General features: G+C 35.9%; 18 protein-coding genes and 1 long non-coding RNA gene across 25 annotated transcripts in view; 10 read left to right on the forward strand and 9 right to left on the reverse strand.

Moving 5' to 3' along the window:
• The window catches only part of LOC126761196 (spectrin beta chain, non-erythrocytic 1), a 20,060-nt gene extending 8,255 nt beyond the window's left edge, over window positions 1-11,805 (forward strand). The window contains 7 exon segments of the mRNA XM_050477171.1: window positions 1-4,970; window positions 4,973-5,778; window positions 5,856-6,071; window positions 6,134-6,275; window positions 6,342-6,479; window positions 6,753-7,172; window positions 10,774-11,805. The exon segment at window positions 1-4,970 is cut by the window's left edge and continues 102 nt beyond it. Coding sequence (XP_050333128.1) covers window positions 1-4,970; window positions 4,973-5,778; window positions 5,856-6,071; window positions 6,134-6,275; window positions 6,342-6,479; window positions 6,753-7,172; window positions 10,774-11,024 — 6,943 coding nt within the window. The 3' untranslated portion in view covers window positions 11,025-11,805.
• A 3,411-nt stretch (window positions 11,806-15,216) lies between these two features.
• LOC126761205 (uncharacterized) lies at window positions 15,217-16,812 on the forward strand. The gene has a single exon (XM_050477187.1). It carries the CDS (start codon window positions 15,349-15,351, stop codon window positions 16,708-16,710), a length of 1,362 nt encoding a protein of 453 aa, XP_050333144.1. The 5' UTR covers window positions 15,217-15,348; the 3' UTR covers window positions 16,711-16,812.
• Window positions 16,813-17,934: 1,122 nt separating this feature from the next.
• LOC126761202 (T-cell activation inhibitor, mitochondrial) lies at window positions 17,935-19,932 on the reverse strand. Its single transcript, XM_050477183.1, has 2 exons — window positions 19,164-19,932; window positions 17,935-19,080 (listed from the first exon to the last, which is right to left on the reverse strand). The coding sequence occupies exons 1-2, from the start codon at window positions 19,710-19,712 to the stop codon at window positions 18,133-18,135; spliced, it is 1,497 nt and encodes a 498-aa protein (XP_050333140.1). The 5' UTR covers window positions 19,713-19,932; the 3' UTR covers window positions 17,935-18,132.
• Window positions 19,933-20,212: 280 nt separating this feature from the next.
• LOC126761207 (germinal-center associated nuclear protein) lies at window positions 20,213-21,857 on the forward strand. The gene is made up of 7 exons (XM_050477190.1): window positions 20,213-20,331; window positions 20,393-20,432; window positions 20,503-20,676; window positions 20,731-20,892; window positions 20,955-21,176; window positions 21,265-21,405; window positions 21,462-21,857. Exons 1-7 carry the CDS (start codon window positions 20,313-20,315, stop codon window positions 21,739-21,741), a joined length of 1,038 nt encoding a protein of 345 aa, XP_050333147.1. The 5' UTR covers window positions 20,213-20,312; the 3' UTR covers window positions 21,742-21,857.
• A 93-nt stretch (window positions 21,858-21,950) lies between these two features.
• Window positions 21,951-22,937, reverse strand: LOC126761218 (uncharacterized). The gene is made up of 2 exons (XM_050477204.1): window positions 22,698-22,937; window positions 21,951-22,626 (listed from the first exon to the last, which is right to left on the reverse strand). Exons 1-2 carry the CDS (start codon window positions 22,795-22,797, stop codon window positions 22,493-22,495), a joined length of 234 nt encoding a protein of 77 aa, XP_050333161.1. The 5' UTR covers window positions 22,798-22,937; the 3' UTR covers window positions 21,951-22,492.
• A 265-nt stretch (window positions 22,938-23,202) lies between these two features.
• LOC126761216 (probable prefoldin subunit 2) lies at window positions 23,203-24,077 on the forward strand. The gene is made up of 2 exons (XM_050477202.1): window positions 23,203-23,418; window positions 23,507-24,077. Exons 1-2 carry the CDS (start codon window positions 23,288-23,290, stop codon window positions 23,805-23,807), a joined length of 432 nt encoding a protein of 143 aa, XP_050333159.1. The 5' UTR covers window positions 23,203-23,287; the 3' UTR covers window positions 23,808-24,077.
• On the reverse strand, window positions 24,072-35,226 carry LOC126761199 (molybdenum cofactor biosynthesis protein 1). Of its 4 annotated transcripts, none has more exons than XM_050477175.1 (7): window positions 34,387-35,217; window positions 33,658-34,316; window positions 30,995-31,094; window positions 27,148-27,315; window positions 26,704-27,076; window positions 25,652-25,959; window positions 24,072-25,159 (listed from the first exon to the last, which is right to left on the reverse strand). In XM_050477175.1, exons 2-7 carry the CDS (start codon window positions 33,880-33,882, stop codon window positions 24,450-24,452), a joined length of 1,884 nt encoding a protein of 627 aa, XP_050333132.1. In that variant the 5' UTR covers window positions 33,883-34,316; window positions 34,387-35,217; the 3' UTR covers window positions 24,072-24,449. The 4 variants fall into 4 exon arrangements, 3 of the variants coding, with proteins under 3 accessions (XP_050333132.1, XP_050333131.1, XP_050333130.1); XM_050477174.1 differs by having other exon boundaries at window positions 34,383-35,217; XR_007667340.1 differs by adding an exon at window positions 25,277-25,398 and having other exon boundaries at window positions 25,060-25,159; window positions 33,658-35,226.
• A 4,022-nt stretch (window positions 35,227-39,248) lies between these two features.
• LOC126761213 (uncharacterized) lies at window positions 39,249-45,474 on the forward strand. The gene is made up of 3 exons (XM_050477199.1): window positions 39,249-39,761; window positions 42,244-42,452; window positions 44,772-45,474. The coding sequence occupies exons 1-3, from the start codon at window positions 39,574-39,576 to the stop codon at window positions 44,942-44,944; spliced, it is 570 nt and encodes a 189-aa protein (XP_050333156.1). The 5' UTR covers window positions 39,249-39,573; the 3' UTR covers window positions 44,945-45,474.
• Window positions 45,326-51,170, reverse strand: LOC126761198 (protein suppressor of underreplication). Its single transcript, XM_050477172.1, has 4 exons — window positions 50,759-51,170; window positions 49,517-49,716; window positions 49,266-49,444; window positions 45,326-48,651 (listed from the first exon to the last, which is right to left on the reverse strand). Exons 1-4 carry the CDS (start codon window positions 51,087-51,089, stop codon window positions 45,576-45,578), a joined length of 3,786 nt encoding a protein of 1,261 aa, XP_050333129.1. The 5' UTR covers window positions 51,090-51,170; the 3' UTR covers window positions 45,326-45,575.
• Window positions 48,589-50,406, forward strand: LOC126761220 (uncharacterized). The gene is made up of 3 exons (XR_007667343.1): window positions 48,589-48,659; window positions 48,715-48,900; window positions 50,178-50,406. It is a non-coding gene; the product is annotated as an uncharacterized LOC126761220 (long non-coding RNA).
• Window positions 51,171-51,699: 529 nt separating the features above from the next.
• Window positions 51,700-53,641, forward strand: LOC126761200 (zinc finger protein 93-like). Its single transcript, XM_050477177.1, has 2 exons — window positions 51,700-51,868; window positions 51,930-53,641. Exons 1-2 carry the CDS (start codon window positions 51,768-51,770, stop codon window positions 53,518-53,520), a joined length of 1,692 nt encoding a protein of 563 aa, XP_050333134.1. The 5' UTR covers window positions 51,700-51,767; the 3' UTR covers window positions 53,521-53,641.
• Window positions 53,542-56,621, reverse strand: LOC126761203 (2-aminoadipate transaminase). Of its 3 annotated transcripts, XM_050477185.1 has the most exons (8): window positions 56,456-56,548; window positions 56,230-56,363; window positions 55,721-55,946; window positions 55,537-55,661; window positions 55,320-55,474; window positions 54,462-54,608; window positions 54,150-54,384; window positions 53,542-54,084 (listed from the first exon to the last, which is right to left on the reverse strand). In XM_050477185.1, the coding sequence occupies exons 2-8, from the start codon at window positions 56,232-56,234 to the stop codon at window positions 53,658-53,660; spliced, it is 1,320 nt and encodes a 439-aa protein (XP_050333142.1). In that variant the 5' UTR covers window positions 56,235-56,363; window positions 56,456-56,548; the 3' UTR covers window positions 53,542-53,657. The 3 variants fall into 3 exon arrangements, with proteins under 3 accessions (XP_050333142.1, XP_050333141.1, XP_050333143.1); XM_050477184.1 differs by lacking the exon at window positions 56,230-56,363 and having other exon boundaries at window positions 56,456-56,621; XM_050477186.1 differs by lacking the exons at window positions 56,230-56,363; window positions 56,456-56,548 and adding an exon at window positions 56,038-56,164.
• A 285-nt stretch (window positions 56,622-56,906) lies between these two features.
• Window positions 56,907-57,679, forward strand: LOC126761214 (biogenesis of lysosome-related organelles complex 1 subunit 2). The gene is made up of 2 exons (XM_050477200.1): window positions 56,907-57,405; window positions 57,465-57,679. Exons 1-2 carry the CDS (start codon window positions 57,064-57,066, stop codon window positions 57,603-57,605), a joined length of 483 nt encoding a protein of 160 aa, XP_050333157.1. The 5' UTR covers window positions 56,907-57,063; the 3' UTR covers window positions 57,606-57,679.
• On the reverse strand, window positions 57,668-58,115 carry LOC126761217 (immediate early response 3-interacting protein 1). The gene is made up of 3 exons (XM_050477203.1): window positions 57,940-58,115; window positions 57,783-57,884; window positions 57,668-57,727 (listed from the first exon to the last, which is right to left on the reverse strand). The coding sequence occupies exons 1-3, from the start codon at window positions 58,025-58,027 to the stop codon at window positions 57,672-57,674; spliced, it is 246 nt and encodes an 81-aa protein (XP_050333160.1). The 5' UTR covers window positions 58,028-58,115; the 3' UTR covers window positions 57,668-57,671.
• A 405-nt stretch (window positions 58,116-58,520) lies between these two features.
• Window positions 58,521-78,201, forward strand: LOC126761875 (mucin-5AC-like). Its single transcript, XM_050478301.1, is given in 18 exon segments — window positions 58,521-59,351; window positions 59,417-59,806; window positions 59,880-60,163; window positions 60,229-60,458; window positions 60,517-60,762; window positions 60,829-60,958; window positions 61,723-61,811; window positions 62,797-63,074; window positions 63,077-63,165; window positions 63,409-63,610; window positions 63,613-63,791; window positions 63,793-64,151; window positions 64,324-64,402; window positions 64,478-64,579; window positions 64,736-64,960; window positions 69,524-70,598; window positions 70,663-70,933; window positions 71,074-78,201. Coding segments are annotated over 18 exon segments (10,011 nt in total). The 5' UTR covers window positions 58,521-58,903; the 3' UTR covers window positions 76,409-78,201.
• Window positions 78,202-80,011: 1,810 nt separating this feature from the next.
• Window positions 80,012-82,675, reverse strand: LOC126761215 (uncharacterized). Of its 2 annotated transcripts, none has more exons than XM_050477201.1 (2): window positions 81,744-82,162; window positions 80,012-80,225 (listed from the first exon to the last, which is right to left on the reverse strand). In XM_050477201.1, exons 1-2 carry the CDS (start codon window positions 82,014-82,016, stop codon window positions 80,061-80,063), a joined length of 438 nt encoding a protein of 145 aa, XP_050333158.1. In that variant the 5' UTR covers window positions 82,017-82,162; the 3' UTR covers window positions 80,012-80,060. The 2 variants fall into 2 exon arrangements, 1 of the variants encoding a protein (XP_050333158.1); XR_007667342.1 differs by lacking the exon at window positions 81,744-82,162 and adding an exon at window positions 82,239-82,675 and having other exon boundaries at window positions 80,151-80,225.
• Window positions 82,676-82,763: 88 nt separating this feature from the next.
• On the forward strand, window positions 82,764-83,914 carry LOC126761212 (nurim homolog). Its single transcript, XM_050477198.1, has 3 exons — window positions 82,764-83,188; window positions 83,262-83,432; window positions 83,511-83,914. Exons 1-3 carry the CDS (start codon window positions 82,862-82,864, stop codon window positions 83,772-83,774), a joined length of 762 nt encoding a protein of 253 aa, XP_050333155.1. The 5' UTR covers window positions 82,764-82,861; the 3' UTR covers window positions 83,775-83,914.
• Window positions 83,833-85,096, reverse strand: LOC126761208 (nudC domain-containing protein 3). Its single transcript, XM_050477191.1, has 3 exons — window positions 84,895-85,096; window positions 84,280-84,836; window positions 83,833-84,216 (listed from the first exon to the last, which is right to left on the reverse strand). Exons 1-3 carry the CDS (start codon window positions 84,993-84,995, stop codon window positions 83,933-83,935), a joined length of 942 nt encoding a protein of 313 aa, XP_050333148.1. The 5' UTR covers window positions 84,996-85,096; the 3' UTR covers window positions 83,833-83,932.
• Window positions 85,097-85,986: 890 nt separating this feature from the next.
• On the reverse strand, window positions 85,987-118,320 carry LOC126761219 (proton-coupled amino acid transporter-like protein CG1139). The gene is made up of 7 exons (XM_050477206.1): window positions 117,819-118,320; window positions 90,401-90,677; window positions 88,887-89,073; window positions 88,567-88,821; window positions 88,132-88,502; window positions 87,899-88,074; window positions 85,987-86,871 (listed from the first exon to the last, which is right to left on the reverse strand). The coding sequence occupies exons 2-7, from the start codon at window positions 90,583-90,585 to the stop codon at window positions 86,624-86,626; spliced, it is 1,422 nt and encodes a 473-aa protein (XP_050333163.1). The 5' UTR covers window positions 90,586-90,677; window positions 117,819-118,320; the 3' UTR covers window positions 85,987-86,623.
• Between the last annotated feature and the right edge of the window lie 22,318 nt (window positions 118,321-140,638).

The following is a 140,638-nucleotide window of genomic DNA, read 5'->3' on the forward strand; positions in this document are numbered from 1 at the left end:
CTTCCGTATACAGGACAAAAATGCTGCGCTCTCCTCAGAGCTTGGCAAAGATTTGAACTCAGCTTTGGCGCTGCTGCGTAAACATGAAGGTTTCGAGAATGACCTCGTCGCATTGGAAGCACAATTGCAGGTGTTAGTTGAAGACTCGGTACGTCTACAAGCGAAATATCCTTCGAACGCCGCAGCTATCGCACAGAAACAAGATAAAGTTGTCGCCGCTTGGAATGACTTGAAAGAGCGTTCGGGTGCGCGCAGCGATCGTTTAGCCGCGAGCTCGGATTTGCAATCCTTCCTAACCGATGTGCGCGACATAATGTCATGGTCGTCGAATTTGCGCGCGGCGCTACAAGCTGAAGAGCATGTTAGCGACGCTGCTGGCGCCACAGCATTGAAGATCCAACATGATGCTATTTATGGTGAAATTGAGGCGCGTGAAGATAAATTCCGTTACTTGAATGAATTGAGCGATTCAATGGTGCAGACAGGGCATTATGCTGCCGCCGAAGTTGAGGAAAAATGTTCAGCCATGTTGGACGAACGTCAAAAATTGCATGCCGCTTGGAATAAGAAAAAGATTATGTTGGAACAGAAAATCGATTTGTTCTGCTTCTTGCGCGATGCCAAACAGATCGATAATCTTTCGAGTTCACAACAAGCGGCACTCAGCAGTTCCGATTTCGGTCAAACCGTCGAGGATGTGCAGAACCAGATAAAGAAACACGATGAATTCGAGCGACTTATTCAGACCCAAGAAGAGAAGGTGGCCTTATTGCAGGAACATGGACGTAAATTGATAGAGCAGCGTCATTATGACAGCGCAAACATCCAAACCATCTTACAAGGTGTGTTGGCGCGTAGACAAAAGGTGAAAGATCTCTGCGCCGTGCGTCGTTACAAACTGGAAGATGCGCTACTGTATGCACAGTTCGTGCGCGATTGTGCCGAGGCTGAATCGTGGATAAACGAGAAGAAAAAGAAACTGGAGGCGGATGGCGCCGGTTATGCAGAAGTGTCCAACTTGGATGAGAAGATAAAGAAATTGCAAAAACACCAAGCATTCCAAGCCGAAGTTGCGGCCAATCAGGGACGCATACAAGAGATTCAAGAAACTGGTTTAATCCTCTTGACGAAGCAACATGAATCTTCGAAGGAGATAAAACTAGCCGTAGAACGTGTAGTTGCCGCCTGGAAGAGTCTACTCGAAGAGTTAGATAACCGCGGACGTGGTCTCGATGAAGCACAGGACATACTCGAGTTCAACAACCAGTTAGATAAAATTTCTGCTTGGATACGCGATAAGGAAATGATGATACAAGCCAGTGACACTGGTCGCGATCTGGAGCACTGCAATGCGCTCACACGCAAATTGGACGATGTCGATTCCGATATGCGCGTCGACGATCAACGTGTCAAGCACATCAACAACTTGGCCGACAAGCTTATCAACCAAGGCGAAGTACCAGCCGAAACGAAGAATATTGACAAACGTCGTCGCGATTTCAACAGCAAGTGGCGTGACCTACAAGGTGCACTCAGCGCTTACCGTGCGCTACTTGGCGAAGCAAATGAAATTCACGTCTTCAACCGCGATGTCGACGATACAGCCGATCGTATTGCCGAAAAAGCCTTGGCCATGAGCTCTGATGACACTGGACGTGATTTGGCAGCCGTCGAGACGCTGATACGTCGTGAAGATGCATTAGAGCGTGACATGTCGGCGGTTAAACAAAAAATAGGTGAACATGAGCTTGTTGCGAAGACGCTACTCAAACGTTATCCCGATCGCTCGAAGGTTATTGAGCATAAAATCGATGAATTGCGCGCATCTTGGCAAAACCTTGAAGATTTATCTATCAAACGACGCTCCATACTCAATGACGCCTATCTGGTGCACAAATTTGTATCCGACGTCAAAGAGCTGGAGCTTTGGGTTAACGACATGATCAAAAAGATGAACGCCGCTCAAGCGCCGATGACTATAAGTGATTGTGAGACACAGCTGGAGTTACATCAGGAACGCAAAGTGGAGATCGACGGACGTGACAAGGCGTTCAAAGATTTGAAGGCGCACGGTGAAACACTCAGCGGTATGGAGAAACCTGCTAATGTCAAGCAATACTTAACGACTCTGGAGGAGCTACATAAGACATTGCACGAAGCGTGGAATGAACGCGCCAGAGATTTAACGGAGGCACATCAGCTGCACTTGTTCAAAGCACAGGTGGAGCAAGTCGAGATCTGGTTGGCCAACAAGGAAGCCTTCCTCAACAACGACGATTTGGGTGATTCATATCCCGCAGTAGAGCGTCTGATCAAGAAGCACGACGCATTTGAAAAGCTATTGGACTCAGATAATGTATCGGAATTGCAAAACTTTGCGCAAAGCATTTTGGAAGGTGATCCGAAAGACGGTGATGTGATTAGAGAAAAGTTGAACTATATCTTGCGTCGTAAGGAGAAGCTCAATGCCTTGTCACTGGAACGTAAACAAAAGTTGTTGCAGTCGCTGCAATTACACGAATTCCTGCGCAGTCTCTACGAAATCGATCGTTGGTTGGTGCAAAAGATGCAAGTGGCTTTGGATGAGAACTATCGCGAACCAAACAACTTGCAGAGTAAAATACAAAAGCACACCACATTCGATAGTGAGCTGTTAACGAATACATCACGTGTACAGGAGGTAATTAACGAGGGTGAGCGCCTCATCCGAGATGAACACTTTGCCAAGGAGGAAATTGCCCAACAACTCAAGATGTTGGAAAGTGATTGGAATAAATTGAAGGCCGCATCCAAGGAGAAGAGAGAGAAACTTAATCAAGCCTACGAGGCGCAAGCCTTCAATCGCAGTCTCGACGAATTCAATAACTGGATGGACGAAGTTGAGTCGCATTTGTCGAGTGAAGATTACGGCAAGGATTTGGCTACCGTTAATCATTTGATTAAGAAACACGAACGTCTCGAAGCCGATGTCACACACCACAACGAGTTGGCCGATCAAATCAAAGAAACCGATGAGAAATTCTTCCAAGCCGATCACTTCCTTAAGGACGAAATACACGATCGCGCTATGACAGCCATTAAACGTTATCGTACTTTACACGAACCCATAGCCATACGCCGTGAAAATCTTGAAGATTCTTTGAGTCTGCAACAATTCTTGCGTGATGCTGAAGACGAACTGCAATGGCTTACTGAGAAGGAGGCGATCGCCAATTCACAAGATTTGGGTAGCAGTCTGATAGCGGTTCAAGTGCTACAGAAGAAGCATCAAGGACTTGAGGCAGAAATACTTTCACAAGAACCACTAATTAAGGCGTTACTACAACGGGGTCAGCAAATGATACGCGATGATCATTTCGCTAGCGAACAGGTGCAGTACAAATGCGACCTGCTGCAAAAGAAACTCGTCAATCTACGCGACATGGCCAGTATACGCCGTTTGCGTCTATTAGATGCCGTGGAGAGTCAAATGTTTTATGTCGAAGCAAATGAGGCGGAAGCTTGGATACGTGAAAAGCGCCCCATACTTGCTTCCAGCGATTATGGACGCGATGAGACTTCCGTGCAGTCACATCAGAAGAAACTCGAAGTTCTGCAACGCGAGCTAATTGCATTTAAGGCTTCGATTGAGAAGGTCAGCAAGCTGGCACATGGTTTAGTCGAACGTAATCACTTCGATAGCGCCAATATAACCACAAAGAATGACACAGTGAATAAACAATACGAGGAATTACTGCGTCTGGCTAAAGATCGTGAAGTGCGTTTAAGCGAAAGCAAGAAGTTGTTCGAGTACATGCGTGAGGCTGAAGATTTGCATGAATGGATTGCCGATCAAATGGCAGTTACGGCTTCTGAGGATTATGGCGAGGATGTGGAGCATGTGGAACAGTTGATATTGGTTTTTGAGTCCTTCGTCTCCAATTTGAATGCAAACGGTGCACGTGTACAAGCCTGTATTGATCACGCCGATGAACTTATTAAAGAAAATAATCCATACCGTGCTTCGATCAAAACCAAGCGAGATGAGACCAAACAACTGTGGGAAGAATTGAAGGATCTAGTCAATGCACGTCAAGATGCGCTGGCCGGTGCGAAACAAGTGCATGTCTACGATCGGGTTGCCGATGAAACGATTTCACTTATTAACGAGAAAGAGGCTTCACTTATCTCCGAGGATTACGGCCAAGATTTGGAGAGCATACAAGCTTTGAGTCGCAAACACTCCGTCTTCGAAGGAGAACTTATCGCCATTAAGGAACAGGTCGATGCCGTGCTTGTCGAAGCAACGAAGTTGGGCGAAATCTATCCCGATGCCAAGGAACATATCGAGGTCAAGCGCGACGAGACTGTTGAAGCTTGGACCGATCTGAAGGAGAAGACAAATGCACGCAAAGAAAAATTACAACAAGCCGAACATTTGCAGTCATACTTCGATGAATATCGTGATTTGATTGCCTGGATCAATGAAATGTTGGCAAAGATCACAGCGCCAGATTTGGCGACGACAGTGGCGGGCGCCGAGTCGTTGTTGGCCAGCGTGAAAGAACATCATGCCGAAATACATGCACGCGATGAGACTTTCACCAACTTCACAGCTAACGGACAGAAATTAATTAATGAGAAGCATTTCTTGGCGCATGAGATCGAAGAAAAGATACAAGTGCTGCAACAACGACACGAACTTCTCAAAAATACGCTGCAGCAACGCAAGGAAATTTACGAACTCAATTTGGACACACAAATCTTCCTCAAAGACGCTGAGATACTCGAGAACTGGATAATCAGTCGCGAACCATTGCTGAAGGATGCCAAACTGGGCGACTCCATACCGCAGGTTGAAGATTTGTTGCGTCGTCATCAGGACTTCGAGAAGACAGTCGCCGCACAGGAGGAGAAATTCCAAGCTATCAAGCGCATTACATTGCTGGAGCAACGTTTCCGCAAACAAGTCGAAAGCGAGAAACTAGCCAAACAAAAGAGAAAGAACGCTTAGAGAAGGAACGTCTGGAGATGTTGAAACAAAAGGAACTGCAGCGACTTAACGATGAGCGCCGACGCGCCGAAAAGCAATTGGAGAATCGTCAAAATGCCGCGGCACAAGAGAAGACACCCATCTTCTCATCGCCCATGGTCACCGTGAACACCAACAATGCGCCGCAATCTCCAGCCGTTGCTGTCACAACACCACTGCGTTCACCCTTCGACGAGGATCAGTACTCACTGCAGAAGAGCAGCTCCAGCAGCATGTTCGGTGATCGCTTACGTCGCGGCTCCGACACGAATGTTAAACGTGCCGAAAGCATGAAAGTGCAACAGAAGCCACCGAAACGTACACCATCGTTCACCACACGTCGACGTGCACAATCGTTCCGCAAGAATCAAAAGGGCGAAGGTTTCGATCTGCCACCAGTCGAAATACAAGGCATGCTGGAACGCAAGCATGGCTTACAATCCGGTGGCAAGAAGGCGCCCGTACGCTCGTGGAAGCAATTCCATACAGTGCTGTGCGGCCAACTGCTGTGCTTCTTCAAAGATGAAAACGACTTTCTGCAACAGAAGACCGCCAATGCGCCCGTCAACATACTCGGCGCCAAGTGTGAACGTGCCGAAGACTACACGAAGAAGAAGTATGTGTTCAGGCTAAAATTGCCCGATGGTTCTGAATTCCTCTTCGAGGCGCCATCATTGGAAATCATGAACGACTGGGTGCGTAAGATATCATTCCATGCTAGTCTGCCACCAAATCTACAGCTGCTGAGTTACGACGAATCCATGAAGGTATGTGCAGGCACTTTTATACAGCGGTATTTATCTACAATAATTTGCTACTTTTTATACTACTTTCACTTCTACAGCAACAGTCTAACAGTTTCCCAGACATCAAAATCGCCAGCGCTCAGATCGAGTCGCCGGTCAGTTCGCGCACTTCATCGCCCGACTCCCAACGACGTGCCATCTCGCGCAATGATTCGATTAATAGCGGTATGTCCACCAGTTCGGCGACGCCGCAAATGAATTTCCTGCAAAAACAAATGCAACAACAACAGCTGCAACAGCAACTACAGCAAAGGGTATGTACAAGAAATACACAGGTTGAAATTTTAAATTTTAACTTTGATAATGTGCCCCACAGACGTCACCATCCTCACCAACGGCACCATTTGGTTTCGAACAGAAGCCACCAATACCACCACGCGGTGCGCCACCACCAGTACCAAACCGTCAGAGCACCGAGAATCTGGTCGTGCTGCGAAATCGCAACAACTCCAGTAACGGTGAGTTGTTGTTGTAAGTTTTAACAGAATTTTGTGTGTAACGGCGTCTATTTTTTCCTTGAACAGATTTAAGCGAATCCAGCTTCGGCAGCAGCTCTTCACGTTTACAATCCGCCACGCTACCCGCAGGCCTTTCGGGCATACAAAACGGCTCAAATGACGACAGCGTTGTGCTCAAGCGCAACAGTGAGGCTAGACAATCAGGTACCTAGGCGTAAACTATTACCAATTATTTCCACAACCCGTACATGTCCTCATCCAATTTTTTTTTTTTTAATATATACATATGTATATTTATCTAATGAAAACTCGATTGTCCCTTGTCTCCAGTATTATGAACCGTTTATATTTGAAAAATTACCCTAAAATTTATATTTGTACAATATATGTATGTAAATCAATTCATTCATGCGTTCATTCTTAAACGATTCACCCCAAAACCAAAAAAACAACAACAACAATAAATACGAATATTAGAAAATCCTCCACCTTTGCCTACAACCATGCCACCTGTAGGAAGCGCCCATGCTCACCATCCGCAAGTACAACAACGCATAAACGCCTTGAATGCAGCCGCAATGCAACAACCACAACAACAGCAACAACATCATCAACACCACCATCACCAACAACAACAACAGCAACAGTCGGAGCTGCACCATTCGCCGAGCAATTATATGCGCAGTCAACAGCAGCTCATGTCGCGCACGCCCGTGGCCGGCGGCCGCACGGATGCCTCACGCAAATTCATTGAGGTCGAGTCTAGCGGTATTGGCAGCTCGCCGACGGTCACCGCCGCCAAGCGCACGGTGCATACAACAATTTCGACCAGCTCGAATTCAAGTGGCGGCAGCAGCAGCAACACCAACTCGAATGTCAACAATAATAACAACAACGGTAAACATATGTTGCATACGAACCATACGGGTTCGAATGTATTATCGACAACAACAACAACAACTACTACTACAACGACGTCTAGTCGCACTGTGTGGCATTTCACAACCGATAACAACTCCATAAATAACCCGAGTTACATGGGCTTGAACAATAACGATGGAACCGGTTAGCAGTTACTCACTCTCATCCATTATTTACACACTAGCACTCATATACACACACTCTCTTTGCCCGCTAACACAACTTAACCGCATCTCAAATTCGTATTCCTATTTCCTTCCGTTTATGTTTTATAAGAATGATTTTTAATTTTAGTTTTTTTTTCATTAATTTATGTTGCATAGGCACTAACGTATTTGGTTTGAATGGTATTCGAGGTGTAAGCACAAGTTGAAGGAGAAAAGTGCTTTCTTGCTCTTATTTATCCCCTACTGTGAGCAAAAAATAGTAAGACTTTGTTTGTAATTTTAGAATTCTTTATTTATTCTTCAAAATTTATGTGGTCGCCCTCAAAGTTATCGCCCTTCGTTCCAATACACGTGTGCCATTTGCCACAAATGTCAGTCCCAGAAAAAAAGAATATTTCGATGAATGAGTTTTCCCGCGAAATTTGAATTAAAAAGTCTTACTACTTTTAGCCCATACTAGTTTTCTATATTCTAGCATGATAGCTTACTTACTTACAAATACATTAAAAAATTGTAAGGAAAATTGTTGGAATTGAAAAAAAAGCTTGAGAAATTCCGAAGTTTTCCCATATTTTCTTTGCTCCCAATATACCGTTATTGAAATATCTTGAATGTCAATCGGATGAACCGGATTCCTGGAGTTCAAATCAGCTATCTCAATGAGTCTATAGTTGGCTCAATGCTTTTTGTCCATATATAAATCCTTAGATCTAAACATAGGAATTTTTGCCTTCTCAGGAAGACCGATATGAAGTCTCTAAAAAAATTACGCTGTTATCCCTAAAGTAATTTAATCTTATATTCATTATTAATGGATCAATAACACATAAATGAATGAAATGCCGGCCGTGAGGAGCAGCTCGAACCCTTGTCTAACTACGACAGTCAGGTCAATGCAAAAGAAATATGCCCGAATTTTCCCAAAAAATATGTGGGGATTCAAGATCTAAGTTCCAATAATAAAATTATATAGCATAGACTAATATTTCGCAAATTGCATAAATGAGGTCGCAGCTTGGTCTTTCTAAAGAATAAAAATCGTCTGGCAAGTTAAAATCATTTTCATGGTTTAGTAAAAGTCTCCGTATATGTAGTCGCTGATATGCCTGAAATTTGATCTCGAGAAGTCTTAAAAAGTTAAAAAGCCTTTAACTGTTTTCCATTTCCGTTCTTTAACGCCTTTTGTTTCATTTTTAATAAACATCAAAATATGGGAATTTTTTTCTATGTGATGTAGCCGGTTTAAAACCACCTGGGCGTTGTACACTAAAATCGTAATAGCTAAACAAAAGTCGTCGCTTATCATTTTGAAACTCGTTAACTCAAAGTTTGAGTAATCGCTCTTTGACTTCCCTTACAACAATAAAAACTAAATAATGTTTCGAAAATCTGAGGAAACGTTGTCATCAAAACAAAAATAAGAGCCCCGTTCAGGATAAAATTTTTAAATTATATGATAGCTGCTTACGGTGTAGTGTGTACACGACACTCTTACGATTTGTACGGATACATAACGGAACAACTCTTCTGTATGAAAGTCATAATTCCTAGTGCTCGATGCTCAATAAGTAGGTTCCTGATACTGAGTATTAAGTGTTTAAAAAGACAACAACAATAGGAAACAATTTGTAGCCAGCAACATTTAAAATACGGGCATTTCGAAAACATCCCATCTTAAATATATGGGTAAAATAAAATTACTTGGGCTTAAATTGAGAATAAAGATGTTGTTTACATTGCATCATTTTTTGGTGCAAAAACTGAAACTTAAGGGATCGTCTTAGTGTGACCCTCCGAATAATCGCTGATTTTCGCGATTTTTTTTATGTTGAAATTAACTAATCGGTTCGGTGTTTTATGTAAATAGAACATTAATGACGAATACAAAATGATTTTTTTATATTTATTTACTGGGTGTATAATAGTTAAATAAATTGTTAAAATAACGCGTAAAAAAAGGTGCTGTACGATGTCCACGATTGCGGCCGCAATTTTGATCTAGAACAAAAATTTCAAAGAGATTATTAAGTAGGATAGTCGATAACGCGCTGTGGAAGGTTTTTTGAACAAAAAGTATCGATCTTGGCCTTTTTTCGACAGTTTTTCGTAGAAAAATAGGAAGATTTCAAAAAAAAGCTTCCATAGTACGATAGAGAATGACGTTAAAAGTGTTCTCTCCAATATGATATTTATTTTATTTATTTATATATTATAAGATTTTAGATATCTTCAAAACACTTCCTCTGAGAGTGGAAACCGTTTTGGTAAACACCATCCGGAGAAAAACGCTTTTAAAGATTGGAGTCGCTCCGTTCCCCACTCTATTCCCGTTCTACAAGAAATGCTGTAGCGACCGTAATTATTTGAATTTCAATTTCAAATTTTGAGAGAATGTTTATTACAGTGTATACTATCCGATAATGCAACAAAAAAATTAATTTTTTTTTTTTCGAAAATTTCACACTGAGACCCCTCCCTTAAGAGAACATTTCTAAAAAAAATTAACTTGGGGGGAAAAACGGACAGCCTAATATACAGTATATATAGAAATATATGTAGGAAAAACATAAATTTTTCAAAATTCATCCTAGTAACAGCTCTAAAGCTTACAGCTGCCGAATGCGATTTTTTTGGTGTTCGATTCCGAAGACATTTGGGTCTATGTAACCTCAAAGAACAAAAATTATATCACAAAACTATTCAGAAACTACTTTATGCTGCTACAAAAACAACAACAACAGTTTTTTATGTTTCGCGTACAGTAGCGAGAAAAATCGAAACGAACTGAACCGGTGAAGAATTATCACTTTAGGCGAAAAGTTAAAAGAAAGAACATTTGAGGAATTCTTAATGTAGCGACGACAACAACAACTAAACATACTACAAATACTTATAGCTCTACTCCAGATTATTTAATACAAATAAACAAAGTCACTGGCACTTTTGAAAAAGCCTCCACTTCTTTTTCTTAAATTATACATTTTTTCAAATATCTGCATTATACACATATGTACATATGTATGTATGCAAAGTTAATTTATTTAATTTTTAAGCGAATCATGCATGCACTCTTTGTATTTATGTATGTCTGTGTGTATATTCTTTCTTGCATGTCTTTTACTTCAGGACCAGCGTTTAAGTCGGTTAAACTCAGCCGTTCTTATTTGCGCACTAGTCTGCAGACTAACTATGGTTTTGGTAAAGCTTAGCTCTTGGTTTAAACACTTTTAAAATTGTTTGCTAGAGTCTTTAGTAAGCTGTGTGCGCTTCTCTTATCGTTTCTACGCTTTCTGTTTATTAATGCATGGATTTTGCTTGAACTTTCTGCTTTTCTTTTTTATACAACTACCACACTTTCAATATACTAATGTTGTATTTGTATTTTTTTTTCCTATTTTTTATTCCCTCAGGCTGGGGCACATCACGCTTCGAGGGCAATCGGCCAGTTTCATTGCAACCGGACTCCATAAGCTTCTCGCGCGTTTCGGCGGAAAGCTCCAGCGAGAGCGAGGCGCAATCAATCTCCTCCGTATCCGGCGTTAAGGGCAGCAAAAGCAAAGAGGAACGACGCAGCGGCATGTTCCGCATATTCGGCCGCAAAGGTGGCGACAAGGAAAAAGAAAAGGATAAACGTCGCTCCAACCAGGCACCATGGAATTAAACGAATAATTTCACAAAAGTAAAACAATTGTAAATTATATGCAAAATGCATGAAACGAACGAGCGTTACATGAACTACACACACACTCATATATACATATATACAGACAACAGTAACGAGCGAAAGAAAAATTATGAATAATTATAAATTGGTAGCAATTGCATACATACAGATGTATGTGCGCATGCGCAGCTCCAACCGGCATTAATATGCAATATACAATAGTAAATGGAAACTCCGTGCAAACATACTTGTGTGTGTGTGTGTTTGTATTTGTATTTCATGATATGGCCGAGTTAATCAGTTTTGCCGGTGGAAGAAGAGAAAATTTATTTATTTTATAACTTTAACTTTTATGAAAAAATATTAACGTTGTTATTTTATATATATATACATACATACCACTTACATACTACATATATATAAATATATTTTCTAATTAATAAACCCTTTTAAGTCAGCAAGTTTTCTATTATTCTATTATTAAAAGTATGCAAAAACAAAAATGTCAAAAAAATGTCTAATTTAGTTGAAAATACATAAGTACGTTGTCGTATTGTACACCTGTTTCGCACTTTGGCTTTCCACATAGCAAAAAGCGTAATTTCCGCAAGAAAACAAAAGAAATCTAAGAATTCTATGAAAAGTGTTTAGTATAAAGTACATTACATTTACATGTATTGCTTGTAAAAGTTTAAATATTTCAAATAAGCCACTTAAATGTCGATTATTTATGTTTGAGAGAAATATACACACATTTGAAAACGTATTGTAATTTAAATCACAAGCATTAATTATTATTTCGTCATGAAAGCAAAGCCGTAAAGCGTCAATTCCGCTTATAACAAGAGGGTAAAGGTACGATGCTCACAATTATTTGAAATAACGGTGCAAATAAATACGAGGAAGCAACGAACGGGTGATCCAAGTAAAGGTACTTTTTTCGATAGCCTTTTTTGACAGATGACGCGTGAGTAGTGTCAAGCTGTCATGCTATTTTTATTCAGTATTCTTTGGCATTTTATCATGGAGAGACGCTGGAACAATGTTAACAAATCGTTCAACTTTATTACGAAAATTCACATTCTGTAAAATAAGTGTTTCGCGCGCTTCGCTCAATTTATGGCCAACATAATCGGTCTACTAAGCGTACTATTCGCAACACCATCACCCATCTTGAGAGCCATCATTCATTATTGGATATTCGACCGAAGGGATGGGCTCTTGAAAAGTTCCAAGAAGATCCGACGTTTTCGAGTCAAATTTTGTTCAGCGATGAGGCCCATTTCTGGCTCAATGGGTATGTAAACAAGCAAAATTGCCGAATTCGGGACGTAGAGCAACCTGAAGAGATTCAAGAGCTGCCATTTCATCCAGAAAAAACAACGGTTTGGTGTGGTTTAGGGACCGGTGGAATTATCGAAAATTGGACTGAACGGATACCACGGGTGTTAGAGATAATCTTCAAGAAATAAATACCAAAGAATGTTCTTTCGAATGATAATAAACATTCCCCATTAAATTTGAAGTTTCAGCATTTTGCTTTTAAGTAGGGAGTCTCGAAATGGATAACCCTTTATAAGTCAAAGGATAACTTGTAACAAGTTGCATTAGGATATTTAAGTTTTTACTAAAATCATTTGTCGAATCGCGTCGAACGTACGGACACACGGAAAATAATTTGCTTCGTCTTTCTGATATACGAAGGCAGCACCCGATAGCGTCATCTTCCCAAGATGCATTTACTATCGTAGATAACTACCGTTTCTCCTTCAATGTCGATCGACCGAGTTTCAACGTGAACGCACATGGATAGTTTTGATGAGCTACGTCTAGGTGCCCCGAAAAGGGCTAGCATGGGGGATACAAAAAACCACAATCTTGACGAGCTTCTCAAAAGATCGCCTGGGTCTTACCCCACGTCGTCGCGTTTGCTAACTCCGAACAACAAGCGCTACCGTGAGACCACTTTATAGCAATGAAGGTGTTTAAGGTAAATACCATGATTGCTAACGTAACGTGGATTCACTTTATACAGCTTAAGACCAAATTCTTATCACTCTCGTATATCCATCTCGTTTATTTTTATAAATTCCAGAAAACCGTTAGATGAATCATACCAATTTTTTCTGTTGGTTCAAGATTTCATAGATTTATTTTGTGAAGAAACCCGTATTAAATCGTTTTGTTCGCCTAACGGTTGTACGTATCACGTAAAACTAAGCGAGATAGATATAGCTTTATGAAATTTGAAATCCGAGTGACTGTCTGTCTGTCTGTCCGTAAAAATGCCACACTGATGGGGGTGAAAACTCTAGCTGAAAGTTTTAAGCAGGCAATTTCAAAATTGAAACTTTGGTCAATGCCTAATGTTCAGTGAAGATGGCAAGCTTCTAAAGAAAACCTACGGAATATTGAAGATGAACTGATATTGAAGGGATAATGTAGACCATTCCCACTACAGAGGGTCTAAGTATTCGGAAAGTACCCGGATTTTCATCCGGCAAAGGTCTGTCAACTCGGCATCATTTCTCGAAATTACTTCAGGAATGTTTGCAACCACTACAACAACAACGGATACTGTGGATGTTTATAAACGTATTATTCTCGTCAAATATGTAACATTTTCATATTCGTATATTTTTCAGGTCGTACTTTGAAGAGTGTCTGTTAATCAAATTAAGGAACATATCTAGTGTGAAAATTTTGAATTTTTTCATATTTTATTGTGTATACTTTTAAAAACGTCATATTAAAATTTTAAATGAATATTTCAAATATCTTTTTAGTTACAGGCTTCTAAAGTGTGGTCGCTGAGTTCAATCAGCTCGTTCAGAGTATCTTTAAACTCAGTTTTCTCGAAACACCATTTTTCGAATTGGCTGCAATTATTACTCGAAGACTACTCTGATCACTATCAAAATTTCTGAATATTCTATATACATAGGTATATAGCTCCTCACACAACTGCCTACAAGTTTTTTTTATCTGATAAAAAATCGAACAGCCGAACTGTATGTTCAAAAAAACACAAAACTTTTTTAAAAAAAATACAATTTTTTTTTTTGTAAAGTTTTTTTCGAACATAGGTCATTACCTATAATATCTTCTAGAGCTATTTTTTTAGCAATTTAAAAACACGGAGAAGACAAGAATCTATACAGCAGTGAAGATCTTTTTTAAGCGCCATCAGAGATCGCATGAAATCCGAAAAATATTAAAATTTTCCTTCAAAAAGCTTATCTATTCTAAGAATAAAAAGAAATATATCTTTGTGAAACATTTAACAAAGAAGTTATTATTTAATTCTTAAAAATCGTCTTTTTTAGAGAGTCATACCAGAGGGGCAGGTTTTTTATCAATATCTCTTATATACCGAGCACTTTTCTCCACTCCAAATATCTCTTCCACGATCATTTCAACGTGAACTTTGCGACAAATATTGGTATTTGATTTCAAGTTAGGTTCTTGCATTTAGATCCATATGCAAATATAACCATTACATGTAATATAGTCTATGACTTCCGGTGTCTCGTGCCTTATTGAACTGTCTAGCCTTAACTGCAAATTTAATCAGCAACAATGCAGATGAAGAATAAATATTTGCTCGAACTTTAGAAAATTACAACGAAACTCGAATATCGTACTCATAGACTATATATATATTTATATAGAGTATATAACGGGTGATCCAAGTAGGGGACAGATCACGCATGAGTCGATACAAGCCGTCATAGTTCATTTTGTCTGTGGAATCATGGGTCCATATTTCCTCAAAAATCATGCCGATGAAAACATAACCGTTAATGGCGACCGTTATCGCGCCATGATAACCGACTATTTGATGCCTGAAATTGAAACTCGTAATCTCGGCGACATTTGGTTTCAACAAGACAGCGGCACTTCCCACACATCGCATTAATCATTGGATTTATCGAGAGTCGAAATTCTCGAACCGAGGCTTTGGAAATTGGACTCAACGGATCAACCTTCTGAGACGTAGTCGCGGTCGACATTTGAAAAAAATAAAAGCCATTGCATGTTCTTTCAAATTATAAAAAACATTCTCATTGAATTTGAAATTTCTGTGTTTTTTCTTTAAAAATGTAGGGAACCTCGAAATGGATCACCCTTTACATATAAATAATACATATTGGTATATAATTTTGCACTATATACACCAGATAGTTTTGCCTGCAAGATAAGACCGCCAATTATTAGCGCTGCCCCAAAGTATTTAAGGTCTACCAGCAACCAAAATTTTGCAAGTATTCTACTTCCGGTGGAGCAAGTAGCAATTGCGGGATTAAAAATAATAGTAATAATGGCACTTCACTACATTTTGTTACTCAAATTCTTGTTTCTAAACGCGGTGTTGGCACGAAACCAAAACGTATTGGAGGCTAACAAACGTGAAACGGTCAATAATTCGACGCTCTTGGAAGTGCATGTTAGGCTCTTCAACGACTTGCTTGCCAAGGATGCGGCGGTAAAGGATAAAATTATAGATGGGCCAATTGCCGTCAAAACACACGATTGCATCGACGAATTGGAAGATGTTTTAACGACAGCTGTGCAAGATTACGACTGGTGGAGCGCAACTTATCTCATAAGAGAGGTCGTCAACAACACACAAAACGCCACTGTACATTACATAGGCTATAAAGTTTTGTGGCGCAAACTAATAACGGATAAGCTACAATATGACCCCGCTTACGTAATCGACTTCTATTTGACACTCAAGAATGTAACGCACGATTTAGGCACCCACACAGGACCGTTAATTACACTCGAGCACGAAGTGCGCGCACAACTCGTGGAGCGTAGTGCGCAACTGCTTGAGGTGACACTGCATCCCGCCAATTACGAGAACATAAGCGCAATTTGTTTGAATACGTCAAATTATGAGGTTGCGCGACGCATACTCACACAATTGGACGCAACTAAAATGGGTGAAAATATTTTTGAAGAAATTTTGAATGTGACCTTCGACGCTGTTGAGCGATTGGAGAGCAAAACGGATACCGTTAAAGCGCTCAACTGTTTGGGTTTGAATGCCAATCAACGCTTGATAGCACACTTGGTGTTCTTGCAGCGCAACAACGATTTGCATGCGCTGCTATACAACAACATACAACAACTTGTGAGCACTTGTGATCTGAATAGCTTGGCGCCAAAGTACTGGGAACGCATTGGCGCTTTCCTGCCAACATCTATGGAGGTGCTGCATAATTCCAGCGCCGTGTGCATTCACAATGTGACCGGTGGTTTCGGTTACCTGAGTGAATGTTCGCAAACCTCTTTGATGTGCACTTTTCCCAATGGCTACAAATACCGTTCAGCCTTTCGATTTGAGCGCCTCTTGGGCAACAGGTATATTTTCCAGAGCATTTATTGGCAAAATTATATAAAATTGGAGAATAGTGGCATTAATGGCAACAGTACCGTGCCGCCGGCATTCATAAAAAACATTTATGGCTCGGCAACGCCGAGTGTATGGCAAGCAGTGTTCGTGGGCAACAACGTTGCATTGGTGGACCCCAGCATGCGTCAGTATTTGTGTGGTGGCAATCAGAGCATGTGGAGCAATGCAGAGCAATATGTTTATAGCCGACGTGCCGAGGACTTTCAGTTGTATCAGCACGAGTGTCTTTGGTTGGTAGAAGACTGCAGTGATATGATCTAGTGGGTGGCGCTGAAACACATAAATTAATTAATATTATTGAATATTGTCAAATTGAAATATAATGAATACATTTTTTATATAATCGATATTATCGGACGAATACTTTTGTTGTTTTCACTATAGAGATTTTTCATGTACGGTGTATGTATGTATATTTAAGTTGTTAAGGATGAATGCTGGCGACTTGACAGCCCCTGAACGCAAAAAAAATTCAGTTGATGTTGTTTTAACGGCTGAATTATGCCGAGTTGACAGTCCCTGGCTGGATAAAAATTCGGGTCCGTTAGGGTTACTTAGATCTGATTGTGATGGGAACGGGATAAAAAAAAAAAAAAAAAAAAAAAAAAATAAAAAAAAAAATTAAAAAAAGTAAAAAAATAATAAAAAATTTTAAATAAGAAAAAATTAAAAAAATAATGAAATTAAAAAAGAACAAAAATAAAAATAAAATAAAAAAAAATAAAAAAAAAAAGAAAAAAATAAAAAAAAATAAAAAAAAAAAAAAAAAAAAAAAAAAAAAAAAAAAAAAAAAAAAAAAAAATAAAAAAAAAAAAAAAAAAAAAAAAAAAAAAAAAATAAAAAAATTAAAATAAATAAAAACAATACAAAGAAATAAAACAAAAAAAATTTAATAAAAAAAATTAAAAAGAAATAAAAAAAATTTAAAAGAAATCATATAAAAAACAATAAAATAATTAGTTCGCTACGGCTGGTTAACGTTAACTTCAGTTACACCGAAGATATGATACCCTTCACAAATACATTTTTTATCGCATATCTAAATCTATCAATGATCTTAATCTATGCTTTGATCGATAAATTTGAATGACAGCTATAGTGTTTCGATCTGTACAATTGAATCGGAGGCTGTAACGTTGTCTTCGGCAATAATAGGTATGTATATAGCAAATTTCGGGAAAGTACATAAATACTTAGTCAAATATAAAAGTTTTCCATTGAAGGGCTTGATTTTGATTGGTTAGTTTGTATGGCAGCTATATGCAATACTGGTCGGTTATCGGTGATTCAAGAACGCGTGCAAAATCTCAGATCGATATCTCTAAAACTGAGTGACTAGTTCGCGTATGTAGAAAGGGACAGACAGATATTACTAAATAGGGTTAGCTTGTAACGTTGATAATTTTACAGGTTCTACGACGTATCCTTCTGAGTGTATTGCAAAATATTATCTCTTATTGAATTGATAAAATAATATTTTTTGACTTATGGTTTCATATAGTAGAAATATTTACGTTTTTATTTAGGCACATCCGTCATTTGCTATCAGAAAATCATTAACTATTGAGAAAACGCATGCAGTTACATAAATACATATGCATATACATATTTAGATATAATACATATACCGTTAGTATTAATTTCGTTTAAATTCCAACACATACATAAATATTAAATCGTACGCTAACTCGGCGTAAAATCCCAGGGTATGCAAACTATACCGTCCGTTAATACTGAGTAATAATTTGTTATGTGCAAATTTAGTTCTCGAAATTGTCGATCGTCGTACTTTAATAGTTTCTGCATTGTTTCTATCATTTTATCTGGTGTTACTGAATCGTCCTTGGTCAAAGTGTTTAAACGTAATTGTTGTATACACTGTGCCGTCATTTGTAGCTCCACTGTTTTTTGTGTTTGATATTTCTCGGTGCGCTCTTTCGCCACATCCAAGTTGGTGGTGATAAAGTCGATTAGCATGAAGCCAGGACAGGTTGCTGGCGCTATCAGTTGACCTGTAGGATTTACCATTAAAGGGCCAGCTTCTGATTCGATGACGATTTCATAAGCTGCCAATGTGGCAGGCCATGACTTTGGATATTTGTTTACAGTCAGATAATCGCCGATTGTTGTAGTTACTTTGTTCAAATGCGCCGCATATTCTCGAGCTTGTTGCTTTGGCATAAATTTCCTACGACCGATTTTTATATTACGCAAAACTTGTGAAAGTGTATTCTCATAGAGTGGTATACGCTTTAGAAACTCATCGTGTTGTGGAATGTTCTTTACGAAATCGATCCAACTTGTCAGCACGTCGCCGGTAAACAACATAACGTGTCCTTCCAAGCTAACACCAGTGAATGGGGCAAAAACTAAAATACGATTCTTCAGCGTACCCATTGCATCGGCGTGCAAATCAGTCATGCGTTCTAAGGACTTCAAACAACCACGAAAATGTTCGTAATTCCAACCACAATCGTAGCGTATATCTTTCAGTTGCAAACGCTTTGTTACAGCTTGTTGTAACTTTTTTACCTCCTCTTTTAAGTCATCCAACTCAGCTGAACGTACCTTTGCCAAAGGCGCATTTTTCTTTAGCCATGAGTCCAATGTTTTCTTTTCTTCTTCTTTTGTCTGAAAGAATTTACAGATAACTTTTTATTTGAAATATCCAATATTTAACGATATTACTACTAACGGATACTTGAAAAACTTACAGTATAGAAAGCGTTTTCAAAGCCTGAGAATTGCGATCCGTAGTTAAAGTCGCCACCACCTTTAAACGGACTTGTAGCATATGAAAAACCTGCCGCAGTTGCTGTTGCACTTGCAGGCGCCGTTGCTGGCATTGATTTAATTTTTTTAACATAATCCGTTGGAAGATTGCATAATTCCAACAAACGCTGTACCAACATTTTCGGATCTTTTGAATTGCGATCCAATGTTACCTTGATCAACTTGAAGGTATCACGTTTTGTCGCTTTACCATCGCGTATATAAAACTGCAACGTTTTAGTTTCGTGTAAAGCTTGGTATTTTCGCTCATACAACGACTCCATGTGTGCACTCAGCAGCTTCAATGAGTTCTCATTAACATTACGCTGTTCCGGATGTTGTCCAAACAAGTCTGGATGTACGGCAAAGTAAAACGGACGCAAAGCGTTGGTCAGTTCGGTGCTTATATGTCTCCAAATGGCATTTGAGCAAGTTGATTGCAGTAGTTGGTGTTGGCTTTTAATTCCAACAGAATTCAAACGAAACAGCATACTTTTATTCAACTACAAATTATATAAGCATGTGGACGAAGAACAAGGTTTGGTGGTACACTTTATTTTATCTAAACAAACATATATAATTAAATTTGAGCCGAATTATTAGCAGATGGATAATTTTAACACTATCTAAAAGATTTATGTTGTTGGAAGCCTAGATTTGTGCAAAAAATCAACTATAACCAGAAAGAATACACAGAACAAAACAGACAACAGCTGATATACAAAATTTGTGTGGTAGATTAGGACTACCATCCTTTTTTTGAAAAATAATTTCAAATTTCTTAATCAAATTCGAAGTATTTACTCATTTCGTTTAAAAACCATTTATTATCATAATATGAAATATAATATATTTCAGTACACTTCATTGGTTCGGAAACTATATTCTTTATAATTTAATATAGACGAAGTAATAAAGCATTATTTTTATTTGTTTATGTTTTTCAAGGGTTAGTTTTTCGCCGCAATTTTGACAACAGCTGTTCAGTAGTTTTTTTGTTGCCATTAATTTTCGCTATGTTTTGGTAATTTCTGCTGATAGCTTTTTTTCTTTACTAAACACCTGCCCTTAAATTTTATTACTAAATACTTATGTCGAACCACATTAAAGGTAATTTAGAGAGCGATTTTTATTAGTAACATTATAAATGTTTTTTTGTTCTATCTTCTAGGCACTTGTGAATTATTTTGTCCAGATGCGGAGGCCAAACTGTAAGTTGAACAAGTAAAATATTACTATTTCAATAAACTTAAGGCACTCAAATTATTTACAAAATTGCAGACGTATAAAAGAAAGACTACTACATTATTATGAACTGAAAAATGGCGAAAAGAATGTGCCAGGGCAGTTGGTGAAGGCATTTGCCCGTTCAGCTGCGGGAGTTAAAGCACCCCGAGCAAAGGATTTACGCACCGAGATATGTTTGCAAAGGACTGTGGAATACTTATTAAAAGAGTATGATTTATATAAATACAATACCAACAAATTTAAAACAATATCAATTTCTAGTATAATTTTAGACAAACGGCGATCGTACAATTTCATGTATGATTTTATATTTGATCGATTACGCGCAGTTCGTCAGGAAGTAGTCATGCAACAGTATAATGAGCGGCAAACTTTAAAGTTACTAGAACCAATGATAATGTTTTTGGCTTACAGTCGTTATAGGTAAACTTTTTACGTACCATTTTACATTTTATAGTAAAATAAAATGTTGTTTAAAATTGCAGACTTTGTGAAGAGCAAATAGATAATTTTGATGCGAAAATTTGCAATCAACATTTGCAAGAATGTCTGAAACGTGTTCTCTGTTGCTACGATGATATTGATGTAGACAATCTGAATTTAAGTGAGTTAAATAGACGCAGCTTTGTTGAAGCAATTTACCTTCTCTTCAATTTGGGAACTACAGAAGCGCTTAACCGTGCACTAAGTTTGCCAACGGAAGTATGGTAAATCTTATATAAGAAATGTATATTAAGAAAATCTAAATTGCGTGGACTGTGGAATACTTATAAAACTTTAAACTTCATATTTCAGCAAAAATGAAACATTTGATTTAGCATATCGAATAGCTATAAACTACTATCAAGGAAATTTCTACCGCGTGCTAGTGGGTATACAAAAACTGCCACATATTTTAAGTGCAATGGCTGCTTTGAAATTGCAGACATTAAGACGGTATGCATTAAATATACGAATATGTGATTTTAATATAACAGTTTTACTTTTTACAGAAAGGTGTACTTGGTATTCGCACATGCGTATACAAGTAAGCAATTATTTGTGCCGGCTAGCTTTTTATGCAAGTTGTTATTATATGAAGACGTCAGTAATTTATTGGAAGACTGCAAATATTATAATATAAAATTAAGCGAAGACAAGTCAAGTTTACAGTTCCAGAAATCGGAATTTAATATAAATGCAGTTACTTTGAAGGAGACACACGAAAGTTTTGTTGAGAAGAAACTTGCAAAAATTTATCTACCAGAAGTTTTACTCTTAAAACGTGTATAATATATGTAAATACATTTACGAATTTGATTTATATATGGGGATGTTTAGATTGTATTATGAAATAAATGAAAATTATGATGAATTCATATACGAGTACATATAAAAGTGTCCAGTGAGTGTTTTATGTTTCTTTCTATATTATTTGCAGAAGATACCCTTATTTACCCTGAAAATATACAGATTTTTAATTTTTCACAAATTAGCTTTTAATACTTGTTCTTGATAAATGTGGAAATTGTTTGCTTAACTATATTACATATGTAATGTATGTATGTGTAAAGTCTAGGTGTGGACAAAAATATTAAAATTCCTTTTTTTTTTTGAAATACTTAACAATTAGCATTTGCATAGTGTTTTTTTTAACTTTGCAGCCTTTTAATATGTTAAATGTTAATTATTTAAAAATAAATATAACAATAATATTTGTTCACTTTTAAATATTTTTAAGAGTACTTGTTACAAGGCATTACTGAAATGAGTTCACTATCGAGGTATTATTACACTATTAAATAAATAATGTCCTTTGTTTTCATATACTGGTGTTGCAACATTTTCTTACTTGCTGGGTCTCGATAACATTTGAATATTTTTTCCCGATGTGTAGCTTACAGTACGTTTGTGTAGAAATCTTTATTTTCACTTTAATGCACTTATAATGACTATTTATATGTTGGAATTTTCACCTCGCTATATGTGATTGTTCCAGTGTTTCTTCCGGCTACCAGACAATGCAATCACTATATCACTATAGTTATGCGATTTTGCTACCCTGCTGATCAATAATTGTGGAAATGGGTGTAATACCAAGTATATTTCCCGTGAACGATAAAAGCACCGAATAGTTAAAGTACCAAAAGAGACAAAAGAGTACTGCAAATATTACATCTGAAATTAAGGCAATAAAATTTTTATCAAAAATAAATTTATTAGTATATAGCTACTGAATGATAGCTTACGAATTGTCACACGTTCCCACTTTTCGACCATGTACAGCTCAGTGACCATAAGGTATCGAAACCACCAATAGTTGCAGAAATCAATTATATTTTGTAGCATTTTAATAGATTTAATATTTTAATTTTAATAGTGTAATGTGATTCACACAAAACTTTCGAGGAGTACCAATTACTTCAATTAAAAATTGTACAGTGATAAGATAGACACTTATGACAAATTTGCTGCCTTTTTCTTGTGGCGAAGGAATTTAGTGCTACCAGAGTGAAATTTTGTATAAACAGAAAAAAAATTTGTAGCGAATCTTGCAAATAATATTAATTAAATATATTTATATTTTGCAAGTTATTATTTGCCTTAAATTTCCAATTTATCGATATTTACTATTTAATTAATTTCAGCTGTATGCATATGTGCCAGACATAAAAAAATTAATTAAAATGTGATATTTAAAAAGTGATGTTGCAACCCTGTTTACGGCAAATTGGTTGCTGTCAAATATCAGATTGAAATTAGTAATCACTTCCAGACGCAAATCTGCCGAAAAAGTTTACTGTTTTCCGTGCATCTGTTAACAAAATCACAGAAAACAATGGCCAGTGAACAAGCTAAAGAAGCCAAATTGAACGAGAAGATTATTGGCGAGTTCCAACAGCTAAGAAATGAACAACGAAATCTTGTAAACAATTTAAATACGCTGGAAATGGATCTGAAAGAACACAAGTATGTCTGAGGACCTAACCTCAATTGATATATCGTATATCAAAACTACATATTTTGAAAATTCTAAATTAGAGACATTCCATTTTAGAACTGTGATAGAAACCCTCAAAACAGTGGATCCAGAACGCAAATGCTTCCGACTGATTGGCGGTGTGCTGGCAGAACGAACCGTCAAAGATGTGCTACCGCAACTCATTGAAAATAAAGACTTCATTGAGAAGACGATCACACGCGTAAATGAAGACCTCACCGCAAAAGGACAACAGATTAATAAATTCAAAGAAGAACACAATATAAAGATACGCGGTGAACAAATGTCCAATGAGCAACCAAGAAGTGAAGAGGAAGAAAAAACATCGGAAAATCGAAATGTTTTGGTGTCGAACTAAATACAAATTTTAGTGAAAATGAATATGATGTGTGATGTGAGCATGAACTAAGTATTGTTAAGCTCACGCAATTCGCGTTCATAATTCTGAAATGAGTGTGGGAATTCTCAATAATCAAAGATAACAATTACACTTAATATCTGTAATAAGCTTAACTTTCATTAAATCGAAAAGTGTTTCAATTCTGTTGCATGGAATTGAAGATTAATCTAGTTTCCATAATAAATTGAAGGTTGTTTGCGAAGAAATAAACACTTTCATTAATTAAAATTGTATATGTATATTTAATTAAAATATTTTTTTAAAAACAAAAAAATGTTTTGTAATAATATCTAAAAATAGAATGGATACTTTCCCGCACCTCTTTTTTAAATTGCCTATGGGTCCAATAAATAACAAACCTAACACCTTATATCATATCTTTGGTAAAAATTATATATCAAATAATTGTATGGATGGAACCCCACAAAATTAATGGATATTTTGTTCATATCAGACTTTACCTTTTTAAATAACAAAATTAGTTTTCAACAATTTTTCATGATCTGTTAATTTCATTACCACGGTACATGTAATAATAATTTCATAATGTTAATGTAATGCAATTTACATATTCATATTTATATTATAAATTTAAATTATCTAATTTTTACTACGTTCAAAATTCCTTTTACCCCCACTTTTGCCCCAAAGTTTTATATCCGTTATTGTTATGTCGTGTGAGACGGCTTTACACATATCGTAAACGGTAAGCGCGGCCAATGCAACAGCCGTCAGCGCCTCCATTTCCACACCCGTTTGACCTGTACACTTCACACGACCAAATAGTTCCACGCTATTGCTTACAAGATTTAACTTCGCCTCAACCTTTACGGAGGATAATGATATGTTGTGACATAGCGGTATTAGTTCCGAAGTTCTTTTGGCGCCCATTATGCCAGCCAATTGGGCCACACTAAGCACATCACCTTTGCGCATGTTGTTTGCGTGTATGAGTTGAGCAATAGTTGGCCCCACTATCACGGTGGCACGTGCTTCGGCTACGCGTTCACTGCTTTGTTTCGCAGTGACATCCACCATTTGAGCTTTGCCAGCATAGTCAACGTGCGTTAAATTTGCGCTATTATTGTCCGAATTTCTATTTGAGCTCGTTTTAGAGAAAAAACGTGCTTGTGTCAGATATTTTGTTGTTAACTGTGCGCCCATTAGATTGGTAAGAACGGGTAATGTGTCTGGCGATGAAATGTAGTTGCGATATCGTTGAGAATGAATCCTTTGTTGCTTCCGAATGTCAAAAGTTTTGCGAGAGATGTGATGCATTTCTGCTGTGACATTATCATGAATGAAATTATCTGGAAGGAAATAGTAATGTAATATGAAAGATATGTTAAGTTTTGTTATTTTGTAAATATATGTGTTTTTTTATATTTTTTCTTAGCTTGTGGTGGTAAATTTTATTTTGCACAAACCTTTATCGTATTTTTAAGCAGCGCTGGCAGGTATTTATGTTTGTATGTTCTTAAGCGTACATAAAACTATCCACCGATTAGTATCATTGGACGATTTTCCATTCGTGACAAATTCAACATGCCTGCAATAATGCAAATAAAATGGATCAATCACCCAATGATAATTTATTGTGTGCAAATTATTACCAAACTTTTAAAATCGATTTTTAAAATAATAAAAAAATGTAATATATCTACCAACAATTTTTTACTACCCAAAAGGTAATAATTTGCGCACAATACTTATATTATATATAAGTACATATGTATATTCGAAAATATTTTCAAATGTTATCTGAGAAACCACAATATCCAAATTTATATATATTTACTAACCAGCGTGCTTCTTCTTCTTTCGACTAACTGCCGTTCCAATCAACGTAATCAGATCGTCTTCGGAGCAATTATTGCGTATAGCGTCACGTAGCGAAAATTCTTTATTGCCAAATAGACACACTTTAATATTTCCGTCTGCGGTGAGCCGTAAACGATTACAGGAACCGCAAAAATGCTCCGTCATAGATGTTATGAAGCCTACTTGTCCTTTATAGCCAGGTACGCCATACGCTTTTGATGTGTCATTTGGGCCATTGGGCAGCGCCGCGAAGTCAGGCCATCTGTTCTTTATAATGTCCAATGATTCCCTATGAATAAAATATATATACATATACATATATGAAAAAAAGAAGAAAATAAGTAAATAAAAGTACAAGTATACATTTGCACAGCATCTTATATGATTTTCTATATATAGTCAAAATAAATTATGTAATAACTAAAACAAATTAACTACATGAAGTTCATACACCTATGCATATCTTATAGCATGAAAGGATATACAATCTTCATTTTTATCGGCCAATTTGTATGGCAGCAATACGCCAAAGTAGTCCGATCTGAACAATATGTTTGGAGATCGTAGTGCTCTCCTTACACAACAGACTGTGCCAAATTTTGTGAAGGCGTCTCGTCAAATAAAAAGGTTTTCGATGCAAGGACTTGATTTTGATTGGCTATATCTTGTTAAATACAAAAGTTTTCAATACAAGAACTTATTTTTGATCGATTAGTTCGTATCGAAACTATATGATATACATATACTTGAAGGACTATAACTTGATATAATTAACTACTTTAAGAGATATTTTTTCTTGTTTCCTTATGCTTATCGACACATACTTCGAATATGATCATTTTAAATACAACATTTAATAAAAATATCAGAGCTGGCGAGTTTAAGTTTTGTAGAAATATTTTTCAAGCTTCCATAAAGCATTTCAGAGGGATTAAATAATATGATAAAAACCGAAAAATATTAAGATATAACAGACGCTGTATATATACATGTGTATGTATGTATGTATATGTAAATAATAATTTACACCTACTTGAAAGAAATCAACCGACCGGTTTGCCATTTATTGCCCGTGAATGGCATATACTCTATGAAACGCACATCCACTGCACGATCTTTGGTGAATTCGACAAAATCGCAAATTTCGTCTTCGTTGAAATTGCGCATAAGCACACAGTTCAATTTCGGCTTATAGCCCAGCTGTATGGCCAAATCAATGCCGGCTATAACGCGCTCCCAGCCCTTGCGTCGTGTGATTTCCTCGAAACGTTTCGGGCGCAACGTATCCAAACTGATATTCACCGCATCCAGGCCGGCACGCTGCATCGGCAGCAAGAGACGTGTTAATACTAGGCCATTTGTAGTAATACCGACACTCTCCAGTTTGGGTATGGACTTTATTTGGGCTGCAAGAGGAGACATCGTTGTTTTTACTTATAGACTATGTACGTAAGTATGTATGTATGTATGCACTTACCTATGATATCGACTATGTCGCGTCGTACCGTTGGCTCACCGCCGGTTAGACGAATTTTACGCACCCCTTGCTCAACGAAAATTCGCGCTAAGTAGAGAATTTCTTCGGTGGTTAACAGATTTGATTTCGGTTGCAGTTCTACACCTTCGGCTGGCATACAGTATTGACCTAGAAATAATAGCAAAAGTTAAGATTTATCTTTCGAGTTGATATGCTGTCAAAACACTACTTGAATTGAAATTTATTTAGGTGTGTAAGTATGTACATATGTATATAGTATATGTATATAATTTTTATATGCTTATCTTATCTTACAACCATTTCAATTAGTAATCAATAGGAAATACGATTTCTAGAAGCACATTTTAATTTTTATTAGAATGTAGCAGAGAGAAATAGTTGTAAATATATTTATGTGATATAATAATCAATTAGAGACAGCTATATAATTTGCAATACAATGTAATTCTACAATTTGCAACAAATACATACATACATATGTACGTGGGGATATGTAAGCTCATATTGTATGTAGTATATTGTCAATTAAAACCTAAGCAACGTTTGATACGACAAATTCGAAATTGAGTTTTTTATTGACTAGATGCCATACATCATATTATATGTATTCATGTAGACAAGTTTAAGCTTTGACTACCAGTTGTATCCAAGTTAGAACAACAATATACAAGTATATGTAATTTTTGATGGTTTTGAAAATTAAACATCTGAATTTATAAATATGTCATCGCTTTAGACCGCACTATTAAACTACATATGTATGTATGTATGTGTGTGTACACAAATTTATGTATGTGAGACTCTATGTTAAAACAGATTAAGTCGACCTTAGTTAAGTTTTATATTATATGTTGAAGTAAAAAAATTTAAACATAACGGTTAACTTTATTTTACTGTCATTTGAAATTTCACAAACCCAGCGCACAACCCTGGGGAGAGATTGTTTCGCCTTCCCACTTTAGCTCGCCTTTAAACGGATGTTTTTTGGCTACCCAGAGGATACTTGGTCTAAGACCGGAAGTCATGAGCTGCCCGAGCCATATGTAAAAGAATCGTTTCTGGCCACTCCCAAGTGAATGGCCAAGCTGGCTTTATGCCGCGATGTCTGAATTTGGTATCCCCGCAAAACTAATACGGCCAAAAGCTCCGTTAGGATCGAGAAGGACCTCTCCGAGCCGTTCGATACCAAACGAGTTTTCAGACAAGGCGATTCCCTATCGTGCGTCTTCTTCAATCTACTGCTGGAGAGAATAATTCGAGCTGCAGAACTTAATCGAGCAGGTACAATCTTTTATAAGAGTGTACAGCTGCTGGCGTACGCCGATGATATTGATATCATTGGCCTCAAAACCCGCGCCGTTAGTTCTGCTTTCTTCAGACTGCATAAGGAAGCAAAGCAAATGGGTCTGGTAGTGAACGAGGAACGTGTGAAGTCGCGCTTATAGCCGACCGGCTATACTGGCTTTGAGCGCTCTGACTTTGCGCTCAAAACTAGTTAAGGAGTGCAAGACCCCGTTAGCAATAGCTTCAACCTTTTTCCGCATTAGACTTGTATGGTATGAGACAGATGGTTCTAAATCATTGACTGGATACAAACGCGGGTTTATAAGGAGGCTTAAAAGGAAATTTATTATAGCAAAATATAATGATTGCTACAGCAAATAAGATTAAATGGAATAGAGAATTTTTTTTTATTTCAGATAAACAAAATTAAATGCTGTAATAAAGACATAATAAAAAAATTACACCATTTTTTATAACAGGTCTTAGATTTTATAAATTTATGGTAGTTATAAAGAAAAATAAAATTGTTAGGCAATTTTATAATTGTTACCCACAGGGCAATTTTATTTGTAAATAAAGAGTAGTAAAGAGTCTCAATTCCCTCTACATGTTTGCCCACGATGATCCACTCATCTAGCCCACAAAATGTGCACGCGTGTCCAAACGGTGCAAAATGCCACCAAGGGCTAAAATGCCCTTTAGATTCTAATCTAAGCTATCATTATTTATTACTAGATGAACCTTCGGAATCACTTTTCTAAAGAAGTTCCCTTCAGGTGAGCTTGATTTTAGTACCTCAGGCTATCTAAGACAATATATAAAGCGGTATCTTAATCTGTATAAGGCTTTCTAGTACAGTAAGCTAGAGATAGAGTTAGAGTTTAAATAGTACTCGTGCATAGTCTTCGAGTACTATCGTCACCTTAAGATCGATTTTTTGAAAATCATAGACTAGCATAACCACTTGTTATTGGGTTATATTTTTTCACTTTTGATAAATTTACTTCCAAAAACAGCGCATCGAAATTATTAAAATTTAGTATTGAAATTCGGAGTCAGTCAACTTTAAGAGCGCAACGTCCAATTTATGGTCGTCATAATCGTCCTGTCAGATCAACAATTGAGCGTCTAGTGGAAAAAATTTAATTCTCAGGCACAGTACAAAATGTTTCCGTGCCAGTGAGACAAAGAAGTGCCCGTAGTGTCGAAAATATTGTTGCCGCTAGCACAACAATTAAGGAAGACCCAAATCAATCTCTCACATGTCGTTCTCCAGCGCTAGGCATATCTGTGACGTCGTTGTGGCAAATTTTGCGAATACATTATGGTCTACATCCTTACAAGATCAAATTGACGCAAGAACTGAAGCCGCTTGACCATCAGAATTTTCGTATGTTCGTGAGTTGGGCTGAACAATTACTTGAAAATGATCCGGATTTTCATCGAAAAGTCATCTTCAACGATGACGCTCATTTCTGGCTGAATGACTTCGTAAATAGGTAAAATATGCGTTATTAGTCGGGCAGTAATCCACACGTACTCCATGAGTCTCCATTGCATTCCGAAAAAATTACGGTTTGGTGCCGTACTTCTTCCGTGATGATCAAGACAGGCAAGTTACTGTGAATAGGAATCGCCACCGCTCAATGATAACCGAATATTTTTGGTCCAAATTGGCTGATATGAGCTTGGATAATATGTGGTTCCATCGATTTACTGAAAACCAAGTTTGGTGAACGTGTTATCTCACGAAATGGCTTAGCCAATTGACCGGCTCGGTCGTGCGATTTGACGCCATTAGATTATTTCCTGTGGGGCTAATCAAGGCTATGGTGTATGCCAACAAGCCAGCGACGATTGATGAACTTCGTACGAATATCGAACATGAAATTGCAGCAGTATCGGCGGATTTATGCTTGAAAACCGTCGAAAATTGGGTTCAGCGTCTGAACTTCTGCAAGCGTCGCCGTGGCGGTCATGCAAAAAAAAACGAGTTCTATACATAATGGCGTCGTATGTACTTTCGCAGGAATAAATAATTTCATTGATATCCCAAACCGTTTTTTTAACTTTTGTAGCGCTCTTACTCTTATACATAAGTATGTATATTTACTCTGATAAGCTCATGAGCCACGTATAGACCAGTTTGGGTATTAAAGAATATTCTTCGATAATTTGAAGTAATCCGGCGAATAGTTTCGGAATATGAGCGTATTTGCAAGATTTTGTTGACTTAGTGTAACCAATCGGCCACAAAACATTTCTCTCGAAATGCTGCTTTCAGAGAACGTAAAACTTTCAGCTTCCGCAGTAATATATACCCAAAATATTACCATTTTGTAAAACCCTAATTTTTTTCAGTATGAGTGGTTTCTATTATATTGTTTTTTCTTCGCCCATAAACTTATGAAAAATGATTTACGTTATTTTTCATTTTAGGTGACGATATGTAAATTATAATGATATATGCATGTCAATGTTTTAGACACGATCTCATTTGTTTATAGCTAAATATTATTGTTAATTGCATTCTCTTACTCACAGCGCAAATTGCAACGCTCGGTCAATGAGATCCTCAGATATGTGTGGTGACGTCCAAATGTGTCTGTCAACGGTTGACTGCTTATCGGCTTAACCTGTGCCTAAAAATACAAGATACGAATACTTTTTTAAATAATCAACGAATTAAATATGCCGTTGTAATGTTTGGTTTTTATGCTACACAGCGAGAGCTTTGTAGAGTTGAAAGCTACTACATATCTCTGAGCGCGGTTTTTATGTGTGTGTTAGTTTAATTTTAACACAGAGGTAGTATAATGTATGCAGTAGCGGTAATCATAGCTCATTGAGTGCTGTTATTTTAATATTTAAAAATTGTTTTAGTTATTGCTAGAGTTTTGTTATAAAATTTGGTTAACTTTAATATAAAAAATACATAAATCAAAATTTTCTATATAGAAAAAAATGCAATAAACAACAGAACCGATTTTAATGTGGGTTTTGAAATTAATTTAATATGAGATTTCCAAAAATTTGTGGTATGTGAAGTAACTAAAAAAAATAGTGAAATATATGCAAACTTGTTTAGTAATTAATTTTTTTTTTTTTGAAGTCATGTCCGTCTGTCTGTATGCGAACTAGTTCGTCAGTTAATGAGATTTTGATCTGTTTTGCATACGTATTTTTCTCACCAAGAAACTGCTCATTTGCCGTAACGGTCGATAGAGGACCACTATAACATATAGCTGCTGATCGATCAAACTCAAAGTTTTGTATGGCAAACTTTTTAATTTGACAAGCAGTCTGGACGAAATTTGGCATAGATTAATATCCGAGGCATCACTACAATCTCCGAACATATTGTTCAGATCGATCCACTATATAGTAATATGCTGCCATTCAAACTGATCGATCAAGATAGAGATTGTAAACTGTAAAGAATGCACCTGTACATTCTGAAACATGAGAGAGATACTAAAGAGTACAATAGATTTGTACACCTAACGGTTGTTTGTATCTCTGGAAACTAATCGATATATTATAGAAAATGTAGAAAAATGAGTGAAAATAATGAAGAAATTCACTATATTTTGAAATTTTTGTATAAAAAAGGGAAGAATGTCACGCAAGCCACCTATGAAATTTGTGAAGTTTACGGAGACGATGCTGTATCAGTTCGTGTAGCACAACAATGGTTCGCTCGCTTCCGTTTCTGGAAATTTCGATGTGAAAGATGCACCTCGCTCTGGTCGACCTATCGTTGAAAAAGTCGATGAAATTATGGAAAATATTGACCAGGACCGTCACATAAGCAGCCATGACATCGCTAAGGCACTTAACATTCATAATCAAACGGTTTTGAATCATTTAAAAAAGGCTGGCTACAAAAAGAAGTTCGATGTTTGGATACCTAATGAATTGTTTGTGAAAAAATGAATGGACCGAATTAACATCTGCGATTCTTTGCTTAAACGAAATGAAATCGAATCATTTCTGAAGCAAATAGTAACAGGAGACGAAAAATGGATCAAATACGACAATAATGTGCGAAAAAGGTCATGGTCCATGGCGTGGTAAAGCTCAACAAATGGTCGCAAAGTAAGAATTGACGCCTCGAAAGGTTATGCTGAGTGTTTGAAGGGGTTGGAAAGGACTCATCCAATATGAGCTGCTCCAGGCTGGTCGAACGATTGATTTTACTCCCAATAACTAATGAGATTGAAACAAGCAATCGGCCAGAATTTATTAACAGAAAGGGCTTCGCCTTCCATTAGGACAATGCTAGACCACACACATCTTTGATAAACTCGGCAAAACTGGGAAAGCTTGGCTGGCAAGTTTTGATGCATTCACCATATAGCGCTGACCTTGCACCAACGGACTACCATTTGTTTTGGTCAACGCAAAGCTCCCTTAATGGAGTAAAGTTGGCTTCAAGAGAAGCCTGTGAAAATTACTTGTCGCAGTTTTTCGCCGAGAAACCAGAAAAGTTTTACACTGATGGAATAATGTCTCTAGCGAAAAAATGGCAAAAAGTGGTCGATCAAAATGGTACATATTTGGTTCATTAAAGTTCTTTATAAAAATAAAAAAAAATAATTTGTAGTTTGATTAGAAATACGAAAATACTTTTTCGACTACCCTATATGTGTAATTGATCTGCGTATTTCTCCACTACCCTTACATTACTTCTAATAATTTTCGTTACTGCAGCAGATTTAGTGTCCGATATGTCGGTCAGTGTGTGAATTATCTTCACAAAATTGCATATGAACATGTCCTTCAGTGTCCTTTAGTAAAGGACAAAGTTATTGCAATCAGACCAGACCTTTAACGAGTTCCGACCTTCCAGCTGAGTTTGAACCCTTCAGATTGGTCAAAATGTATGTAGTAGCATTGAAATTATATTATGAATGAAGGTAATCTAAACGGTAGACACCTAATATAATGAATTCAGATCCGATTTGATATTAAATTTTGAATATTAAATATAGTGTTATTGAATAGGGTTAAAAAACGGAAAAAACCGTCGTGGGAACACTGTTAGTCTCAAAATATGCCACAATATATAATAAAATTTATGCAAATACAAATATAGATATCAACAAAAATCTAAACACTTTAACTACCAGTGTTTATGGACAACACTAAAAAGCCGCTAATACACCAACAACAATAATAATAACAACATTGTCTTCTACTAACCTTATTTAAAATGCGCTGTTGGTCAAAGCTCGGAGCTGGTTCCGCCGCGGCGACTGTTTTTGATGCTGACGCTGGCTTGTCGTCCGGCAGTTGTGTTTTGGGATCCGCGACACCTGTTGCGATACTTGCGTACCTGAAACGAGTGCTCGACCCAACATGGCATGGTTTTGTTATGGCTACTGCTGCATTCTTAGCGAAAATGCCCACTCTCCACACTGAATTCATGGCAAAAGCACTGGCACTGCTCACTTGTTTATGTTTTAATTGTAATTATTTTGCTGTTGTTTTTTGTTTGCTTTTTTAAGTAAGAAAATTTGTTAATTTTTCACAATTCCTCAATTGCGACACTTTTTTGGCATATCAACGATTTCACAATAAATAAAATGTAATTAATTGTAAACACATAACCTCAAGCTCGATAGTATAGCGTCCGAGAAGGCACTTTATTAGAAACAACAATAGCAGCAATCAATTTGATAATGATAGCCATCAAATCGCAGGCATTCAAGTGTTTTTCGACTTTCCAGTTATCTTCGCTGCGCCACGTTTTATTTCGGTTTGGCCGCTTTCGTTTTCGTGCTCGTTGTCAGCAACCGGCGGTGTGGAGCACCAAATAAACACTGAGCGTACAAAATGTTCGTCGAAAGCGCGCAAAATCGCTGTCAATTTGTTAATAAACAAAAAGCCAATACTTTATTTATTTGTATGTATGTGTGATAACTCACTAACAAGGTGTCGTGCCGTCGCTGCAGGTGTGAGTGTAGTAAATAAAAGCTTTTATTTATAAGCAAGCATATACAAGTGACCGCTCGCGAGCTAATTTTCACGTGAAGTAAAAATATGCAAATCAAAAGAATATTTTTTTGTGCTGCACCGCTGTGTCCTCTTACTCTTAAGACTAACTTATTACATGGTTCTTACTTCTATTTATACTAACTAGTATGTTTACTTATTACTAGCTGATAGTTTGTTCAGATATAATATATTGTTTGTTTACATTAATCTTAGTGCTACTTATACCATTGAGATGCCGATTGTTTACTAGTAACTAGATTACCATTTGGCGTGTTTGCCTCTGGCTCAAATTGTTTGTTACTCAGATGACATAATGCCCTCCCACCATGCAGTGCTCATTTCCAAATAAAAACAATTGATTCTGTTGGAGAAAGTCAATTGAGAGAGAGACAGCGCGAGAGGAATTGTCATGCACGCTTCAAAAATCAGCTGCGAAAATAGCTATATACATATGTACGTGTATATAAATACTTGCCACACACAAGGCAGTCTTCACAATTTGTTTAATCAACAAACGGAAATGTATATAAGGTTATCGTCCCAGTGCACGTTTGGTGGAAAGTCAGCCATTTCTCTCAACAAAGTAGCTTATGTGACTTGATGTTTTAGTAAAAAGGTTTTTCGGTCCCCTGACATTACCAAAGTGTGCTGCTATTCGTAAAATAACTGAATTGATGCGTTGCCTAAATGTATGCAACTTTTCAGCACGCAACTATTTATATATTTTTGTAACTCGCTTGTTCGAATGAATGCCAAACAAGAAAAAACGTCAACTTCGGTTGCACCGAAGCTAAATACCCTTCACAGGTGCATTTCTGTTAGTAACTATGTGTTCAGTTTGTATGGCAGCTATATGCTATAGTTAACCGATCTGATCAATTTCTTCGGAGATAACATTGTTGCCTTAGGAAATAATCTGTACCAAATTTGGTGAAGATACATTGTCAAATGTGAAAGTTTTCCATACAAGAACTTGATTCCGATCGTTCAGTTTGTATGGCAGCTATATGTTATAGTGGTCCGATATCGGCCGTTCCGACAAATGAGCAGCTTCTTGAAGATAAAATGACGGTTGCAAAATTTCAAACCGATATCTTAAAAACTGAGGGACTAGTTCGTATATATACAGACAGACAGACAGACGGACGGACAGGCAGACGGACATGGCTAAATCGACTCAGCTCGACATACTGATAATTTATAAATATACTTTATAGGGTCTCCGACGATTCCTTCTGGGAGTTACAAACTTCGTGACAAACTTAATATACCCTGTTCAGGGTATAAAAAGTACTAATATTGGGTAGTCGAAAAAATTTTTTCGTATTTCTCATCAATTTTCAACTTATTTGTTTTTATATTTAAACTAATAAATAAAGAAAGAAATATGTACCATTTTGGTCGACCACTTTTTACCATTTTTCCGCTAGAGACATTATTCCATCAGTGTAAAACTTTCATCAGTGTAAATCGAAATTTCAAAATTTCCTGAACGGAAGCGAGCGAACCATTGTTGTGCTACAGAGCATCGTCTCCGTAAACTTCACAAATTTCATTAGTGGCATTCTTCCATTTTTTAGACAAAAATTTCCAATTATAGCGAATTTCTTCAATACTTTCATTAATAAATTAAAAATGTTTTTTTATAGATTATTTACTAATTTAATAAAAACAAATTGGGAAGACACATTAAAAAGTTTGGTTCTTATTTTAATCACTTTGCTTTGTGAAACAGCCAAACATTGATTGCAACTTCTGGGAATCTTAAATTAGAATAATAATATTGAGGTTAGTTTTGTAAAACGAAAATAAGGTACAAAATGTTCGAATGAAGTGATTGTGCTGAGAACAAGTATACAGAAATAAAATTGTAGTTATAACCTATATCTATGTAAATATAGTTACATATGTACATATATGTATAACCATACGCGCCTAAGGTTAGGCTAAACCTTTTATTTTCATTGACATTTGTGCATTTCTTGCAATATGTTGCTACAGAGTATAATAGTTGTATACTAAGTATATCACCTAAACTAATCGAGATATATACATACATATATATAGTAAATGATCAGGATGACTAGACGTGTTGAAATCCGGGTGACTGTCTATCTGTTTGTCCGTGCAAGCTGTGACATGAATACAAATTGAGATGTTCTGATGAAAATTGACAAAAAAGTAAGGCGGAGTTCGTAGATGGGCGTAATCGGACCACTACATCGCCCACAAAACGCCATCAATCGAAACGTTACTAATAACTAAGCACTAAATTAAGATATGGAACTGTAATCTGGCAGAGTATTGCAGTAGCAAGAGACACTTGTGAGTTAAAAATTTTGAAATAGTTGGCTCTCAATTTGGTTTTATGTACATATGTATCTCCTAAGCCACTTAAGCTACAATAACCAAATTCGGTCATGATTAATCCCTTTAGCACCCCGTCCACTCCTCATATAAGGGTACTGTTAAAAACTACTAAAAATGCGATAAATCAATGACTAAATATGCCAGAGATGGCATGAGAGGGATTTATGAGAGCCGGGGTAAAAATTGGACGATGGGCGTGGCACCGCCCACTTTTTGTGAAATCACATATCTCGGACCCGCTCGACCGATTTCAACTAAATTTAGTCCGTGGCATTATTTTTACATTCTTATGTCACGGTGCGAAAATGAGCGAAATCAGACTACAACTACGCCTCTCATACAGCACAATTTTCAATTCTTTCAATTTACAGTACACAAACCAAGAAGCAATTGATATTACCACGTTCACTTTGCACTAATAATTATATTAAAGTATGTCATCTTATGGCAAAAAATTGTCCAAATCCAACGAAAACTGTTCTAGCCAATGGGTATCGAATACGGACCCCAGTATTATAGTTGGCTTTTGACCGAAAATATCGGTCAATGTATGAGATATACAATTAAAATTCAGAGAAAATCCTCTCTTAATAATATTATCACTGTGTATGAAAGATGGAATGAATCGTGTCAATCTACTTTGAGCCCCAATATAAAGATTTTCGAACTTCCGGGCGACTTTATACCGCATATATCGGCCAATATGTGAGATATCTCTATGAAAATGAGAGAGCATGTTTTACTAATAACAGTGTATATTTGTGTAATACAAATTTTGTAATATAAATCTTTATCATCGCCTTGAAAGTACGAGCATGTCAACGCTCTAAACCAATTTCCGGTATATTTATTAGAAGACGAAGTCCTCGGCTGGGATGCCCTTTATTGCCTTCAGCGAAGTTTGGGTTTTCGGCTCATTTTTGAAACGCCATTCGATTGTTGAATAGTTTTGACGTCATATTCATAAGCCAGTTCGATGAATTTAGGATGATCAGTTACCTTTTGCGACCTCTACTCGACGTTGTTTTTGTGAATGGTTCAGATCTTTTGGCACGAGTCTGGCGTTTATACGCTTTTCACCCAAAACATTAGCCAAAATGTGTTGAGTCGATCCATAACAGATGTTGAGATTTTGTGCTCAACCCGATGATTTTTAAGAACTGCTTCTTTAATTTTCTCGATGTTAAAGTCATTAAGATGATCATCATAGATGGAATTCTTATTGCAGACACACAATGAATAAAACTATATCACTTGTGGTGCCGAAACCTATCTTAGCTCAAGTATACAAAGAAAATTGAAAATTATCAAAGTCGATAGATTGACCGAAGACCCAAATAATCACCATGACACTGCACCGACCCACACGTCCAAAGTCGCCACAGACGAATTAGACTACGAACTGCTGCCCTATCCACCGTATTTTGCAGATTTGATCCGATGTTACCTCTTTGTTTTCAAACTTGAAAAAGCCACTTGCCGGGTAGAAATTTTTAGGCCATTGCGGAAGTTATAGTGAGTTTCCAAAAAAGTCTCTCCTAGTTATGGATTTGAGGGGTTTCTTAAGCAAAGAGGAAAGTAAGTAAGAGAACGGTTTCTACGCCAGAAAAGTAGAAGAAGTTATATCCACATAGTGGTCGTATGCACCCATTTTTACACCCTATGACAGGACTGATACAGCCTAAGCAAGCGCAAAAACCTATTAGAAGGTCATGCCTAATTTTCAAAAAGAAAAAAGTTTAACACCAAAAATGTTCCCGTGAGTCAAAAGCTATTTGCAATACCAGCCTCATCAGAGCGTCAGGGAACATACATATGTACGAAGTTTCATCGAGGTATCTCAATTTTTACTCGGGTTATCGCTCTATACAACAAATATTAGAAAGTGACTGGTTTTGCAGAGATTTTGTTGATTTTGTGAGAGAGAAAATATATTGAACCCAAATAAAGAGAGCGTATTTATTATCGATGTCGGCCGACAAACTCTTTAATGTACCCTCGTAGGTGCAAAGTTTGCGAATATACATATATGTAATTATTTTCCAAAGCATTTTCGCGCGACTCTATCAATATTGAGTTGCCTGCTCTCCGTGTCACGTGTCATAAGATCCGCTCTGCAGCAGTCAAACGGAAGTTTGCGCCTGTACGTTTTCTCTCAATATATTCTCAGTTTCGCTAGGTCAGAGCCGACAACCGGACGGGGATGTTCGCAGTTTAACTCGCGTGTATATACATACATATGTATGTTAGTGTGAAAACAATAGCAAAATATCGCATAAATTCACCACACTTCCCTTGCGATCAATGATCAGGCATATCTATATAAGTATGGTGTATATATCTACACATATTTATGTCTGTATACAAAATACTGAAATGTAAACATACATATGTATGTATGTACATATAGATATACTTGTATGGTCAAATGTAAGTCTCTATATAATCGGATGTGTAGGTATACTACACATTTTCCTACGCATACATACACACCAAACGCGTATCACCCACGACAGAGTCCAGCAAGGGCACACATGTGGATAGTTTCTCATTGCGCTTATCCCAGTTTCTATTCGATATACATACATACATATGTACATATGCTGTGTGATATATGCCCGACAGTTTGAAAGCGTTGTTCGAAGAGTACACTCGTCAATTTGTTGCATCGACGAAAAGCGGACGCGGCGTTTTTATGCGATTTTGTTTCATTCAAGTTGTGCATTGACGATAAATAGTTGAAATATAAAAATGTATTTTGGACGAAGGAATACAAAAAGCTTGGTCATCGGCAGTGCTGTGCTATTGGTGTTGTATGTTTTGTGCGCGAATCGGCCCAAGAAATTCGAAATTGATACGATGATCTATAATGTTAAGCCGGTGGAGGTGTGGGAATATATGTCAGATTTTAACAAAATACGCACGTTGAACCCATCAGTGTAAGTACAAAGAGCAAACAAATTATATATGTATGTACATATTTATTTCGATCAGTAAGATGCCATCGTAGATGAGCCAAGAGTGCTTCTAGGAAATATTACGCATAGAAACAATTTTTGTTGTTTAAACAAAAACACATTCCATAGATATTCAGAGTGATACAGTTTATAAAATACATATATGTAAGTAGATAAATACATACATACATAATATATACATATGTATGTACTATACATATGTATGTGCACTGATAAATCAAAATAACAAATGTTAACCATATGTTGAAACCGGCATAAATTTGCAATTGCAATTACGGCAAAATTCAAAAATAAAGATCTTTGCAGGTACCATTCGAACTCTATAAAGTTCGAATATAAGTTTATACATACATACATATGTATGTACATATTTGCAGAGTTGTTTTACAGTAATATTAACTGTAAATGTACTCAAAATCAAAATTACTATTCGAACTCGTCTTGAATTTTTCGAAATTATAATTTGAGCCAAAATTTCGCAACAAATGTATTTTTAAAATTATATATAATAATAGTAGAAAATAAATTTAAAGTAATTTTTGATTTGATAATGTTCGAATTTTTCGAAATTGGCACTGTGAAGAAAATTTCCTGGAAATTGCATGTTTAACGAGATAAACTCAAAATAAAAAAAAATATGAAGGTAGTTTTTGTTTCCGTAATGTTCGAATTTTTCGAAATTATTACTCCGCTGTAACAATTTTGCAGGAGTTTCCTTGAAATTGCTTGTTTAAAAAGATAAACCTTAAATAAAAAAAAGATATGAAGGTTGCTTTGTTTCGGTAATGTTCGAATTTTTCTAAATCGATATAAAATTCAATTACCGGCAAAAATTTACAGAAAATACACACTTAAAGTAAATGACTGAAAATCAAACGAGTTTGATAGGTAGTTTTTGATTTCCTAATGTTCGAATTTTTCGGAATTCAAGTTAAATTTTAGCATTTGCGATAAAACTACGCTCAAAATAATTCAATAATTCATATAAAGATAGTTTTTTTCACAATGTTCGAATTTTTCAAATTTCACCTTAAATTTTAGAAATTTCGAAAAAATTTCCCACAGAACGCATGCATTAAATATGATAATTCAAACCCAAAACAGGTTGTTTTGGATTTCTCAAAGTTCGAATTTTTCGAAATTTATCTTAAATATTAGCTTTATGACAAAGCTTCCCTTAGTACGGATGCATAAAATATAATTCAAATCCAAACAAATATTAAAGGTTAATTTTGAATTTCTCAATGTTCAAATTTTTCGAAATCCATATAAAATGTTTGCAATTTCGACAAAGCTCTGCTGAAAATTGATGCTTAAAGTAAAGAACTCAGCATCAAAAAAATATTGAAAGCAGTAACCACTAACTAAAATATTAATTTATATAATAAATTAGTAAATATTATATAATGTTCGAATTATTCGAAATTCATGTTCACTTTAGCGCATTGTCAGAATTCTGAAAATTCAAATGCAAATTAACACAAAAGCACGCGACAAAATACCATATATTTTACCTATTACACCTATACACATGTTTTCCACAACCTTATACCTTCGATATTAAATGCTGTACTTTTGTTCACTTGTCTTAAAACGGACCGTCTGCAGTAAATAAATCTCTCTATTGTTTATAGATGATATTATGGTATACCTCTCCGCAGCCTACCTATGCTGTCTAAGATCGATTTTACCTTTCCTTGTGCTGTGCGATACAAACAATTTTCGACTTGTTTTGGAAATAAACAATGACTTGGCGCTTTTTCCTTTCAATATTTTTAATACCGAAGTTCCCAGAAGAACTCAGTGTTACAAATATAAAATATATTTATTATTTTTGTTGTTGTAACATTAGAAAAATATTTACAAATATTTTTGGAGAATGCTGAAGCTTAAATAATCTTGGTTGCATAAAACTTCGGGTGCGTTCCGATTACGTAGACCCGACTGTCATGGAAACATAGTATATTTACTGCCTTCGACTGAACTTTTAACCGGAAAAGCATGGATTTATATCCGGTCTCAAAGGTATTCTTCAAAATTGTTTGGTATTATAACAACAACAACAACAGCAAAAGTGGTGATTATTTCTTTCTTCTAACATTCAGCTTAAATGAAGTCGTATGTATAGTATGTAAATTCATTTGATAAAGTTATTGGTACATATGTACATATGTATGTATGTAGATCTACATACGTATCAACATGGATTTGTATGTATGTATAATTAGTAACCTTATACTATTTATACGCCAGCAGGCACATTCATCATTTATATTTTTGCTCTTACATGCACTAATACTATATATTGCAACTTATTAATGTATATGGTATTTATATATGTATATGAATACCGTTACTTTTGATAAGCATTCATGTAAGCATTTGTATCAAAAATAATATTTTAATATTTTCTAAAGAAATAGTATATTTCCTTCTATTTTAGTTTAGGCTTCAAAATTATCGGCGATAGTGGACACGCTCATGATTGGCGTTATACCGTTGAATACTGGGAGCGTACATCGCATTGGCCGCATTTTTTTAGTAAAGCGACAGCAGATTATATTGTTAAGAAGACTATGCCGGGAGACAAAGACCCAACATATACGATTGAATCAAGGCATACAACATGCTTCTTCAAAGGCATCTATTGTGGTATGTTCGAAGATATATTAAATTTGTTGTACATACATATGTACACATACATATTTCCAAATTTAAAAATTGTCAGCTCAATATCAGTTATATTCGTTCTAGTTTTATTTTAAAATTTCAGACAAAAACGTTTCATTTAAATTTGATTGATTTTGGCATAATTTTAGTGAACATATATGTATATTTCAAAATATTCGAACATTCCCAATTCCAGTAAATTTGAACCTAGCTGAAAACGCATTTTTCAAAACAATAACCAAACATCAAAGTAATATTGAAGTTAGAATTTTTCGAAATTCTCAGAACGCATGCATAAAGTATAAAATTCAAACCCAAACATATTTTGACGATTGTTTTTAATTTCACAATATTCGAATTTTTCGGTTTTTTCAAAATTACCCTTAATTTTTAGCAATTTCGAGAAAATTTCTCTCAGCCCAATCAAATTTTGAAGGTTTTTTTTTGATTTGATTAAATTATTAAATTTTAACACTTTCGGCAAAATTATGTGAAGAATGTGTGCTCAAAATAAAAAACTTCGAATAATAAAATTCGAAGACATTTTTTTCAAAATTACCCTTAATTTTTAGCAATTTCGAGAAAACTTCCTTCAGAACGCATGTTTAAAGTAGATAATTCAAGCCCAATCAAATTCTGAACGTTGATTTTGATTACACAATGTTCGAATATTTTTAAATTCAGATTAAATTTTAACACTTTCGGCAAAATTGTGTGAAGAATGTGTGCTCAAAATAAAAAACTTCGAATAACAAAATTCGAAGACAATTTTTTTAAAATTACCCTTAATTTTTATCAATTTCGCGAAAACTTCCCTCAGAACGCATGTTTAAAGTAGATAATTCAAGCCCAATCAAATTTTGAAGGTTGTTTTTGACTACACAATGTTCGAATATTTTGAAATTCAAATTAAATATTAACAATTTCGGCAAAATTATGTGAAGAATGTATGTATGCTCAAAATAAAAAACTTCGAATAATAAAATTCGAAGACAATTTTTTCAAAATTACCCTTAATTTTTATCAATTTCGAGAAAATTTCCCTCAGAACGCATGTTTAAAGTAGATAATTCAAGCCCAATCAAATTTTGAAGGTTGTTTTTGATTACACAATGTTCGAATTTTTTGAAATTCAAACTAAATTTTAACAATTTCGGCAAAATTATGTGAAGAATGTATGCTCAAAATAAAAAACTTCGAATAATAAAATTCGAAGACAATTTTCTCAAAATCACCCTTAATTTTTATCAATTTCGAAAAAATTTCCCTCAGAACGCATGTTTAAAGTAGATAATTTAAGCACAATCAAATTTTACATTTTTTGTGAACGCTATTGCCACGCCAGGCGTGAACAAGGCAGTCAATTTGATTTCAACCAAATCGAGAGGTAAGAAATTTCAAAAATACATATATCTATATTGTACATATGTATATGAGCGTAAATACAACACGTACTTCCATACAAATGTATGCAAACACCAGGGTTAAAGTAAGCAACTTCGAGTAACCAATGAGTAGAAGGTTATTTCTTTTTCGAATTCGTCAAACTTTCTGTTCCGTCATAACAATACAATTATTAGAACTGGCATGCCTAAAACTCAATATCTAAAAAATTAAGATATTTGATAATGTTCGAATTTCTCGAAATTCACATTAAAGTTAGCGATATCGACAAAACTTTTTCGAATTTTTCGAAATCCATACTAAATTTTAGCAATTTCGACAAAACTCCTCTGAAAGTACATGCTTAAAGTGAGCAACTTCGAGTAACAAATAAATAGAAAGTAAATTTATTTTCGAATTTGTCGAAATATCTTTTCTGTTACAACAATTTTGCCGGATTTTATTTGGGCTGGCCTGTACAAAAACGAGCAACTCAATTAAAAAAAAAAAATTAAGGTATTTAATAATGTTCGAATTTTTCGAAATTCACATTATTACAAAATTTCATGTTTACAAAAAGCAACTCAGAATCCGCAAATAAAAGATATTAAATAATGTTCGAATTTTTCGAAATTCATATAAAATTTTGCGATATCGACAAAACTTCACTCAAAGTGCATGTCTAAAATAATATTGAAGGCAGTTTTGATTCCATAAGGTTCGAATTTGTCAAAATTTGTAATCCGCTGTAACAATTTAGTATTAGAATAAAATATGTTAAACTACATTTCAAATGCTACCAAAATCGCTACTTCAAATCGATTATGAATTAATTTAAGTAAACGTTACGCATTTTTAACTAACATTCTTTATAATATTTTTATATACTACTTACATATGTATTTGTTTATCTCACAGTGATCTCTACAAGCGAATTTAAGTGTCGTGCTAAGGGCCGTGACACCTACTGCGAGGAAGACATAGTATATCAGTGCCCGCCATTCTTGGGCACCATCTGCCGACGTGAGTTGGAAAATCAGCGCAAAACAGTTATGGAAAATTTAACTGCGATCTTCAGTAATTCAGGATAATATTCATACGAACGCATTTTGATTCATTTATGTACTTCATTTATTTCATTCACTTTAATTATTTCTTTTCTTTTTTTGGCTAAATGTTTTAATTTTTAACATTGATTTTAATTTACACTGTCGTGTGTAAATATATATGTATGTATGTGTTTGTATAATATTATTTAACACTAGAACATAACTAATGTAAACGCATTTTTTTTTTTTGTATATGTATGTAAAATTTCCAATTGCTTTCATATGTAATAGAATACGAGGGATACATTCATTGGCGTTCAATGGCCGATGCGATAAAGTTGTACTCAGCAGTTTTATGTATGGGGTACAGACATTTCGCATAGCTTACACTAAAAATGTCTATACTTTGAACTAATTCTTGCGTTGTTTTTTGTGTGTACGTACAATATTTAATTAGATTACTAAATATGTAAGTAATTTAAAAAACAACTGTGTATGTGTAATTGCGTTAAAATTTAATAACGATACATTAAAACTGTCTAAAATATACTGTCTATAATTCTATAATTAAATACATGCATTTTTAATTTAATTAATGTGCATACATACATATGTACATGCATATTGTCGCGTCTAACGTCCTCATCATCATCATCAACATGGTCAATTTCATTCAATTCCTGAAGGATAACTCTAGGCAACGCCGCTTAAGACGCTTAGCCATCGTGTTTCTGCTCTGCGTACGTGAATTGGGGTCATTTTGTGTTGCATTCGCTTGGAGATCATTGAGCGTGCCGTTTTTCTGAAACCACTTGGTCAGTTTGGTTGATTGTGTTGATTTATTTTTCGGCGATCGGCGCGCCACTGTGCCGGACAGTGGCGTTTGTGTGCGCTTACTTGGCGTACGCTCATCCGTTGTGGCTTCCGTTGGTGTTAGTTGCGTTGTACCGATCAGATAGTTCGTGATTTTATTGTGTTGTGTTGGCTGCTGTAGGCCGCGTGTGGTCGTTTGTACCGGCGATATTTCACCATTTGAGTTGATGCGCATCACACTGCCGAAGGCATCATTATTCGTTATCTCGAATATCTCTTCGTCCACCAGAGCACCGCTAATCACCTGATTTGTAGCAGTGTCATTATTTTGGGTTTGTTTACTTTTTTCGTGCTGCTGTTGTGTGGCGGAGACTGCATTTGGCAGTGTTGGCATTACCGGTTGGCTACCCCTGGTCGCTCGTTTCACCAATTTGCTGTCTGGTGCTTTCTTTGTTGATTTCTGCGTGTTTGTTGTTTTTGTTTTAGGTTGCGTTTGCGTTTGAGCAGTCGGCACAGCATCTGTGGCCTCCGTAGCAGGCGTATCAAACATTTTCTCCAGTATATTTAAACATGAGCGTCCACGACTTAACACTTGCTTTGATTTCTTGCCACCTGCAGTTTGCGCGTTTTGTTGTTGGATTTGTTTGACTTCCGAACCGAATATTTTGAAGCCTTGAAAAGTTTCTACGCCATCGTGCCGATCGCTTGCCGTTTGCTGTGTGCAAGTTAGGCCAAGTTCGGTGCTCGCACTGAACAAGTCCGGTGACTTGCGTTGCATTCGTTGTTTGGCTAATAGTTCGCCGAAAGTGGGCGTTGTGTGCAATGTACTGGTATTGGCTATGTCCGTTGCTGGACGCTTGAGTGCCGTTTTCTGCTTTAGCGCACGTGTTCGTCGGCTTTGTGCAGAGTGCTGAGACGAAAGTGAGCCCTCATCCGTTGAACTGGATAGGACAACAATCGATTGATTTTTATGCGGCGCGTCTGTGCATGGCACAAATACTACTTCGGAATCGTTTATGCTAATAGGTGTGGGTAAAAAGTTTTTTGGTTCAGAATTACGTATGTTGCGCACCGGCGTAGGTGGCCGCAAAAAACCGTCATCTGAATGCGTATCGGCAATTATTTTTTGTCCACATTGCATATCTTCTGTGTTGCCGGAGCATGGCAGTATGGCTGAATCAGTGGTATCGATAGCTTTATTATTTGTTTGCCTTTTTTTACCCTTACTTTGCGCAGTTTTCCCGCTTGCATTACTGTTATCCTCAGTTGCTAATTTTTCCTTTTCGTTTTTCTTGCGTTTGCTTGTTGCGTCTGCCTCAACCGATGAGCTTTCATGTTCTTGTTGAGCCTTAGTTGCAGCCTTGGCAAAATCTTCTGTCAGTCTAGTTCGTTTTTTCTTCGGCTTTCTACTATCATCTAGTAACAGTGGTGATTTCATGTATTTACTTTTGGCGGCGTCCGTGGACCGCGTTTGGCGTTGCATACTTCTGGTATTCCGCACGGTTGGTGTCGCTGGCACATCTACGCGTGTGTTATTTTTTGATTTCGGTTTGACATTTTGTTTTACGCTATCATGTTTTGGTGAATCTTTCGGTGAATTTTTTGCAGATTTATTTTCATTGACCTTATCACTTTCCGGTGCCTTTTCTTTAGTATTTCTAGGCTCTACTGTAGCTGGAGTAACTTTTTCAGTTGTCACAGCCCCTTTGTCTTTTCGAACATCAGTTTTGTCGCCTCTTGTCTGCCTTAAACGTCTAGGGGTTTCTATTGATTCACTCACATTCTGCTTGGATTTTACTTCTTTCTCCTTCGACACACTGGTTTTTTCAGCGAGTGTTTGGTCTTTTCCTTTTACTGGCTTATCAGTATGCTGCTTGGCATCATTTCCTTTGCTAGGGCTAGTACGCTCAATCGCTTTATCAGTTGTTTTTAGTGTTTCCTCATTTTTATGTGACTGATCCAAATTCTTTTGCTTCGCTGTAGTGGCAAGTTTAGTTTTATCAGTGGATATTATTTTATTTGCGGTTTGTTTTACATATTTTTCCGGTTGTTTCAAAGTTCTGCGTTTAGTTGTGGTAATTGTATTATCTTTATTATTAACTTTAACCTGTGACGTTTGACTTTCCGCAACAACATTTTGCTTTATTACGTTCTTATTTCTCATTTGACGTTTTGCAACTGTTGCATTTTTATTGCTAACATTCACGTTGGTGGCTTTCTCTTCCACGCGGGTGTTCAAACCTTCATTTTGATTGTCATTTTTATCTGCTGGCTTTCCATTTGTCTTTTTTTCCAAAACTTTTTTGGAAGTTTGTAATTTTGTCTTTTTTCGGTTGGGTTGGCTTTTAGTCAATTCTTTGCCATTGTCGATTTCTTCTGTGTCTTTTATTACAATTGTCTTCATGTTGTTGCTTTTCTGCACAGGCGATCGTGAATTCGATCGAGTTTCAGTCGTTTTTTTTGCAGTGTTCGGTTTAGCTCTGCTAACACTACTCACATATTCCTCCGAACATTTCTCAGTTGATAAGTCAACAAATTCGTAAATATCGGGAGCCGGTGATTTATTTTGAGGAGGCAAGCTGATTTCTTGATTCGTTATGTCGACAATTTCTTCGTCATCGCTATTGCATGAGTCAGAGTCGATTAAAAGCGGTGACATACTATCCGCATCGTCCGAAGCCTCATTATTTGCCATTACTAAAGCTTCAGCCTTTTGTCCATCTATAATGTGCGTTATTTCCCGATCTAGCGCTAATGCTTGATTGAACAGTTCTTCAGTCGGCGTTTCAGAATTCGCATTTAAGTTGTTGACATTATCATTCGATTTTTGTGAGCTATTTGAACGCCACAAATCCAAGTTAATCTTATATCGTTCTGCATCCACAAGCGGCAGCTCGTTTTCATACTGATGTCGATAACGCCGTAACCGGAAAACTCTTTGAATGTAAATACAAAAATTTATTAATTGTCAATTTCACTTTGCATGTAGACTTTTTTAGATTCAAATTGGAAAAAACATTAACTTCGATTGCACCGAAGTTAGTAGAACACCATTCACAATAAAAAAAGCTTCATACAAAAACTTAATTTTCATCGGTTTTGCTATGTTTAGATGTATATGCTATATTGGTCCGATCAAAGAAATTTATTCGGATATTATAGCGGTCCTTGGCCAATAAATTGTGGTAAGTTTTGAAAAGATATCTTGTCAAATAAAAAAACTTTTGCATTCCAACAAGGACTTGATTCTGATAGTTCAGTTTGTGCGGCAGCTACACTTTATAATGGTCCGATATCGACATTTCCGATAAATGAGCAGCGTCTTGGGGATAAAAAGCCGTATGCAAACTTTCAGAGCCATTTTCAAAAACTAAGGGACCAGATTACATATATACAGACAAACGGACATATCTCTGATCTTTTATAGATACATTTTTGATAAGGTCTCTAACGTTTCCTTCTGGGTCAGACAGACTTAATATACTCTGTCAGGGTATATATCCTCTTATTATATAAGTTTGTATCATATAATTATTTACTATGTTCTTACTTGCAAAAATCACTTATCATTTCACGTTTTAAGAAATATTGCTCTAAATCTGCAATTTTATTAAGTACATCCTTCGAGTCGGGCAATTTGTATTTCGCCTCAAAAACTTTAAACTGTTCATACTGATGCTCTAAACGCCCACCCAGACGCAGCGAGTTATGTAACAATTTTAAATCAGACTGAAATTAAATAATTAAGCATAATTAATACTCAATAGTTATATTTGGTGCACAATAATTTATGATACCTACCGTTACATCGTTACTAGATATTATTAAGTTGACTTTATTTTCATAGTTACTCAAGAGCATAGACATGCAGAAGTTATTACTCATCATTTGGCCTCGGTTATCGATAATAATATAATCATAATTATATTTGTTTCCATCAATTGTTGAACGTAGAGTAGCCCATTTCGCTATGATTATATTTGGCGGTGAATCCAAGATGCCTGTATGGAAATAGCAGATACGTACAATTATATTATATTAAATTTAATACTGTGGATTGCACTGCGATCTGTTGTCTATTGTGCCCTCCAAAAATATATTATATATCAGACGAAGTGAACCTCAAAAAAATGTATAATTTTCGTTACTGAAAATAATAATTAATAGTTACTATATGTACATATATATTTGTTCCAAGACGTTTTAGATAACGGTCACATAATTTACTCTATTTTCATACTCTGAGCAGGGTTTTTAAAAATCGGAACGGACCCGGATTTTTATTCGCCCAAAAACTGGCAACTCGGCATCATGCCTCGAAATTATTTTAAAATCAAGTTCTTCTATGAAAAGCTTTGTATCTTAAGGATATATATCTAGGGATACTATAATTTCAATGCAAAAGGATATAACAGTTTTTCTTGTGGGTTTTATTAAAATTCTAACTTTTATTTAATTTTAGCGGACATCATTCGATTGTAAGTATCAATGTACGTTAACGGGGAATTAAGGCGATGATATCGTTGATTTGGGATTCGCTAATTTATTCCGTTCACAATATAGTCGGACCAGAGCCGGATGTGTATCCGGTCACAGACGGTTACAAATGCAGAAAACTATTAAGATAAGACTATAAAAATATGCATAGGTATATTTTAAAATAAAATAAATTTTGAATGTAAGTAACATTATGTACATGCTTATCAATTTTAATTCTGCCTGTTCATGCGCTTCTATTATTTTAATTCCTGTATTTATATACACATTATCGTAACTCTATCAACAGATTTTACAGAATATATAGAATAAGAAATATTAGAAGCTAATAAAAGTGCATGTGGATATAAATATGTATTAGTAACTGATAAGAGCGCATGCTTACAGACATATGTATGTAAATATGTATATGCTTACATATTAGCGCGATGCAACTAGAATAACGAGGTCAATGCTAAGCGGGAGGTATGCCCACATTTTCATTTACATACTTCCACAAATTATTTGTAAATGTAAATGAAAAGATTTTTAGAACATTAAACTTACTCGTATTCGAACCCAAAACTCCAACGGTCAGATTTGTAAGTACATCGAAGTGAAATTGCCAACTAGCCACAAGTTCATCATCGTTTTGAACAACAATAAGACATGTTTTATTTTTGGCTATTACACCTAAATACACAGCAGTTGACACACATTTGCCCAAGCCACTCTCATCGTTTAATATACAAAAATCTCGATTAGCTAAATGTCTATGTAAAAAACGAAGTGTCTCTAATTGGAAGTCCTTAAGATATTGTCGTACGTGGCCTGGTATTTGAACTTTTTCCGATAACTCCAATGGCTCAGGCGCACATGTGGCCATAAAATGATACATTTCTATATTACAAACCCCCGCCGCGATTCAGTTGTCTTTCTCTGTTGTTGCCTATGCCCCCTATATATGGATATTAGTCGCCGATTGTGTTGATGTAATGCAATGATATGTATAGAGCAACCAATACGTAAAATAGTTTAATGTAAAAGAATATCACAAACATAGAGAATGGCCCAATAACTAGCGTATTTGGCGTATCGAAATATTCTTGAGTTACTCTCGCACTTGTAAAATATTGCATGTGTATAATTTTTACTATTTAATATCTGAAAGAACACTAAAACGCTTGATTATGTTCTAGCTAAAGCTATTTGCTTTATTGGGTCAGCGTGACAGGGTCACTGAACTTTAACGTCGTCATGGAAATATAAAATGTTCTAATAATTTATAACAATATTTTGATATTTTTCGTATTTTTAATCTGCACTTGATTTGGACACACACAAATTTTCGAGCACGGTTTTGTTTTGGAAAACGAAAAAGCACGCAAAGCACCAAAATATGATGAGAAAAGCAACTCGATGGCGGGGCTATTGAAATGTCATTCTGACAGCTAAATTCACTTATTAAAAAAGCGCGCCAAATTAGTGTGGCCATACCTGTTCAAGAAATAAATACCATGAATGCAGTAGATGGTAGAAATAAAAATTTCGCAGCTGTAGTTTGTTTACATCAGCAATGGCGGAGCTACATACAGATAAAATTTTAATGGAAATATACAAGGAGCGGAACACTTTTATACATTTTTTTGACAGCATTATTGGTTTCCTGATTCGCAAGTGAGTTTTCTTGAGTATTACAAATTGACATAATCTATTCAAAATTTAATTTGTTTATTAGTACTAGTTTTGGGTTAATACCAATTGCGGAGAGGACACGCTTACAAGAATATATATTCAAAACATTGTCGCCTTATGATCCTGTGATAGAAACAAATCCGAGTGTAGAAAATGTTGCAGTAGTGACAGAGGAAAGCAATGAAGATGTTGTCCTAAAGTCAAATTTCAAAAGTGGTGTCGTTTTTAGCAATTTATATCGTAAAGCAAATAATTCGAAAGAATGCAATAGCACACAGTTTAACATTACCAAGCCTGGAGAGCAATGTTCCGAACATTTTATCAAGAAGTTTCGCACAATTCTTCCAAAAACGGAGAAAGAAGTTGAAGGTAACACTTTGGCAAGTATTCAAATACTTAATTCTGCAAAATTAAAAAACCATTCCAAGCGTGTGTATAAATGCGGAGAATGCTCGGACAAATTTACTGCCTTTCGTCAGCTAAAAGCGCATGAAAATCTCCATGTAAACCAAACTGATTTAGGAATAAGCATTTGTGAATACTGTTGTAGCTTATATGCTAATGCAGAGACTTTAGAGAAGCATATTAGTGAAAGTCATATGGATGGCCGATATGTTTGTGTACCATGTGCAAAATTATACAAAAGTCGTGGTCAATTGCTAAAACACGTACTTTCCAATGTGCACACTGCAAGTGCATTATTATACTACTGCAGCCTATGTCCCCGATCCGAAAAAGTGCCTACCGAATTTGTCTCACGAACTTCCTTACAACAACACTATCAAGAAACACATTTGCTCATGCCAGTGAATCAGGATGAAGATGATGTGGAAATTGAAATGAATGAGGAATTTCTTGATGAATTTCTCTTAAGCAATGTCAATGAGAATTCATTTAATTTTTCCGAATGTTGGGATGCTTTAGACCTAAATTTGCCAGATATGTTACATTTAACAAACACTGATGAAAAATATACTGACACCAAGAATAGTGCAATTTTAAATTCTCAATTGTGCTTTAAGTGTCCAAAATGTTTTGAAGGGTTCTTAAATCAGAAAACTCTGTTACAACATATTGCTCACAAACATGAACTGCCTGTATTAATATGCAGTAAATGCGACGCTAGCTTCAAGGATTATACACAACTGATCCATCATAAGAGTATTCATCATATTCAAAGCGGTATTGAACGAAAGGGAAAATTGCTCAAATGTGAAATTTGTGATAAAATATTTCGTAGCAATGCAGCATTAAACTATCACGTGAAAACTCATTTACGCATATTTTTAGATGCTCCACACGAATGTCCATATTGTAGAAAAGCTTTTTACACTGACACCAATTTGAAACAACACATACGTGTAGTACATTCGCAAAAAAAAAGACACACCTGTGAACTCTGTGATAAACCATTCGCAACACTTGATCATTTGAAGAAACATGTGCTAAGTCAACATCAAAACGAACGTAAACATATTTGTCACATTTGTGCGAAATCCTTTACCCAACTGTGTCATCTGAAACAGCATTTGGCCATCCATACCACTGGGAAGACGCATGAATGTTTAAAGTGCGAAGAGAAGTTTTGGCGGAAGATCGACGTGCAGCGCCACATGCTAAAAAAGCACACATAACTAAAATAATGACTTACAAGATAACTTTATTCAATTTTTTTTATTTGCCAAAATATTTCTAAAAATCCCACTAATATATGATTGGATTGTGATATATATGTACATATGTATATAAAAGAAAAATTGTTGTTTTTTTTTCATTTTTTGTGTTCTTCCAGATAACGTTTCAGCACTGCACAGAAGCGTGTGACACCATCAACTAATCTCTCCTTTTTGTGAAATGAAATAGATAAACGTAAACAATTATTTGCCACCATAGGTTCGTAAGCAAAACGAGAACCGATAATAAAAAATATTTTCTCATCTTGTAAACATGTTTGTAAAAGTTTCCCAGCATCTGTATTCGTTGGTAGAGAAATCCAAATGAAATATCCTCCTAACGGTTTAATCCATTTGCAACTGACAGGCAAATTTTTTTCAAGTATTTCACAAGCTGCCAACATGCGTTCTTTATAAGCACGCTTCACAATGGCAATATGTTCTTGCGCCAATTTTAGTTCAAAAAGACTGGCTAATATGCCCGATGTATAATTATTAAAGCAGCCGCCACTATTCAAGATACCACTGCAATAATAGAATTCAATAATATTTAAGAAACAAATAAATTTTGAAAAATTTCGTTTACTCACGAATTTTCTAAAATTGGTTTTAATCGGGCAGGTACCTCCAACCAACCTACTCGAACACCTGGTCCAATTAGCTTTGCGAAACTTCCATTTGAAATTATATTTCCTGGGCCATTATCGTAGGCAAATAAGCGCTTCGTTGGCTTCGAACTTGTGTAATTTAGGATATTATAAACGTCGTCACATAGTATTAAGAAGTCATATTCCCTAGCTAAATTCGCAAGCTCTTGGCAAACAGCTATTTTTTTATTTGGATCGAGAAATCGAAAGTGTTAAATTTACCTTTAAAGTAGTATTCTATATTTCGACTAATACCTTCAGAAAAAAGTATACCAGTTGGATTATGATAAGTTGGAATGGTATAGTACATTGCCCAGAAGGTTTTAGATTGTGATTGAAATCGTTTTTCCCGTACTAATTTTTCAAGTTCCTTCACATCAACTCCATCGTCATTAAGTTTTACTGAATTAAAAAATTATACAGTAATTATTAAATTTGTCTTATAACATAAAACAATAAAATACGTTAACTTCGGCTGCACCGAAACTATAATACCCTTCGGATGTTCAAATTTTTTTGCAAGAACTTGATTTTGTTAGCTCAGTTTGTATGGCAGCAATTCGCTATAGTGGTCCGATGTGAAAATTTTTTTCAGAGATTGTGTTGTTGCCTTAGAGAATAATACATGTCCAATTTTATGAAGATAATTTGTTAAATAAGGTTTTCCAAATAAGAATTTAATTTTGTCCGATCAGTTCGTATGACATACATACATTATATGCTAGTAGTTCGATACCGGCGATTCCGACTTATCTTCTGGGGAGAAAAGGACCTGTGCAAAATTGCTAATTCACATCTCAAAAGCTGAGAATTTGGCTGTCGTATATACCAACAGACGGACTGACAGATGGACCTCGATGACAGCGAACTTGCTACCTTCCCACAAACAGGATCTGGGTAATCGTTAGAACAACAACAACATGGACGTGGCTAGATCGACTCAGCTCGTCACGCTGATCATTTATACATAATCACTCGGATATTGTGTAAAGTATAACTTCGTGGCAAACTTAATATATCCTGTTCAGGGTATAAAAAGAATGAATGAAATACCGACATAATTATATAAAAAAGCGTAAATATATGTACATATATAGAGATATTTTTACATACACGGTACGATGGTAAGAGTTGTGAATTGTTTTATAGTATCCAATGCAATCATATAAGTAACTTCGTCAACAAAAATTACACCATTTAAATCAAGCAGAGTTGATAAGACAAAATGTAATCCTTGCGATGCACCAGTTGTTATAATAAGATCCTCACTTTGTAGGAATTGTGTTAAATAATATTACATCTTGTGATATTCAAATGAACACATACATACCTTTTTACGGGATCATCAACATATAGAGAACTGAAGTATTCTGCGATAGCATTTCGTATTTCTACTGATCCACTAGTGGGCCCGTATTGGAAAAGATAGGATAAATTGCTTTGTTTTTCATGTTTCTAAATTGCAAAAAAATTAGTTGTTATTAAATATAACTCTAATATAACAGTTAACTTACTAGTCTATGCTTTGTAGCTGCTTCAAAAATATCACAGCAGTTCTGCAATAAATCTGGACCTGGAGCACCTACGCCCAAATTAAGGATGTTGTCGTCATAAACATTCCATTCGCTACCATCAAATAAATGTTTTAGCTTGCGATCGACATTGACAGGCGCCATTTCACCTCTAATCACCTCCAACGAAGGAGAATCACTGACTTTTACTTCGGGTGTTTGTGTTTTGCTAAAAGTGATATAATGAGATATGATGATTATGTATGGATTGATAATATTTAAGTACCCTACTTTAAGTACTACTTGATAACGTCACTTACAACTTGACATAATGCAACGTAAAAGTGTAATGTTTTACACTTGTTTAAAAAAAATTGTTCGATTGATACAAAAATAAGTTTACGCAAATACAATCCTCAACGCTATGTTTTCTCTCCTTTATAACTTTATGAGACTATACGAAACCTTTAAATTCTATATACATATGTATGTTTGTAAGTATATAGACTTACATCATCCATGGTTTTTAAATTTCCATATGTATGTATGTTTGGCTCCTAAAAGGTGTATTACGTTTAGAATTAAAACACAAAGTACGTCCAGACATTGGTACTTATCAGTTTGAACTAAAAGAGATCTATAAGGTCTTTATGATAGTGTTCATTAGAGTACATCCTCTGTCGTTAATAGATGTTATTATAAATGCATACATATAAACTTGTCGTTTATAAATCTTACTTTATCGCGCATAGCGGATTAGTTGCATGAAGATATGAATGTTTCCCAAGCTCAGTGACAAAATATTTTTCTGGCTTTATATTTCTATTTTTAACGTTTAGTTTTAGCCGAAGAAGAGTTGTGTACAAAAATCTAGAGCACATACTATACAATTAAAAAACCCCTTTGATTTAAATTTAGCTCTTGCCATCATGCACCATTTTTTTAAGGCAATTGCATTAAATATTGCGCTTTAAGAAGTTTAAATAAATCGTATCCTATTTACTTCAAATATATAGTTAATAAAGAAATTTTGTTCGATAAATATTTCAGACGTTATGTATAGATCGTTTTTTCAGTGTCTTGATCTATAAATCTGTTCAAATCCTGAATAAGAACGAAGTGGTACGTAAATTGCCTGTCGAAATTGTCATTCATCTCTCCAACTAAAGTTCGCAGAAAGTGGCATCGCACATAAAGTGCAAGTAAACAGCTGTAGTTTGTTTACGAACCTATTTGCCAATGATAAGAATTAATTTGTTTTTGGAAAAATATTTGTTCTAAAAATACATTAAAATTGTAATATACTCTATTATAGATAACCGGGTGTAAATAATAAAATTTGTTCAATGGAAAACAAAGGCGAATATTTTGCAGAGCCATCAGAGCCTCAAGCCTTACAAGATCATAATGCATTACTTGATTCGCCTATACGTGGTCCCACATTGTCCACAAGTACTTCAAGCTTCGAAGCTTTGGATCCTCATGATCCTAATTTGAGCAAATTAGCCACGAAAATGTTTCGCAAGACGGAGGACTACATAAGTAATGAATTAAACGCACCACTTGAAGACTACAAGCTATTGGAGGAAATGAATAAAGCCACTGTGGCTAAGTACTCAGATATGCAACAAATTGCTGAAAACCTGAGCGTATCAACAAATGAACTAAGCATAAAATTCCAACAACTGGTATTATAGTTTTTATTGTTTCATTGTTAAATTCGTTACAAAATTGTTTATTGTTATAGGTTCCATTAATGAAGCAAATCGACGAAATATCTGACACCGTCGACAAGTTGGAAGCTGCTGCATATAAATTGGATGCTTACAGCATAGCACTTGAAAACAGGGTAAAGTCAGTACTTCAACGAAGAGTTACTATGAATTGAAATATCAATTTATGTAGTATTATTTTTTAGATTAATTAAACTATATGCAAAATAAAAGTCGCTTTATTATCCAAGTATCAGCTTTATTAATATCGCAAGCACATTAAGGAATATAAGTGGTACTAAAAAGAAAATATAAATTGGTAATGTAATAATCTATGTTATCGTCACACTTACTCTTTGCGACGGTGCGAATGGACCTAACCAGATTTAAAATTTGAGCTTTCGCTGTGGGCTGTCCAAATTCCTGCATATGAGAGGCTTGTGCACCCCAACCAACTACAAAAATACTTTATCAATATTAGCATGTTTATCTATCTTTTCTTTTACTTACACTTGGCCAAAAAGCGTTCCTCGTGCAACACACATACTGCATTTAGGCATAGTAAAGAGGCCTCCACAAGTGTCCATAAGGTAAACATTTTGATAATCAAATATTTTTAGAAAACGATGACGACGATCTACAACAATCTACAATATCCCGGCTCTCAAATTGTTCCAAAATATAGGCTACCAGATCTTTCAATTATTTTGTCATTCGGTCAAATAAATTGTCTCCATTTGCGTCTGATATATGACATATTAGAGTTTAGTGGCAGCCCCGTTATGTGGACGATATTTTAATATACAGAAAGGACTAATCAATTAGCGGTGTCTTTTTCTCTGGTTACATTCCATGTAAGCGATTTGTAAATATTGAATGTGAGAGCGGGATAAGCATACAGCAGGTTTTCCCGTGATAAAAACTTGTGTGGCACACAAATTCGTAAACAAATGAAGCCGTTATTGGAATATTCTGGCAACGCTGTAAAACGAAAAAATTATTACGTACACATACATAATTGCGATTGTTCATTATTTTATGCGGTAGAGAAAAATTTGGTTAAAAATAAACATTTAACTTATGGTGTTTATAATAATATTAATAATATAATAAGTCGCGTGGTGTGTAATAGTTATTACGGAAAATACCGTAGTTTGCCGTTTTGTGTGTTTAAATATAAGAAAGATAAGTGCAATCAGTGCATATATGTATACTACATATAAAAATTGCGCTGGTAAATTGGTGTAATTGTACTTCAGCGAGTTAGAAGCGCGTCCATCTCGCTCTAGCTTAGGTTTCTGAAAATAAAATTTATCGCGTTATGTTTTGATCGCTCGAATCGTTTAGAATATAATACCTGTAATGTTGCAATTTTCAGACAGGAGCAATTAACTAAAAGTTCTATGAAAAATTAAACGTATTTTATTGTATTGGAAATCAGTTAAATTGTTCTGCATGTAAAAAGCAATTCGAAATGTATCAACACATTCAATTACGAAGATCGTCAAATTGGTCTTCTAAAGCCACTTCCCAAAAAGCGGACGGATTAAATACGTTTAAAGAAAAGGAAGTTATTGAAATCTACGATGACGATGATGTGCTGGTTTTAAAGGAGTTGTCTAATAAAATGGATGAACTTGAAGAAGTAATTTTAGTTGAAGATGATGATGCTTTAAGTTTACCACAATTAAGTAATGAGAGTTGGAACGATTTCGTGGATGAATTAACAAAAAAATACGAATATGACGCGCTTCAATCAACTTCCGTACCTCAGACCACTAAAGCAAAGAGAAAATTCCATATTTCTGCTCGTAATCTATCACGAGCACAACGAGGTTATGCCGCAACTAGAGATGAAGATGAAAGTGTGATCAATATCAGTAGCGACGAAGATGAACAATCTAGTACAGTTCTACCTACAGGTAAAGCTAAATTGCATTCTTTAACATACCTTCTATATATATTTAATTAAATTTGTTATTTACAGAGCATACACATTCTTCGAGTAAGGATTTCTCTCCAACGATACAAGTACCAGCGGCTACTAATAGCTGCACATCTCCATCGCAGTGCGAGTTGTTAACATCAGTGGTGAATGAAGGTATTAAGAGTTTAGAAGAAGAAAATAAATTGGACAGTGGTCAGTTAATTGAGCATAGCGCAACAGCAGCAACCGAAAGAGTAAATAATGAAACAACTCAACAAAGTACTGAGCCAATTTCAAATTTAACGCTGCTTGTGGCGGACGCGCAAAGCCCCATACAGCACAATGTCATGACTGAATCAAATAGCAGTACTGCCTGCACAGATAATATAACATTATCAGAGTCTTTGCGGAGCAAGTCCCCTAGTCTGAGCAAACATAAAGGGTTGTCTGGTAATTATTCAGTTTCAACTCGACGATTCTATTATTTTTCGACTAATGTGTATGTGTTTTAATTTTTTTTAAGGAATTAACAAAAAGTACCATGACATTAAACGTAGAACATATAAATTGACATTTCATCAAATTTTACAAATATTCAACATTGAAGAGGCGGCCCTATCAGCTATAGGTGCAGTACCTGGTGAACCTATAGAGTTGGACTTTCCAGATCTTGATATGAGAGAGTTTGTGAAAATAGTCAAAAATTACCAAGAGACAGAGTCCGTAGATGATGTGAGACACTTATGGACGCAGATTAAAAGTTGGTTAAGCGCCATGAAACCAGCATATGGTACCACTACAAACTACGTAAGTTCAATATCACAAATTGTTAGAAATATAAAAATCTATGTTTTGATTGTTTTTCCTTTTAGACGAAATATCACAAAAAGCTAAATTGGTACTTATCTGAGTTAATGGCGCAATATATCAAATTCGAAATAGAGCACAGCATACAAAATGAAAACTACTATAAATTGAAAATGGAGGCGTTGATGCATACCGTATCCTCCTTGCTGAATGATGATGTTAATTTGAAAATTTTAACTTTGCTGCGTACAAATTTCCCCGAAAGGCCCAGCAACTTTCTGGATGATCTCTTCAAGTAATTTACAGTAGTAGAAATTTTTACATTTCTGTTTGCTAAACTAAATACATTCCAGGAAATTCTTAACCCACCCGAAAGTGCGTTTGGAAAACAATGATTACGGTATTTATCGGCTGAAAGTTTTAGCTTTTCAAAAATGGATGCACTATTCAAATAGAAAAAAAGAAGATATAGTGAATATTGCGATTAAGGAGGGTTCTGCTTATCTGCCAAGACTGGTGCCAAAAAATACAGAGGATGCATTCTATAGAGTTGATTACAATGTTCAGCTAATTGATGATTACGATAAGCAAGGCACAAGGTGAGTATTATTTGTTAATGTAATGTAATGTTAATAGAGTTCAACAAATTAATATTTAAATTTTAGAAAACTATTGGCGGAGAACGTTAGCATTGATGTGCTAAAAAATACAATCAATAACTATCTGCTGGTGTACGAAAGGCAACTATTTGATGATTTCGTTTATAGATTATCGCGTCGTCAATGTTTGGAGCACGTAAGTAGTCCGAAATAAGTTCGATTTAATTGCAAGTTAGAGCAGCAGCATCTTCGTGATGAGCAAAAATTGCAAAAATAATATTGTGTTGAGCAATAACTTACGTTCTATTCCAGTTGCTAACTCGATACCAGTTATCATACACGAATTAATTAAGCATAAAGTATTTCAAAAATCTTACGTTTTTTCCTTAGTTGAACGTCGTTTCGTATTGAAACAATGTAAAAATTGTTAACTATTTTTTTTTTTTTTACATATTTTGCTTTACCTCAAATGTCTAAGTAGCCATTTAGATATTCATGAAAAGTTTTTGTTGTACAAAAGTAAATATTATTTTTATGGAAACGGTTATCATATTCAATGATATATGGTTACTAAAGCTTTAAATTTACGTGTGAAAAAATATTTTTTATTATCCAACGTAAATTGAATTGAAAAATTAGTTCGACGTTTTGAAATCGTCGACGTCGTGAGCCGCCAACAGCCGAAGTTCTCTATAGCATATGTTTAAAAATAAAGAATTTGGTTTAAAAAAAATGAAATTAAATTTTTATAATTTTAATTTTAAAATAATATAGTTTTATATACATATTTATAATAATTAAATTATAAATCTTTAATTATTTTTTTTTTACTTCATCGAAAGTTTTACTCGTCCGTTTACATCTTAACACCTGACTCATAAAATATCTAGAGTTTATTATCTTCAATAACTTGTGTTATCTCAAAAATAGTCAGGTTGTTTTGAAATATGTTCGCTATAGAGAAATTCGGCTGCATCTACAATCAACACTGAAGATTCTACTCTAAATTGTCTACAATCAACACTGAAGTCCGGAAGTCCTGCTTTTAAGTTGTTTACAATCGACCAACAACAAGCAACATTTAATGTCTACAATCAACAATTTAAAAAAATCTGCAACTAACAATGCAAAAAATTCTACAATCAACAATCCAAAAAACTCTACAATCAACAATCCAAAAAACTCTGCAATCAACATTCAAAAAAATCTACAATCAACAATCTAAAAAAATCTACAATCAACAATCCACCAAGGAATATCAGCAATCAACATGCAATCCTAAAAGGTCTACAATCAACATTTTTTTTATAATCAGCTATCAACATTTAAATATATACCATCTGCATTCAACATTAAAATATCTACAATCAACATAAAAATATCTACAATCAACATTAAAATATCAACAATCAACAATTCTATTGAAAATTCTACATTCAAAATTTTAAAAACTACAATTAGCCTTTAACGATCAGCAATGAAGTTCCCACGATCACACGGTCTACGTAACCGGAATGGATTCTGATTTTGTATCCGACCAAAGATTATTATTAAGGAAATGTTTTCTACCACTACAACTGTAACAACAACATCGAACGCAGCCAACATAAATTCTTTAGGGCAAGCTGCTAAACTTATAGCGCCACTTTTAAGAACTTCAATACGTTTTGTGGCAGAAAATCCAGCAAAATCAACATTTGCAAACACCCATTTGCCATTACTTTTGGTCTGCAATCAACAATCGTTAAGAAAGCAAAACGAAACGACATAAAAAGAAAGCCAAAAATATGTTCGAAATCTAGTTTCCAAGCAAAGTACAAAATTACGATTTTTTTAATACGCTTTTATTAAACTTAAGTAATTTAATTGAAAATATTTTCACAATATTTTCCTGAAATATTATAATATTTTTCATTTCTAAATTCCACCATTCAACGAATATGAACGAACTATGAACTGAAAGCTGAGGAAGTAAAAACAAAACAATATTTATTTATAAGAATTGTAAACATATTTAATATCCCTTTTATTTAGAGACAAACGCCGGGCGTACCTCATCGCGTCTCCAGGGAGGAAGCTATGTATGCGCAGGTACAGCCCGAAGGCGATTACATTGAGGACATATGCGCGCCAATGTAATCCTCGACGAATGCATCAAAGACACAACCACAAGAACAACATTCGAGCAACGTATTTACCATTTACCGGATGTGATTTGCAGAAAAATAGGTTAAGAAGGCAATGTAGGTCTTTAGTGGCTAGGTCCCAATGTGATATTAGTTTAAGTTGTAAAACCTTAAGTACTAAAGATATTTTTCGCTCGATTCAACCGATGATGAAGCTGATAAAGATTAAAGAGAAAGTTTAAACATCGAAAAGTTAAGTATGATCACTAAAAAATGAAACCAAATTATATAAGCGCGAATAGCACGAAAAACAAGATCAACGTTACAAACGCAACCGAAAGACAACCGTCAAACCCACACTAGGAAAATTCCACCTAAATAAGTCGACACAATTGTATTGGACTCGGACTCGGAATGAAACCAGTACGGCACCTGTGGATACTGAAGAAGCGAGAAACAGCGAAATGGAGAGACTCAAACGAAGCGCTAGCAGCCACACTAGGAAAATTCCACCTAAATAAGTCGACACAATTGTATTGGACCCTGGACTCGGAAAATGAAACCAGTACGGCACCTGTGGATACTGAAGAAGCGAGAAACAGCGAAATGGAGAGACTCAAACGAAGCGCTCCAAAAGCGCAATGCAAGTGCTTACCAAAATGCGCTCGAAGTCGGCACAGTGGCGATTTTGGAGCGTCGCGAACTAGATCAGCCGGTTGTTATGCTGATGATATCTACAACGGTATCATTATACCGATGGTTGGTGGCTATTAAAAAGTGGTAGAAGAGGCCACCTCACCTACAGCAGTATTTCACCGCATACAGTCGCTTCAGAAAGGAATTGCAGCAAAAGCTTTGACAATTGTCGAGCCAATGCCAGACGTGCTGGCTGGACTCGTAGGATTTAATGATGGAAGTGTGTCAGCCAGTTTCTGAACCCATGAAAAGGTCGGACATCGTTGGACACTTATTGATGGAGGCGCGTGAGCCATTTTTTGAACTCACGAAAAGGTCGGTCATCGATAGGGACTTATTTATGAATGTGTGTGAGCCAGTTCCTGAACTCACGAATAGTTCGGATGTGGACTATAACAAAGACGAAGAAGAAGCAAGCAGAACGGTCGTGGAAACTAAATCAGCTAAAATTGAAGAAGACCTTTCATCCAATCAGTTCTCGGATGAAGTTTTATGTGAAAAATTCGGCGAAGCTATGGAAGAAGTAACTACATTGGAAGAGCAAACGATGCACGACAGTCGGTCTACGTAACCGGAACGGACCCGGATTTTAATCCGGTCAAGGACTGTGAACTCGGCAGAATATTGCCGCTACAACAACAACAGCAAACGGTGTAAAAAGCACAAAATAATATCAATTCAGAGGAGACCGAAGAAGTTCGTGCTAAAAGCGAATCTGCAGACAATTTATCTGAAAAAAAATTAGTTCCGATCTTGATGCTGAGAGCTCAACTAAAACCGCAAAATCAACTCAGCTAAGCTCTGAAGAGAATGAAGAAGTAATACATGGTAATACAAATTCAATAAAGGATAATGAAGACTCACTAATATGATATATTGAATTTTGAAGAGAGAGAGAGAGACAACATTGGGTAAAAAATAGTAAAGAAATCGTACCGACCCAAGAATGTAATATTTTGAAAGATGTCTGTTTTTATAAGGTTAAGACATTAAAGGTCTGTTAAGAAAACACGCAAACAAACTTATTTGAAGGTAGCAATGAACCTAAGGATGGTCAATTACAAGTCTATGTCGGATTATCTGTCAATTATGGATTCTCGGGACAAAGATATTGCTGCTACCAATAATGGAAAGGCCGAATTCTGACTTAAATGAAGAAGAAAGGGACAAAGTTGAAGATATCGAATGTAATAGCAGAATACCTCACAAAGGATATGGAAAGTTTACTGAAACCAGTTGAAGATGTGGATGACGGTAATAAATTATTATTGCAAGAAAAGGAGATAACGGCTGAAATGAATATGGATCAAGAGAAAGGTGAGACACTCGCTACAAGTATAGATAAGAGTAACTTAGAAGTTGGAAATATGGATACTTAAGAATAATATATTTTACTAATAAAATTTTTGAAAGCGAGGAATCGGGATAATCTAACACGCCCCTTCAAAAATTACGTTGATCAAAAACAAACACTAATATAAATAACAATACTTATATAACGTGCGTCGTGCATACTGGTAAATTACATTAAAAAGTCCATAATTTTTTGAAAAGGTTAAAAAAAACCCAATAATATTATTACGACTTAAATTTTAAAACATTCATTTCGCTTACTCGGTTTTATATTGTATCAATATATTCTGTACAAGACTCAAATTTGACATCTAAAATTTTTGAATCGGTCTTCAGATAATGGTTTCGTCAGAATATCGACCAACTGTTTATCTGTATGAATATCTTCTTCTTCTTTATTGCCGTAGACATCGCTTACTCTGTTATAGCCATTCAGCAGGTTGGAGAAGCGTTCCCTCCATAAGTTCAGTATGGTCTAGGCATCAGTTACTACAAGATGCGTTCCAAAGTAAACAGGACTTAAAAAAAAACAGAACAAATGGTTTTTTCGGCAAAATCAATTTATTTTATTCAAAAAGTCTTCTGCTTCAATACAGCTTTATGTACGGTCCAAAAGCATGTCGAACAAGTGTTTTAACTCGTTGGCCGGTATGGCCGCCAGTATGCCGGTGCAAGCCCTTTGAATGGCCTCTACGTCTGCATAACGCTTTCCTTTCATGGGCAAATGCATTTTTCCGAAAAGGAAGACGTCGCACGCTGCCATATCAGGTGAATACAGAGAGTGGTTAATGGTTAAAATGTGATTTTTGCTCAAATAATCGTTCTTCGAATGTTGGATTCTGAGCAATTTTTGGTCGTCAGTCAATTTGTACGGAACAAACCGTTCACACACCTTTCGTAAGCCCAATGTTCGGTCAAAATGCGATAAATCGATATTTTGGAGATGTTCAATTCCATTTCCATGAATTTCAATTATGATTTCGGCTGATTTTTGATGAATTCACACACAGTTTCGATGGAATTTCCGGTGATCACGGATTTTGATTGGCCCACATGTTGATCGTCATTTATGTCCTCACGACCACTTTGAAAACGTTGAAACCACTAGTGCACTCTGCTACAGGATAGGCAATCATCGCCATAAACTTGTTTCATTAATTGAAACGTTTCGGTAAAAGTTTTACCAATTTTAAAACAAAATTCAATGTTGGCTCTTTGTTCGAAACTCATTTTAGCAGCGATAACACAAACACACTGACACTTAAAACGCAATAACTTCACTTCCAATCAATGAAATGTCATGAAATTCTCACTGGACAATCGATAAAGATAGCAGATTCTAACGCACCAGTCGACATATAGATGGAGCCACCTAGATTCAAAAAGTCCTGTTTACTTTGAAACGCACCTTGTAGATCACCTCTGGGGGTTCTACAAGAGTATGCTCCTTGAAAGCCGCATCTTTTCGTAGAAATATCGACCATTACCGCTGTCGGCCAGCTTTCTTTCCACTGCGACACGTCCCTCCTTATCGTACCGGCTGTCCTTTTACGTTTTCCTAAAACCAATGGTTTCGTTTGCAGCGGTAAGTAAGGAGCTTGAGTTGCTGACGAGTGCCCTTAGAGAGCAGGAGTGCAAGTGGAGTAGAGAGTAAAATTCGTCTTGGGCTGCCCACAGGGTGGAGTTCTATCTCCCCTACTACGAAGCCTAATAGTAGACGAGCACCTTGAGTTGCTTATCAACAATGGGATTCGGTGCAGGGGACGCAGACGACATTGTCATAATGGTACGAGGTTAATTTGAGAGCACTCTCTGCGATAAAGGCGCTTAAGTCTAGCAAAGCGATGATGAAATACAGTACGGTTAGTTATCAACCCGTAAAAAACAACCGTCGTCCCTTTTACAAAGCGAAGATCTTTTCCGGTCTTGAGGCACTTGGTGGCAGAGAGTTGGAGGTATCCAAAGAGGTCGAATTTCTAGGCCTCACATTAGACTTAACCTTACGATGGAATAGGTACATGGAAATAAAACTGTTCAGAGCCAGCAAGGCACTCTTGATATGCAGACGCATAGCCGGCAGATCCTGGTGGCTGTATACCATAATCATATGGCCTCTTGTCACTTATGGAGCGGTTGCGTTTCAGGGGCAATGTGCACTTGCCCAACCGCAGCACTTGAAGTCATGCTGGAGCTCACTGCATCTAGTGATCAAACAGGTAGAGAAATATACCATGCTGCTCATGGCAGAAGAGGGTTTTGGCAAGGGAAGATAATGTCGTCTTAACAATGGAGGTCTTAGAGGGAAGACACACCACCACTGGCCCTTATTTCAAGAGACGGCGTTACGAAGAGGCTTACTCCCGGCAGTAAGGCGGAGAGCAGTGATTCCACACTCGACCTATTATTGAGGGGCAGCACTATCCAGTGGTATATTGACCATTCGAAAGGCATTGGAGCTGGCTTTGCCGACCGAATACCAAACTATCCATACCAATGGGACTCTTACTTTTCTTACCGAGCATTTGCTTTGCTATAAGTCAGTGTGCAAAAATCTCCATCGCAGCCAGCGTGTCGGTATACTCAGCGGGGAGAGAACGGCACTGATTGCAGGCAACCGGAAACCGCCCCGCCAAGTTAATACTGGGAAGTTACAACCTAGCAAGGTTAAGAGATATGATCAACCTCCCCAAAGACAAATTCCGTCTCCTTGTCGCGCTCTTGAATAATGCGTGACTTATATAGTTGGGTTTTTGTTCGTCGAGAGAGGACTTTACTTCGCAATTGCCTACTCAGTCCGAAATAGCACCTGTCGGCAAGGGTTATTCTGCGTTGGATTTCGAGGCTGACTTTGTTGCTGTTAATACTGGTGTCAAGATAGACGAAGTTATCTACGACTTCGAATTTATGACTTTCAACAGTGACATGGGAGCCTAGTGTTTCGTTCACTACCAGACCTATTTTCTTCGCTTCCTTCCGCAGAACTAACGGCGCGGTTGTTGAGTCCAATTATATCGATGTCATCGGCGTACGCCAGCAGTCGTACACTCTTATAGAAGATGGTACTTTCCCTATTTAGTTCTGCAGCTCGAATTATTTTCTCCAAGTGCAGATTGAAGAGATGTTCTTCCCGATCCTGACGGAGCTTTTGGTATTGCAGTTTACACAGCCGTATTAGTTTTGCTGGGATATCAAATTCAGAGAACGCGGTATAAAGACAGCACCTTTGAAATCGACGAAGAGGTGGTGTGTGTCGATTCTCTTTTCAGGGGTCTCTTCCAAGATTTGGCGAATGTGAATGTCTGGTCAGTTTTTGATTTTCCCGGCCTAAAGCCACACCTTTAAGGCTAATCAGTTTGTTGACGGTGCGCTTTAATCTTTACCCAACACGCTCGAACCTTATATGTGATATTGAGGAGACTCATTCCACGGTAGTGGGTAGCATATTGGGGGTCTTCAACTTTTTGTGGATTGGGCAGAACACACTCAAATTACAATCTTGCTTTCGTCCGACCATATTCTACAAAACAGCTTATATGTATAAGCCAGTCATTATCAGTTCTTCGCCGCCGTTTTTGAATAGCTCTGCCGGCAATCCATCTCCCAATCCTCACCCCATTTGGGGATGTTTCCTCGTACCCCTGGCGCTAAAGTCGCCAAGCACGATTTTGACATCGTGGAGGGGGCAGCTGTCATAGGTGCGCTCCAAGCGCTCAAAAAAGCATCTTTGGTCACATCGTCCTTCTCTTTCGTCGCGGCGTGGACGCAAAGAAGCGATATGTTGAAGAACTTCGCTTCGATGCGAATTTTGGCTAGACGTTTATCCACCGGGGTGAAAGCCAGAACTCGGCAACGTAGTCTCTCTCACACCGAATTTGCGCTCTACTCAGTCTGAGTCCTTGTCCCTTGATGTCAGCCTTTACTCTAACTAGGATATCAACCAGCTATGCAGCGGCACTTTCCCAATTAAGAGATCGGACATTCCAGGTGCATGCCCTTTGTCGTGGTCGTCATCAATAGGGGGGTTTCTCTTCCGCGGCTGTTGATAATTTTTCATTAGGTTCGTTTTTTACGTGACGGGTCCCAAACACAGCGCATAACCTTTAGGAGGAATGGCATTCTCACCAGCTCGCCTTCAAACATTTTCTAGAGTAATTGAATTTTGTAAATTTTATACGCATTGCTACACCATGGCCTATTTTTCCATAATGATGACACTTTATTATTAATTTTTTTTATTATTTTTGAAATACTTATGCTATCGTGTTTTTCGCCGCAGCAATAATATAATAATAATATTTCGCTTTAGTTTTTCCATGCTTGAAAATTAACTTTAATTGTTACAATTTTACTCCTATTGTTGGTGAAGGCGTATACTAGGGCCACAACCTATTGAAAAATACATCTTTAGTATTTAACTAAAATTTCAAAACAATAACAACATTATAATTTGATTTTTAATTTCTTTAATATTGTGCTCTTGCAACACGAAGCCACGCTCGAATGATGCAATTGAATAGAACAAAATGTAAGAATAAATGTAGTTAAGAATATTAAAACGTAGTTTTGTATAATATTATTTTCGAAAGCGAGGAAGAAAGATATTCCAACAAACAAGGAAAAAGGAAAGACGCACAAAAAATACCCAAACTACTCAAGTACCTACAGCAGCCGCTGCAGAGAATCCTGCAAAACCATTCTCATCAACTGCTGTTAAAAATGCCGAGGAGCAGAAGCAACCTGTATTAGGCATGCTTACAATACCTCCACCAGTCACAGTAGATAAACCTCTAATAACATCCTCAACAACTACTGTTAAAAATGCCGAGGAGCAGAGGCACCCCGTATTAGGCAAGCCTAAAGTGAAACCTACAATAACATCCTCAACAACTACTGTTAAAAATGCCGAGGAGCAGAACGAACCCATATTAAGGATGCCTATAATACCTCCACCAGTCACAGCAGAGAAACCTGCAATAACATCTTCATCAACATCTGTTAAAAATGCCGAGGAGCAGAAGCAACCTTTATTAAGCATGCCTAAAGTGAAACCTACAATAACATCCTCATCAACCTCTGTTAAAAATGCCGAGGAGCAGAAGCAAATCGTATTAAGCATGCCTACAATATCTCCAGCAGTCACTGCAGAGAAACCTGCAATAACATCTTCATCAACTACTGTTAAAAATACCGAGAAGCAGGAGGAACCTGTATTGAACATGCCTAAGGTGAAACCTACAATAACATCCTCAACAACTACTGTTAAAAATCCCGAGGAGCAGAAGCAAACCGTATTAAGCATGCCTACAATACCTCCACCAGTCACAGCAGAGAAACCTGCAATAACATCTTCATCAACATCTGTTAAAAATGCCGAGGAGCAGAAGCAACCTGTATTAAGCATGCCTAAAGTGAAACCTACTATAACATCCTCATCAACCTCTGTTAAAAATGCCGAGGAGCAGAAGCAAATCGTATTAAGCATGCCTACAATATCTCCAGCAGTCACTGCAGAGAAACCTGCAATAACATCTTCATCAACTACTGTTAAAAATACCGAGAAGCAGGAGGAACCTGTATTGAACATGCCTAAGGTGAAACCTACAATAACATCCTCAACAACTACTGTTAAAAATGCCGAGAAGCAGAAGAAACTCGTATTAAGCATGCCTAAAGTGAAAACTGCAATAACATCTTCATCAACATCTGTTAAAAATGTCCTGAGAAGCAGAAGAAACTCGTATTAACATGCCTAAAGTGAAACCTATAACATCCTCATCAACCTCTGTTAAAAATGCCGAGGAGCAGAAGCAAACCGTATTAAGCATGCCTACAATACCTCCAGCAGTCACTGCAGAGAAATCTGCAATAACATCTTCATCAACATCTGTTAAAAATGCCGAGGAGCAGAAGCAACCCGTATTGAACATGCCTAAGGTAAAACCTGCAATAACATCCTCATCAACATCTGTTAAAAATGCCGAGGAGCAGAAGCAACCGTATTAAGCATGCCTAAATGAAACCTGCAGAATATCAACTCTGTTAAAAATGCCGAGGAGCAGTCAACCCGCAGAGCCTCATCAATAAAAATGCCGAGGAGCAGAAGCAAACCGTATTAAGCATGCCTGCACCTCTGCAGAGAAACCTGCATAACATCTTCATCAACATCTGTTAAAAATGCCGAGGAGCAGAAGCAACCTGTATTAAGCATGCCTAAAGTGAAACCTGCAATAACATCTTCATCAACATCTGTTAAAAATGCCGAGGAGCAGAAGCAAACCGTATTAAGCATGCCTACAATACCCCCAGCAGGCACTGCAGAGAAACCTGCAATAACATCTTCATCAACATCTGTTAAAAATGCCGAGGAGCAAAAGCAACCAGTATTGAACATGCCTAAGGTGAAACCTGCAATAACATCTTCATCAACATCTGTTAAAAATGCCGAGGAGCAGAAGCAATCCGTATTAAGCATGCCTACAATACCTCCAGCAGTCACTGCAGAGAAATCTGCAATAACATCTTCATCAACATCTGTTAAAAATGCCGAGAAGCAGAAGAAACTCGTATTAAGCATGCCTAAAGTGAAACCTGCAATAACATCTTCATCAACATCTGTTAAAAATGCCGAGGAGCAGAAGCAAACCGTATTAAGCATGCCTACAATATCTCCAGCAGTCACTGTAGAGAAATCTGCAATAACATCTTCATCAACATCTGTTAAAAATGCCGAGGAGCAGAAGCAACCCGTATTGAACATGCCTAAGGTGAAACCTGCAACAACATCTTCATCAACATCTGTTAAAAATGCCGAGGAGCAGAAGCAATCCGTATTAAGCATGCCTACAATACCTCCATCAGTCACTGCAGAGAAATCTGCAATAACATCTTCATCAACATCTGTTAAAAATGCCGAGAAGCAGAAGAAACTCGTATTAAGCATGCCTAAAGTGAAACCTACAATAACATCCTCATCAAATTCTGTTAAAAATGCCGAGGAGCAAAAGCAACCCGTATTAAGCATGCCTAGAGTGAATCCCGCAATAGCATCCTCTTCAATTACTGTTAAAAATGCCAAGAAGCAGAAGAAACTCGTATTAAGCATGCCTACAGTGAAATTTGTAATAACATCCTCATCAACTACTGTTAAAAATCCCGAGGAGCAGAAGCAACCCGTATTAAGCATGCCTACAATATCTCCACCAGTCACTGCAGAGAAACCTGCAATAACATCCTCATCAACTTCTGTTAAAAATCCCGAGGAGCAGAAGCAACCTGTATTAAGCATGCCTAAAGTGAAACCTGTCATAACATTCTCATCAACTTCTGTTAAAAATCCCGAGGAGCAGAAGCAAACCGTATTAAGCATGCCTACAATACCTCCACCAGTCACAGCAGAGAAACCTGCAATAACATCTTCATCAACATCTGTTAAAAATGTCGAGAAGCAGAAGAAACTCGTATTAAGCATGCCTAAAGTGAAACCTACAATAACATCCTCATCAACCTCTGTTAAAAATGTCGAGCAGCAGAAGCAAAACGTATTAAGCATGCCTACAATATCTCCAGCAGTCACTGCAGAGAAACCTGCAATAACATCTTCATCAACATCTGTTAAAAATGCCGAGGAGCAGAAGCAACCCGTATTGAACATGCCTAAGGTAAAACCTGCAATAACATCCTCATCAACTTCTGTGAAAAATTCCGAGAAGCAGAAGCAACCCGAATTAAGCATGCCTACAATACCTCCAGCGGTCACTGCAGAGAAGCCTACAACAACATCCTCATCAACTGCTGTTAAAAATGCCGAGAAGCCGAAGCAACCTGTATTAAGCATGCCGGATCTCGATTGGGTTTTTGAGCCGACTATGTCCGATGAACAAATTACTGCTGCGTCGTCTAATAACGTAGAACCCGAAGCAATTGTCGACTCTACGACAACGGAAATATTAACAAATCAGAATGAAAACATATCAAAAACCGTCGATGACGTCAGTCCGGAAACTAAACCGCTTACCGCAGCTACTGTGGACGCAGCTGCTTTAGAAAAAGTTACGCCACAGAAGTTAACCTCTGTTACACAACCACCGAAACGCGCCTCATCACCCAATGAAACAACCGAAGTGAATACCATACTCACACCCATAATTGTACAACCGATAATACGCATACAAAGCCAAACCAACCGTTTAGAGCGCATAGACCCCGCGCCAGGTACTTCACAGCAAGCTTTCCCATTTACAATACCGGAAAGTCTGCCGAATTTAATTGATACGCTGGATATTAGTAAAATTGAAGTAAATGATATCAGTCGTCCAGAACGTAATTCCACGCCCACACTCGATGAACTTTTCAAAGATGAATACGAATTAAATTCATCGAATAATTTGCTCTTAGTTCAGGACACAACTGCGCCGCTTCGAGAATCACCGGTCAAACGTTTGTGTTTGGAAAATGTTAACAAAACAAGAACAACAAATGAAAATTTCGACATGTTGAAGAGCGAAGAAAAGCAGCAAAAGAAAGAGCAGTGCAAGCAAAATGTTTCAAAAACAACCGATTCGACTAGTTCTAAAACCGTTGATTCGGTACCGAAGCCAACAGAAACTGAGATAACGACAACGACGGTTTCGGACAATGCACATGTACACACGACATCAGAGAACTACAAACAAAGCGCAGGCAGTCAGAATGAAAAGAAAGTTGTAGAAAGTGCTATAAGTAAACAACAACAACAGAAACCTTTGGAAGTTCAACCAACTAAGCAAAAGATCATCACGACACCAAAGGATTTGGCTAACTCTACAACCGTTGATTCGGTACCGAAGTCAACAAAAACTGAAATAACGACAACGACGGCTTCGGACAATGCACATGTACACACGACATCAGAGAATTACACACAAAGCGCAGACAGTCAGAATGAAAAGAAAGCTGAAGAAAGTCCTACAAGTAAACAACAACAGAAATCTTTGGAAGTACAACCAACTAAGCAAAAGGATGACAAATTTTCTAGCAATGAGGAACCGATTCTAATCTGTAAAGAGACATTAATTGCGCTGAAGAAACTCGAAAGTGCCGCCAGATATTGGGCACCGATTACAATGTTTGAAGAGTTTCAACCACTTTCCCCACTTGGAATGATGGAAGACTTTCAATCACTTTCGCCGGGAAGCACGCCTGAAAGGTGTGCTGAAACATATACAGATACAAAATCATCAGCTGAAAAACTGAGAGTATCACCAAGACAACTCTTAGAAGATTGCAAGGTAGAGAAGAGTGTACCAAAAAAAATAGAAAAGTCAAAAATTTTGCTCTCCCAATCGAATCAGTCAAATGATGTCCAGCAGTTGGGCACTAAAACTGAATTACCCAAAAGTAGATCCTCCACCACAATGTCTATGACTAAATACGACAGCATCATATGGTCACCGATTGTAATGATGGAAGACTTTCAATCACTTTCGGCGGGGAGCACGCCTGAAAGGTGTACCGAAACATGTACTGATGCAAAATCATCAGTTGAAAAACGGAAAATATCACCAAAAAAACTCATAGAAGACTGCAAGGTTGAAAAGAGTATACCAAAAACATTAGAAAAGTCAAAAGTGTTACTCTCCCAACCGAATCAGTCAAAAAGTATACCCTCTAAAAAAACTCCTACGACTAATTACGAAAGCACCGTATGGACACCGATTACAATGATGGAAGACTTTCGATCACTTTCGGCAGAAAGTACGCCTGAAAGGTGTACTGAAACATATACAGATACAAAATCACCAGCTAAAAAACGGAAAATATCAGCAAGACAACTCATAGAAGACTGCAAGGCAGAAAATAGTGTACCAGAAACATTAGAAAAGTTAAAAGATTTACTCTCCCAACCGGATCAGTCAAATGATGATCAGCAGTTGTATGCTAAAACTGAGCGACCCAAAAGTATACCCTCCCCCACAATGCCTACGCCTAAATACGAAGGAGGCCGCGTATGGTCACCGATTACAATGATGGAGGACTTTCATTCACTTTCGGCGGATAGCACGTCTGACAGCGGTGCTGAAGATATAAAACCATCAGCTAAAAAACGGAAAATATCAGCAAGACAACTCATAGAAGACTGCAAGGCGGAAAATAGTGTACCAAAAACATTAGAAGAGACAAAAGATATACTCTCCCAAACGAATCAATCAAATGATGGCCAGAAGTTGGGCACAAAAACTGAACTACCCAAAAGTATACCCTCCCCCACAACGCCTACGACTAAATGCGAAAGCAGTCCCATGCCAGATACACCAAGTAGCGATGAGCATAGCACCTGCGCTCGTACCAGCATAGTGCAATGTAAAAACCGCAAAGGCAGTATTACAAGCCCAGCCTTAGCACATGAATCGCCGCCAAGTGCGAAAAGCAATGCCACGGTGGACCTCAACAAAACAAATGAAAATACAAAAGCAATCAGCCAGACAGAGAGAACGGAAGGAGAAGACGTACGCCACACACCGTCCGTCAAATCAAACCTCAGCAACAACTTAAAGGATCTTCCGAGAGCAGAAGCAATAAGCAAAAGTGAAACTAAAAACGATTCTGTAAGCCAAACACCCACCAAATCACCACGCTCTCGAGTACCACCAAAACCAATGTTAGCTGTAGCACCAACGTTACTTCCTCAAAATGCGCACCGTTTTCATCCATATCATAACCCTCAAACAGCGCCAAATGTGGGAAGCACTCATAAAAGTAAAGTGACGCCTGAACGACAACGTCGTGACAGTCTGCTATCAACGCCCGAAAATAACTCAAACAGAAAGAGGGAATCTGTTAAATCGGCTGATAAGACTACGCCGCAACGCAATGCAACAACACGATCATCATTAATGCAATCACGACTCTCCTCACCAAGGTATCAGTCTTCCTTCGGTACGCCACCAATAATTACCGACCCAGCATCGGCTAAACTAACAGCCGAAGAAGAGGCGGATATAGCGCGTAAACTGACGGAATACCGCACCAATTTACCGCCAGCGAAAACTTATGGCGCACATAAAGAAAATCAACGCTTAGTCAATTTGTATGGAGAAATATTGCGCCTCGAGTATGCAGAGCGTGCAATTCGTCGCAAAGCCAAACAATTACGTAACACTCAACGTCTGAAACGCAAACTCCAAACCGAATCGAATCAGGCGCGTTGCAAGAAATCCTTAGAGCATAGAGAAAAACCAGATGCCACGAATAGTAGTAATGGTAATAAGATAAGTGATGGTGATGGTGATGGTCATCGCCAGCATAGATCTAAACAGCAATCACAATATGTAAATAAATTTGGTGAAATCGAAAAATTAGTCGAAAAAGAAAAGGTCACGGAAGATACGGAAGCGAAATGTTCAGTTCCATTAACGGCATCAACGGCTTGGGAGCCCAAAATGCCAACCGGCCATGAATTAATTGAACTCCTCAGTAAAACAAAGAAATCGTAGACCAAATAAGAATGGTTAACAAATGCATAAGTTGTTGTTGTTGTCGCAGGTAAATGCTTCGATGGGTGAACTAAGAAATTGTACAGAAAGAATTAGCGTAAAGCACGAAATGTACAAAATATTTATATAAAAGTTATCAGAACTCAGCTACAAAAATATGTTCTACATAAGTAGCCACAGAGAAAGACATTTTCAGGGTTTTGTAACCGTTAGTACTATTATATTCATGCCCTGATATACCCTAGGATTCCAAGAAGTCCGTGACACCCAAAAGAAAACGACGGAAATCCTATAAAGTATACATATATACATATAAATATATAAATGATCAGTTTGATGAGCTGCGTTAATTTAACAATGTCCGTCTGTCTCTCCGTATATAAGCGAATTAGTCCCTCAGTTTTTGATATATCCAACTGAAATTGTGCACATATCCTTTTCTCCCCAAGCAGCTACTCGTTTATCAGAGTCAATTATATTGAAGCACTATTGGTGGCCATACAAAATTATCGACCAACAACAAGTCCTTGTGTGAACAACTTTTCATTTGTCAAGATATCTTTACGAAATTTTACTTGGACAACATTACAATCTCCGGATAAACATAATTATTGTTCAAATCGGGTTACTACCGTATATATATATATTAATATGTATATACATATTTACATAGGTGTCATAGAAAATGACCGTTTAAAAAGAAATTCTTGTATCAAGTTTTTTATTTATATTGTAAAGGGTACTGCAGCTTTGGTTCAACCGAAGTTAACCTTTTTATCCTTATTAGCTTCTTTGACTTAGATTTGAAGCTGTTTATAGATGTTAGAATAGTTTTTGTAGCAACACCGATTAAAATGTAGAATTGCTTGTCTCTTTTTATAAGCAACTATCTTATTTTTCTGCAAATAAATTAAAAGACAGCCAACTATTGTAAGGATAACTCGTAAACCCAAACTCTTTTCGCTAATATATACCACTGCTAATCTTTTTCTCCCATCTTAAAAGTGACAGTTCATTGCTTTCAATATATGGCTTACAAATTGGTATGCCACATAATGTATTCCATTAGCAATATGGAGTATCCACAGGCAATACGTACAGCCATACAGTTAGTATAAAATAAATTTTTGCCTGTCGAGATGCCCCGTAATGACAAGAATTCTCCAGTTAGGTGCAGAGTAATATCTCTTTAGTTGCACTTTCAAAACAGTCGGGTCCATGTAACCGAAATAGACCCGAATTTTTATTCGACTAAGAACTCTCAACTCTCAACATTCTTCAAAATTATTCCACCGTTACGACAACAAGAAATTCCGAATAAATCAACATATGATGGCACATGGCGAATATTATGCTCTTGGCATAACTGTGCTCTCTACACCATATGTTTTATTTGAAAAAAAAAATATATATAAAAATTGTCTCGAAAAGTTCTGTTTAGTTGTTATAGTATTTTGCTCGTGTTTTACCAACAGTTACATTACTTTATGACATTTTACTGCCATTATTTTTATAATAGCGAGTTTTTAACGTGTTTCCATATAAATTCTCTACGGGAGCAGAACACTCATTATGATCGGTTGAACGCGCAAAATATTGATTTCTTACTCGTAAATATTACGAACGCTTTATTATTGTAAAATACCATTTAAACTACGCTTTGGCATTAAGCCAACATTGTAATTATCTACATACATACGTAAGAGTAACTCAAATATTAAGAATTAGTTTATATAGCTTAAGCTTATCAAGTTAATTTATATATGTAGCTTAAGAACAAAATTAATATTTTATCACCGAGCAAATAATATTTAATATTTTTTTAATTATTGCATAAATTTTTTATGGTTTTTTAGATTTGAAATTGTTTTTTTTTAATATCTTTTATTTTTTTATATTTTCTTAAATTGTTTTATATGTTTTTAAAATTTTTTTTGAACTTTATTTATTTTTTTTAAATTTATTTTGGTTTTTTTTTTAATTTTAAAAACTATATAAAAGAAATTTAAGAAAATATAAAAAAATAAAATATACAAAAAAAAATATTTAATTAATAAATTTAATATTTATAATTTTTTAATTATTAGAATAATTAATTTGAAATTGCTTTCTTTTTTTAATATTTTTAAATTGTTTTATATTTTATATATTTTTTAAAATAATTTTTAATATTTTGTTGAACTTCCTTTTTTAATTAAACTAATAAATTCAATACTTTTTAATAATCTAATTATTTTCTTAAGAATTAAAATTGTTTTTTTTATCTCTTTTAATATTTTTTATTTTTTTCTTAAAATTTTTATTTAGTATTAAATTTTTTTTGAGTTTTCTTTTATTTTTCTAAATTTTAGTTTGGTTTTTTAAATATTTTTTTTTTGTTTTATTATGTTTTTTTTAACTTTTTTGTTATTTTTATTTTTTATTTTTTTATTTATTTATTTTTTTTATTATTATACTCTTGCAACCAGTTGCTATAGAGTATTATTTTTTATTTATTTTTCATTGTTTTTTATTTCTTTTATATTTTGTTGAATTTTATTTTGTAATTTTACAGAAATAGCTATTTAATTTATAAGGGCAAGTCGTTGTTAATTAGTTGCACGCATCTGTACATATACGTACATATGTATGTACGTATGTACATATGTACATACATACATATGTGCATATGTATATGTTTATTCGAGTTTTTGAAATTTTTTATTTTAAAAAATTTTTCTCTGTTTTTTTTTTTAATTTTTTATTATTGTTTTAATTTTTTTATTAGTTTTTTTTATTATTTTTTTAATTATTTTTTATTAGTTTTTTATTATTTTTTTTGTATTATTTTTTTTATTATTATTATTTTTTTTTTTTATTTTTTTTTTTTAATTTTAATTTTCTATCTTTTTATTTTTTTTTAGTTTTTTATTATTTCTTTATTATTTTTTTTATTATTTTTTTATTTATGTGTTATTGTTTTTTTTTTTTTAATATATGTATTTTACATATTTTTTTAAATAAATGTTTCTAATCATTTCGTCACGTACAATGCTTGATGGAGATATCGTTGATATGTTTAATTATTTAATTAATAGTTGATATCGTGTTCAGCTCAAGACACCTACGAGTATGTATAAGTTTAATTAAGTTTAATGCTCAATTAAAGATCCACTCGTTTTTGTTTGGATAGCTGATTTATAAGATTTTAGTCAAATTTGATTTGCTTTGCGCTTAAAAAACTTGAAAAGGCATTTACTATTAATTGCATCCAAATTAATTGTATACATATATACATACATATATATTTATTGTATTAAAAAACTTTATTAAATTGTAAATATAGACTTTATTAGGCATAAGTAAAAACGTGTATAAATATGAACGTCTTAGAGACTTCGATGGTTGTAAGCATTTTATTAGATAAAAATAAGATTATTAAATTAAATAATATTAAATTAAACTAAGAATAGAGTAAACGGAATTATAATTATTTCAACAATGCAATCTATAGTCAGTTGTATTTCTTTTAAATGTTCAACAGAGATTTTATAATCATAAAATGTATATATTATATGTTACAACTATAAATTTTACATACATATGCAATATATTTTAATCGGAAATAAATTTGTAAATAAATAAAAAATAAAACATATATGATTTGGAACATTTATTTTTGATTTATAATCACCAAGAAGAATGTACCGTCCAATGGCACTGGCTGATCGGAGAGAAAGGCACCTCTATCCGCCATATTATCAAACATTTCCTCAACATAAAGTTTACGTTGTTCATCGGAAGTTGCGTCAACACTACGAATTTTATGACTGGTTGGCTGCGGAGTACAATAAATGGCATGTATCAATGAAAAATTGTATGCTAGATTCGATTAGTAAATGAGGATTGCACCGCAACTTAGGTCTCTTAGACCTTCTCCTAAGTTACAGCGTCTCAACTAGCTCCAGCAAATTGATAAATTCCTGCTAGGTGCTATTGAGGCGATGTGATTCCTATTTGGGAACATGGATCCAAAGGCTTTTATCCTGCGCCTACAGATTGCAGTCGTTTAGTAGGTGTTCTGGTGTTTTAGACTCGCAAGTCACAGAACCGGCAATTCGCAGAAGAAGCTAGCCCAATGTTAAATTAGTACTTCTTGAGCTTACAATGGCCAGTGAAGAAGGCGGCAAGTAGGCTGAGTTTTTCCCTTGTGAGATTGATTACATATTTAAATACGGGTTGTAACCACCCATTATCAACTTGGCATGGCGCATGCCTAGGAGTTGTAGCCAATGCTTCTCCCTACCCACTGCTTTATCATTGCGGAGCAGCACTTTTCTGCTATGGGGACCGACCGCAATGAAAGGTTCCGGTTCTGTCATGTTGGTGGATGCTGCGAAGCGGGCAAGCTCATAAGCTAGTTCATTCGCAGCTATACCTTTGTGAACAGGCACCTAAATAAGGTGCACTTGGTAACGTTTTGATAGACTATTCAAGCGTTCTGTACACTACTGCACCAATAGCGATTTGATTTGGTATGCAGAAATTGTTTTGAGTGCCGCTTCACTATCGCCTAGTATAGCTATACGTTCATTGCGACAGTTGCGTTGGAGGTTTAACTACACACACCGATTTATAGTATAGCAAAGGCTTGGAATATGCTCGGTAAACTACCCATAGGTATGGAGAGTTTTGTGCGCGATTCTACGACCTCTGCGCCAATTCCCTCCAACGTTTTCGAGACATCGGTATACCATTTGATTGTATTGACAGTAAGCAGTAGCTCGAGAGCGGAATTGTTCCATTCGGCCTTACTGCTGAGGGTTGCCTAGTGAAGTTAACCTTTTTGGTAATGCTATCACTAGGGAGAAGAGCCAAAGGTATTTCACCACTTAGATCCTTCATGCATTCGGAAGAGGTTACCTTAACTCTGCCAAACCCTTCTGCTGTCATTTGGAGCAGATTACGTTTGGCGACTTGACCGATTACTATGTAGGTGTAGCGGGGTGGGTTCCAACAAGATTTCAAGTGCCGCCGACGAACATGTGTGCATGGCACCCGAGACGCAGGCAAGAATATAACTGTCTTTAATTATCGAACTTTCCGAAAACAGTTTTAACTTGGACCTTTCAATTTAAAAACAAGACAAACCATTAGCTTCGGTGTGCAAAATTTCAGCATGGAATATAAAAAACTGATGGACTAGTGCGGTTTTATAGACAGACGGACATAGCTAAATCGATTCAGCTCGTCAAGCTGATCATTTACATATACATATACATATGCACATACACATTCTTCTATGTTTCCTTCTGAGCGTATATTAAGTTTGAAACCATATTCATGGTATAATTACCAGCATATTACGCAACTTCTGCAAAGGAGCATTTGGATGCGGCACTTTATTGAATGGTTCTGTACTGAAAATGCTGCACTTGGAACAATTGATGAAGTAATCGATGAAGTCTAAACGTAGTTTCAAATCTTCTATCGAGCTGTTGGCTTTTTTCAATTTTTTTAACCACTCGGTAGCAATGGATTTCTCGCGGTAATTCAAATGCTGATGAGCTCTTTCGAACTGTTTCATTGCACATTCGAATTCCTTATTTAGTTCATCGACTTCGGCCATTTTTTTGTTGTTTATATAAAACGAAGATTTAATTATATAAATTCCAGCGTTTTTAGTTTAATTATAAATATAAGCACAGATATAATATTTGTAAAGAATTTGGCATTAAGTTCTTTTTCTTTTTACGTTTTTTGTTTTGTTTTTATTTCAACGCACTTGGGGTGTAGAAGCTATAAAATGTCGTTACTTTAATGATCGAAACAATTTGGAGTGCATACATACATACATATTGTGATAAATGAGCCTTTTAAATAGTCCTTCGTCCTGTTATGAACGACTTGTAGAGATCATAAGGCAGCAGGTTCTAGGTTGCTGGAATTGATTCCCGATGATCTCACCTAGACGTCATTTAATATTAGCCAATGAGCAGACTGTGAGTCTTTTCTAGACGTAATGTTCTCCGCAACTTGGACGGTGGAATATACTTGTATGTTAATATGTATGGAGATAATTTTAAATTGCGACTTTCTATTGTTGTTGATCAGCTTTTAATTTGACTACACTTTGCAATTCATTTCCGCCATTAAACAGGGCTTCCTACCCTTCGAAATTCATTTCCGCCTATAAACAGAGTTTCCAGAGTTTTAAAACTAAATATTTCGCAAAATCAACCGTTCCTGTATGAAAATATTTGATTTCCAACTGTGCGCTGTGAAACAATAATCGATTTTCTTCAAACGTGTTTCGATAAGAATAGTGGATTTCTTTTCGCGACTCCTGGCAACCCTACTTGCAAATAGCTATAGTATTTCGTGAAATTGTTTACATTTTTTGAGGTATTTGAAAAGTTCGTACTTGCTTAATTTCTTATTACAAAAGAATAAAGTTAAAATAAATTCAAGATCATGGTATCTTTAAAACAAATACTGGTCTTTCTACTATCAATAGGCGTTTTTGTGTATACTTTTTATGTGGTGGGAACATTTATGTTATTCATGTCGCGTCCGCGAAATGTACCCAAAATATATGTTTGGGTGTTTAATTTGTTGGACAATAAGTCCCGTTTGGAGACAAGTTTTGGTCCAATTGTGTATGATACTCTATACATTATTGGATTTATATTACAACATAGCTGTATGAAATCCGCACTTGTGAAAGGCCTAATGGAAAAGTTGGGATTGGCAGCAGCAGAACGTTCAATATATTGCCTTACGTCATCGTTAAGTTTACATGTATACAAATGCTAATGTGCTAAGTTTTGTTGTTGGTTGCTAAGATAAATTTGTTTATAATTTTGTAATACAGTATCTCATACGAAATTGGCTACCAGCACAATCTATAGTGCTTTGGCAGGTGGATGTGGCTTCTAGTAATGTTTTATGGTGGACGTTTGCACTCGTGCATGCATTTGCTTGGATGATAATCTATGGAGGTAGTCTAATTATGGATTTGCCCGAAATATTGGGAGTGAAACAGGTAATAATGCTATTCTACATTTATCAATTCTTACTATGTTTACTCAAATTTATGTTTTGCTACGTGTTTTCCAAATAGGCTTATTATGATATGAAGGATTACGCCCAGCCAATTGCTTACAAATCGTTTAGGTTGCGCCATCTCTACACTCACGTACGACATCCATCTTTTGTCGGTTTAAGTGCGATCTTTTGGGTTACAAATCTTATGACGATTGATCGATTTTTGCTGGCTTCATTAATGACTTCATATATGTATCTTGCTTGGTCAACAGATCGCAGCGATGTAGCTTACCAACGTAACCAACTGCAACGTAAAGTGCAGGAACTTAGAAACCAGTAAATAGTTATAAAAAGTTCAAAGCTTTTCTGAATACAGAATCTTAATATAAAATCAAAGATTTATATACATCATTTCATTAACAGTAATTTATGTCTTAAAGTTTTCTAAAAATTAATAAATATTTTTATACTAATACAAAATGAGTTCAATTGTCATCATTAGCTAAATTTAATGACAGAAGGATCAAATGGTTGACCTTTGAATGGTGAGCCTTCTGCATCCCATGCCATTCGTAATCGTTCCATAGTATTTTTTTCGCTATCATTTATCTCTTGCCCATTATTTACAATGTCTTGCTCCATTTGTTGCACACGAAGTTTTTGTATAGCCGCCTGAGAATCTTCTGGCAGGTCATCAATGTATCGCTCACAATCTATTTTTTTCGTATCAATGGGATCTTCTGTAGTGAAAAATCTTTCCCACCACATTTCTTTACCTTTATCTGTAATCGTGGATTTATCAAAAAATTAAATATTAATTGCTTAAAAAGTCCATAAACAATTACCCATGCTTATTGTCAGCTTTCCTTCCGTAATTGTCCACACTGCGTCGTTGTGTTTGTATCGAGTACTAATTTGCCCATTGATGACAGTATTTTTTGGGTCTTTTCGACTGTGTACCGAAATTCTATCAGGTTTAATATCTATACAAATTGATTTGGCATTTTGCAAATCAGCGGGTAATTTAACATGTAATTCCACTTCGGTCAATGTTTGTGACCAACAGTATTCAGGGAAGCATGCACCATTTTTGTAGTCATTGGCAGCGAAATCAACTTTTCTAGTATTATTTTTTGGTGTAATAATTTCAGCACTTTTTGTTGTTTCTATAGGTTTTGTTACCGCTTTCTGTTCCATCTCTATTTCCTCGGTCTCTATTTCAACTTCTTCTATAGCCGGAGGCGCATATAGACCATCATTTTCGTTGCTATCGGCAGATAGATTGTTCAACTTGCAATCAGGATCGTAACGTTGCATTGCTCCGAATAGAATCTGTTCGCGCACACCTTTAGCAAAGCCAACATTTTCACTCGGATGCTTTTTAACGTGATAAAAGTCGGTACTAAATGAAAATTAACTGTTAAACAAACTATTTTAATAGGAAAATATAAAACACAAACTTTCTTCGAAGGAATCCAAATACAGCATCTAAGAAACCTGTAATGGTTTTACGTTCTTGCAGAATTTCCATAAAAATAGCGTCTGTTCGTAAAATGTCCATTTTAAATAATACGTTTTATTTTGTTTTCGTAGTGATGAATTATTTATATTTTATAATATTGCAAAATAACAAAAGCACGGCACACGTTTAGATTTCGATGTAATAAAAATAATTGTTTGAAGGGTTGCCACTGCGTTAAGAAACGCCGATAACTTTAAATTGCGATTAACGAATTAAAATTTGCACCATTATGCGAGACTATAGGTCAAACAATTGTTCACAACGTGTGAATGTTAATCTTTTAAGTTCCTTTTAACTGAAATTGACTAGTACTTAGTCTTCAACACAGCATTAGTTGGTAACGATATCAGTGGTCAATTTGAAGTATTTGTGTAGTATTGTATGAAACACAGCTGGAGCTGTATCCTATGAAACAAAGCTCGTACTTGCCAAACATTGACAGTTTCCGCCAAATAAATATCGAAGTGAATAAAATTTGTTTTCATAAAAACTTTTACTTTTTTAATTTCAAAGGCCTTTAGTGTAGTGAATTTTTGTGGCAGCGTTTTGAGGAAAAAACTTTTTCATCGTGTTTTTATTTTTAAAGTTATACGTTATCACTTAACACGTTTTGGTGACCGATTTCCGGCCACATCAAGCAAATGGTTTTCAGATAACGGTCGCTCCTCTGTGGGCAGTTTTCCTAGGCTAACATGAATGAAAACTTAGTGCACTCTCAATTGAGTTGACAAGATCAGTGATAATGTAATATAAAGGAGTACCTACGTGATTTACAAAATTCAAGGTGGTATCACCGACATAGCAGCGCAGGACCTTCCAAAACCTTCCCAAAACTCGTCAATAAATACATAGAGAGTTCGAAATTGGAATTTGTCTAATATGAACTTAAGTAAGTACTTATATCTTTTTTTGTCGGGTCAGAACATTTTATCAAATTGTTCTTATTCTCTGTGAATAAAGACATGTTGACCAATTGTATTACAGCATAGTACATAATTCTCCCATTCATAACAAAAATAGATAAATATGATTTTGTGTTTATATTGAATTATAATTTGATTTATTTTTACTTTAGTTTGTACATTAAAATTACTCGTATATATACATAAATACATATACCATGCATATGTACTTATATGTATGTATGTATAACTAGAATACTTTCTATATAATGAAATAATGATTACGATTGTCGAAGGCACGCTCATTGGAAATATGGTGGTTTTGAAATATCTTCGTACTACTAAAATATTACATTTTTTTGCAAGTTACCTACTTACAAATGTATATAAAAATATGCTAAATTATTTACACGCTATTTTCATAAAAAATGGCAACAATTTTGCTTAAAATATATCCATATCTGTTAAGGGTTATAATGAAAAATAACAAGAGCAGTTAATCATATTCTAGCGATCTGTTCGAAAAGTCGCCATTTTAAATTTCAAAAACTTAATTTCGTATATTGGCTAAATACATTACTATTAGGGGATTTTATTTAACATTAAGCCAAATATTTGTATGTATTTATACGTAATTTTGTTAAATAATACTTGTCTTTGCAATAAATTATTTGTTTTATTAATTATTGTTAGAGCAGTAACTTAAAATATCACGAATTCATTTAGAATGTTTATGTAATAATATTAGTGTAGCAGTGGCACTGCTCACTTGGAGAATGTGGCGATGATTTCCGATAGCGATGTAGATGTGCCGATTATCAGACCGAGTATGCCGACTATGATAAGCACAAAATTGCTGGCTAGTAGCCAAACTTTAGCAACACCTTTTCTCTGATACCAATGTGTACAGATCTGAATTAATGCCGGGAAAGCCAAGCCGAGCGCCGAAAGGCAGAGCGCACCGAAGAGCGAAATAAAAAGTTCCAAATTAGGTATGGCCACGGCTAGGAAGACTGTAAAAAGAAAGTGCTTTAGTTACATGCATAATATTAATAAAATTAAATTAAAAAAATGAATTCATGTAAATGATCAGAAAAAATACAAAAAAAGAAATCAAAGCTGTAGGATCTTTAATTTTCAATCACACAAAGAACTCCATCGACAGGTTATAGCACCAAAATTTTATATTTCTTGAGCATTAGTTGTTGTTGTAACTGTTTTCTCAAACCTGTTTGGAAGAAAGGTAGGTTAATTGTCATCAAAGTCACAAGCTGGTAGCTGAGGAAACGAGCTTTTTCTTTTCTTTTGTTCTATGATAATTCCCACTATAACCAGTTCTAAGTTACCGGAATCAACCCGAACATTTTATCCGGCCAAGCGCTGTTATTTTGAAGATCGAATTCTTTTTGAATCGGTGAAATAATTAAGCATGAACCTAAAATCCCTCGCGAAACTTCGTTCTAGATATTGTAGAAGATTAAAGTTCTTTCTATCCAGAGTAGATAATGGCACATGAAACATAAGTTCTGCATACAAAAAGTCCCCACATGATACTGACCACCTCTTCGCATGTCCCAATCAAACCTATTCATCTAACACCCTTCTTCTATATGGTTCGAACCTGTCGAAACAGCCCGTTTTCTGGATCTACATTTAAGTGACTTCGATTACAGTTAATTAATCATTTTCTTCCACAGGCCTTAAGTATTAGTTATTGGACCTTAGGAAAAGAGGTATTAGGGGAGCAGGCTTGAGTGCTTTTATACGCGTTGAATATACTGGGGCGAAGTCCGGAAAAAGAAGAGTTTAATCTGCAATTACGCACGAATTCCTTTAATTTTTGGTTGGTTCTACCTAACCTAACCTAATGCTGGTTGGATTTTGTGCTAGTTTAGTAATTGCAGTAATCGGATTTTCAAAATTACTTCGAAAATGGCTAAAATCTTAACCATGAAATAAAATAATTATGAAGTCTATAACGATCTACACTAAGGCTGAAAGTTTTGGGTATCATAAATGTTTGACCATGATGTAACTTACATGTCACCAGCACCATAGAAGTGCGCACCACGTATTCCCAGAAAAGTTTGCTTCGCTGCGGACTCAATTTCTCCACTACATAATCGCTCCACGTAATGTCTATGGCTACATAGCATGCCAGGCCATGTGTAATATATATCGCAAAGGCCAGCATGCCCTTCACACACTGAGCCAAACTGTTAAGGGTACAAACAATTTAAAAGACATTCCACAATTATTTCCACCACACTTACATGTCTTTCGAAGGCAAATTCAATGTAATGGAACCCTCAACTTCACCACCATAATTCAGATAGCCAAACAGACCCATGCCAGAGTACAGGAATACAATGAGTACCATCGCGACGTTGAGTACACCACAGCTGCCACCGAACTTCTTCGGCGTCTTCATTTCATTCTCCAACGGCAGTATGATACCGATAGCTTCTAGGGCAAAGAGCACTGTGCCAAAGAAAAGTGGAAAGCCGGCAAAAGGCGCCACGGCTACCTTGTCCTCGGTGGTGAAGGGCTCCCGGAAGATATAGTAGCAGATAATGCCGAACGAAACCATTGTGATGCCATTGGCAATTGTGGAGAATGGCGCCAGGTATTTCAGATTGCGAACCTGTGAATTAGTAATGAAAGTAAAAACCACTTAACTTTATATTGAGTCTTTGCCGCACACTCACCCAATTGATGAAGATTAGTGGTAACAGTATTATTACCATGCATAAACGCACATCGACGGGTTCATCTAGGTAAAAATCGGCTATGGATTTAATGTTTGAGGCTACGAAAACGACATAGACACAACAACAGCCCAATTGATAGATCAGCAGAAAGGTGTTTACCACATGACCTATGTAGGGTGCAAATTTGCGGAAGAATGGCGGTCCTTCCAGCAAAGCGTTCTCCGCCACGGTGGGATAATTCATGCTTGGTACCTAGCAATTAGAGAGTGAAATGTTTGTACAATATTCGCATAACGTTATTTCAAATAGTTACGAACCTTTCTCCGCCGACATAGCTCATATTCGGCTTTCACGAGCTGATGTATGCAATAGGTGCAGATGAAACCAATGATGACGGTGCCTATGGTGCCAGTTACATAGCCGGCATTCCGGAAGGCATTTGGCATAGCAAGTATGCCTGTGCCCAAAGAACCCTTCAACAAGTGGAAGAGTGTCTCCGAATTGCTAGAGTAAAAAAAAAGTTTGGGATTAGTACCTCCTTTTAATTGGTCAAAATTACTCATATACATATATAATATATATCTATATGTTTTGTAAACCTTAGACTAAAAGTTAGAATTTTACATTAATTAGAGAGATTTTATTTAAAGACAGAAATGAGGGGTTCTTAAGACAAGCCCATTCAAGTTAGCAATACGCTCAGATAAAACTTTATAAGTTAAATTCGAGAGTTTGGAGTTGAGCTTGGAGGATCGCAAGGGTGACTCTACTCCTTCAACAGCAACCATCAAAAATTTGTTTAACGAGTATGAATGTGGTCTCGGGCCGGTTTAATGATACTGTCCCAGGTGTAACGAAAACAGTTAAAATAGAAGATAAAGTGACAAAAGCAAACGATCTCGAATTGATAGCCTGCAGATTCAAGGTGCTTGTGAGGCAGTAGCTAACTCAAAAGACCGCCTGGATTCTACTTGGCATGAAATGTTAGTCAGTGACAGCAGTCTTTGTGATTTGGGCCGCTTTTGCTCATTTTGGTCAACCAGCGCTATCGTGAGACCCATTCAGAGCAGTGCTTGTTGCGTAGTCCGAAGAAGTTTCGAAGACATTTTGTGACTGTGGGAGATGCATTGAACCACCACTACATAGGAGAAGTCAAGAGACAGTCGAAACCGTGAGCTTTAGTGGCGAATCTGCTCCAAAGAAAGCGAAGACCATCATATCGGTCAGAAATTTGCGAACTGGTAGGAATTCGACGAAAATCGTCAATGAAGGATTCGAGGTGGATTGACGTACGTATGACTTTGATTCAACTCTCTGCATAACTATTTTAATAGCAGTCGGCTGACAGTAGAAAACTTAAAAACGTTTTTATGCCATTAAAGAAGAGTCTCATGAGACCATAAGCCTTGCGGAGTCGTAGTTGTTAGGTCCCTTTTTGGCAGCTAACATGAAGGGTGAAGAAGCTAAACTTTGACTGCATAGTAGAGACGGATTTTATATATATTTATATATGAATGAATTCCCTTCAAGTGAACAGACCACAGTCGTAGTTTTTCGGTACCAAGTGTTGAACACTTTCTCCAATTGATTGACAACATGTTACTAGGTTTAAGAAGAGCTTCAGATTGTCAGCATCCCCCTTGACTGCCCAAAAAGCACAAAAATACTTACCACCGTTCAACGTTTTATAAGAAATAGTTCTGATGCAGGTTGTAAGAGTTGGAAATTCTGCTCAAAAACCATGCCGAGCAACTGTTCCATACATCTAAACACACATACTGAATTAACTAAATATTCGCCTAAGAGACGAAAATATGTTATTGCTTGATACTCACGTCGTGGATGTTCCACCTCGCGATTTTCATAGGGATTGTAATCGTAACCGGCATCCTTCGAGGATACGCCCACCGTCGTGCCACCTTTTTCAGCCAACTCTAGTGAGTACCGTTTGGTCGTTTTGTCGCTGACAACACTGTCGCCAATGAATGTCGGATTGCTGTGCCCATTTTTGCTCATTCTAAAATCGCCGGCTGGTTCAATGCTCGAGCACAGTTTACTAGATGAAACTAGACACACACTTCCTTCGCCAGTTCAGCTCAGCTTAGTTGCTAAAAATAATCAAGCAGAGAAATGTATCAAGTGTGAGCATGTTGAGTACGAATCGTGTGTAATATAAACTAAAAGAAGACTATTACTTATTGTTTGAAAGAGACTTTAGACACTTTGTTTAAAAATTTATGTCTGCCCGTCGGTGGCTCTTTTAATTGCTGTCGTGAAAGCTTAAAATATACCAGACAATTATTCGCACTCACATAGATGTGTGTGTGTGTGTTTATATGTGTAGGCAGACGTTGACAACAAAAAACTATTAAGGAAGGGAAAGGAAGGGCAAAGTTCGGGTGTGACCGTACATTTTAACGCAATTTGCTGGAACTTAACATTGGGAAATATTTTCAGGTATTAGTAAAAGCTTTATATATCGGATGTATTGTGTCTAGGTTAAGATTTGATCTGATTGCATTTACCTTTAACATTAAACTTGAGTGTATTTGAGTACATTTGTTTAGCTAATTTTTTTATTATTTGATGAATATATTATACAAGAAAGTAGAATAACAAAACTCCGTATATGTGGTATAGCGGGTAAGTCTTGGACATATACCCATTTTCGCTGCCAAACTATAGAACACCCTTTTTAGGCGTTCACTATATTTTGCTAAGATACCGGATATAATGACCGATATATAGTATAAATCCAATCTGCATACTTCAGGTTCTTTATAAGGTATATGAGGGCTAGGGGAAGTCTTGACCCGATTTTATCCATTTTTGGTATCAGTGCACACTTTTAACGGGAAAATATGCTCTAGACACTAGAGAGTGTCTTCCAAACGGATATCACAATTTTCTTGTTCTGACAACGAATGTGCTGAATGTTTATTATCATTCGAAAGATCATTCTTTAGCATTTATTTTTTGAAAATAATCTCTTTCAAATGTTGGCTGCTCCTAGATCCCAGATGGTCCAACCGTTGAGTCCAATTTTCGATGACTCATTTGAGCATTTCAACTGGTAACTGGCGAATGACATCCGTGATGTTTTGCTCCAAAGCCTGAATCGGTGTATTATTACATGAACTTGGTGGACTGGCCTAAAACGTAAAACTATCTACTCGTCGAAATTTCTCTCCACTAATCCATTGATTGAAGCGATATGTGCCGTCTTTTTAAAACCAAATGTCGCCGAGATCACAAGCTTTAATTTCAGGCATCAAATTGTCGGTTATCATAGCGCAATTACGCTCGCCGGCATCATTTTTGAAAAAATATGGACCAATGGTTCCACCGGCCACCAAAGAACACCAAACCGTTGTTTTTTTCTGGATGAAATGGTAGCTCTCTTCACTTTGCTCTTCGTGCTAATTGCGGCAATTTTGCTTGTTTACATACCCATTGGGCCAGAAATGGGCCTAATAGCTGAACAAAATTTGTATCGTCGAATGTTCTTGGAACTTTTCCAGAGTCTATAAAGCGGCATATGAAACGACTTGCTGTCCATTCGAAATTGAATGCACAGCTTGACAGCACTAATTCGAAATTTGTCAAAAAATTACTATTGAAAAGAGTACTCCTACTTGGCTAAGTATAGGAAAATAATCGCTCCTATCGGTCGAGGGTTTCTTGATAACGTTTCGGAGGTTCCACCGATAAAACTTTTTTTAATGAACTTTATCAGGAAAAGGGTGGTTCAGATAAAATGAGGGGTATTACTATGAACCTCCTAAAGGCCCAGGTACGTCTCTAATTGTCACTCTACCTATCTACCAATATGGTTAAGATTTGTCCAGTAGTTGAGATATGAGATTGAGATATTTACATATAACTTTTTGGGGTCAGGATCACACTCACTTTAAAAATGTTGTGAAGTACAAATGACTCTGAACTGGCATTCTCCAAGCCCAATTTAATGTTTGTGTCTTTATTTGGCTGTTCTCTTTATCGCATTTTGTGAGCATGCCAATGATGTGATTTCGCTCATCTTTAATAACCACAACTTCTGAGAGCCAAAAATATCCTGATTCTTCTAATATACTCTACATAACTCTATATCTATTACGATTTATACTATTATACTCTGTGCAATATGTTGCGGGGGTATAAAAATGAAATGGTCGCACACGCGTGGCGTTGAAGAGCATTGAAGAGACGTGAATTCTTTGTGTTTGTATTTGTTAGTGTTTATATTTATGTAAATAATCGCAATTAAAATGAACAAACTTATATTAAATCTGCGAATTTGCACGAGTGTTTTTACATATGTATGTACTTTATAAATATATATGTAAATACATTTATATACATTTGTGTACAAATACGTAATGAAGAATGAATGAAGAGGTTTCGTGGTCGCTGAAATATGAAAGCGAAGTCCTACGCTGGGTATGAGTAACATTTAACCCTTTTGTGTGTACATACATATGTGCAAAAGTATATATGTAGACGCTTATGTATGCGTGCGACTGGCGTCAGATACAAAGTCCATACTAAAGTGTATGAAAATATGAATTAATTTATTTTTAAAAGCGGAAAATATTAAAATAATTTTTCATTGTTGGAGAAACGCCATAAAAGACATCAAAAGATAATGATAATAATTGTAAACCTATTTACATATGTAAAAATTATTTTCTTAGCTGAATCCAATTCGTTTAAAATTTCTTGTGATGGCATATCCCTTAATTATTTTCAATTTTGAGTTTTTTCATTATTTTACTTAGAAATCTACTGATTGCTAATTATACGTTATACATCCCTTTATATATGTACATGTACAAGTATACAACAGATAGAAGCGTCTGCTATGTTCGATTAAAAAACTGTTATATAACAACAGATAAATAAACAGGCTAAAACGTTAACGTTTCGGTTGCACTATTGCTTGATACTCTTCACAAATAAAAAACTTTCCATGCAGCAACTTGTTTTTGATTGGTCAGCTTGTATGGCAACTATACTTGTTTGCTATAATGGTTCGATAAAAGCAATTTTTTCGGAGATTATATTATTGCCTTGGATAATGATCCGTGCGAAGTTTCATGAGGATATCTCGTCAAATGCAAACGTTTTTCATACAATCACTGTATTTTGAACGATCAGCTTGTATGGCAGCTATATGCTATAGTAGTCCGATCTGAGCAATTTATTCGGAGATTCTACCCCTGCTTTTGACTATCTGGATCTATGCCAAATTTGGTGAAGATGTCAAATAAAGAAGTTTTTCATGCAAGGTACGATTTTATCCGCCCAAATAAAGTTAACTCGGCGGCATTTCTAATATTTGTATGTAACTAAATATACATACCAAATGTTTATCATGAATTTATCGGAGTTTAAGATTGACTTCTGGTTGATTCTTTCGAAATACAGTCAAGGTCCCTTTGCTTTGATCTTGCTAATAATCCCCAGTCTTCTAACAGATATAGTACTTTGTTTATAACAAATCAGAAAAAATAAGATCAAAAGATTGAACCGGGTTCGGTCATATAGATCCGACTGTCGTAATGGCTTTTACACTAAGATGGGTTCAAATATTGATTTTTTGAATATTGCATTGAGATTAAAAATGATTGACTGATTGAATAGGAGACCGAGTTGAGACTGCAAATAAGCTCAAATCAACTGTCGGACACTATTTTGATGAATTTTTAATTTATACTTCGCGTGTAAATTTTTTTTCCATAAGTTGGTAGTACTATTAGTGACATCTATTGTAAATTTCACGTCAAAAGTTTCATTAGTATTTGAGATACGCGTCGTTTTGTGAGGCTCTAAAAGTGAATTCTTCGATTTTTACTGAATTTATTGAACAAAGAAGTGCGATAATGCACCATTTTCAACTAATATCGTGCCACAACCACCGCATTCGCCTGATTTACCTTCGTGTAACTTCTGACTATTCAGCAAATTCACATGACCACCCCGAGGACACCGTTTTGACTCAATTGAGGATATGAAAGTTGAATCGAAGAAGGCTCTGATGGCCATCACGACGGAGGAATTTTCCATGTGCTATGTTGACTGGAAAATTTGTTGGCATACGCGTATTGTAGCTGGTGGGAATTACTTTAAAGGAGATGAAATGGACAAAACTCACCTTTCAATTTGATCACATTGGTATTAACCGGCACCAATAGGATTGTGGAGTGGACGCTGATATTCGTAGTATTTTTCATCTTCCGTCAATTTTTTAAAGCTTAATAGGTTATAGGCGTATACAACTTCAGGAAAACCCGCACAATGATAAAAGTCTGCTTAATATTTGCAGTGGAAGAATTCGAAATTAGTTTAGCTTGGGTTAGTTCTTAAACAAGGACATGTTTGGAAATTTTTAAAGAAACTTCGTGAAATGTTTTAAAATTTTGAATATATATTTATACGTAAATAATGAATATACACGAAAAAATTCAAGTAAGGAAGGGATAACCGAACATTTTATACTGTTGCAGCTTGCAAGAATCAAAGGCAGGGGAATACCATAAGCAATTATATATAGATACATATACTTATATCATATTAATAAATATAAGTCAAACACTGGCCGACATATTCAGCATAAGGTTTGTTAGAAAAACGAAAATCTTTATACCATACTATGGTACTAGTATAGCCATATGTAGTATATGGGAGTTGGGGGTAGTACCGACCCGCTTTGCATCTATTTTTGCCAAAAAACTGGTCTCTGGGTTTCATAAAGTACCTCACATACAATCACCAATCATATGGAGTAAAGTCAGCCGCATGCTCGAAAATCCTGATAATATTTATATAGGAGCTAGGTTAACTTTTCGCCCAATTCCATCCATTTTAGGCACAAAGATACACTGGTATGATTATGATCTCTCATTTTCATTAAAATAAATGACATATTGGCCAATATATGCGGTACTAAGTCACCAGGAATTTCGAAAATCTTTATATTAGGTGTATGGGGGCTCAGGAAAGTATAGACCCGATTCAACCCATTTTTGATACACAGAAAAATTATTATCAGAAAAAGATTCTGTCTGAATTTCAATTGCATATATAACATGAATTGACCGATATTTTTGGTCAAAAGTCAACTATAGATACTGGGGTTCACATATTCGGTACTTAACGCCTTGAACATTTTTGTTTGAATTTGGACAGTTTTTCGGCCATAAGTTGGCATACTCTAAAGGCATTATTCGTGCAAAGTTTTATCCTGTTATATTAATTGCTTTTTGAATGAAAATTCTGCTATATTGGAAGTTGGCGTGGTTGTTCTCTGATAGCGCACATTCTCGCAATGTGACATTGGAATGTGAAAAGAATGCTGCAAACTAAATTTAGTCTAAATCGGTCGATTGGGTTCCGAGATATATGATTTCACCTAAAAGTATGAGGAGCCCGTCGTCAAATTTTTACTCCGGCCCTGAAAAAAATCGTTCTAACAAGATATTGTAAATTATATTTCAGAAATCCGTGTAAAATTTCATTAAGATCGTTTGAGTAGTTTGCGAGAAATCTTGAAACCTGACTTTGAAAACATAGTAAAAACACGTTGACAGTTGACAGACCTAGGGCGCGCTACTTTTCAGGACTGTATCTCCAAAACTGCTACTCAGATCAACTTGAGCATTTAGGACCATAAAGAAAACGTTTTTTTTGAAGCCGTGAAATCTAAGTAATCTCTTAAACAATGGTCACTTTCTTGAATCTTTTTTTTTCAATATTTCGTAATTTATTGGATCTGCTTGGTAAAGCTAACAATAAGTATTCAAAGCTTAAATCTAATGTGGTTGAGCTTTTCTTGGTAGAACGTTGCTCTCTAGTAGGCTGGTAGATCACTTCATTTTAAGCGCGTTTGATTTTGAACCTGAGCGGCTATCCTTTAGAAGCCTGTAACTCAAAAAATATTTGATATACTTATTTAAAATTTTTGTGTGTTATTTTGAAAGTTAATAATCTGTCAGAATATGCAACAAAAAATTTTTTTTTTTTTTTGAAATTTCACACTAGGTCTGTCTCTTAAAATAATTATAAACGATAATATTAAAGCTTTAACTTTTTATGAGACAATCAAAAACAACGGATGGACAAAATATTAATACAATTAATACTAATAAACAATTTAGTTGTAGATAGCATATGTCGAAACCCGAACCCTTTTACGATACCCCATAACAAGGTTTAAGTCGTACCAAAATTGATGTGTGACATCCATGGACACAATAACGGTGATCCAAGTTTTTTTCAATTTCATTTTTTTACAGATCTCGCGTGAGTCGTGTCAAGCTGTCATGTTATTTTTGTTGATTATTGGTTGGCAAAGACTTACAACTTTATTACGAAAATTCACGTTTTGTAAAGAACGTCCTATAATAGTGAGCGTACTATTCACAGGTCGCCATTGACCATTGATCATCACGCCATGATAACCGACCAGAATTTGAAGCTCGCATCAACCAATGGATATATTGAGGGAAAATTTCGGTGAACAGATAATTTCACGGTTTTGGTCGGTCGTTTCGCCATTAAGACCATGTGCTATCATACCGTTTGACTTTTTCCTGTGGGGACATGTAAAGTCCAAAGTTTATGTGGACAATCTCGCTTCGATTTAGGCCTTGGAGCAAAACGTTATACATAGCATTCGCCAACTACCAGTCGAAATGCTTGAACGAGTCATCGAAAATTGGACTCAACGGATGAACCATCTGAGACGTTTTTTTTTCTTTAAAAAAGAAGGGAACCACGAATTGTATCACCCTTTATTACAGTTTAAGAAGGTAAAATTTATCAACATAGATTCTATTAGCACCCTAATATTGCTAATAATTTTTATTACCACCCTAATGTAACAAAAATTATTATAAATTTACTCAAATCGACTAATCAGCTGGCAACAGACGCAGGATTGCTCAATTCTTGGCACGCATGCACACAAGTATAGGCATCTGCTTGTAAAATTGCAAAAATGCACTTAGAAAAACAAATAATAAAATTTAATATCAAATTCAATCAGACGAACATTTCGACATGATGACGTCGATGGCTCGCCGCAGACAGGAAGCACTGATCAAAATCTGTGCACTTACATACATACATACATACAAGTAGAGATGTAGTATATGAAGTTAGGTCTATGCATGGCTAAGAAAGCATGAGTTTTATATATATATATGTATATAGTATACCGTTATGCATGTGTAAAGCTACTTGTTGTGTTAAAAATAGTGCATTCGCATAGCACTCGGGCAGTCTTGCGTGCCAGCTTGTATTTTTATAAATGCCAACAATAATGTCAAGTTCAATAATTTGCCTCAAATAAGAAAGTATCTATCTACAAATATACAAGTATGTGTGTGGGTGGGTGTGCATGTGTGCATGTGCAGACGCGGTTTCTGAGGCATGCAAAAATTTCGCTAGGAATGGCATTTGGCTCTATGATGTATTTATGTATGTATGTTTTTATGTTTCTATGCCTATATACAAATGTATATATATATATAAATAGTAATCTAGAAATATTTGCTTAGTTCCAAAAAGTGTTCCAAAGCACGTCATCACGTGGTCTTCAACTCTAAAACAGTTTCTTTTTTGACTAATGCCGAGTGCCAGAAATTCTTTAGCGTCCAAATAGCTTTGCAGGCATACATACATACTTACACATATAAATATATATACAAACATACGAGTAGTACATACTTAATGACATTTGTTGCACCTTTAATGCATTGCTACGACTCGAAAATTGTGAAACGTGCTTGCGTTCGCCAAGTGATCTATCATCGCCAATCAATGGAAATAAATTTTCGTGACTTTGTCGCTTATTTATGTCGAAAGCAAAGAGAACTGATGAAAATGGAAATTTTGTGCTTGACTAAGAGTGGAATGCAACGTGCAAGTTGCAAGACATTGCTTTTGCCATTTGTTGAGGAATAGGATTTTTCTAAAAATTTCCACTGTTTTGAGTTTAGTTGTTGTTGCTGCTGCTTTATAAAAAAAATGTGTAGATATATCTATGTATGTGATGCATGTGAAATAACTTAATCAACGTAAGCGAATTGGCAATGAGCTCGAAAATCGATCAAACAGTTGTTGTGTGGCATAGGCGCGAGGAATGCAAATCTTCAATTCGTTGTAAATATTATACTACTTGTATATTTGCGTATACATATATACACACAGCGAAACAAAAAAAGCCGCACCAAGTTTCTTTTACAAATTGTTAGCGGTATTGGGTATTTCAAGAATTCCGAAGATCGATTTTAAAACGCAACCGAGCTTAAAGCAGAATTACAGAATCATAAATCATAATGATATTTTAATTTGAACAGTTCGAAATCGGAACTGGGCACTCGTGACCAGAAAAATGAAAGAAAAGCGGTTAAGTTTGGTTAAAAATAAACTTAACTGGACGCAAACCAAGTGGAAACCTGTAATGTTTTCTGACAATTCGATGTTTAATCTTATTGGACCTGATGGTTATCAGTTCGTCACAGACGTGGAAAATTGCTTTCTGCATATTGTGAAACATTCCCTTTATATAATGGTACGAAGATGCATTTCTAAGTACAGATCGGAATCAATTTTGGTAGTATTAGAAAGCTCAGTGAACGTTAAGAAATATAGTAACGAAGAAAAAGCTAATTTCTATAACTGAACATATCATACTCATGCAATTTGCAAGAGTTAAAACCAGAGAAATACCTTCAGGTCCGTAAGACTTGTTAGTTATATGGGGTCAATTTTATAAAGGGCTTACATGGGTTTCTTCGGGTAAAAAACATACATAATTTTGTTAACAATTTTTTCTCATATAAAACATTAAATATTTTATTAGAATTAACAAAGAAATCCTGAAATTTTTGGAAAATAATATTTTAAACTCGGCCATTGCGACGCCATTTTCGGTAACCCCTCGGAAAAAAGATGGGCCCGCGCTGGCAGAGTAACTCCTTGCAGGTTCATCTAAAGTAAAAAAATACGTGTTTTAGTTAAAAGCTTAACTTAGAACTTGGACGAAGAAAAAAAAACCCGAAAATTGGATTTTGGTAAAAAGTCAACTATACATACTGGGGTCCACATATTCAATACCTAGGCACTTGAACAGTTTTGGTCCGATTTACGCATTTTTTGTCCTAAGCTGGCACACCTCAAATGCACTACTCTTGAAAAGTTTTAACCTGCTATATTAAGTGAAAAGTGAAAGTTTTAAATGGAATTTGAATTGTGTTATATGGTAAATAGGCGTGGCCGTAGTCCAACTTTTTCAATGTCAGTCGAATGCCGTATACTAAATTTGGTTGAAATCGGTTGGAGGGTTCTAGAAATTAGTGATTTCATCTGAAAGAGGGAAGGGTCACGCTCATCGTCTAATTTTGACCTTTCTCTGGCTGATTTAGTAAATGATACTTTATACTTTTTCAATTAATGGCATTTTGTGGGTGGGCCGATTATGCCCATTTATCATTCTTGACGGTAACTACATATGTTGATTAAAAAAAAAAACAAATTTTGTCAAAAAAAAAATTGAAGTATTAGCTTTTAACTAATTTAGAAATGAACTAGTTCACAAAGGAGCAAATTGTCTCTAATTATTTCATTCGACGTTTTAAGGGCATTGCCTACTTTCGCGTTCGAATGTCGAATCTATTTTTGACGACGGATTGAAAAAATACACATGATATTTGAAAAATACATACAAGAACTTGATTCCGATCGTTTAGCTTGTATGACAGCTATTTACTACAGTGGTCCGATATCAGCTTCTTGAGTAGAAAAAGATGTGGGAAAATTTTTAGATCGATATCTCAAAAACTGAGGGACTAGTTCGCGGGTGAACAGACAGACGGACATGGCTAAATCGATTTCAGGGTATAAGAAATGCAAAACTAGGCCATTGACGTCTTCTTGAACGCACCACTTCCGATGTGACGTAGTTGATATCTTAGTTAGGAAATTTAGCTTGAGTACCTTGAAAACAAAAAAAAAGAAATTATTGTGAACCAACATGTTTTCGCGTAAATCTTGTACAGGTAATCTTACTAGTTATGTCTACATTGGAAATATGAAAAAACGAATTTTTCCAATCGGAAATGTAGACCACCCTTTTAATTATTTTTCTCGAGACCAAAATCTCATAAATATCTTCGTAGCCTCTTTCAAAGTCATCTACCTGAGATATAAACTATTAAATAGGCTATCTTTGACTTAGAGTACTAACTTTAACTAAAATAATGTCAAAGTGACGTTTTATACAATCGTTCTTAGTTAACGATCTTATAGTGAAGCTATTTCTGCTATTTTTGTTTACAGTCGAACATATGTCGTTCCCATATTCATATTTTAACCAATGAAAATCGATTTTAATATAAAACGGAACGATCAAAATGCATTTCTTGTATGACAAACTTTTTTATTTCACAGGACGTTTTAACGAACCTTGACACAGATAATTGTCCAAAGCAACAATATAATCTCCGATCAAATATTAAGATACTCAAAGGGAACCGCGTGAATTCCGATAGCGTAATGACCAATTAGAACCCCTACAACTGGGGAAAGGCTAATCTTTCTAAGGATGAAACCTCTTGCGATCCACTTTGGGTCAAAAGGATCACTAATGACAGTAGCACAACGCATGAAGACAGCGAAGCATCAACCTGTATCCATCACCGCTCGTTAGCTTTTATACTTGTAGTCTTCGGTCGCTGCTGCACACAATTTTTTAGTTTCTTCTCCAAGTTGTATTCGAAAATGATTTTGAATATTCCCAAAAGGAAAGTTATGTACTATGGGAAATTTATTTATCTGTATTTTTTGTCCAGAAGTTCCTCTTTTCCGATATATTTATACCCTGAACAGGGTATATTAAGTTTGTCACGAAGTTTGTAACACCCAGAAGGAAGCGTCGGAGACCCTATAAAGTATATATATATAAATGATCAGTATGTTGAGCTGAGTCGATTTAGCCATGTCCGTCTATCTGTCTGTCCGTCCGTCCGTCTGTCTGTATATATACGAACTAGTTCCTCAGTTTTTAAAATATCGTTTTGAAATTTTGCAAACGTAATTTTCTCTTCAAGAAGCTGCCATACAAACTGAACGATCGGAATCAAGTTGTTGTATGGAAAGCTTTCACATTTGACAATGTCTTCACATTGGCATGGTTACAAGATATCTCTGAAGTCTCGAAATTTGAACGATATATATTATTTTCTGAATATTATTTTCAACAATGTAGTCTCCGAAGAAATTGTTCAGTTCGGCTTACTATAGCATATAGCTTCAATATAAACTGAACACTTAGTTACTAAAAGAAATGCACCTGTGAAGGGTATATTAGCTTCGGTGCAGCCGAAGTTAACGTTTTTTTTGTTTTTATATAACTATTATATATAAAAATGTCTTTGGTCAAACCCACAAAATTACGTTTTTTAACTGTAGCCACTATTTTCTAAGCGTCGCACTAAGTTTCTATTAAATACAATGTCTGAAAACTTAAAATCTACTACCCACTAGCAATTGCATATTATAATTTTTTTTTCGAAAACGTTATTTTAATGTGTGTTAGTTCAATTCTTCGAATATTGCAAATGATTTATGCACTCATGCATTAAATATCCACTCAGTTAAAAAATCTTTGCGACAAGCCCACAGTGAACAGAGAGTTCAATGTTCTTGGCCAACCTTCGTTGATGTCTAATCAATTCGAATTAATTGAAACCGATCAAAACACACAAGTACAAAGGCCGCAAATCCGTGCTCAGTTATTATAACTCAGATTTCATGAATGAAAAAGCGGCGATCTAAAGCGGCTTACAAGTAGTAGTTTTTTGAACCTGCCCATTAACAACCAGAGTTGCATGCTCGCATGCATGTGTAATTACTTTGGTATTTACGCCCAAGCGCACGGCAGTTTTAGCAGCGATAAATGTCAACTATGATTATTTTTATACCCAAACAAATATTTATTGCAGCGACAGTGGCGCTTTTTGCGGTTTTAGAGTCATGGTACGATTTATAAGCTGATTTTAGTCTTATATAGTGTCATAGTGCTCTTGAATCGGGTAATAGTGATTAAAAAGATATACTACATTAAATGACATTGAGAAGGTTTTGAACTTTGTTGAAGGTTAGGTTGCTGTCTGTGCTACTGTAACCTGATCTTGATTTCTGAATAAATATGGAAGCACAAAAGACATCCATTAACTGACTTTAAGGATTATAACGAGTGATACAAATGGAGGTACCTTTCTCCATAGCATTTTTTTGACAACTTGTGCAAGAACTGAACTCTTTTCCCAAGAGACCTCGCTTCGCTCTATGAGCTCTTGAAAAGTTCCAAGAAGATCCGACGTTTTCGAGTCAAATTTCGTGAAGCCCATTTCTGGCTCAATGGGTATGTAAACAAGCAAAATTGCCGCATATGGGACGAATAGCAGCTTGGAAAGATTCAACAGCTGCCATTTTATCCAGAGGAAACAACGGTTTGGTGTGGTTTGTGAGCCGGTGGAATCATCGGTCTTTATTTCTTCAAAAATAATGAGGGTGAGAACGTAACCCTTAATGGCGACCGCTATCGCGCCATGATAACCGACTGTTTGATGCCTGAAATTAAAGCTCGTGATCTCGGCGGCATTTGGTTTCAACGAGACGGCGTCACTTTCCACACATCGCATCAATCATTGGATTTATTGAAAGAAAACTTCGATGAGCAGATAATTTCACTTTGGTCGATTGGCCAACGTATCACATCGTCAGACTGTTTCCTATGGAGATTCAGAGCTTCGAGTAAAACATCACGCGTGTCTTTCGCCAGTTAAGAGTCGAAATGTAGTTAAAATGCTCGAACGAGGCATCGAAAATTAGACTCAACGGATGGATCTTCTGAGACGTAGCTGCGGCAAATATTTGAAAGAGATAATCTTCAAAAAATAAATTCTAAAAAATGTTCTTTCGAATGATACCTGTAATACACGTTCCCCATTAGATTTTAAGTTTCTGTGTGTTTTCTTTAAAAAAGTTTGGAGCCTCGAAATGGAACAGAATACGCACAGATCAAAGAAGTGGATTCATATATGTAGATCCACGACAGGCTTGTAGGTACAAATATTGAAGATTATTGCCAATCGAATGCTGGATTTAATATGCCAAATTAGTATTTCTACTATTAAATATTTAGTTACGGCCCTGAAAGCAACTACAATTTCCAAATATCTTGGCCATCCCAAAGTGTGAGGTTATAATCGCATTAGAGTGCACGGTAGATTATCGAAGACACATCAGGGTGATCGCACTTGGCACTTTGATAAATGATTTTCCAAACTATTTTGACACAAAGTAGCTAATTTCGTATAAATTAAAATTTTAATTGCAATCCGGTGTTGGTTGTGACTAGCTGAGACGGATCTATAAATATATGACCATATGTTCATGTGCTTAGAAAATATTATATAAATATTCGTCGCAGCAAAAAAAAAACCTAAAAAGTAAGAAACAGAGAATAAAAACAAACCGGTGAAAACCGGTTAAATTTTTGCATACATTTGTTGGCATTAATCTTGTCAAAATAGTCTAGCATTTAGTTTATGCGCAAGCGTGCTTATGCTTGTATACTTGTATGTACATATGTAAATGCTAAATTCATTGCCAAAGTGACCATTAGTTTGGCGAGTTATGTTGTCTGCTTTGCTATAAGTTCAAGTTGTTATTGTTGTTTGTTTTTTTTGCGATTTTTTTCTTGATTATTTTTTTTACGATTTTTTGTTGGTTTTTCTTTCTCACTTTTTTGGTTGCATTTTTAGTTTTTTTGTTTTACTTTGCAATTTATTTTGGTATTTCACTTTTCGATTTTTTTCACGACACTTTAGTTGAAATTCAGTGAATCAAGCGCCACTAGGCTGATAACTCTAGTATGCTTCATACATACAAACAGACATATATGAATACTATTTATCACCTGTTTAAATAGTCGTTGAGAGTTTGTTTATATTATTTTTTATCGAATTAATTTGCGTCTTACACATTTTTTTTGTAGTTTTTGTAGACTGGGTCATTCACGTTTATTGCTCTATCACCTAGTGTGGTATTACTTAGTGTAGTACGAATGAATAAATTAAATACTCAGAAACATGTGAATATTTACAAGCCACATTTATTGCTTTGTTTATTATGTAAATAAGGTAAATAGGTGTAAATTATGTTCGCGCCGATCATTATGGCCTACTCATTCAATTTGAACGCCCTCTGAATTTTCCGTTATTAGCCAATTTCCGTATTGCGAAAAATATTTACGTGTAAACTTATAAACTTTTCCGCTGTTGACACTTTACGTTTTTATGTTTGCATATTTATATACATATGTATGTACATATATGTATGTGTTTAGTTTGTATAACCACTAAAATATTCAACTTTTGTTGGAACAAAAAGTTGACTCAAATGTTTTTGTAAAATGTCATCCTTTTGCGTAATCAGTATTTTAGTCAACACTAAAAACTGAAACTGAAATTAGTTGTTGTAAATTTCTAACATCAACATGGACATAAGAACTTCTAATTAGAATAACGTGTGTCTTTAGATGTATTAGAACATTTATTTTTGATAGAATAAACATATTAATAAGATCTAATAATATGAATTATCCACACATTTTTGTATTCAATTGAAGGTTAATAACTGGTGATCCAAGTAGATGTACTTTTTTCAATAGCCTTTTTTTGACAGATCACGCTAGAGTCGTGTCAAGTCGCAATACTATCACTCATCTTGAGACCCAGCGTTCATTATTGGATAATATTCGATCGAATAGACCACGTCCAGTATGAAGTGAAGAAAATATAGCAGCCGTAGCTGAGAGAGTACACGAAGTCGTGGAGAGTCGATTCGGCGCCGTTTGTCGCAACTCGGATTGACGTATGGGACGACTTGGCATATTTTACGTCGAGATCTTAAATTGAAAGCGTACAAAATACAGCTTGTGGAGGAACTGAAGCCGCTCGACCTTCTCAAGCGACGTCCGTTCGCTGGATCCTGAAAAGTTCCTAGAAAATACAACGTTTTCGAGCTAAATTTTGTTCAGCGATGAGGCCCATTTCTGGCACAATGGTTCGTCAATGGCGACTCTTATCGTGCGATGATAACCGACTATTTGATACTCGTGATCTTGACGATTTATTGAGAGAACACTTGATAATAAACATTCCCATTAAGTTTGAAGTTTCTGTGTTTTTCCTTAAAAAAAATAGGGAACCTCGAAATGGATCACCCTTTAGTTAGAATGAACCGATTCAACTATGAACCAGTTTGTTCGATAACTTGTTGCCATTTTAAAGGTTGATTCATAAAGCCACCCTCATAGAAATGCCTGTTCCTATTGAAAAAAAACTAGCACAGTCGGTTTTCACAAGCTACTTTTGAGGCAAATATTTCATAAGTTAAATCATTCGCCCTAGACAGGAAAAGCTAGTAAGAATTTTAGGCCAGGACTTATAAGGTGAATGTATGAGAATCTCCCACACAAGCTCCGAGAGGTTCTGGTGATTTACTACCGACGTGTGTGGCCTTGCGTTGTACTGATGGAACACAATTACTCTTCTACTGTCCAAAGCTGGTCGCTTCTTGGCGAACGCTTCCTTCAAACGATCTAATTGCTCACAGTACACATGTGAATGAAGAGTTAGGCTTTTAGTGAAACAGCTCATAATAGATAATTCACTGTGAATCCCACCAAACACTTTGTACAACCTTTCTGACCATCAATTGTGGCTTGGCCACTGTTTACTTCGGCTCATTGCCACCTGACCCACTTTTCATCACAAGCCACAGTCCTCTTCCGAAATGGATCGATCGAAAGGGAAATTTCTCTATGAATAGGAATTCTAACAGCATTGCACTTGCGTCAGAAGACATGTTAGCGCAGGGTTACATCACACTAAGCTTTTATATTTATGTCTTTTCGTCTCGAGTATGTAGAGGTGTTATAAGTATCAATTATACTCTCAGTTGCAAAAAAGTTGGGTTTCATCTCCAACAATTTTCACCTATTAAATATACGATGATCAATTCGCCAGTATTAAAATTCATATCACGATTATGAAAGAAAAAGCAAGTGTCAATTAATTGGTAAACTAAAGCTCACGTTCTGAGAATGATCGCAGCCGGTTTAATATATTCACAATAATTAATAGAATAACCATTAAAACAGGGAAGTTATTAGACATACCTATTATATAAACTCATTAAATTTGTTTATTCCCTCAAAGCCAGACTCATTGTTGAGTAATACTTAAACGAAAATTAAAAAAAAAAAATCAATTATTTCACATAAATTATATTAAACTATTCAATAGAAAATAATAAAAATATGATATAAAACATTGTAGGATTCTATAAAATCTTATATAACTGGTATTTTAAGGGCTCTATCTCCTGTCAGATTTTTCGAATCATCTCTACATGCCTTGACTTTGACAGAAAAGCGTTTGGCTCTGGAATATTTCTGTTTTTATTTGAGTAATTTTGTAAAGTACTACTGAGGGCGACGATTAACAGTCAGAGCTCTTACTGGCATCTTTGGAATATCAGAAGGAGCAGTGAAACTCATTTTGAAAGATTATTTGGGTCTAAGAAAAGTGAAAGCACGATTTGTTCCAAAATCAATTTTTCGAAAAACAGCGTCGTCTTAACATCTGTGAAACAATGTTTTTCGATTATCAGGATATCATTAAACGAATTATTACTGGCGATGAGTCTTAGATCTATGCTTACGACCCGGTAACAGACGACCAATCGGCCGAACATCGTGGCAAAGGTGAGCCAAAGCCGAAAAAACCATGTCGAAGCAGGTCAAAATTTAAGGTTATGTTTTCAGTTTTCTTTGATTATCGAGGTGTGGTGCACTCCGGCTTCCTTCCGGCCGGCTGAACTGTCAACAAGGAATTTTATTTGAGTGTTATGTGTCGTTTGCGCAAAGCTATTTGTAACAAGTAAGGAAGGGCTAAGTTCGTGTGTCACCGAACATTTTATACTCTCGCATGATAAAGTGATAATCGAGATTTCATTATCCGTCATTTACATATTTTTCAAATACCGTATTTGTGTAAAGTTTTATTCCGTTATCATCATTGGTTCCTAATGTATATATTATACAAGGAAGGCATAAAAACAGGACCGAATTATGATCCGACAATTCTTGGTTTTTGCAGCACGATAATGCATCGCCGCATAGTGCATTCATTCTACGTGATTTTTCGCCAAATTTTCAAACAATATCGTGCCATAACCACCGTATTCGCCTGATTTAGCTTCGTGTGATTTTTATCTATTCAGCAAACTCAAACAACCGATCTGAGGAAACCGTTTTGAGTCAATTGAAGACACTAAACGTGAATGGGCATTGAAGGCTACGCCGGAAATTGACTTTTACAACTGTATCGCGGGACGACATAGATATTGCAGAATAAATTAAAAATTTTAATATTATGAACAAAGTCTTACTATTTTTTGCTCATATGTTCATTGAGTTCTCACATAGTTGGTAAGTGGTGATTTATAAAACAAGTTATCGATTAGTCATGATTTTTTTCGATTCTGATTAACTAGATTGACAAGTCATAAATGCATCAGGGATAGTTTTCATGAAAAGAAATTTTATTTTAAACGCAGTTCCTTTACGACTAACTGGTTTTTAATTTTAGATACAATCTGAACTAATCAACGAGTGAGTCAAAGAAATTTATAACCTCTAAGTTTATGAGTAATTTTCTCTGCTGTCGAAATCATATGAGTGGGATTTATTTGAGAACACATAAAATATCTTGTAAACTTAGTTTAAATGTTTGACTATAAAAAAATAAAATAATTTATGAATACTATATAGGAAGAAGAAACAAAGGTCCACGAAAAATACACTAAGTAAAATACATGCAAACATATGCAAGAACACAAAAAAGTAATTAAATTTTACAATCGAACAATTAAACTAGAAACAAAATTCAACATAAAATTCATTGTCAGAGCTTTATTATATGCGTACATATTTATATGTACGTAATTGAAAATATAAATTTGTTATGGCCACATTTCCATATGTAATGCTGTGAGCGAGTGCGTGTTGTACACGGAAGTGAATGCAACAAGCTGAAAGCCTAATGAAAAAGCGTTTGAAAACCTGTTCAAGCCAAGCAATTAAGTAACATCGATTTAAGCTAATGAATTGGGTCAAAGGAGAATCGAATTAGTGATTATGACATTGAAAAGAAATATATGCCATATGTGTGTATGTATGTGTTAGAAACAATGATTGAATATTTCCAGTTTAACGATAATTAATAGCCAGCTATTTGGGAAACAAAGAAGAGTGGTGTTAAGAACGATTCGCGTCATTAAACATACATACATTAGGGTGGAGGCATATGTAGTGTAAGATGGATTAAACTGAGCTTACATAGATTTTGATTATTTTTTTTGCTTATTGCTTTAATTATAGCATAAAATAGTTTAATAAATATGAATAACTAATATTTATAAAGCTGTGATGTAGATATTTGAGACTATATCACAGTGGTGTCTTTTGGACGTAACCTATTTAGAACTTGATGCTGCTCGATATTGTCACTCAAATGAAAGGAAGAAGTAGCGAAGTGGGAGAAGAAGAGGGAGGGTGATGAAACTACTTATAAAGAGAACTGCTGATACCTTTTTTAATTAAGGCCCTGTTTAATTTAGTGAAATAAGACTTAAGTCCGGTCGTTCGAAAAGCGGAAATATGATTAGATTACTCAACAGAATTTTCTACGCAGCAATCATGTTTCGAATTGAAAAGAGTTTTCAATTCTAATCTTATCTATAATGGTTTGACCGCCTTGCTTTATAATTCAGACCAAAACTTGTTTCGATTATGCCGACTAGCACAAGGAACAACATATAATTTAGCACTGGCCTGAGAACTTTAACAATTTTGATAGTTATTGCATACTTCAAATATTTGTTCAAGATGCCGAGATTTCCTTTGTGAGGTTCAAACTACAATATATTGTTTACTAAGGGATTTTTAAACTTATTTTAATAATTTACTTCTAACGGCTGATTAATTTCGAGGCTCCCTACTTTTTTAATGAAAAAAGAGATAAACTTCAAATCTAACGGGGAACGTGTATTACAGGTATCATTCGAAAGAACATTCTTTGGAATTAAGTTTTTGAAAATTGTCCCTCTCAAGTGATGGCCGCGGCTATGTCTTAGATAATCCATCCGTTGAGTCCAATTACCGATGACTAGTTCGAGCATTTCGGCTGGTAACTGGCGAATGACACACGTGTTGTTGTGCTCCAAGGCCTGAATCAAAGCATAGACCTTAGAATTTTCATATCCCTACAGGAAAAACTATAACGGTATGATATCACTTGATCTTGGTGACCAATCGACCGACCCAAAACTTAAAATCATCTGTTCACTGAAGCGTTCTCTCAATAAATCTATTGATTTATGCGATGTGTAGGGAAGTGGCGCTCACGAGCTTTCATTTCAGGCCTCAAATGGTCGGCTACGTCGCCGAGCGGCTTCAGTTATTGCACAAGTTGTATTTTGTATGCTTTTAAGTTAAGATTTTGATTTGCTGCGAACAGCGCCGAATCGACTCTCCATGGCCTTCGAGTAGACTCTTAGCTACGGCTGCTATATTTTCTTTACTGCGTGCTGGACGTGGTCTATTCGGTCGAATATTATGCAATAATAAATGCTGGCTCTCAAGATGGGTGATAGAACGTAAATTTGTTATAAAGTTGAACGATTTGTAAACGTTATTCAAGCGTAAAACTTTCGTTGATGAAGTACCAAACAATACTGAACAAAAAATAACATGACAGTTTGATATAACTCATGCGTGATCTGTCATAAAAAAAGCTATTGAAAAAAGCACATCTACTTGGATCAACCGTTATATATAAACGAACGGAATGATGGTAGAGGACTGGGTGCATGTAGTTGTACAATGCCCAATGTATTCGGACTTTAGGGATCTGGGTGGTATGGAGATTAGCTGGACTAATGGGCGTTAAGATGTTAGCGGTGTGATCTCCACTAGTCGAAATGCTGTTCAGTTAGGGTCCTTTGGGCGTGAGTTGTTTAGGCGGCGAAGGCGTTTACCTGAATATTAGGGTTATTTTTTTGTGTGAATGGTATGTATGTATAATGTGCGCATGGGGTCCAACAGTTGGTAGTAGTTTCGGCTACGAGGTCTAACCGGGGACTAAATTCTGGTACCGCGGAGAGCAGGAGCCCTTGGAGTTTACTGCAACCTGTTCATACAGACTGGCCCCCGTGGAGGATCGTGGTGATTGTAGATAAAACTCGAATGCGGGAAGAACTGACACTTTGTCAGTTGAATATGAAACCAGGTGCCGGACACAAAGTACGGCAGAGGTTCTAGATGGGCCTTGAACTCTACCAAGGTAGTTAGTGTGTCCATTCTACACGGAATGCCAAGTTACTGAAAACGCCTGGCAAATCTTTGGCAATTATGCAAGCTCCAAAGAAACTGTTCAGATCGGATATAGCTTACAAACAGAACGATCGGATTCAGTTCTAAGAAACTTTTTGGGTTTGTGCAGGGTATTATAGCTTCGGTACAACCGAAGGTAACGGTTTTTTAAGTTTTCTAAATAAGCGTCAGTAATCTTAAAAATTACTTTTGGAAGTAGGCGATTCAATATCTTCGGGGAAAGAATCATGTATTAATTTTTGTTCAGATTAGCAAGTGATCTTCAGTGATGTTTGCTCAATTATATTACGCTTCTCTCTTTGCTGCTGGAATCTGTTTTCGCATATTATATAATAATAAAATTAGTTTCTAAAGTCAATAAAAATAATTCCATTTTCTACAATAATTTGTCAATTGAGCCATTTACATTAGCACAACTTGTGTCTTTCCTTCCTTTCACATGTCAAATATTTGAAAAGAGATAGCGCGCAGAGATATTCTTTTGCTCACATATATTCTACTTCTATCTTCATTGTAAATTTTTCCAAATCCCTCAGAACAGGAAGATCTTCATCAGTTTAAATAATAACGAAATTACTTAAGTAGTTTGTTTGCAAAGAAAATATTTAAGAAAGTGAAGTAAAAGCAAATTTTAGATAAAACGTTCGGATTTTTCTTATTTAGCGTTTTTCAACGTACCTTCAAGTTAAAAAAAAAAAAAACACAACAAAAAATAGCAATGTCAAGGGGAAGGCCGCACCGTCAGCAGTCATTACTCAGCGGCAATAAAAGTAATTTGCGTTTGTGTGTCTTAACCACTGCACTTAAGTGAACGGATTAGCGTTTTTAAAGGTGATAAAAGTTAATGTTTAAATGACGCGGCGTTTTCTGACAAAGTGATAAGATTTAGACAAACAGACGCGAAGTGTTCTTATAAGTTTGGACGTTGTAAGCTGCGCAAAGAAGCCATAAGCTACTGAATATATTAAAGTGTCGATAGAATGTGTTATATACTCATATACATATATGCATGTTTTTATATACATATATAAGGTTTGCTTATCATCGCTTCTGCATGCGTTTGCACTTTTTCTTCTTTCTTCATGTTGCATAATCACAAACGCAGAACGAGCAAAAACGTGAATTTAAGCAAAACAACCCGTTTTTCGAGCAGCTACTAATCAAAGCGTTTATATTTTGTGCTATTAAGTCACATTTAGCGCTTCAAAACGGCACGAGCAAACATATCTCGAAGCATGTACATATGTATGTGTATGTATGAGTGACTGACCGCCACCCACACACAAGCGAGCGAGAGATATGAGCACATCTGTGTATATGTATATAGGCATTGTATCGCACATTCGTAATTATATACCATATAGATGTATGTATTACATGTTGTCAACCATGTTATGAGCGCAGCTTAAAGTCTGCGATCAGCTCGGCTCATCTCGAATTGCGGTTAATTTAATGGCGTCACTAATGTGCACATTGATAAAAATCGCTGTTTGAAGCGCGAAATCTGACAGCTATATTTAGTCAGTGGTTTTTATTGCAATTGTTGTTGTTGTTGCGCTTGTGATTTACGCACAATTTCCGTTTCCGTTGTTATTCGCACACTTCGCAGCCAGGAAAAACAAAGCGAAATATATTTTTACTTTGTGTTCGATGGTCTTTGCAATAAAAGCGTTGAGTTTATATATTTATATGTATGTATGTATTTATATTATATATGTTGATCACTTTATTTGCAATTATTCTTAATAAATCTTAGACTAACTAGCATGACGCAGATATATTTATATTACATATGGCCATATATTATATGGATATATCTAAATAAATACAAAAGTAATGAAAATGTATTGATACAGGAATGTCGCGTATACGCAGTGCTGGCTCAGTGGGGCAATGCTATTGATATATTCACTTACATATAAACAAATGACGATATGTACATTTGATATATCGTCACCTAAAATGCAAAATAACGTAACATTACTTTTCATAAGTTTACAGGCGAAGAAAAAACTACAATATACATATCATAGAAATCACTCATATTGCAACAAAATTTGAGTTTTGGTTATAAAATGGTTATATCTGACAGCGGAAGCTGAAAATTAATGCTACATGTGTATGTACTTATATTATATGTAAATAATATGATGTAGTGAATCGTAAAAAACAAAAAAATAAATTTCAATTTTTTTGATGATACGTTGTTTTGCATTTTAGGAAATTATATACATATATATGTATATATATATATATATATATTTTTTTAAGATATGAGAATTTTTAATTTTTTTAATTACATTTTCTAATTTTTTTATTTTAGTTTTTTTCAAATTTTTTTATTTCTTTTAATCTATTTCAATAAAAGTTATTTTAACAAAATTGTTCTATTAATGCTCGCATTACTGTTAGGTTTCTATAACAATAAAAAACGAGAAAATTAAAGTCTGTACTTCCAAATCAATGAAATTCTTATACATTTTCTTCAAACACATTTGGAATTATTGCCATTTCTTAGGGGAGCAGTGTAAGTCAGTACACCATAAATATCTAATAAACCATTTTTAAAGTAAAATTAAAATCTAAAATCGTGTTTTCTTTATGTCTTATTAAATTCTCTCTAGGTTTCGTAGCCTAGTTAAAGCCTTGAGGACTTGTACGTTTGAAGCGTTCTAGGCTAAGTGCGCCGTCTTTAAATGCGTTTTTCTCGAAACTGTGTTTTTGAAGTCGGTTGACAAGATTTCTCGAGAACTACTTAAGCGATCTTCATGAAATTTTACACAGGTCTTGGAGATACAATTCTTTAAGACTTGGTTGAAGATTTTTTTTTTGGATTACAACTATTTGGAAAAAAACTGTGTTACGAAATTTTCACTGAAATTGTAAAATTTCTGTAAAAATGTTTGCCAAAAATTCAATTTTCATTTTTTTTTCCCTCGGCCAAGTTCTCAGTTAAGATTTTAACTAAAAGACATATTTTTCACTTCTGATGACCCTATAAGAAGTTATGCTGCCAATGTGGGCGCATCTGTTTTCCGAAGGGTTGCCGGAAATGGCCTCGCAATTTGAGTTTAAAATATCTTATTCTAAAAATTTCAGAATTTCTTTGTTAATAGTGTGTGTTTGTAACAAAAAATTCTATTAAAATATTTCATTTTTTATATAAGAAAAAAATTTTGAAAAAAGGCTGTTTTTTACCTGAGGAAACCCATGTAATCGCTTAAGTTTTTCGGTTATAATTTTTTTTATTGAATCATAAAGTAAAAAGGATAGGGTTATTATGAAATAATCGGACAAATGGCCGCCTCAGCTATATTATAAACAAATTGAAAGGTATACCTGGAATTTGATATGTTAAAGAGCGCTCGTTTGGATTACCTAAAGAGGTCGCTAGTAACAATTTGAAAGGACTTTATATACAAGTTGACAGTTTTCTTCTTGACCAGATGACGTATTTTACATATTTCAAAAATACCGAGTACATACTGCAATTCAAATGAATATTCGGTCATTTAAAGGCAACAAGTGAATGAAGAAATGGAGAGTAGTGTTTAAAAACCGGATCACTGACACGAACTAATAAAGAGAGGTTCGGACTAGTTAAATTCACTGAGGAAAATTTGGGAGCATTTTTTTTAGAAAAGCATGTTTAGTATGATATTATTAAAAAATTAATATAAGAAATGTTTTTTTGTGTGCAAAGAAACACAAACATTTATTTTTTTAATAATATTTTTTTAATAATATTTGTTTTTTGAAATTCTTATACTAATAATAGCATTATATTTCTTATTACATTTATATTTTCATTTAACTGTAATAATTTGCCACACCTAACCTCCATATCCAAGTGAAATTTCAAACAATCGGCACTTGTTTTTAGATTTAAAATATTTATGATCGGTGTAAATCACCGTCTCTGCCCTTAGCACTACTTTCCATCGCCTCATTTGTAGCCGTTAATCACAGCAGTTCTAACTAGTGTCAACTGTGATTTATGTATGTATGTAAGCTACACTTTATTTGGCACATAAACACGCGTGCTCTGACCTATAACTTACAATTCACGTTGCAGACAGGCGTGTGCACACACACATACAACCATGAGACCAACGCTTGAATGCGGTTAAATTTAACAGTTACAGCAATGAGCAACATTAAAATTTAATACAAATTTAATATGCTTGCATACTTGTTGTTATTGTTTTTTTTGTTTTTGCACAGTATTACTAAGCTGTGAACTGTGTGTAATAATTGAAATGGGCAGAATAAAGATGGAAAAAATGTACAATTAACAATTTTAAAAATTATTTTATTAAAAAAGATTAAATTAAAAAAATAAAATTTATAAAAAAATACACTATTAAAAAATAATATCAAATTAGATAATTGATAAATTAAAAAGAAAAAGTTAAATCTATTAAATTGAAAACTATAAAAATAAAATTAGAAATATAATAAAATAAATAAAAATAAAATTAAATTAAATATCTAGAAATTTAAAAGAATCCTAGAAATAAAAAAAAAAAAACTAAAAAAAATAAAAATTAAAAAAAAAAAAACATTAAAATTAGTAAAGAAATTTAAAATAAAAAAATAAAACAATTAAAAAAAAAAAAAAAAAAAAAAAATTAATTATAAAAAAAAATTAATAAAAAATAAAAAAAAAACAAATAATAAATAAATTAAACCACGAAAAACCCTATATTGTAAAAAAAATTAACATCGAACATTCAACATCATTTAATAACGTTATAAATTAAATTTTCAACAAAAAAATAAATTAAAACAAAATAGTAGCGAACATCTAAAATGGAAAATAAATTAAAAAAAAAAAAACAAGAATAAAAAAATAAAAAATAATAACTTTTGTAGGTTAAAGTAAAAAAAATTAAAAAAAATTCAAAAAAATTATTTATAAAAATTTATAAATTTGACTAAAACTAAAAATTAAAAAAAAAAAAAAAAAAATTTATAAAAAAATAAAAAAAAAAAAAAAAAAGAAATAATAAAATTAAAAAATAAAAATTTAAATAAAATTTAAAAAATTTGCTCTAAATATTATATATATAATATTTTAAAACTTTTTAATATAAAAAAATTAAAATAAAATTCTTAAAAAAATCAAAACAATATATATCGTCAAATTAAAAATAAAACATTTAAATAAAATTGGCATGAAAAACACGAAATAAAAAACATATATAAATTTTTAATATTGTTTAAAATTGGTTTAATGTATCTGATCGCAGAACCTGAAAATGTTGGAAATAAAATATTATGTATGTAATTTTGAAAAAATTCAATAAGACACTCAATTTCGAATTTTTTGATGATACGTTATTTTGCATTTCAGATGACGATATGTATATTTGAAAAATCCACTGCTTTTAAAATAAAAAAGACATTGTTAAAAAGTATAATAGATTTCAGTAATCCGCTGTTCTAAAATTTTTAACATTATTAACTAAAACTAAAATAAAATTCTTAAAAAAAAACTAAAAAGTGTATATATTTTAAAGTCTAGTGTTTTAAATTTCTTTTAACTAACTTTTCTAACTAAAATTAAAATAAAATTCTTAAAAAAGGATAAAAATTAATATATTTAAATAATTAACTGCTTTTAAATTTTTTGTAAATAACTTTTCTAACTGAAATTAAAATTAAAAAATTCTTAATTAAAAATAGATTCATAAAGTTTACTTCTTTTAAAATTTTGTTTAACTAACTTTTCCAACTAAAATTAAAATAGCATTCTTAAAAAATATTAATTTAAAAATTTTCTAACTAAAGTTAAAGTAAAATTCTTAAAAGATAAAAAAAAATTAAAAATAAATTTCAAAAATCCACTACTTTAAATTTTTTCTAACTAACTTTTTTAACTAAAATGACAATAAAATTCTTAAAAAAATAAAAAAAAACAGAAATTAAAATTCCAATATCAAAAAATTAAAAAAGCTATATACATACGTACATATGTATATATACATATACAAATTTCACTTCTTTTAAAAATTTTCTAACTCCAAAATTCAAATATTCACAAAAAAATCATAAAAAGACTAATTACAAATAAAAATTTAATTTATAATAACACAAGAAAAATTAAAAAAAAAACACAAAAAATAAAAAAATAAAAATTTGAAGAAAAAATTCTTACAAATAAAAATTTAATTTAAAATGTCACAAGAAAAATTAAAAAAAAGACAAAAAAATAAAAAAAAATTCTGCAGAAAATTTAAAAAAAATCCACTGTTTTAAAAGTTTTGCTTACACCATAAAAACAATAAAATTCCGCAAATTCTTTCTTTGCCTCGTTTCCAATCGTAAACTTTACACCTCAATAGTAACAACTGTGCCGAAAAACCTTCGAAGGCCTTCATAAAGTACGCGACTGCAAGCAATACTTGCTGCGGGTATGGTAACAATGCTTAGAGTTGCCAGCAGCTGGGCTGTGCATTGGCGCGGAATTAATGCGCTGAAATGCCAATTTTAATTGCAGTCAATAATTAGCTGATGTTTTGCGTTGCAGCTTTGAATTTTTATTGCAGCGATTGCAGCAGTTTTTCTATTTCTACCAATTACTTTGTGCTTAAATGTATTTTATATATGTATAAGTGTCTTTGTGTGTGTAAGTGCAAGTTTTTGTATTTTTAATCAAAGCGCTAAATATTTTGCGCGAGTATTTTTCGTTATAAGCTCAAATATATTCAATTACCTTTCGAATTGTTAACAAATAGCGTTATTGTTGTTGTTGCTTTTTGCGGAAAAAATTTCGTGTTGTTTTTGCGAATTTTCACTTTTTTACACTTTTCTTTGTTTTTCCACACCTTTTTACGCGTTTTCAACTCAACTTTTTTCTATAAATTAACAGTCTTTTGTTGTTGTTGTTGTTGTTGCTCTTTTTGTTTGCTTTACTGTGACTTGGTTGTTCTAGTTATTATCACACTCTGATCTCAACTGCTCAAATTAATTTTTTTTAACTATTTAGATATGCATATAAACACATATATGTGTATGTATGTATGTGTGCTTATGTATTTAGGTATATGTGTGCGTAGACCGCCTGCACTTGTATATAAACACCGTTCCGTTGTATGTTTGCTTTTATATATGCCTAGTTCGGTAGTTGTGTGTATGTATGCGTTAACCAAAACTGAATCTCCGAATTTGATCTGATCTTGTTGGCCGCTCGTTAACGACTAAATCCAATTCACATTGAGCCACTGCGTTTTAAGTGACGACTTGAAAACTGCCGCAAAGAATCGGCGCGCAGCGGCGCAACGCGCTACATTGCGCTTTTACTTTGGTTTAGTGGGTAGTTAAGTGCGCGCACATACACAAACACGCATACAAAAATACACACACACATAAAAGATCATGATATACATATATACACACACCTGTTCGTGCGTGTATGCGCTTATACTCGTGTGTACATTTCATATTTGTGCTCGGCGCGTATTGCGGTATATAGTTTTGTTTGTGTAAATGTACATACATACATACAAACGCGTACATATGCTTTTGACAGCTTTTGTACTTGTACTTTTGTAATTTGCATCACTCACGAGCACAATAAACAGTCATACATACATACATCAGCGCTACATACATCTATAGTGGCATGAAAATGCACTTGTATGTATGTTTGCGCGTTTGTGGTTATATTTCGAAGGTGTAATTTTCGTGAATTTGCACTGACAACTGTATTAGGGTCGGTCCATTTTGTCAATTTATAAATATTTGTGCGCTTTTAATCAAAAAACAGCCATAAATTTGCGCGCACGCTCGGTAGATTTGCATGCAATCACATATATATGCATCTGTATGTATGTTTGTGTGCTTTGCGTGGCTGCCGAATCGCGACAGATCGCACTTTGGGTGATGTGAAAATTGTGCGCCGAGTTCGCGATTATTTTCTCAATATAAATACAAACACAAATGTATTATTAATATATGTTAAGTTCTTAGAAATATATGTACTATATATACATATTATGTACATACATAGTAACAAATTATTGAAAATTTCTGATTAACAATTGAAGAATTTTTAGAAATATTATGCGTTAAAATTTTACCAGAAACCAAAAACAAGTAAGGAAGGGCTAAGTTCGGGTGTCACCGAACATTTTATACTCTCGCACGATAAAGTGATAATCGAGATTTCATTATCAGTCATTTACATATTTTTCAAATACCGTATTTGTGTGAAGTTTTATTCCGCTATCATCATTGGTTCCTAATGTATATACTCTTATTATTCAGAGAAGGCATCAGATGGAATTCAAAATAGCGTTATATTGGAAGAAGGCGTGGTTGTGAACCGATTTCACCCATATTTTGTACATGTCATCAGGAACATACCGAATTTCATTGAAATCGGTGGAGTAGTTCCTAAGATATGGTTTTTGGTCTATAAGTGGGCGACGCCACGCCCATTTTCAATTTTTAAAAAAGCCTGGGTGCATCATTTCTTCCGTAAAATTTAGTGTTTCTGACGTTTTTTGTTAGTCGGTTAACGCACTTTTAGTGATTTTCAACATAACCTTTGTATGGGAAGTGGGCGTGGTTATTATCCGATTTCTTCCATTTTTGAACTGTACATGGAAATGCCTGAAGGAAACGACTCTATAGAATTTGGTTGACATAGCTATAGTAGTTTCCGAGATATGTACAAAAAACTTAGTAGGGGGCGGGGCCACGCTCACTTTTCCAAAAAAAATTACGTCCAAATATGCCCCTACCTAATGCGATCCTTTGTGCCAAATTTCATTTTAATATCTTTATTTATGGCTTAGTTATGACACTTTATAGGTTTTCGGTTTTCGCCATTTTGTGGGCGTGGCAGTGAGCCGATTTTGCCCATCTTCGAATTTAACCTTTTTATGGAGCCAAGAAATACGTGTACCAAGTTTCATCATGATATCTCAATTTTTACTCAAGTTGCAGCTTGCACGGACGGACGGACGGACAGACAGACATCCGGATTTTAACTCTACTCGTCACCCTGATCACTTTGGTATATATAACCCTATATCTGACTCTTTTAGTTTTAGGACTTACAAACAACCGTTATGTGAACAAAACTATAATACTCTCCTTAGCAACTTTGTTGCGAGAGTATAACAAGTAAGGAAGGGCTAAGTTTGGGTATAACCCGAACTCTTGGAACTTACAAGGATTAAAGCCATGCGCACCGTGAAAAGAAAAACACCCTCTGTCAATGCCATGCCACATTTTGTTCAGCGATGAGGCTCATTTCTGGCTCAATGGCTGCGTAAACTAGCAAAATTGCCGCAGTTAAGACGAAGACCAACCTGAAGACATTCAAGAGTTGACATTTCATCCAGAAAAAAACAATGGTTTGTTGTTATTGGTCTATATTTCTTCAAAAATAGTGCCGGGAGAACGAAACCGTCAATAATGACCGTTATCGCGCCATGATAACCGACTATTTGCTGCTAAAATTGAAGCTCGTGATCTCGCGACATTTGGTTTCAACAAGATGGCGCCACTTCCCACACACCGCATTAATCAATGGATTTATTGAGAGAACACTTCGTTGAGCAGATAATTTCACATTTTGGGCCAGTCAATTGGTCACCGAGATCGTGTGTTATCATACCGTTAAATTTATTCCTGTGAGGATATCTAAAGTCTAAGGTCGATGCGGACAATCCCACTTCGATTCAGACCTTTGCGCAAGCCATCATGCGTCTCATTCGCCAGTTACCAGTCGAAATGCTCGAACAAGTCATAGAACATATGTAGTACTCAACGGTTGGAGCATCTGAGACGGAGCCGCGGCCAACATTTAAAAGAGATAATTTTCAAAAAATAAGTGCTGAATAAAGTTCTTTCAAATGATAGTAAACATTTCCCATAAATTTGAAGTTTCTGTGCTTTTTTTCAAATAGGGAACCTCGAAACGGATCACTCTTTATTAGCAAGAAAGTATTTTCTCTGAATTTTAATTGTATATCCCATACGTTGACCGATATTTTTGGTCAAAAGTCAACCATAGATACTGGTCCACAATTCGGTAACTAGGGGCTTGGTTGGATTTGGAATTGTATTACGTTATATTAATTACTTCTTGATTTGTGTACTGAAAATAGAAAGAATCAAATGGAATTTAAAAATTTTCCCTATGAAAAGTGGGGTTGTATTTAGATTTCGCCCTATTTCGCACTGTGTGATAAGAATATGAGAAGAATGCCAAGTTCTAAAATTAGTCGAAATCGGTCCGTCGGGTCACGAGTCATCATATACGATCTCAGAGGTTAAATTTAATATTTATTAATTGTGTTGCGTTTTAGTGTTTTTATTAGTTCCGTTATATGGAGAGTGAGCAGGGTTATCTTCCGATTTCACCCATTTTTACACTGTCCGTAGGAGATCTTATAATATTTGTGCTGGGCAAATTTGGTTCTTGTTGCTTTAGTGTACATTAAGCTTAATAAATGGGCCACGCCCACTTTTAAAAAAATGTTTTCCCACACATAGCGCGGGGCACTACAGTTTCCTGTCCCAATTAGAGTTTCATATCTTAATTTAGTGCTTAGTTATGACACTTTTTATGTTTCCGATTAATGGCGTTTTGTGGGCGTGGCATGGTCCGTTTACGCTCATCTATGACAGACAGACAGCTTGCCCGGACAGATGGACGGACAGACAGACAGTCACCCGGATTTCAACTTTTCTCGTCATCCTGATCATTTATGTACACATAACCCTATATCTATCTCGAATAATAAACTAGTAGTAGTTTTTTTCGTATACCACACACAGGGTTGCATTTTATTATCACCACAAAACTTTTGCTGCAATATCATTACTAATTGCTGTGATTTTCGCAGTATGCTAAATGGTTCGAATTACTCTCTTCCAGACACACAACTAAACTGCTCGTGCAATTATTAATTACTAGCGACTGAGTGTACGAGGGCGTATGAATAAATGCCAAGTATTAGTATAAGTAGAATTGCAAATTCTTAGTACATAGACAATACAGTTAGAAAATTTGTGTTTCAAACTGCGACTGTTACTTGCAATTTCGATGACTTGGTGGCGACTAATCACTTCATCTTATAACATACTAGTGACGCTTGTTAAAGAAGTTTATTGAGTCAGTGAGAGTAATTAAATAAGATTTGTATCGGGCAGGCCAAATTGATGTTCACATTTCTGCAAGACTGAAATTTGAGAACTTGTCCGTTAGTGGCAATCTCAATTAGTTTTTAGGACTTATAAAACCTTCTTAGTGAAATTCAAATTCCACTTCTGTTTCTAAACCTGAAGCAATGCCTCAGCATTTTCCTTAAATGAAGAGTACATACTGAATCATTTTAAATTGTGACAAAAAAGCACCCGGAAATTATAGTTAAATTCCTCAGGTAAATGCTTTGCTAAGTTGGTAGGAATGACCTTATTACTATGCCAAATATGAGCGCGATCTGTGGACCAGTTTGTTTACAGCAGCTGCTTAAGTCGGTACACCTCAGTGCGATGCGATTTTTACAATGGAAAAAAATATCGAAGAAAGAGTTTTTCTAAAATTTTGTATTTCTAAGCAAATTTCGTGTGCGGAATCCTTGCGAATGTTGGAAAAGACTTACGGTGATTCAGTTTTATCAAAAACACAAGCCTACGAGTGGTACAAAGCCTTCAAAGATGGTCGAGAGATCGTTGAAGACATGCCTCGTTATGGACGACCTTCGATCACTTCAACTGATGAGAATATTGAAAAAGTGAAGCATATTGTGCTGGAAAGTCGTCAGGCAAGTGTTAGAGAGATGATAAGGGAGCTTGACATTTCCCACGAGTCCGTTCGAATGTTTTTGGTGGATATTTTGGGTATGAAACATGTTCTTGCTCGACTGGGCCCGATAAAGCTGAATTTTTTTCAAAAAGATTACGATTGTGACCAAATTTAAAGTTAAGAACGCAAAGAATACCATCTATCAACCACCGTATTCACCAGATCTGCCTCCGTGTGTTTTTTCTTCTCTTTCTCCAAAATTAGCTAAAGGTGCTAAAGGCCATCCCAAAAATTGTTTATGAAAAGTGTTTCGAGGACTGGAAAAATCGTTGGCATAAGTGTATTACATATGTTGAGGATGACTTTGAAGGCGATAAACTAAATATTAAATATTTATACCCTGAACAGGGTATATTAAGTTTGTCACGATGTTTGTAACACCCAGAAAGAAGCGTCGGAGACCCTATAAAATATATATATAAATGATCAGTATGTTGAGCTGAGTCGATTTAACCATGTCCGTCTGTCTGTCTGTCCGTCCGTCTGTCTGTCCGTCTGTCTGTCTGTATATATACGAACTAGTCCCTCAGTTTTTAAGATATCCTTTTGAAATTTTGCAAACGTCATTTTCTCTCCAAGAAGCTGCTCATTTGTCGGAACGGCCGATATCGGACCACTATAACATATAGCTGCCATATAAACTGAACGATCGGAATCAAGTTTTTGTATGGAAAACTTTCACATTTGACAATGTATCTTCACCAAATTTGGTACAGATTATTTTCTAAGGCAACAATGTAATCTCCGAAGAAATTGTTCAGATCGGTTAACTATAGCATATAGCTGCCATACAAACTGAACACATAGTTACTAACAGAAAATGCACCTGTGAAGGGGTGCAACCGAAGTTAACGTTTTTTCTTGTTTGTGTTTTATTTACAATTTCCGGGTACTTTTTTGTCACATTATACATATATCGAGCGACTTTTAGATACTTGTGGCACATAAGCTATGCTAACCCTTTTCTCAACTTAAAATTGGGCTCATTATAAAATCAGTTTTCCACTGGTTGCCGGTTAGGTACATATGCACCTAAGATTTCGGATGCATGTGAGAAGAGTTAAATATTACCCACATTTTGAGAGTGTGCAGAAAATGTTCATATTGACATACAGACTCAAGTGAGATTAGATTAAGTTGCCAAAAATTTCTCCACATGAGTAATTTAATTGTGATCTTAAAAAAGTTAAGCAAATATACTATGTACACATATGTATGTATATATACTATAATGGTTTTTATTTTATTTGGTAAATTCATAACTATATAGTAAACGATCACATCTTGAGTCTTATGTATGCATATTTATATACATATATTTGTTTGCATATAAGCAGAAGTCTAAGAAAACGTCATAAAATGTTTGCTGATGTCGAAAGCACTTACGGACGGGGCACCGACAGATAAACTTTCGTTTATAAAATATATGTACTTATGTATGTATGTACATATGTATGTAGATACATATTTAAACTGAAATATAATGCAAATATAGAAAAGAAGACAGCTAAAAATGATTATAAAGACGGTACTGTTCGTAGGTGTGGTTCTCTCTGATTTTGGTATGGAGAACAGCACCTCGAAATTAAGCGGCGTGGGGCTTTATGTGGGTCTCTAAATCAGTAAATCAGACTATATCCTACGAAGGGTAGATTTCTATGGACACTTTCAGGAAAAAAATTTCCTCTATTCGTGAATGGAAAAGAGGTATAATAGGACAGGAGGATATCTATCTATACCGATGGGCCCAAAATAGACGGTGGAGTATATTACAAAGATATCGAAACCTCTATTTCTATCCGCCTACCAAACATAGCCAGCATCAAGGTATAGAGATGGCCTGTGAAGTGCTATTGAATAATTGCGGGAGGATACAGAAAGCAACCATACACATGGACAGACAATCGGCTTTGATGGTCTTGTCGACACCACAGATTAATTCCAACGTAGTCAACAAATGCAGGAAGGATTTAACCTAACTAACAGTCAAAAATCAAAAAGTCAGACGAGTTGACAAAGCTCAGAGCTTCTTAAGACGAGAAGTGGAGTCAATACTTTGAACGCTTGGAACGATCTAAAGGGAGCTTTATGACCATTTTGAGCAAATGAAATAAAGCTAATAGAACATAACAATAAGCTGCAAGATAACAAAGCAAATATAATCGAAATATGATAGGAATTGTACAAAATACCTGCCTTCTAGATCTATAAATAGCAAACTTAAAGCTACTAAGCTACGTAGCACTGGCCCTTCAGATGGGCTGAAAATGTGCCTGCCTTATAACAGTAGTTTCCCCAGCTGCCAGCAAGAAGAAAATACGGAAACGGGTTTCAACTTTCTCTGCCAGTTGCCACTTTTGTCACAAATCCGACATAAATTACTTGGAACCCATTAAGCAGCAAACCCTCAATGGGTCTCCACAAAAAGTATTTCGGATATAAATAGTTTCATTCTTCTTCTTCTTCTTAATTGGCGTAGAAACCGCTTAAGCGATTATAGCCGAGTTAACAACAGCGCGCCAGTCGTTTCTTCTTCTCGCTACGTGGCGCCAATTGGATATTCCAAGCGAAGCCAGGTCCTTCTCCACTTGGTCCTTCCAACGGAGTGGAGGTCTTCCTCTTCCTCTGCTTCCTCCGGCGGGTACTGCGTCGAATATTTTCAGAGCTGGAGTGTTTTCGTCCATCCGGACAACATGACCTAGCCAGCGTAGCCGCTGTCTTTTAATTCGCTGAACTATGTCAATGTCGTCGTATATCTCGTGCAGCTCATCGTTCCATCGAATGCGGTATTCGCCGTGGCTAACGCGCAAAGGACCATAAATCTTTCGCAGAACTTTTCTCTCGAAAACTCGCAACGTCGACTCATCCGTTGTTGACATCGTCCAAGACTCTGCACCATACAGCAGGACGGGAATTATGAGTGACTTATAGAGTTTGGTTTTTGTTTGTCGAGAGAGGACTTTGCTTCTCAATTGCCTATTCAGTCCGAAGTAGCACCTGTTGGCAAGAGTTATCCTGCGTTGGATTTCTAGGCTGACATTGTTGGTGGTGTTTACGCTGGTTCCAAGATAGACGAAATTATCTACGACTTCAAAGTTATGACTGTCAACAGTGACGTGAGAGCCAAGTCGCGAATGCGACGACTGTTTGTTTGATGACAGGAGATATTTCGTCTTGCCCTCGTTCACTGCCAGACCCATTTTCTGTGCTTCCTTGTCCAGCCTGGAGAAAGCAGAACTAACGGCGCGGGTGTTGAGGCCGATGATATCAATATCATCGGCATACGCCAACAGCTGTACACTCTTATAGAAGATGGTACCTTCTCTATTTAGTTCTGCGGCTCGAACTATTTTCTCCAAAAGCAGGTTGAAAAAGTCGCACGATAGGGAATCGCCTTGTCTGAAACCTCGTTTGGTATCGAACGGCTCGGAGAGGTCCTTCCCGATCCTGACGGAGCTTTTGGTGTTACTCAACGTCAGTTTACACAGCCGTATTAGTTTTGCGGGGATACCAAATTCAGACATCGCGGCATAAAGGCAGCTCCTTTTCGTGCTGTCGAAAGCAGCTTTGAAATCGACGAAGAGGTGGTGTGTGTCGATTCTCCTTTCACGGGTCTTTTCCAAGATTTGGCGCATGGTGAATATCTGGTCGGTTGTTGATTTGCCAGGTCTGAAGCCACACTGATAAGGTCCAATCAGTTTGTTGACGGTGGGCTTTAATCTTTCACACAATACGCTCGATAGAACCTTATATGCGAAGTTGAGGAGGCTAATCCCACGGTAGTTGGCGCAGATTGTGGGGTCTCCTTTTTTATGGATTGGGCATAGCACACTTAAATTCCAATCGTTGGGCATGCTTTCGTCCGACCATATTTTACAAAGAAGCTGATGCATGCACCTTATCAGTTCTTCGCCGCCGTGTTTGAATAGCTCGGCCGGCAATCCGTCGGCCCCTGCCGCTTTGTTGTTCTTCAGCCGGGCAATTGCTATTCGAACTTCTTCATGGTCGGGTAATGGAACGTCTGCTCCATCGTCATCGATTGGGGAATCGGGTTCTCCTTCTCCTGGTGTTGTGCGTTCACTGCCATTCAGCAGGCTGGAGAAGTGTTCCCTCCATAATTTAAGTATGCTCTGGGCATCAGTGACTAGATCACCTTTGGGGGTTCTACAGGAATACGCTCCGGTCTTGAAACCTTCCGTAAGCCGCCGCATTCTTTTCGTAGAATTTTCGAGCATTACCCCTGTCGGCCAGCTTATCAAGCTCTTCGTACTCACGCATTTCAGCCTCTTTCTTCTTCTGTCTACAAATGCGTCTCGCTTCCCTCTTCAACTCTCGGTATCTATCCCATCCCGCACGTGTAGTGGTCGATCGTAACGTTGCGAGGTAGGCAGCCTGTTTTCTCTCCGCTGCGACACGGCACTCCTCGTCGTACCAGCTGTTCTTTTGCACTTTCCGAAAACCAATGGTTTCGGTTGCAGCTGTACGTAAGGAGTTTGAAATGCCGTCCCACAGTTCCCTTATACCGAGTTGTTGACGATGCTCTCAGAGAACAGGAGTGCAAGCCGAGTAGAAAATCGTTCGGCTGTCTGTTGTGATTGCAGCTTCTCGACGTCGAACCTTCCTTGTGTTTGGTGGCGCGCGTTTTTTGCTGCACAGAGGCGGGTGCGAATCTTAGCTGCAACAAGATAGTGGTCCGAGTCGATGTTAGGACCTCGGAGCGCACGCACATCTAAAACACTGGAGACGTGTCTTCCGTCTATCACAACATGATCGATCTGGTTGGTAGTTTTTCGATCCGGAGACAGCCAGGTAGCTTGATGAATCTTCTTATGCTGGAATCTAGTACTACAGATAACCATATTTCGGGCCCCGGCGAAGTCAATCAGCCTCAACCCATTTGGGGATGTTTCGTCGTGGAGGCTGAATTTACCGACCGTAGTGCCAAATATACCTTCTTTGCCCACCCTGGCGTTAAAGTCGCCAATTTGACAGGCAGCTCTCAAAAGCGCGCTCCAAGCGCTCATAGAAGGCATCTTTGGTCACATCGTCCTTCTCTTCCGTCGGGGCGTGGGCGCAAATCAGCGATATGTTGAAGAACCTCGCTTTGATGCGGATTGTGGCTAGACGTTCATTCACCGCAGTGAATGATAGTACTCGGCGACGGAGTCTCTCTCCCACCACGAATCCTACACCAAACTTGCGCTCCTTTATATGGCCACTGTAGTAAATGTCACAAGGACCTACTCGTCTCTGTCCTTGTCCCGTCCATCGCATTTCTTGGACGGCGGTGATGTCAGCCTTTGTCTTTACGAGGACATCAACCAGCTGGGCAGCGGCACCTTCCCAATTAAGGGACCGGACATTCCAGGTGCATGCCCTCAATTCGTAGTCCTTATTTCGTTTGCCATGGTCGTCATCAAAAGGGTGGTCTCTCATCCGAGGCTGGTTGTAGCTCTTCACTGGGGGTGTTTTTTACGTGGCGGGTCCCAAACCCAGCGCACAACCCTTGTTGGGAATTTCGCCTTCTCACTTTAGCTCGCCTTCGAACGGATGTTCTTAGGCTACCCAGAGGATACTTGGTCAAAGACCGGAAGTAGTGAGCTGCTTGAGCCATGTGTAAAAGAATCGTTTCTGGCCACTCCCAAGTGAATGGCGATCAGAGAACTTTCCTCACTTGCGTGAACTTCTACACATGACTCCATCCTCCACTTCATTTCATTAAGAGCACTAAATGGTTCGAGCGCAACGATGACATGGAATAGCAAGGCGATAAGGTCCTACGACTTGCATCAAAATGGCACATCCGGCGCTAATTGAGCCTTTGGTGACGGCACTCGTGCCTAACTACCCACCTATGAGGGTAGTGCGATAAGTACTAAGCCTAACCCGATGGCGCCATTAGAGGGCAAATGACTTTCCCAAATTTCAGCTGAAGCGTATTCGTAGTTTTGTTTTGACCGCATATTATAACAGGTTTGTCTAAGAATATTAGAAAAATTTAAAAAGAGCAATATGGTGGATGATGTTATTTTTGTTATAAGAGAGGAAATAGAGTAATGTAATTAGATAGTGGATCCCGTGTTCACCGACTCTAATTCTTCGATGGCGACTGTCAAGAAAACGACTACACAGTGGATAACGTGTCAAAATATCACGAACTTGTATTGAGAGATTGCCGTTGGAATATGCTTTAGATAGATGACGCAGTAGTCATTTCAAAACACTGCATTGGTTTCGATATTTTCGGGCTAACAGAGGCAACGGCGAGAGTACATCGATATTTCTCGCTATTCCAGACCAAACCGGAATAGTTACACTGTTATTCTTTGCTATTCTTGACTATGAGCAGTACATGAATAGTCTGGTACACATCAGAGAACAATAAACGGTCGAAATAGTAGACTTCATCCGGCGAACATTCGAAGAAGGTAAAAACTCGGTTATCGGTTAGAAAAATGATGACCACAGTTTTCTGTTATATTCAAGGTGTGTTCTAAATGTACTACTTCTAGGTTAGTTGAAAGAAAAGCACACCGTCGATACTGTCAAAACGAACGAATTGGTTTCCAGGTAGCAGTTCGTCTACCGCTTTCTCCAGTTTTGGCCTCGTGCGACTACTTTTTGTTCTCAAACTTAAAAATTTCTTCGCGGCAGAACTTTAAAAAAGCTGAAGAGATTAATGCCGCCTCAGAGACCTTGCATTTCATACGAGTTAAAAAGGTTGGAGAATCGCTGAGTCAAGTGCATAGATCTAAAAGGGGTCTGTGTTGAGAAATTGCAAGTCTTTTGTAGACTAAATACTTAGCGTTGTATACAAACCTAGTAAAAAGTAATCAAGTGCGTTCTATGTATTATATAATTATTGTTGTTATTCCATATTGACAGTTTTTTAAATTTATTTCGTGGCAATAAAGGCTCAGCTTCGTTTCATTCTCACAGTGTAATAATACCATGTACTTAACGTGTGTGCGCAACGGTAAATGTTGCCGAATTTTAATTGAAATTACTAAATTTTTACTTCTCTTGCGTTTTTTGTTGTTGTAATGTAATGTCGTATCGTGATTTAAACTCCTTTTTTTGGGTCGAAACCGAAATTTTTGGTGCATCGTACCTTTTTGGGCATCGCATTTTCGTTTTCTTCTTCAATTGCCATGTACGAGTACTACGAATACATATGTAGGTGTGTATGTGTGTATGTATTTCTTTGGCGTTGCAGTTTTTTTCGTAGCGGTTTCGCCTTTAATGCTGGAAGAGGCGCACAAGTTGGGGTGTAGAAACCTGTAATTTTGCGCCGTACTTGCCAATGCGCACACTCACACGCCTTTATGGTTGTGTCAGCAGCATAAAACAAGTAAGGAAGGGCTAAGTTCGGGTGTCACCGAACATTTTATACTCTCGCATGGTAAAGTGATAATCGAGATTTCATTATCCGTCATTTACATATTTTTCAAATACCGTATTTGTGTAAAGTTTTATTCCGCTATCATCATTGGTTCCTAATGTTTATACTCGTATTATACAAAGAAGGCATCAGATGGAATTCAAAATAGCTTTATATTGGAAGAAGGCGTGGTTGTGAACCGATTTCAGCCATATTTCGTACATGTCATCAGGGTGTTAAGAAAACATTATATACCGAATTTCATTGAAATCGGTCTAGTAGCTCCTGAGATATGCTTCTTGGTCCATAAGTGGGCGGCGCCACGCCCATTTTCAATTTTTAAAAAAAGCCTGGGGGCAGCTTCCTTCTGCCACTTCTTCCGTAAAATTTAGTGTTTCTGACGTTTTTTGTTAGTCGGTTAACGCACTTTTAGTGATTTTGAACATAACCTTTGTATGGGAGGTGGGCGTGGTTATTATCCGATTTCTTCCATTTTTGAACTGTATATGGAAATACCTGAAGAAAACGACTCTGTAGAGTTTGGTTGACATAGCTATAATAGTTTCCGAGATATGTACAAAAAACTTAGTAGGGGGCGGGGCCACGCCCACTTTTCCAAAAAAATTACTTCCAAATATGTCCCTCCCTAATGCGATCCTTTGTGCCAAATTTATCTTTAATATCTTTATTTATGGCTTAGTTATGACACTTTATAGGTTTTCGGTTTCCGCCATTTTGTGGGCGTGGCAGTGGGCCGATTTTGCCCATCTTCGAACTTAACCTTCTTATGGAGCCAAGAAATACGTGTACCAAGTTTCATCATGATATCTCAATTTTTACTCAAGTTACAGCTTGCACGGACGGACGGACAGACGGACGGACAGACAGACATCCGGATTTCGACTCTACTCGTCGCCCTGATCACTTTGGTATATATAACCCTATATCTGACTCTTTTAGTTTTAGGACTTACAAACAACCGTTATGTGAACAAAACTATAATACTCTCGTTAGCAACATTGTTGCGAGAGTATAATAAAACTTGAATGAATACCGGGTCCACATGGCAGCCAGCAGTGTTCGACGCACTGGTTCATCATCATTTGGTGGCATCGTAATCATTAACCGTTTGTGTTTGCTGCATAATCAATTGTTTCTCTTTTGCTTTTCTTTTTTATTTCTTTACATTCATATGTGTTTGTTTGTGTCTTTGTAGTTGCGCCTGCGCCGCCAGCCGTCGGTCGCTCTTGGCGTGTATCATTCATGAGAAGAATTTGTGGTCTTCATCAAATTACGGATACGGAATGCTCACAAGTAGTCATAATGTTGCAGACAAGTGCTGGCGAATGTGTAATGAAATGCCAAGCCAGCAACAGGTTAAGCTGTTGGCCAACGCGCTGTTGTGGTACCTTACATTTGTGGCTGGAATTAAAAGGTTAGAAAATTATTAGTTTCACAAGCGATATTTGCGATTAGTTAGTGCTTTTAGTATAAAAGCCTTTCATTATATTCTTGTTATACTTTGCAACATGTTGCTAGAGTGCACAATAGTTTTGTTAAACTAACGGTTGTTTGTATAACCTCAAAATAATCGAGTTGGATATAAGGTATAAAGCACCTGCGGGCTAAAAATTTTGAGAAAGTGGGCGTGTCCCCGGCCTCTATTAGCTTTAATGTATATACTTATCTCCTGAATCACTAAAGCTACAACTAAATTCGCCTAGAGCAAATATTATAAGAACTCATACCGACAGTGTGAATAGGGATGAGATTGGTTGATAACCTCACCCACTCCCCCTATAACGGTACTGTTAAAAACTTCTAACAGTCCGATAACTAAATAACTACAATGCCAGAGGCATTAAATTTTAGCTCCGAGATACTCTGAGAGAGTTTTAAAAGCGATGATCAAAATTGTACAATGAGTGTGGCAACGCCCAATTTTAAGTAAAATTTCATATCTCGGTACATGCTCGACTGATTTCAACCAAATTCAGCTTTCATAATATTGTTACATACAGTGTGAAAATGAGCGAATTCGGACTCAATCTACTTCTCATAATTTTAATTTCATTAATTTTTTTCATTTTCTAGTATACAAATCAAGAAGAAATTAGTATAACGAGATACAAGTTTGCACAAAAAGTGTCTTTGTAATATGTCACCTTATGACCAAAAATTGTCCAAAACGAACCGAAACAGTTGAAGCCCCTAGATGCCCAATATGGGGATCCCATTCTCTATAGTTGACTTTTTACCGAAAATACCGGTCAATGTGTGAAATGTATAATTGATATTTAGAGAGAATTCTTTTCGGATATTAGTATGTTTGTGTGTTAGAAATGGGTTGAATCGGGTTAATACAGAAAATTAGCCCCACATAAGGTTAGATTATATATAAAGATTTCGAACTTCCGCATATATGAGGCAATACGTGAGCTATCTCAATAAAATTAAGAGAGCGTGTTTTTAAAATAACGGTGTTTATTTTTGCTTAAAATGAATAAAATCGGTTGAATACTTGCCCTAGACGCCATACAACTAACAAGCCTTATGTATTTTTTTCTTTATTGTCGTGGACACCATTGACGTGTTTTGTCGTTTCATTCGAGGCTGTTTTCCTTCTTTCATTAGGAGGTGTTTTTTACGTTTTACGATCCCAAGGCCAGCGCACAGAGGATACTTTGTCTAAGACCAGAAGTTGTGAGCTGCTTAAATGGCTATGTATCTGAAGGTACTACCTCGGCTTAAATCCTTGCTAGTTGCAAGAGTATTAATTGTTCGGTTATTCCCGAACTTAGCCCTTCCTTACTTGTTTGTAAAGGATTTCAAAAATAAATTAATACACACTAAAAATATAGTTTTTGGAATTATTGTGAATAAAATTCATTATCAAAATTTTATTTAAACTTTTTTCAAATGTAAAAGTGTACAGAGTTACCATCCTACTTAGTTCGATGTTGCGAACAACGCCGTTTCCAAAAAAGAACACAGTTTTGATCGGTCAGTTTATATTGCAGCTATATGCTTTAGGAATGCGATCTGAAAAATTTCTTCGAAGATTGCATTATTGCTTTAGGCAATAACCCATGCCAAATTTCGTGAAGATACCTTTTAAAATATAAAAAGTTTCCCATACAAGCATTTGTTTCCGCTCATTCAGTTCGTCTGTCAGTTTTACCCTATTAGCATTTTTAAGAAAAAAGCAGCTTTTTGGGAAGAAAAGGATGTGTACAAAATTTCATATTAATATCTCAAAAACTGAGGGGCTAGTTGGCGTTTATACAGACAGACTGGTGTGGCTAAATCAACTCAGCTCGTCAAGCTGATCATTTACATATATGTATATACTGTATAAGACCAGAAGTTGTGATACTACTACTTTATATACTGTTAATTGTGTACAGTTTTATTGTATGGAAAGTAGGCTTGGTTATCTTACGATTTCGCCCATTTTAGCCCTCTATCATAGAAATCAGGTTAATATAAAAACTTTATATCTAACTCAATTAGTTTTATGGCGACTGGCTCCACAGCTGCCTATTATACCGCTACGTTAGGCAAAAAATACCAAAGCAAAAGCTACTGACTAATCAAACCACCCTCACTTTAGTACTACAGTCTAATTAAAACTTATCCCACATTTGTTTGTGTCTAAGCTGAAATGCGATGTTTACACATAGTGTTCTATATATAACATATAATTTGAGCTGAAATTGTCGCACTTGAAAAATTGTAGCTTTTAAACAGCAATTATAAGCCCAGTTGCTGTAATAAATATTACTTCAGCGGATAAATATCACGTTGAAAGAGATATAGCATCACGCTGTCGATATGTTAATGAGATTCCGTGAAATCAGCAACGAACAATGTGATTTAACGATTTTGCACTTTTTCTTTTTCATTGTAAGTAAATCGATTTTAACAAGGCATATAGTCAACATATTCAAAGTGATTGGGTCAACAAATGCGGTGCTGACCACATGTCTGTGGACTTAACACTTCTCTGTGACGTCGATCGCGCATGGAAATATTTTTAAGGCCTTAGTGGGGCGATCGTTATTGAGCTTATAAAGCAATTAACTACATTAAATAATAATTACGGCAAATATTTGTTACATCAAATGCGGATATATACTAATTTATATACATATTTATATTATTTAGGCATGGTAATATTGTTATTGTGGGACTTGTTTACTCGTTACGGTCGAATAATCACTAATATTAGCTGACACATTAAATTTAAATGACTCACTTACGTAGATAACAGCTCTTAGTTACAAACAAATGCGCTTTTAATTTCACAACCGAATCAAGAAGGAGTTTTTGTATGATTATATTAGAATATTAATGTCACAATATTAATTGTTCAAGCTTTAGCTCATGACAATTTTCAATGAAACGTGTTACTTTAAGAGGAAATCAGTTTGCTTAAAGCACATTCGCAATTCCAAAGCACATTCCAAGCTGCATCTGGATTGTTTTTAGATATCTAAATCCGCCATATCAATTGAGAAAACATAACCTTTCGGTCTCGATCCTAATGAACCGATACGACTAGACTTTCTAAAAGTGATGAAGAATCGCATATAAGTGTTCTTTGCAAATATAGTTGTTCTCGTCCATTAAAAGTCCAAAAACTAAACAGCACCGGGTGGAAAGAACAGTTTTGCAAAATATAACAGTAGTTAAAGCAAATTCAATACCATGGTGTCATTCAGCGCTTCATAAAGATTAGACTTATGAATTATACGTCACCCATTTTAACAGTGTAGGTCCAGGTCATTATGTATAAAATGAATAATGGCGTCAATATGTTGGAAGAAAGAAAGTTCAAGAATCGATCAATCACGATCTATAAATACTAGAGAACCCGATAACAATTAGTGCGTAAAAAAGTAATGAACTCTCTTTTCGAAAGGGAAATCTTAAAATGTTACCTTTAAAGTATTGTAAGACCAATTCTGCTCTACCTTAGATCCTTCGGATAAATCTCGGTGGGTAATGGCGGTTTGGTAAGCATCGACTACATGATCTCAACTGGGAAAGACGGTTAAAAGTAGATATTAAAAATGATTGGTGTTAAGGCATTTTAGCTGGGCGCAGCACACTAAACATTTCTGGCTTGAAAATGGAGGATGAAGTTGCTGGAACGAGCTACGTAAGTGCAAAACTGCAAAAGTCATATGTAAAACGGTAGAAAGTACACAAAATTCCTACTGGAAATCGATAGAAAGACCGAAAGTACACAAAATCCCTACTGGCACTCGATAGAAGGAACTGTAGAAACATGAGATGAATATTCACTGATCAGTGGCTGGTGGCGATACATGCCTGCAGAATGGGCAGATAGTCTTCTCGATCTGTCAGGAAATCTCAAGAGCAAAGCACCAGAGGAACAATAGAGCATCTCTTCTGCCTTTGTTTCGCACTGAAAAGGCTACGCTTTAAGCATTTGGGAGCCTCACAGTATAAGCCACTGGAAACGGTATCGGATAATGAAGCCACAGAGTCAATGGAAATTCGCGTCAAGCACAGGCATTCTAAAGGATGACTACTTACTATACACCTCGTAACTGAACTCTATTTGTTATCTCAAAGGACTAAAATTGGTCTATCCGTGTCTCATTAGCCTACCTAACCTAAAATAAAATCGAATATCAGAGACTTTTGGCTACAATTAGTATAGGTTGGATACTGCCATATTACCAACCTTTCATCTTCTTTTATAAAAGTTAGGTCTTTATCTATCTTATATCTATGTTCTTTCAAATGAAGAAACAAGTTCACATAACATAAAATGAAGAGATTTTTATCTTTATTTTATCGGCCAGTTTGAATGGCATATGCTACAGTGGTCCGACAGGAACAATTTTTTCGAAGATTATAGTGTTGTGGTAAACAAAAATCTATGCCAAATTTCGTGAAGATATCTTATGGCAGATGTATGCTATAAGGGTCTAACATCGGTGGTGGTGCTTAGAGACAAAAGGACGTGTGCAAAATTTCAGATTGATATCTCAAATACTGAGGGACTAGCTCGCGTAAATATAGAAAAATCGTCGTCAAATTATGCGTTTTCAGCGCAACAACTGGCACTTCAGGCGAAAATCGTTGACCTCTTCGCTTATTTTTTCGTACGGGGATGAAAAGAAGGTATTTGGTTCCAAGTCAAGACTTAACGGTGGATTACTCATCAACTCGATTTTTTGAATGCTCAAAATTGCAGTTGTTTCGGTCGATTGTCGTGGTGAAGAGTGGTCCATCTTTGATGGTTGGTTTTCCTGATTTCTTGAAAGACAACTAGCAAACAAATGGTTGTGTGCCACTCAGAATTTACTGTTTCGAAGTACCGTCAACGTATTTGTTTAACATTTCTTGATCAATCGACACGAGCCTTTGTTTGAGGGATCGACAAGTTGTGTGATATCCGACGTAAAAAAATACAACGATAAATTGTTCATGCAACATTGAATGTATGTTGATCCCACTAATGGCTATTGTCGTCTCGATCCCAATAGTTTCCGGAACAAGAACTGATTTTGGACGATCTTCACGAAATTTGTCTTGGGGTGATCTATGACCTCGATTGCATTCACCATAGCATCGATAAACACTACTACTTGATGAAGCTTCATCGCCAAAAATTGAACTAAGTTCATCTTTTCACTTTTGCTGAGATAAACCGCGTCGAAAGTTTTAAAAAACAATCGCAAGAAAATATTCGCGGTTAAATTTCATTTCGGTCGAATATTTTAAGTAACTGGAAAGACAAATAGCGCTCGTATGACAAAGCGTTATATGTATACTATATACATATGTATGTATAGTGTAACATCGAAAATGTCAAACCTTACGATAGAGTTGCGAGTTGCCTGTTTGCAACACTAGGTTTAGCAAAACCCGAAATATCGAAAGCAACCTACGTATATACAAGTATATCAAAATATTGCAGTAGACTATTTGCTAATTGAGTTGCTAAATACTATTTTCTCTATTTAATATAGTGTTTATTGCATAATTATAGGCGACTGCAACTAAGTCATTTCTTAGAAAGTTCTTTTGTATATTTCTCAAACGGGTAACGCGGTCATTACAATCCCGATAGGGACAGCAAACAAAGCCAAATTTTTCTCTTGTCACATTTCTCTTCAGTAAAGTTTGCCATTTCATCATGGAAATATATACGATCCAACAACGAGACGAAATTATTAAAATTTACTGCCGAAATTTGGAGTCACTGGCCACTTTAACTGCGGGGTTTAGAATGAGAGTTCGTTTTTTAAATAAAAAAAAACTATTAAGATATCAATGAAATTCTTTATTCCTGTGAAAGTATATTCGTACATACTCCATGAGTCACTATTTTATCCCGCAAAAATTACGGCTTGGTGCTGTTTATGGGCCGGCGGTGTCATTGGGCCGTACTTCTTCCGTGATGATCAAGACCGGCATGTTACTGTAAATGGGAGTCGCTACTGCTCAATGATAACCGAATATTTTTGGTCTGAATTGGATGACATGGACTTGGACAATATGTGGTTCCAACAGGACGGTGCCACAAGCCACATAGCTAATGTTACAATCGATTTATTGAAAACCAAGTTTGCTGAATGCGTTATCTCATGAAATGGCGCAGTCAATTAGCCGCCTCGGTCGTGCGATTTAATTATTTCCTGTGGGGCTATGTCAAGTTTATGATCTATTCCAATAACCCTGCGACGATTGATGAACTTCGTACGAAAATCGAACGTGAAATTGCAGCAGTATCGGCCCATTTATGCTTGAAAACCGTTGAAAATTGGGTTCAGCGTCTGGACTTCTGCAAGAGTGCCCATGGTGGCCATGCAAAAGAAATCGAGTTCCATACATAATGACATCGAGTGTACTTTCATAGGAATAAAGAATTTCATTGATAGCCCAAGCCGTTTTGTTTTATTTAGAAAAAAAAAAAACTTCTGTAGCTCTCTTATTGAAAACCCGTTAGTTAGGAGATCTACTGTCCTGAAGTGTCATAATACCGTGCTCTTCAATAATACTGAATAGTGAAGAGTGATTTGTAGCCACTTCGAAAACAGGAGCTTTTCTAATGCTCTTAAAGCTTAGAAATGATTTGATGAACTTTCAAGAATATTACCAGTTAGAAAATTGTTTTTTTTTAATATATTAAAGGCATCATTCATATTTTGTCTATTTTTACTCCGTCAGGAAAACTATTAATGATCTCCCACAGCGATACATGCCTTTTCATGTTTGCATTAAGGTGGAGTGGAAATACATATGTATATGGAAAACTTGTCTAATGCGAGTCGTCCATCCACGTCTGTTAATGACAATAACATCGAATAACTTTAAGAAACAGTGGTCGTGTTGGCACCAGAGAGATAGCAGACAGTCTTAACATTCTTTAGAATCGGCTCACATTTTGGTTAATATTTTGGGTATAATGCGTTAGACTCGTTTCAAGAGATCTGAATATTTTGTAAAAACAACGCCGAGTGACAGATTTGGTTAATGTTTTGGGTATGAAGCATGTCAGGCTAAGCTCGTACTAAAAGACTTGAACCTTTGGAAAAACAACGTCGAGACTATTTGGTTAATGTTTTTTGTATGAAGCACGACTCGTACCAAAATACCTGAACTTTTTGCAAAAAAAACGTCGAGTAGAGGTCGCATAAGAGTTGCTTGAAAACATAGCTGAATACCCTACATTTATTAAACCCAATGAAAACAACAACAACAACAACAACAACAACAACAACAACAACAACAACAACATTAGATGCATCATTGACGGTGACGAAACGTGGGGTTATGAATATGACGTCGAAGCTATTCAACAATCTATCGAATGGTGCTCAAAAAATGAGCTGAAACTAAAACTCTGAGGACCATACGAGACAAGCTTGAATTGGATTAAGAATTAGTTTTTTATCAGGAATCTTTCTTGGAGTCAATTATAAAAATGTGTATTGTAATATGTGAAAATGTGAAATTTTTTTCAGTCCGGGTCAAATTTGATCAGATGGTATATAAATCTACCGCATAGCGTAATTAAATGAAGTGCATATTTTCCTTAGTATAATTTTTGTGCATAAACAAAACTTAAAATTGTTGCAAAGTTCAAGTTCAAAAGTGTTTTCGCTCCCTCCTAATGTCAACGTAAGAATTGAATTAGCTACAATAATATATTGCGAGTATCAAATGAACGCAGAAAATGAATGTGTGTGGATATGTAAGTTAATTTAGTGGAAATTTATGATATGCAATCAGTGTAATTAATTAATTTACTTACTTAATGCCCAACCATGTGTAAATGACAGTTTGCGCAAGCACGTACGTACCTAGAAATGCTTTTCTCAATTAAAAAGAAAAAAAAATGAACGAATAAATAGAAACGCTAAACAAATGAGCGATAATGAACGTGACAATCAACTGGCGTGAGACCTCGAATGCCAGGCATGATCCCCGTGGAATTCCTCGTTTACTACAAAATACTTGTATTAAAAAGTCAAACCATGAAAAAATAACAACAAAAATTTCGTTTGTAAAAATTTGAAAAATTTTTATGTGAAAAAATAATGACAGCAAACAAATTTTGCAATGAGAAATATTGACAACAACGAATAAATTAGTGTGGAATTGTCTGCATGTGTGTGTGTGTGCTAATAAACTGGCACGTATACGTGGGACGCAATACACGCGCAGCGAAGCGCACTCATACGCCGCGTAGCACCGCCTCGACAGTGAGAATTCGCCTTGCCATGAAGGTGGGTGGGTGGTCACTGGTCACTTTATGCGCCGTTTATGACAACAAACACGCTCACGCACAAAAATATAATACAAACATATAAAGTACAGTTAGTTAGCATACACAGGGGAGGCTAAACTAGCGAAATAGTCCAAAATTAAGTGCAGCTTAAGCGAACTCACGCCACCTAAAAATGTCAAGAGCCAATGAGCGCCGGTGGGCGAGTTGCCACTTTAAATTGTGGGGGGGTTGGAAGGAGGATTTCATTTATAAGCCGGTTTAATTGAATGATTGCCAGGTATTTGTTCTATTACAGTTATGCTAATTTTGGTTGCGAAAAAAAAACAGTAATAAAAAGTTTTATAATTTTATTTTCGCTTGCGCAAATGCTCTCCTTGCGGTGCGGTGTCAAGTTGTAGGCGTTAAGTGAGACAATGTTGGGCGTGTCAACGACTGTTGACGTTATTATTTTGTATTCACGACACACTATATATTTCAAAAGCGTAATAAATTTAAGAGAGATTTATGGCAATGAAATTCTATTTACTTACGTAAGTATATTCTTACTCAACAGAA

The sequence above is a fragment of the Bactrocera neohumeralis genome, chromosome 6, assembly GCF_024586455.1.
Source record: "Bactrocera neohumeralis isolate Rockhampton chromosome 6, APGP_CSIRO_Bneo_wtdbg2-racon-allhic-juicebox.fasta_v2, whole genome shotgun sequence".
Lineage (NCBI taxonomy): Eukaryota > Metazoa > Arthropoda > Insecta > Diptera > Tephritidae > Bactrocera > Bactrocera neohumeralis.

What these genes read in the sequence shown, in the direction of transcription:
- LOC126761205 (XM_050477187.1), top strand. Translation starts at nt 15,349, where the DNA reads ATGGCACTTCACTACATTTTGTTACTCAAATTCTTGTTTCTAAACGCG.
- LOC126761202 (XM_050477183.1), bottom strand. Translation starts at nt 19,712, where the DNA reads ATGCTGTTTCGTTTGAATTCTGTTGGAATTAAAAGCCAACACCAACTA. An exon ending in TTGAAAACGCTTTCTATACT is followed by an intron (nt 19,081 to 19,163) that starts GTAAGTTTTTCA and finishes AAATTCTTTCAG; the next exon opens with ACAAAAGAAGAAGAAAAGAA.
- LOC126761207 (XM_050477190.1), top strand. An exon ending in GTGGAATACTTATTAAAAGA is followed by an intron (nt 20,677 to 20,730) that starts GTATGATTTATA and finishes ATCAATTTCTAG; the next exon opens with TATAATTTTAGACAAACGGC. An exon ending in AAATTGCAGACATTAAGACG is followed by an intron (nt 21,406 to 21,461) that starts GTATGCATTAAA and finishes TACTTTTTACAG; the next exon opens with AAAGGTGTACTTGGTATTCG.
- LOC126761218 (XM_050477204.1), bottom strand. Translation starts at nt 22,797, where the DNA reads ATGCTACAAAATATAATTGATTTCTGCAACTATTGGTGGTTTCGATAC. An exon ending in GTGGGAACGTGTGACAATTC is followed by an intron (nt 22,627 to 22,697) that starts GTAAGCTATCAT and finishes CCTTAATTTCAG; the next exon opens with ATGTAATATTTGCAGTACTC.
- LOC126761216 (XM_050477202.1), top strand. Translation starts at nt 23,288, where the DNA reads ATGGCCAGTGAACAAGCTAAAGAAGCCAAATTGAACGAGAAGATTATT. An exon ending in ATGGATCTGAAAGAACACAA is followed by an intron (nt 23,419 to 23,506) that starts GTATGTCTGAGG and finishes ATTCCATTTTAG; the next exon opens with AACTGTGATAGAAACCCTCA.
- LOC126761199 (XM_050477175.1), bottom strand. Translation starts at nt 33,882, where the DNA reads ATGAATTCAGTGTGGAGAGTGGGCATTTTCGCTAAGAATGCAGCAGTA. An exon ending in CGACATAGTCGATATCATAG is followed by an intron (nt 27,077 to 27,147) that starts GTAAGTGCATAC and finishes CTCCTCTTGCAG; the next exon opens with CCCAAATAAAGTCCATACCC. An exon ending in GGTCGGTTGATTTCTTTCAA is followed by an intron (nt 25,960 to 26,703) that starts GTAGGTGTAAAT and finishes TTTTATTCATAG; the next exon opens with GGAATCATTGGACATTATAA.
- LOC126761213 (XM_050477199.1), top strand. Translation starts at nt 39,574, where the DNA reads ATGTATTTTGGACGAAGGAATACAAAAAGCTTGGTCATCGGCAGTGCT. An exon ending in CGCACGTTGAACCCATCAGT is followed by an intron (nt 39,762 to 42,243) that starts GTAAGTACAAAG and finishes CTTCTATTTTAG; the next exon opens with TTTAGGCTTCAAAATTATCG. An exon ending in CTTCAAAGGCATCTATTGTG is followed by an intron (nt 42,453 to 44,771) that starts GTATGTTCGAAG and finishes TTTATCTCACAG; the next exon opens with TGATCTCTACAAGCGAATTT.
- LOC126761198 (XM_050477172.1), bottom strand. Translation starts at nt 51,089, where the DNA reads ATGTATCATTTTATGGCCACATGTGCGCCTGAGCCATTGGAGTTATCG. An exon ending in AGTTTTGGGTTCGAATACGA is followed by an intron (nt 49,717 to 50,758) that starts GTAAGTTTAATG and finishes ATTTCCATACAG; the next exon opens with GCATCTTGGATTCACCGCCA. An exon ending in ATGATAAGTGATTTTTGCAA is followed by an intron (nt 48,652 to 49,265) that starts GTAAGAACATAG and finishes TTACATTCAAAG; the next exon opens with AGTTTTCCGGTTACGGCGTT.
- LOC126761200 (XM_050477177.1), top strand. Translation starts at nt 51,768, where the DNA reads ATGGCGGAGCTACATACAGATAAAATTTTAATGGAAATATACAAGGAG. An exon ending in ATTGGTTTCCTGATTCGCAA is followed by an intron (nt 51,869 to 51,929) that starts GTGAGTTTTCTT and finishes TTTGTTTATTAG; the next exon opens with TACTAGTTTTGGGTTAATAC.
- LOC126761203 (XM_050477184.1), bottom strand. Translation starts at nt 56,598, where the DNA reads ATGTGCTCTAGATTTTTGTACACAACTCTTCTTCGGCTAAAACTAAAC. An exon ending in GTTGATGATCCCGTAAAAAG is followed by an intron (nt 55,475 to 55,536) that starts GTATGTATGTGT and finishes ATTCCTACAAAG; the next exon opens with TGAGGATCTTATTATAACAA. An exon ending in AAACCAATTTTAGAAAATTC is followed by an intron (nt 54,085 to 54,149) that starts GTGAGTAAACGA and finishes CTATTATTGCAG; the next exon opens with TGGTATCTTGAATAGTGGCG.
- LOC126761214 (XM_050477200.1), top strand. Translation starts at nt 57,064, where the DNA reads ATGGAAAACAAAGGCGAATATTTTGCAGAGCCATCAGAGCCTCAAGCC. An exon ending in GCATAAAATTCCAACAACTG is followed by an intron (nt 57,406 to 57,464) that starts GTATTATAGTTT and finishes TTATTGTTATAG; the next exon opens with GTTCCATTAATGAAGCAAAT.
- LOC126761217 (XM_050477203.1), bottom strand. Translation starts at nt 58,027, where the DNA reads ATGTTTACCTTATGGACACTTGTGGAGGCCTCTTTACTATGCCTAAAT. An exon ending in GGAACGCTTTTTGGCCAAGT is followed by an intron (nt 57,885 to 57,939) that starts GTAAGTAAAAGA and finishes GTATTTTTGTAG; the next exon opens with TTGGTTGGGGTGCACAAGCC. An exon ending in CATTCGCACCGTCGCAAAGA is followed by an intron (nt 57,728 to 57,782) that starts GTAAGTGTGACG and finishes TTTTCTTTTTAG; the next exon opens with TACCACTTATATTCCTTAAT.
- LOC126761215 (XM_050477201.1), bottom strand. Translation starts at nt 82,016, where the DNA reads ATGGCCGAAGTCGATGAACTAAATAAGGAATTCGAATGTGCAATGAAA. An exon ending in AGAAGTTGCGTAATATGCTG is followed by an intron (nt 80,226 to 81,743) that starts GTAATTATACCA and finishes TGTACTCCGCAG; the next exon opens with CCAACCAGTCATAAAATTCG.
- LOC126761212 (XM_050477198.1), top strand. Translation starts at nt 82,862, where the DNA reads ATGGTATCTTTAAAACAAATACTGGTCTTTCTACTATCAATAGGCGTT. An exon ending in CGTCATCGTTAAGTTTACAT is followed by an intron (nt 83,189 to 83,261) that starts GTATACAAATGC and finishes TTTGTAATACAG; the next exon opens with TATCTCATACGAAATTGGCT. An exon ending in AAATATTGGGAGTGAAACAG is followed by an intron (nt 83,433 to 83,510) that starts GTAATAATGCTA and finishes TTTTCCAAATAG; the next exon opens with GCTTATTATGATATGAAGGA.
- LOC126761208 (XM_050477191.1), bottom strand. Translation starts at nt 84,995, where the DNA reads ATGGACATTTTACGAACAGACGCTATTTTTATGGAAATTCTGCAAGAA. An exon ending in TTTGGATTCCTTCGAAGAAA is followed by an intron (nt 84,837 to 84,894) that starts GTTTGTGTTTTA and finishes ATTTTCATTTAG; the next exon opens with TACCGACTTTTATCACGTTA. An exon ending in AAAGCTGACAATAAGCATGG is followed by an intron (nt 84,217 to 84,279) that starts GTAATTGTTTAT and finishes CCACGATTACAG; the next exon opens with ATAAAGGTAAAGAAATGTGG.
- LOC126761219 (XM_050477206.1), bottom strand. Translation starts at nt 90,585, where the DNA reads ATGAGCAAAAATGGGCACAGCAATCCGACATTCATTGGCGACAGTGTT. An exon ending in GTGGAACATCCACGACGTGA is followed by an intron (nt 89,074 to 90,400) that starts GTATCAAGCAAT and finishes TTTTTACTCTAG; the next exon opens with CAATTCGGAGACACTCTTCC. An exon ending in AATTTGCCTTCGAAAGACAT is followed by an intron (nt 88,075 to 88,131) that starts GTAAGTGTGGTG and finishes TACCCTTAACAG; the next exon opens with TTTGGCTCAGTGTGTGAAGG.